The sequence below is a fragment of the Neofelis nebulosa genome, chromosome 15 (genome assembly GCF_028018385.1).
Source record: "Neofelis nebulosa isolate mNeoNeb1 chromosome 15, mNeoNeb1.pri, whole genome shotgun sequence".
Lineage (NCBI taxonomy): Eukaryota > Metazoa > Chordata > Mammalia > Carnivora > Felidae > Neofelis > Neofelis nebulosa.
Window position 1 is genome coordinate 70,963,686 of NC_080796.1, and position 104,364 is coordinate 71,068,049.

The 104,364-nt window shown below is 50.2% G+C and overlaps 4 protein-coding genes and 1 long non-coding RNA gene across 6 annotated transcripts; 2 read left to right on the plus strand and 3 right to left on the minus strand.

The window, feature by feature from the left end:
- Positions 1-19,098: 19,098 nt before the first annotated feature.
- NHLH1 (nescient helix-loop-helix 1) lies at positions 19,099-23,898 on the minus strand. The gene is made up of 2 exons (XM_058700988.1): positions 23,569-23,898; positions 19,099-20,572 (listed from the first exon to the last, which is right to left on the minus strand). Exon 2 carries the CDS (start codon positions 20,398-20,400, stop codon positions 19,999-20,001), a length of 402 nt encoding a protein of 133 aa, XP_058556971.1. The 5' UTR covers positions 20,401-20,572; positions 23,569-23,898; the 3' UTR covers positions 19,099-19,998.
- Positions 23,899-26,523: 2,625 nt separating this feature from the next.
- On the minus strand, positions 26,524-27,358 carry LOC131495828 (uncharacterized). The gene is made up of 2 exons (XR_009254140.1): positions 27,274-27,358; positions 26,524-27,059 (listed from the first exon to the last, which is right to left on the minus strand). It is a non-coding gene; the product is annotated as an uncharacterized LOC131495828 (long non-coding RNA).
- A 3,200-nt stretch (positions 27,359-30,558) lies between these two features.
- On the minus strand, positions 30,559-45,784 carry NCSTN (nicastrin). Its single transcript, XM_058700970.1, has 17 exons — positions 45,629-45,784; positions 44,273-44,377; positions 39,815-39,938; positions 39,189-39,310; positions 38,621-38,766; positions 37,771-37,921; positions 37,395-37,504; positions 36,984-37,136; positions 36,195-36,299; positions 35,934-36,011; positions 35,049-35,221; positions 33,631-33,733; positions 33,401-33,496; positions 33,011-33,098; positions 32,600-32,754; positions 32,155-32,367; positions 30,559-31,330 (listed from the first exon to the last, which is right to left on the minus strand). The coding sequence occupies exons 1-17, from the start codon at positions 45,711-45,713 to the stop codon at positions 31,208-31,210; spliced, it is 2,130 nt and encodes a 709-aa protein (XP_058556953.1). The 5' UTR covers positions 45,714-45,784; the 3' UTR covers positions 30,559-31,207.
- Positions 45,785-45,824: 40 nt separating this feature from the next.
- On the plus strand, positions 45,825-91,730 carry COPA (COPI coat complex subunit alpha). The gene is made up of 33 exons (XM_058700962.1): positions 45,825-45,978; positions 49,387-49,500; positions 49,686-49,759; positions 54,248-54,328; positions 58,353-58,429; positions 59,151-59,260; positions 64,431-64,540; positions 66,161-66,260; positions 67,047-67,182; positions 67,620-67,702; positions 70,455-70,605; positions 71,564-71,630; positions 72,530-72,605; positions 74,484-74,566; positions 75,478-75,617; positions 76,417-76,502; positions 76,617-76,755; positions 82,451-82,613; positions 82,712-82,858; positions 83,635-83,824; positions 83,948-84,043; positions 85,455-85,543; positions 85,737-85,860; positions 87,131-87,220; positions 87,410-87,519; positions 87,903-87,980; positions 88,147-88,215; positions 88,739-88,875; positions 89,115-89,301; positions 89,386-89,496; positions 89,822-89,983; positions 90,609-90,803; positions 91,088-91,730. Exons 1-33 carry the CDS (start codon positions 45,939-45,941, stop codon positions 91,145-91,147), a joined length of 3,675 nt encoding a protein of 1,224 aa, XP_058556945.1. The 5' UTR covers positions 45,825-45,938; the 3' UTR covers positions 91,148-91,730.
- Positions 91,731-94,686: 2,956 nt separating this feature from the next.
- On the plus strand, positions 94,687-101,001 carry PEX19 (peroxisomal biogenesis factor 19). Of its 2 annotated transcripts, XM_058700986.1 has the most exons (8): positions 94,687-94,808; positions 96,188-96,297; positions 96,682-96,847; positions 97,280-97,365; positions 98,273-98,434; positions 99,279-99,455; positions 99,683-99,727; positions 99,893-101,001. In XM_058700986.1, the coding sequence occupies exons 1-8, from the start codon at positions 94,739-94,741 to the stop codon at positions 99,974-99,976; spliced, it is 900 nt and encodes a 299-aa protein (XP_058556969.1). In that variant the 5' UTR covers positions 94,687-94,738; the 3' UTR covers positions 99,977-101,001. The 2 variants fall into 2 exon arrangements, with proteins under 2 accessions (XP_058556969.1, XP_058556970.1); XM_058700987.1 differs by lacking the exon at positions 99,683-99,727.
- Positions 101,002-104,364: the final 3,363 nt, after the last annotated feature.

Genomic DNA, 104,364 nt, shown 5'->3' on the forward strand with positions numbered 1-104,364 from the left:
GAGACAGAGCATGAACGGGGGAGGGGCAGAGAGAGAGGGAGACACAGAATCGGAAACAGGCTCCAGGCTCCGAGCCATCAGCCCAGAGCCTGACTTGGGGCTCGAACTCACGGACCACGAGATCGTGACCTGGCTGAAGTCGGATGCTTAACCGACTGCGCCACCCAGGCGCCCCAGTCAGTAAAGATATTTAAGGACTTGACCAACACTATCAATTAACTTGACCTGATTGACATTTATAGAACATTCCACTCAATAACAGCAGAATACACATGCTTTTCAAGTGTGCAAGGAACATTCACCAAGATAGACCATACCTTAGGCCATGAAAGAAGTCTTGGTAAATTTAAAAGGAATGAGATCACACAAAATATATTCTCTGACCACAGTGGTATTAAATTATATGTCAACAATTGAAGAATACCTAGAGAATCCCAAATACTTGGAAACTAAGCAACGCTGTTCTTTTTTTTTTTAATGTTCATTTATTTTTGAGACAGAGAGAGAGTGTGAGCAGGAGGGGAGCAGACAGAGAGGGAGACACAGAATCTGAAGCAGCTCCAGGCTCTGAGCTGTCAGCACAGAGCCCGACGCGGGGCTCGAACTCACGAACCATGAGATCATGACCTGAGCCGAAGTTGGACACTCAACCTACTGAGCCACCCAGACACCCTTAAACAACACTGTTCTAAATAATTCATGGATAAAAGAAGAAGTCAATGAGAAAATTTAAATTTTTGAACTGAATGAAAATTAAGACACAACATAATTAAATTTGATAGCTAAAGTAGCTCTTAAAGGGAAATTTATAGTTCTAACAGCCTATGCTAAAAAAGAAAACAGGTTGGGGCACCTGGCTGGCTCAGCTGATAGAGGGTTGTGACTCTTGATCTCAGGGTTGTGATTTCAAGTCGCAGGTAGGTGTAGAGATTACTTACTTAAAAATCAAATCTTTAAAAGAAAAAAAGAGGGTGCCTGGGTGGCTCAGTCAGTTAAGTGTCACTCTCCCTCTCTGTCTCAAATAAATAAACATTTTTTTTTAATAAATAAAAGAAAAAAGAGGAAACAAAAAGGTCTCAAGTCAATGATGTCAGCTTCCACCTTACAAAATTAGGGGGAAATGCAAATTAAACACAAAGTAAACGGAAGTAAGGAAATAATAAAAAGCACAAACCAGTGATATAGAGGGGTGCCTGGGTGTCTCTGTCCGTTGGGCTCTTGCAGTCTGCAGGACTGAGCATTGTGGCTGGCTCTGCACTGACAGGGCAGAGCCCGCTTGGGGTTGTCTCTCTCCCTTTCCCTCTGCCCCTCCCCTGCTAGTGCTCTCTCCACCCGCCCCCCGCCACTCTTAAAATTTAAAAAAAAAAAAAATCAGTGAAATAGAAAACAAACTCAACAGAAAAAATCAGTAGAAACGAAAGCTGGTTCTCAGAGAAGATAGGAAAAATAGACAAATCTAGGGGCGCCTGGGTGGCTCAGTCAGTTAAGCGGCCGACTTCGGCTCAGGTCATGATCTCGCGGTCCGTGAGTTCGAGCCCCATGTCGGGCTCTGTGCTGACCACTCAGAGCCTGGAGCCTGTTTCAGATTCTGTGTCTCCCTCTCTCTGACCCTCCCCTGTTCATGTTCTGTCTCTCCCTGTCTCAAAAATAAATAAAACGTTAAAAAAGAAAATTAAAAAAAAAAAAGAAAAATAGATAAATCTAGCCAGAGTTATCAGGCAAACAAGAAAAAGAGATATATATCATTAATAACAGGAATGAGAGAGGTGGCATCACCACAGATTCTAGAGATATTAAAAGGATAATAAAAGAATATTATTAACAGCTTTATGCAAAAAATTTTGACAACTTAGATGAATGTAAAATTCCTTGAAAGTAACAAAATATCCGACTCACTCAAGAAGAAATAGACCATCTGAATTAGCCTGTGGCTATTAAACAAATTGAACTGTGGTTAACAACCTTCCCACAAAGGAAACACCAGACCTAAGTAGCTTTACTGGTTAATTCTACCAAACATTAATAAAGAAATAATATCAATTTCACTCAAACTCTTTCAGAGAATTGAAGCAGAGGGAATACTACCCAATTCGTTTATACAAAACCGCGGTTACTCTAACACCAGAATGAGACAAAGATATTACAAGAAAACTACAAACCCATAGGAACATAGATGCAAAAATCCTTGACAGCATTTTAGTAAATCAAATCCAACATTGTATAAAGAGGATAATACATCATGACCAAAAATGCAAGGTGGAGTTAACATCTGAAACATTAGAAACCATTTTTTAGGGGCGCCTGGGTGGCGCAGTCGGTTAAGCGTCCGACTTCAGCCAGGTCACGATCTCGCGGTCTGTGAGTTCGAGCCCCGCGTCAGGCTCTGGGCTGATGGCTCGGAGCCTGGAGCCTGTTTCCGATTCTGTGTCTCCCTCTCTCTCTGCCCCTCCCCTGTTCATGCTCTGTCTCTCTCTGTCCCAAAAATAAATTAAAAAAAAAAAAAAAAACGTTGAAAAAAAAAAAAAAGAAACCATTTTTTAGACATTTTATTTTATTTTATTTTACTTATTTTAAAGAAAGAGAGAGAGAGAGTTCATGAGTAGCAGAGAGGGGCAGAAGAAGAGAGAGAGAAAGAGAGAGAGAGAGAGAAAGAATCTTAAACAGGCTCCACGTTCAATGTGGAGCCCAATGCAGGACTCCATCCCACAACCCTGGGATCATGACCTGAGCTGAAATCAAGACTTACACACTCAACCAGCTGAACCACCCAAACACTCCAGGAAACATAATCATCTCAACAACTATCAAGAAAACATTTGGCAAAAAGCCAATATAAATTTCTGATTCGAAGAAAAACCTCTCAACAAATTTGGAATAGAAGGAAACTTCTTCAGTCAGATAAAAGTCACCTATACACACACACACACACACACACACACACACACACACACACACACACATCCATGCACATATACACACAACTAAGGGATAACATCTTATAAAAACATCATAGTAGAAGACTGAATGCTTTCCTCCTAAGAGCAGGAGCAAGGCAGGGATATCTGCTCTCACCACTTTTTCTTAATGTTTTATTTATTTTTGAGGGGAGGTGAGTGGCAGAGAGAGAGGGGGACAGGGGATCTGAAGCAGGGTCTGACAGCACTTGGTGCTGAGAGGACCAAGCCCAACGCAGGGCTCAAACTCACAAACCGTGAGATCATGACCTGAGCCAAAGTCAGATGGTCAACCAACTGAGCCATCCAGGCGCCCCTGCTCTCACTTTTCTTCAGCATTATACTGGAGGTTTTAGCCAGTGCAATAAGGCAAGAAAAGTAAATAATGGCATCCAGATTGGAAAGGAAGAAGTAAAATTGTTTTTGTTCAGAGATGACATAATCAACTATGCAGAAAATTCAGTGGAATCTACAAAAAAGTTACCAGAGGGGCGCCTGGGTGGCTCAGTCGGTTAAGCATCTGACTTCAGCTCAGGTCACGATCTCACGGTCCGTGAGTTCGAGCCCCGCATCGGGCTCCGGGCTGATGGCTCAGAGCCCGGAGCCTGTTTCCGATTCTGTGTCTCCCTCTCTCTCTGCCCCTCCCCCGTTCATGCTCTGTCTCTCTCTGTCTCAAAAATAAAATAAACGTTAAAAAAAAAATTTAAAAAAAAAAAAAAAAAAAAAAAAGTTACCAGAACTAACAACTCAGTTTTAACACGTTTTCAGGATATAAGATCAATATGCAGAAATCAATTGTGTCTCTACCTACTCGTTGTCTTAGTTTCCTATGGCTGCCATAATTAAGTATCACAACCAGGATGGCTTCAAAGAGCAGAAAGGTATTGTCTCAGAGTTCTGGATGCTGGAAGTCTGGTAGCAAGGTATCGGCAGTGACACGCTCTCACGGAAGGATCTAGGGGAGAATCCCTCCTTGCCTGCGTTAGCTTCCGGTGTCTTCCCGCAATCCGTGTGTTCCCTGGCTTGTAAATGCGTCACTCCAATGTCTACCTCCATTGTCACGGGTCCATCTTTTCCCTGTGGGGTTTTATATCTTTTTCCCTCTCTGCATATCTGTGTCCAAATTTCTTTCTTATAAGGACATCGATCACATTGGATTAAGGGCCCATCCTACTCCAGTATGACCTCATCTTAACTCTAATTACAGCAGCACAGATCCTACTTCCAAATGAGATTACACTCACAGGTTTCCTGGATTAGTAAGGACTTCCACATATCTTTGAGAGGGCATAAATTTAACCCATGATACAAGCAATCAACACTCAAAACAATAAGTTTAAGAATATCATTGATATTAGCATCAAAAAAAAACCCCATAAAATACTTGGGAATAAATCTGACAAAAGCTTTGCGTTGAAAACATAAAACATTGCTCAAATAAATTTAAAAAGACCTAAATAAATGGGAAGATATATATTGCCCATGGATTAGAAGACTCAATATTATTAAGATTTCTTATGACTTACATTTTTTTATGTTTTAATGTTTATTTAATTTTTAGAGAGAGAGAGGGAGAGCATGAGTGGGGGAGGGGGAGAGAGAGGGAGACACAGAATCCAAAGCAGGTTCCAGGCTCTGAGCTGTCAGCACAAAGCCTGACATGGGGATCGAACTCATGAACCATGAGATCATGACCTGAGCTAAAGTCAGATACACCCAGGCACCCCTATTACTAAGATTTCAATCCCCCCGAATTGATCTAAAGATCTAACGTAATCCCAAGCAACATCACAACAATGTTTATGGAAACTGACAATCTGATTCTAAGTGTTGTATGGAATTGCAAAGGGTCTAGAACAGCCAAAACAACTTTGAAAAACAAGAATACAGCTGAAACACTTACAGAAATTCAAGATTTATTATAAAGCTACGATAATTAAGATAGTATAGTATAGGCATTTACAAAAGACAGATAGATCAATGGAACAGAATAGAGAGTTCATAAATAGATGCACATACATATGGTCAATGGATTTTTGACAAATGGGCAAAGACAATGCACTAAAGAAGGGACAGTCTTTTCAATATAGAACAGTTGGATGTCTACATGCCAAGAGACAGAGAGAGAGAGAGAGAGAGAGGGAACATCAATCCATACCTGGCATCATACACAAAAATTAACTCAAAGTTGATCATTAAATTAAATGTAAAACGTAATGTCTGGAAGAAAACATAGGAGAGCAAATCTTTGCAACTTTCAGCTAGGCAACAGTCTTAGGACCCTAAAAAGCAGGATCCATAGAAGATGATAAACCTTAAAAATAAAGTCCATTATGGAGGTGCCTGGGTGGCTCAGTCAGTTGAGCGTCCCATTTGGGCTCAGGTCATGACCTCGCTGCTCGCTGCTGCTCGTAGGTTTGAGTCCCGCATCCGGCTCTGTGCTGACAGCTCAGAGCCTGGAGGCTACTTCTGATTCTGTGTCTCCCTCTTTCTCTCCCCTTCCCCTGCTCACGCTCTCTCTCTCTCTCTCTCTCTCTCTCAAAAATAAACATTAAAAAAATTTTTTTAATAAAAAAATAAAGTCAGTTATATTGCCAGCAAAAAGTAGGTTTATTCAATAATGGAGAATTGAAATTCAGGACGTACAAACTATGACAAAATTCATAGGCAAACCCAACAAAGAAGAGGACTGTTATTTTATGCAAAAGAAGGAGATGGGTGTGTGTGTTTTGAACCAAAGTCCACGGAAGAAAAGCAAGAGTTGAGGGTGAGGAGGGTTACACACTGGCTGAGTTGCAGGAGGGCTGATTTCTTATAGAAGAGCCAATGTCCATCTTTTCTTTTGGGGCCTGTGGTTGATCATTCTTTCCTGTTGATGATTCAGAGTGATGATCCAGAATCCCAGATTCTGCAGGGGTCTATAACTGACAATTCTTCCAGTATCTGACATTGAGTGGTATGGCTTCCCCTCTGGCCTCTGGATTCCACTAATAAAGTTTCCCTTTATTAATTGTCACAAAACATTAAATGATAAGTTGGACTTTACAAAAATTGAGAACTGCTTTCAAAAGCACTTTTTTTTTGTTTTTAAAATTTTTCAAGTTTATTTATTTTTGAGAGAGACAGAGTGAGCGAGCATGGGAGTCGGGCAGAGAGGGAATGGGAGAGAGAATCCCAAGCAGGCTCCGTGCTGTCAGTGTGGGGCTGGACACGGAGTTCGATCCCACGAACACCAAGATCATGACCTGAGCGGAAACCAAGAGTTGGTTGCTTAACTAACTGAGCCACCCAGGCGCCCCTTGTTTGTTTTTTTAAGGAGGCTCCGTGCTCAGCCTAACGTGGGGCTTGAACTCATGACCCCAAGATCAAGACCTGAGCTGAGATCAAGAGTCAGGGGTGCCCGGGTGGCTGAGTGGTTAAGCATCTGACTTCGGATCAGGTCATGACCTCACAGCTCAGTTCGTGAGTTTGAGTCCCACGTGGAGTGAGCTCAAGCCCCTCTTTGGATGAGACCCGCTTCTCTCTCTCTCTCTGCCCCTCACTCACTTGCGCCCCCTCTCTCTCTCTCAAAAAAAGGAAAAAAAAAAGAGTCAGGTGCTTAACCAAATGAGTTACCCAGGCGCTCCTGAAAAGACACTTTTAAGAAGTGAAAAGACAAGTCACAGACTAGGGGGAAATATTTGCATATTGCGTATTTGATAACGGCCTTGTATTAGATTATATAAAGAACTCTCGAAACTCAAAAAAAAAAAAAAAAAGGAAAGGAAATAATATATAACTATATTGCAAATGAAAAAATAAAATTGTTCTTTGAACAATGAAAAGACAGATTATTCAATAAATGGCATTAAGATAACCAGGTAACTGTTTGGAAAATGTAAGCTTGGAGTTCTACCTCATTTCTTGTATCTAATGAAATGCAGCTAAAGGTAAACAACAACACAACTAAAGGAATAATAATATAAGTATTAGAAGAAAGAGGCGCCTGGGTGGCTCAGTCGGTTAAGCATTCGACTCTTGATTTTGGCTCAGGTCGTGATCTCACGGTTCGTGAGATCGAGGCCCGTGTTGGGCTTTGCGCTGATAGTTTGGAGCCTGCTTTGGATTCTCTTTCTCCTTCTCTCTCTGCTCCTCCCCCGCTGTCTCTCTCTCGAAATAAATAAATAAATAAACTTAAAAGAAGAAAAGTGTGAAAGAAGCTTCCTAAGTGAAGTGAACATTGTTGAGTCATTTACAATAGGGTGGGGAAGATACTGAGGAAGAAGGGCCTCTGGCTTCTCCCATTTCAAATCTTGGAACACCACAAACTCTTGATTTTTGTCATTTGCAACTTGTCTGTCCTACCTGGACCACCTCCTGGAACACATCCTTCTAATTTGGACGGAAATAGAATGTAACACCTGTTAGCTGAGCCGCCCATCGAGTTAGGGAATTCAAACTCTGCAGCACCAATCACAATTCTTTTAAAACAAGTTTTGTAACCTTGTGGCTTTTGAACCTTTATAAGCCTGCACTCCCCTCTCAAAATTGGGGAGGACACTTCCAATTTTGGTCAACTCCATGCCTTGTCCCTTGGGGATTACAATCCCGAAGGCCCCAAATAAATGCATTTGGTTGCTTTCTAGCCTCTCCTCTTGGTTGACAGCCGCAATCGAGTTTTTCCTTTCTTTCTTTCTTTTATGCTTTTGAAGCGGGGATGTCCAAGGCCCCACATACAGAAATCATAGAAGACAAGGTTATAAATGTGATCAAATAAAAATGTCTGCACGCCAAAAGCCTTAACTATCCATGATCCTACCAATCCTACAGTCCTATAGTCCTAGAGATCATACAACCAATTGGAAAATCTCCGACAATCAAACCAAACAGGAAACGAATACCTATCACCACAGCTTCAGCAGCAGCAAAATCTAGAAGTTGGTATCGAGTGCTCGTGAGGTGGCGGGAAACAAGATGATCCACAGGGGCTGCTGGGAGTCTAATCTGATAGGTCCTGTAGCACAGCCTGGATGTGTCTAAGGAAACCGAATATGGATGTGTAAAGTCTATAATCCAGTTCCGTTCCCAGGACTAGGTTGCAAAAATAACCCTTTAATGGATACATGAAATGACAAGTTCAAGAATACTCATGGCAGCAAAAAACTGGGAAACAATCTTGTATGTTAAATTCACAGTAGAAGGTGCACAGGGCATGTGTGGATACAAAGAAGGAACTAGTCCACCCTATATTGTTTTTAAATTCCATCTCATACATAAAAGCAGAATGGAAGGTTCTGTGTGTGTGTTTCTCAAAGAATTATTAACATTTGGGGGTGTCCGGGTGGCTCAGTTGGTTAAGTGTCTGACTCTTGATGTCGGCTCACGTCTTGATCTCAGGGTTGTGAGTTCAAGCCCTGCATTGGGCTTTGCGCTGGGCGAGAAGCCTACTTTAAAAAAAGAGAGAGAGAGACAGAGAGAGAATCTGAAAATTTTACTACAATTCCGATCAGTGCGCCAGGTTCGTTTCAGCTCCTTCATTGCCAAACCCGGGGGCAGGGTCTGTTCCGCGTCTCCGCCTTCTCTTTGTCTGCGATGACCAAGGTATAAAGGTACCCGCTGCATTGAACTTTAACTTTCACCTTTCCCTTAGTTTTTGTGATCTCAACAGTTCTGGCATCCTTTCACCTGGCCAGGGGCAGAAAGTCCTTGATTTCTTCAATTTTGCAAGGCGTGACCAAGAGGGGTGCCAGGGAGCTTACGGCCGGCACAGCAAGTGGCAAGCAGCAAGGACAGAAAGCCAGAATAGAAGTTGTTGATGTTTCGAACTTATTTGTTTGTTGCTATTGAGGTGCAGTGGACACACAATGTTACGTTGTTAGTTTCGGGTGTCCAACGGGGTAATACAACAAGTCTGTAGTTACGCTGTGTTCCCGTGGGTTTGAGCCCCAAGTCAGGCTCTGTCTTGTCAGCACAAAGCCCGCTTTGGATTCTCTGCCCCCCTCTCTCTGTGCCTCTGCCCCGCTCACGGTCTCTCTCTCTCTCTCTCAAAAAATAAATGAAGATTAAAAAAACCCCACAGTGTTTAGTAAGAAGAAAAAAGAAAAGTAAAACAAACAGAATGAGATGTTATACTACGCTATTGTCCGGAAATATAAAACACACAAGATAATATATATATATATATATATTTTTAACTTTTTAAATGTTTATTTATTTTTGAGAAGGAGAGAGAGAGACAGAGTGTGAGCCAGGGGAGAGGGAGAGAGAGAGGGAGACACAGAATCCGAAGCAGGCTCCAGGCTCCGAGCTGTCAGCACAGAGCTGGACGCGGGGCTCGATCTCGCAAACCACAAGATCGTGACCTGAGCTGAAGTCAGACACTTAACTGACTGAGCCACCCAGGTGCCCCTATGATACGCTTTTTTTTTTCAACGTTTTTTTTTTAATTTATTTATTTTTGGGACAGAGAGAGACAGAGCATGAACGGGGGAGGGGCAGAGAGAGAGGGAGACACAGAATCGGAAACAGGCTCCAGGCTCCGAGCCATCGGCCCAGAGCCTGACGCGGGGCTCGAACTCACGGACCGCGAGATCGTGACCTGGCTGAAGTCGGACGCTTAACCGACTGCGCCACCCAGGCGCCCCATGATACGCTTTTTTAAAGAGAGAGCACAAGAGCCAAGGAGGGGCAGAGGGAGAGGGAGAGAGAGAATCTAAGCAGGCTCCAAGCTCCATGTGGAACCCAACTTGGGGCTCGATCTCATAACCCTGGGATCATGACTTCAGCCGAAATCAAGAGTCAGATGCTCCACCCACTGAGCCACCTAGGTGCCCCACAAAATAATATGATGCATTGATCAGGTATACATATATGTGTCAATAAATGAATGAAAGGGAGGGCCCACTGCACTGACTAAATAAATCGGCATGCCCACGGAAGGGGTGGCAAGGAGAAGGGGACAGGAATGGCAAACTAAGAGGCAGTAAGAAGGGAAGGGTGGCCTAATGATTTCATGTGCCACAAACTGAGGGATTTCGCTGATTATTCCAGTTAAACAAAAGAAGGGCAAGAGCATTGTTTTACTTAAAAGACACTGTATGTTTTTAAGAAAAAAATATAGCATAAAATTTAAAAAATGAACTCAAGTTTTTTTCAATAGGCCAAGGATAGACAATTCACAGAAGAAATACAAACATCTAAGAAGCATATGACATCACGATCATCAACCTCAAGTAAGGAAAATCTCAATTAAAGAAAAACTCAAGGGGCACCTGGGTGGCTCAGTCAGTTGAGCGTCCGACTTCGGCTCAGCCCATGATCTCGCAGTTCGTGGGTTCGAGCCCCGCGTCAGGCTCTGTGCTGACAGCTCGGAGCCTGGAGCCCGCTTCAGATTCTGTGTCTCCTCCTCTCTCTTCGCCTCCCATGCTCATGCTCTCTCTCTGTCTCTCAATAATAAATAAATGTTAAAAAAAGAAAAAAAAGAAAAAGAAAAATTCAATATTCCCTTTTGCCCATGAACTTGGAAAGAAATGGAAAAGAATGGTAATATACATTGCTATGAAGGGCGTGAAGAAATGCAGACTCTCGTATGTGGTTGGAAGTAGTATATATATTGATAAAGACGTTTTGGAGGGCAGTTTGGAAGCATTTATCAAAAATTTAAAGGTACATTCTCTTTTTTTAATGTTTATTTATTTATTTTGAGAGAGAAAGAGAGAGAGACAGCTCCCATATGCACGTGAGTGCGCAAGGGGGGGGGGGGTGGGGAGAGAATCCCAAGCAGGCTCCACACTATCAGCACAGAGCCCAACACAGGGCTCGATCCTACCAACTGTGAGTGAGAGCATGACCTTAGCCAAAATCAAGAGTTGGATGCTCAACTGACAGAGCCACTCAGGAGCCCCCATTTTATTTTGAGAGGGAGAGAGAAAACACACACACACACACACACACACACACACACACGTGGGAGGGGCAGAGAGAGAGGGAGAGGAGGGAGAATCCTGTGGGGCTCGATCTCATGACCTGAGCCAAGATTATGAGTTGGATGCTTGACCCACTGAGCCACCCAGCGCCCCATTTACTTTTAACTCGGTGTGATTTAGTATTCTTTGAATTTGTTACAATAGGCATATATTACTTTGTTAATTTTTGAAACACTTTTTTAAAATGAGAAATCCTCGGGGCACCTGGGTGGCTCAGTCAGTTGAGTGTCCAACTTCAGCTCGGGTCATGATCTCTCGGACTGTGAGTTCGAGCCCCGCATCGGGCTGTGTGCTGACACACAGAGCCTGGAGCCTGCTTCAGATTCTGTGTCTCCCTCTCTCTCTGCCCCTCCCCTGCTCACATTCTGTCTGTCTCTCTCTCTCTCTCTCTCTCTCTCTCAAAAATAAATAAAGATTAAAAAAAATTTTTAATGAGAAATCCTTAAATAAATCAATCAATAAATAAATAAAATGAGAAATCCTATGGCTTCCAGTGAGGTGGAAAGATAAGACACGGCTTCTGGAGGGAAGTAACTTACGAGAACCCCATCTGAGATGTCAAATGGACTGGAACAGGTGAACAAATACATATTCTCAAGGTAAACCGGTCACCGGGGGTGAGGCGCCTGGCTGGCTGAGCCAGTAGGGCAGGTGACTCTTGATCTCGGGGTTGTGAGTTCCAGCCCCACGCGGGGGGTAGAGATTACTTAAAAATACAAGCTTTAAAAAAAGATAAACAATTAAAACAATGGTAACAGGTGGGTGCTGGGAAGGAGGAAGGTAATAAAAGCAATAATTATTCTAATATAACCACCATTTATGGAGCATTGTTATGTGCTAGCCTTGATGTTATCTCTGATGAGGAAACAGATGCTCAGAGATTTCACGTAATTCAACCCCAGGTCACACTGAAACGCACCAGAGAGGAGGTAGGTGACTTCAGCACAGTTCAGCGTGGGGAGGGCAAGAGTCGAGAGATGTATAGAAGGCTAAGGAGCACAGGGGGTGCTGAGCTCGGGGCTGTAGGAGGGCACACCAAGTGGGGAGGTGTCCCGGAGGAGAAGACACCTGCACTGTCTCCAAGGACGAATCCGGACTTCCCTGGGTGACGTAGGACGAGGAACCACGGGAGCGGAAGCCCTATGGAGCGTGCCAGAGAGCTCACGGCTCCTTAGAACATTAGAGCACAGAGGGAGAAGGTCAAGTGGCAGGTGGGGCCAGACAGACCAGCAGGAGCTGCACCCCCGAAGGGCTTTCCAGGCCATGTTGGAGAGTTTGGATTTTATTTGAGAGGTAATGGGGCGCCATTAAAAGAATCTGAGTGTAGACCGGTTTGATTAGACTGGCATTCGGGGTGGGTCACTCAGATGGCAGTCGGGAAGGCAGATTTAGCGGGAGGAAGCCAAGGGGCAAGGAGACCAGTGCGGGAAAGCCAGGGGGGAGACTGGTGGGGATACAGAAACAGCTCCCAGTCACGCGTAGAAGGTAAGAGGGATGGATGCTGACCACGGATTGGCCGTGGCAGTGGAGGGAAAGAAGCGCGATCGCCAGGGCAACTGAATGCAGGGGGCGCCATTTGCTTCTTCGAGAAACACCCAGGGAGAAGCGGGGTTGAGGGTGGAGAGGACAGGGAGGCCAGTGTTGGGTACACGGAGTTGCAGGTTTCCGGCAGACGTCCTCGTAAAGAGGTCTGGCTAATCGACAAACGCCCGAGGAGCCAACTTCCTTCCAGATCTCACCGCAGGAAGGTTCCCGCCTGCCTTTGTGCCACGCTCCTTGGAATGTCACTGCCATGGCCACCGTGGTGCCCCCACCATTCCCCACGAGCCTCCTCCTCTGTGGTCGACCTTGGAAGGGAGCACCTCCGCCCATCCAGGCGCCCTCGCCCGCTGTGTCGAATCCATCACCCAGCCCTACTGAGTCTCGTTTAAATAGCTCCCCTCGGTCTGTCCTCTCTTCTCCATTCTGCTTCAGCACCGACTCTTGTCGTCGCTCGGCTGACCTTGCCTTAGCCTGCTGAAACTGCAGGAGAGGACTCGGGGGCACTCTGGGGGACACCTGTTAGGTGTAAGAGAAGCTGCAGCGAGCAGGGACAGAGCTGAAAGGCAACACTCTGGCTGTCCCTTGGGAGGTCTCAAGCGGAGCCAGCCTTTTGCGGCGGCCCCGGGACAAGGGCTCTGTAACCCTCACCTGCTAGTCCTTGCACGCACACTGCCCTAGGGAGGGGGCTCAGACAAAGCAGATGTCTTCCTCCCAAGGCAGTTCATGAGCCACTCGTGCGGCGGGGGAGGTGAGAGCCCCTGTCCCCAGAAGGAGGAGATGTGTGAAGGGGGTGGGGGGCTGGGGGGGGGGGGGTCTCGGCAACGCCCCACGGAATTCTCCACAAGCACCTGTCCTGACCTGGCACACCCCTACCTGTCTTCAAAGCCCGGCTCCCATGTGACCTGCTTCCCCCCCTCACCAACGCTGCCCCTGACTTCCTCCTCCTCCTTTGCTCCACTCTGGTCCTGAGCCACTCTCGTCACCGTCACGGGTTCGACGTGTTCAGACGTCTGTCTCCCCGCCGGCCCCCTCCTGTAGACGGCCTGTACTTCAGAACCCACAACTGTGTCTGGCACACGTTGGCTGTTCAATCCACACGCAGTGCGTTGAATAAAACGGGACTGGCCGATGAAGAGACAGCCACGAGGTTATAATAAAAGGAGCCCCCCCCCCCCCCGGGGTGGCTCAGTGGGTTGAGCTCCTGGCTTTGGCTCATGACTGTCAGTTGGACCGCCTCGGGCTCTTCGATGACAGCGAGGACCCTGCTTGGGATGCCCTCTCTCCCTCTCTCTCTCTCTCTCTCTCTCTCTCTGCCCCTCCCCCACCCCAAGAAGACACAAATACAATTTTGTAAGAAAAGACCCAGAATCAAGCACACCTATGTTCGCCCAGACAGCAGCGCGGAAGCAGGCGAGCACCCCGGAGACACAACACACACACACACACACACACACACACACACACGGACGCAGACCCGCAGCCAATGAAATGGACACAGACAGGAAAAAAAAAAAAATCCATCCGGACACGACCGCATTAACACATGTAAATGACCCACCTACGAATTCTGGTCCCTATTCGTCCCTAGGCGGCAACCCGCCCTCATTCGCCTTCCAGAAACTCTGCCAACCACGCAGCTGTGGCTTGCAACCCCCGCCACACCTCCCTCACCCTTTGCCCCACCGGCCGGGCGGACCTCTCTCCCAGATTGGTGGCAGCTCCGCTCCAGAGAGAAGGGAGACGGCTCGGCTGGCGGCCGGCAGGGGGCGGTGTTCAACCAGCGATTCTCAGGCGGGCTCGGCGGACGTCGCTTAGGCGGGGGAACCGAGGAGGAGGGGCAAGAGCCAGGGGTGCTCCCGCCCACACACCTGCTGAGCTCTGCCCCACCCCCCAGCTCTTCGGCTTCTTCGGTCCCCCTCGTCTCAGCTGGGGTGTCGCCTCGATGGGTGGCGCGGATTTCCTAGTCTGGCTTTTCTCGCCTTTCCAGGGAAGGCTGAGCTCAGGGATCTCCCTCTCTGGGGTCCCCGTAGCCTCTGGTCGCCTCTGGCTCTGTCTTGCTTTTCAGGGTTGTCAGGACTCCTGGGTGCTCCGTTGGACTCCCGGAAGTGCATGCTCGGGAACCCACATGAGGGGTTGCTTCCCAGGGCTCCCTGTCGGGGGAAGCTGCCACCGGTGGTTGTGGCTGGATGTCAGGCCCCTTCACTACCTTGGCCGGGCACCTTGTAGAGTGCGCAAACCGTACAACAGTACAGGTTGAGCCTGCTACTTACTTACTGCCCCTTACTGTACCATTAAGTGAGCATTTGTCACGCTGAGCACCCCCAGGATGATTTCATTTCACCCTCATAACACCCCTGTGAGGCAGGTCTTAGTATATCCCCCATTTTACAGGTGAGGAACTTGAGAGCCCAGGAGGGCATGTGGTTGGCCCCTTACAGGACAAAGAGTGAAGGTGCATTCGGAGCTGGGACCCAGGTCCTCCGGCTGCCAGTTGTGGGCTCCCTGTCCCCTCCATCACAACATGGCCCCCTCTGCTTGGTTCCTCTCCCCAAACCAGCCTCCGAGGACCATGGCCTTCTGCAGGTTCCTTCCATTTCTAGAGTTCGGGAAAGGACACAAGCAAGAAGACAAGAGGCAGAAAGAGGGAAGCAGGGGGCAGGGGGGGCAGTCCAGCTAGCGGAAGAGGAGAAGGCAAACGTAAGCCCTGCACTGCGGATGAAGGAAGGACGGGGGGGCGACAGGACAGAGAGGAGCCCCCAGGCCCAGACTGGAAAGGGTCACAGGCAAGGCTTCCATTGTGTGGCACAAAGGGACCGTATGCCTGGTAGCCTACGAAGAGAGAGAGAGAGAGAGAGTGTGTGTGTGTGTGTGTGTGTGTGTGTGTGTGTGTGAAGGGGGAGGCGAAGAGTGACTAAAAGCCTCCCCTCCGCTCTCAGGCCCCTGGGGCCCTGCTGTGGGCTCTGCCACAGGGGGCGGAGTTTGCTGAGAAAGGGGCAGAGCACTGGCGGGTCAGGGCCTGCGGTCACCAGAAGGAAGAGGGCATGAACGGCAGGAAGGGGCTGGCAGGGATGGGAAGGGGCTGGAGGAGGAAGGAGGGGTGAGGTGCTCCTGTCCCACTTGCCTGGCGCCCCCACCCACCCCGCGCCCATCCCACTGGCCCACGTGCTGGGTTTTGGAGGACGTGGAATGAGGGCCCCAGATGCCTCCTCTCCTAACATTCCCTTCCTCCCTCCCTCTGTGTTAGCCCCAGGCTCCCACTTTCCCTCAGAGCCTGGGGGCTTCGGTCTCCCAGACGGTCCCCTTTCCCAGCGCCTGGCCTCCTGCCCTCTCCACCCCCACCCCCCACCCCCTCCCCGCCTCCAGCTCCTCGGTCCTGGTCCTTGGAGCAGAGCGCAGCGAGGCCAATTGATTATCTGAAGAAATTCGGAGCTGGCACAACAGCTGCGGCTGCCCCCTCCCCCCACCCCCAGGCCCTGAGGGATCCCTGAGCGGAGGGGCCCAGTAACCCCTTCTGCTTTCCAGCAGGGCACTGATGAGGGGGAGGCAGGCAGCTCTGAGCGCAGGGGCTGCTGGGCAGGGGAAGGCACCAAGCACCAGGGCCCGGAATGGAGAACCCGGGTTCTCACCCCAGTCCACCAACACCCGTGAGTCACACGGCCCTTGTGGACGGTGGCCTACCTATCGGCTTTGAAAACAAGCCGGTTTTCAAACAAGCCGGTTGGGGGCGCCCCGGGGAGGGGGGGGGGGTTCAGTCGGTTAGGCATCTGATTCTTGGTTTCAGCTCAGGTCATGATCTCACGGTTTCATGAGTTTGGGCCCGGCAGTACTCAGAGCTTGCTTGGGATTCTCTCTCTCTCTCTCCCTCTCTCTCTCTGCCCCTCCCCAACTCAGTCTCTCTCTCTCTCAAAATAAATAAACAAACTTAAAAAAACAAACAAACAAGGGCACCTGGATGGCTCAGTCAGTTAAGTATCGGGCTTCGGCTCAGGTCATGATCTCGCAGTTTGTGAGTTCGAGCCCTGCGTCCGGGGCTCTGTGCTGACAGCTCGGAGCCTGGAGCCTGCTTCCGGATGCTGTGTCTCCCTCTCTCTCTGCCCCTCCCCGGCTCGCGCTCTTTCTCTCTCTCTCTCTCAAGAATAAATAAACAATAAACAAATATTCAAACAAACAAAAATAAATAAATAAAACAAGGTGTTGGATTCGGTGACTGCCAAGCTCTCTTCCAGCTCCTGCTGTGTAGTCCTCAGATTCTGCCTGGTCTCTGCTCAGCCCTCCCTGCTCTCTGCTCAGCCCTCCCTGCTCTCTGCTCAGCCCTTCCTGCTCTCTGCTCAGCCCTCCCTGCTCTCTGCTCAGGTCTCTGCTCCCATTGAAGTGGGAGGGCTCTGTGCTGGCAGTTCTCAGAGCTTGCTTGGGATTCTCTCTCTCCCCCCCCCCCCCTCTTCAATGCAAGTGTTGAAGGAAAGATGTCATCTCCTTCCTGCGTGGGGGCTTCTCCCTAAGTGTAGCTTAAACTCCTCTTGGCGGCTGGTGTCAGGGATGAAAACAGCACCTTCAGAGACCGGAAGGCGTCTCAGTGCTCCCTCCCACCGCTTGCCTTCAGACTCCTCAGACGACCTCGCGTTTGGAAGGCTCTCCAAGTTTACCTAGCCGATATTCCATCTGGGCAGGAAGGTACTCGCCGGTTTCTGTCTGGGGTCCATTCTCCAGCCGTCCACTTCGGATGCCTCTTCCTGAGGCGGGCGCTTCCGTTGCTGGACAGCTCCGGGTGTCGAAAGGTTTTTCTTAGAGTTAAAATCTGTTTGCTGGAACTTCCGCCTCCTGGTCCTGATTCTGCTTCCTGGGGCCGCCCAGGATGTCTGTTGTTCTTTCTTCTCTCCGTATTTGAGGCTGGGGATCAGATTGCCCCTAATCTACTCTTGTGGAGACACCTATTTGCGGTTTTCTTTCTGCAAAGTTGTCTCCAGACCTTTTGCCTTCTTGGGCACAAAACTGAATACTCTCTAATTTATCAATGTCTTGTTAAAGTACGGGGTCCACAGAAGGCCACCTGTCAGGCCGAGTCATTTCAGGGGAGCAGGGTGTTGGCAGTACTGGACGTAAAGAATCTGGGTTTGAACTTCGCTTCTGCCCCTGACCCGCTGTGTGACCTTGGGCAAGGCCCTCCTCCTCTCTGGGCCATAGTTTCCTCATCTGTAAGTTGATTTAGCGTCTTTTCCAGGATTCCTTTGATTTCCTTCAGAGCCCCTTTTTATCCCCTTCCTTACCCGTCTCTGAGTCCCAGGTCCTCCATTATGTTCTTCCCCGTATCTTAAAGGTTGGGGAACACAAAGTGGGCCAAGAACAAATTGCAACGAACACTGACCCAGCTCAGAGACAATAATGAGGACAGACAGGTTTCATGTCATGGCTTTTCCCAGCAGCATGGACCACAGACCCGTTTTACTTGGGTTCCAGTGGGAACCCAAGCTCTTTCTCAAGCCCATAGGGAGCAGGAGCAGAAACCCAACATCAGAAGGGTCAGAAAGTATCGCTCAATAAATACCAAGTTGGAGGTATGTGGGACTTTAGGTGGGGAGGTCTGGGACCTGTGTATTATACCCTTCCCTGCACCCGTCACTCCGGCCCCTCCTTTTCTCTCTCGCATCATTTACCCACCACACTGAGCTCTCAGAGCCCCATCAGAAGAGCCTTCAAAGCCTAGGGCCTTCCCTGCCTACCCTCTCACAGCCTGCGGGCCAGCTTCCCAACCCAATCGAATGATCCACAGCCATACCTGATGCTGGAACGAGGTCACTTTAATTTTTCTTTTTGTATGAAATCAGAAATGCAATGGGAGGGGATCACATACAGGATGCAGGACACAGACCCTGGGGGCCCGTTGTTGGAGGGGATCAGGATCATGGGAGAGGGCTAGAGAGAGAAGAGAGGCAGGCAGGACTGGGGCGGGACTGTCTGGGGGTGAAGGGAACTATGGAAGGGTCCAGGAGCCCTGGAGCTGGGGGAAGGGCACCATCCCAGAGGACTGGGGTGTCTGGACAGATGGATCTGAGGAAGGGATATGGGTGTGGTGAGCAGACAGGATGCCCACACACACCTGGGGTTGCAGAGGAGTAAGAAAGGGAAAGGAGTAACCAGGGAGGAAGCAAGAGAGACCCGGCCGGGGCTGCCAGGAGCCCCCTCACTCTACCCCAAAGTGCACAACTCGGCAATAAATAGTAATATTTATAAATAAATAAATAAGTAAATAAATAGATGAATAAATAAATAAATACGTAAATAAATAATATCCTTGTAGAGCACGGAGTCTGGTGTGGGGGAGGAGGGAGCACGGGAAGGGCAGTGAGCTCACTTCTACACGGGCCCTCTGGCCCTTCATTCCGACCCTGGGCTGTACTCAGTAACACTGGAGGGGGTGCGAAGGGGTGCGGAGAGCCTGCTGGGGGGGGGGGGGTGGAGCAGGATGGGGAGGGGGTGTCTTCCCTTGCGGAAGGCAAGCTTAAGGAAGGAGAAAAAATGTATATAACGAACTGGCCCTAGGTCCCAGACGGCAGAGCATTTCCGGAGGGCAGTAATAGAACATTCCCTCCCACCCCCCCCCACCCCCCCCCACCCCCCCCACCCCCCGCATCTGAGGCAGGAAGCGCTGTGGGTTTTCACATTTTCCCAGAGTGCTGGGGTGGAGGAAGCAGATGTGGATCTGGCTCACCCACCGCCCCGGGCCCTCTGCTGATTCTGGGGGTTCAGCCCCTCCTCCAGGATCCGGGTCTCCCTTTCTCCAGCTGCACACCGGGAGGGAGAAAATTGGGACGGTGGGCGGGAGGGGGCAGGGAGGGGGCCAAATAGCTCAGAGAGGGCAAGGCACTCACTACCAAGTCAGATACGAGGTCTTCATGTGCTAAGCTCGGGGGCAAGAGAGTTTTCCCATCATTCTCGGCCGCCAAGATTCCCCTGGCAGGAGTATCTCCGGAGGCCCCGCGTCCCCGGGGTTAGATCTCTGGGGTAGAAGCCCACCCCACTCGGAGCCCAGCCTTCCCCCTTCCTGTATGGGTGCCCCCTCCCCACCCCAGGCCAGGCGAGGCTGGAAAGGGGATGGGAGACAGAGACGGGGTCTGGGGTCTCCAGAAGTGTGGTCGTAAGAGTGGCCCTGGAAGAGCGGAGGAAGCGGGGCAGAAACAAGGGGGAGGGACAGGCAAGCGGACGGTGCGAAGAAGAGGCAGCGGCCCAGGAGAGAGCTAGGGGGGAGCGGCCAAGGGCGGCCGCCTAGGAAAGCCAGCAAGGACTGGGTACCGAACACCCAGGCGAACGTTTCTGACCAGCTGGGCCCCAACCACAAGCCGTGGGAGGCGCACGAGAATCGCCCTGGGGTGGGGGGTGGGGGGGTCGGCAGGAGAAGGTGGCCCACGCCAGCCAGCCAGCCAGCCCCAGCCACCCAGCCACCCAGCCGGAGGGCACCCTGCCTCCCTGCCCCTCCCCCCCGGCCCGGGGGCCCTGCGGGGAGCTGGGGGCGGGGGGACCCCAGCCAGGCCGAGGCAGCCCCGTCAGACGTCCAGCACGTGGTTCAGGTAGGAGATGTAGCAGATGGCCAGACGCAGGATCTCGATCTTGGACAGCTTCTTGTCGGGGGGCAGCGTGGGCAGCAGCTTGCGCAGCTCGGCGAAGGCCAGGTTGAAGGCTTCCACGCGGATTCGCTCCCGCGTGGCGTGGGCCGTGCGGTACTTGGCCGTGGCCCGGCGCCGCCGCCGCCGCTCCTCCCGGCTCAGGTGCTGGAGGTCTTTCCGGCCGGGCTCTCCGGGCTCCAGGCCCCGGGCCTGGCCTCCTCCGGGACCCCCAGGCCCCGCCCCGTCGGGGCCCGCCCCGCCCCCACAGTCGCTGAAGCCCGACTCGGTCTCGGAGTGGGTGGGAGGCAGGTCGAGGTCCACCGCGTCTGAGTTGAGCATCATGATGGAGGCCCCCTGCCCGGTGAGATCAGGATCCCCTCCCCACCCCTCCCTCCGGGAGCCTCCAAGCTGGTTGTGGGAGGGGCAGGAAGGGCCTGGGGGAGTGGGGTCTGCCACTGAGCTGAGGAGGTGAGAGCCACTTCAAGGTTCCATGGTCAGGGTTCCAGTCCGGAGCCTGGAGGAGAGAAGGGGAAGTTGAGGGGGGCCGAGGGAGGAGGAAGGAGACAGCTCCGAGACGAGACGAGACGGGGAGGGCAAGAGGAAGGTTGGAGAAGGATTGGGAGCGGGGAGGTCCTGTACGAGTCAGTCGGGGGAAGAAAGGCGGAAACGTGGGGAGAGACAGGCAGGTGGACGCTGTAAAGGAGTAGGAGGAGAGGTGGTAAGAATGGAAGAGAATCCTGGGGGTGAGCGACAGGAAGGAGGAGAAATGAGGAGGGGGTGGGGGGCAGGATAAAACCGAGCAAGGGGATTAAAGACCTAAAACTGGACAGCTCCTAGAAGAAAACACAGGGGAAAGCTTTATGACATTGGACTTGGCAGTGATTTCTTGGATATGATGCCAGAAGCACAGGCAGCAAAGGCAAAGATGGACAAATGGAACCACGTCGAACTTGCAAACTTTCGTAAGTCAAAGGACACAATCAGAAGAGCGAAAAGGCAACAGACCGCAGACCGGAGAACATACATGCAAATCGGATCTCTGATGAGGGGGGAGTGTCCAGAATATTATAAAGAACTCTGGCAAGAACAAAACATCAGATCACTCAATTAAAAAATGGGCAGAGGACTTGAACAGACGTTTCTCCAAAGTTGGTATACAAATGGCCAGCAAACACGGAAAGATGCTCACATCATTCAGCGCCAGAGAAAAGCAAATCAAAACCACGGTGAGCTATCACCTCGCGTCCCCTAGGATGGCTGCTATCAAACGAAAACAAAACAGAAAATAAGAAGGGTGGATGAGGATGTGGAGAAATCGAGACCCTTGTGCCCTGTCGGGGGTGAGGGGTGGGGCCGTAAGCTGGTGCGGCCACTGTGAAACGCCTGACGGAGGTTCCCCTCAAAATTAAACATAGGACTGTTGTATGACCTAGTCATTCCACTTCTGAGTAGATATCGAAAGACGAAGTGAAATCGGGATCTTGAAGAGATATCTGCATGTGGACGTTGACTGCAGCTCTAGTCACGAGACGTGGAAACAACATGTCCATCGACGGATGAATGGATGAGGAGTACGGGGCGTATACGTTCAATGGAATATTATTCAGCCTTAAAAAGGAAGGAAATCCTATCGCAAGCTGCCGCACTGATGAAACTTGAAACTCGTCCTACTAAATGAAATGAGCCTGTCACAAAAAGGTAAATACTGAGTGATTCCACTTCTATGAGGAATCGAAGTCGTCAACTTCATAGACACAGAAAGTAGCATGGCAGTTACCAGGGGCAGGGGGAAGAGGGGGGAGGGGGGGTGGTGTTGAAAGGGGGTAGAGTTTCAGATTTGAAGGATGAAAAAGTTTTGGAGATCTGTTTCACCACCATGGGAATACACCTAATACTACTGAACCGTAAACTAAAAATGGTAGCTTTTATGTTATGTGTTTTTTTTTTTACCATTTTTTACCAAAAATGCTTAATAATAAAATGAAAGGAAAAAAAAAACAAAACCAAACGAGACTGCAGTCACAGCGCCAAGAGAGGTTGGCCGTGACTCTAAACCTTCCCCAGTTGTGATGGGAGAGCTGCGAGCCTTGGCCTCACTATCAGCCCCCCCCCCTGCAGGGCCCCGCTGCAGTCCTGCTGCCTCTGGGGGGGGCGGGGGAGGGGATAAGCACCCAGACTGCCCATTGTAGAGTGGACTGGGACATATGGAGCTCGGCACAGCTGTCCCAGCCCAGTCCCTGCCGGCCCCCCACCCCCAACATGACCACCACAGACACGTGATCCTACCACCCCATCCACTAGAGTCCGGAAGTGTCCCTTCTGGCTACGATTGCCCTGCTCGGGACCAGCCCCTTCCTCTAGCTCTGTCCTCAACACCCTCAACCATTGCCATTCCCTGGCCCTTTTGGTGACTCTGCAAAGAAGATGACGGGAAGGGACCAGAGTCGGCGTCCTGCTTCGAGTCCTCCCCCAGCCCACCATCAGTTCAGATGTGGCCTGCGGTGGGGGGGGGGGGGGGGGGGGCGGGTGCCTGGACACCGTTCTGGGACTTGGCTAAGGTTTGGTTGTCCCGGGGACCAGAGGGGGTCAGGGCGAGGCAGCAGGGAAAGCTATGGGCGAGGCTCTGCTTAGGACGAGTGTGGAGGGGGAACAGAGGGCCACTCTGCTCAGAGCTCGTGGGACTAAATGGCCAGAAACAGAAGCACTGAGGCTCCTTTTCAGTCTCCATCTTCCCTTCCTTACCAGCCCGGTTCTCCGGCCTGATGGACCCCCAGCCTTGCCCCCGACCCCGCTGTCGTTGACAAATAGTTACTAAGCGCTGGGGGGTGATGGGTGTAAGTGTAAGTCGACATCTGACAGACACGCCGTCACCACAACACAAAACGGAAGGCGGTTGGTGTTGAAATTCAGAACGCGCTCCACATCCAGGGGGCCAAAGGAACAGGAGAGGATTGCAACAGGGGGGAGGCCCCGAAGTCAGCCCCTCCCGGGACACGGTTACTGTCCCCACTCCCCAGCTCCAGGCTTCGGGAGTTCGGCTCTGGGGCTCCCAGCACATCTGTCACCACCAGATTCTCCCTCCGCCTGTGTCCCTTCACCCCTGACCGCTGTGCCGTGCCTTCCCCTCCCCTCTGTGTGCTCCCAGTCTGATCCCCGTCCCACCTCCTGGCCCCACTGTCTTCCCCGGCTCAGGCCCTGGCAGCGGCTTCCATGTACCCAACAAGTCCTCACCCCAAATCCACTTCTGGTCCCAAAGTTTCAGGCTCCGAGGATGAGGGAGGCCAGCAGCTCCAAGCATCTGGGGTGGGATGCTCATCTCCTGCCCCCCCTTCCGCCATGCTCAACCCGATCGAGAACAGACAGGCACAAAGCGTCCAGGGGCAGGAATGGAGGAGAGGGAGGTGTGGGGACACACGAGAGAGAGGAACTCGAGGAAGGCTCTGGGAGGGGACCTGAGCCAGAGTGCAAGGGACACACCCACCCCTCCCCAGCCCACGGTTGTCCCTTTACCTAGGAAGACCCTGCGAGGGGGTCTGAGCTCGCAGGACAGGGGGCAGCGTTGACAGCCCCGGTCTCCTCTGGCTGCTGGGAGCTCATCCGTCTGCAAAGTTAGTGACCAGCTCTCTAGAGCTCTCGGGGATGGCGGCGTGGCGTGGCTGTACAGGCTCCAGGGCAGATGAGAGGGCTACACATGGTGGGAATATAGGGCCCAGGAGGAGGGGGTGGGCTTGGTCAGGGACTGGAGCCACTGGCACTCACACACACACACACACACACACGCACACACACATACACACACACACACTCACGGACACATACACACCTGAGCTGGCCCAGCCCTATGTATATATATATGGAGATACACACACACACCCCCAGCTCGCCATTGGCTGGCCCAGCTCCCCCCCCTCATCAATATTAAACAGCCAGGCCAGGCAGCCATTGGCAGAGAGAACTGGGAACACCCCCCACCCCACCTCCCGGGAGCTGGGGGTGGGGGCTGGCCCTGGGGGGGGGGCAGGGAGTAGGGGAGCAGGGACATCTGTTCTCCATGCATATTTCATAAGCAAGAAATGGAGAGCTGGGGAAGGGGTGGGGCTGGGGCGAGAGCCAGGGCAGGATCACAGATGAACCCCCTCGGTCTTCCACACCAGAGGCGGCAGGGACAGAGGCCCCCAGCAAGCCAGGTTTAAGTGCCATGGTCCTATTCTGAGTCCCAGCGTGACTTTGACAGCCCCTTCCCCTGTTTCCTTTCCCCTGGGAAGAAGGCTATCCAAGGTACCAACAGGGAAACCTAGGTCCTCAAAGAAGACCTGAGAGTCCTGGTCCTCGACAAGCTCTCATCCTTCCTAAAGCTGGTGCCCACAGGACCCCTCGGCAGGCTGCCCGTGGCTCCCGTGTGGCCCTGGGACTTAGTCACCCCATGCCCTCTTACCCAGCCCTCGACCTCCCATCTACCTCGTGGTGGGGAGGAGCGGGGTCAGATTCCTGACACAGAGCCCACAGGGAGTTTTTCCAAGCTGACCCGCTGGGAATTCTGGGCTCGTAGGAGGAAAGGCCGGGTTGAAGGAAGAGGAAGGACGAGGGTTGGAAGGATGTGGGAGAAGTCAGGGCGGCCCGGGCAGGCTTGGAGTGTGCCAGGGCAGCAAATGAGCAGTAAGAAAATCGGATACAGAATTATATGCAAACAGGCATTGATTAAGTTCACCTCAGTAGCTCAGCTGCCTCCGGCCTGTGTGTGCACGTGCACGCGTGTCTGAGTGCGTGTGTGTGTGTGTGCGTGTGTGGTGAAGGGTGGCAGGAGCTGGGACTCCACGCAGCTGTTGGGTGTCGTCACTGAGCCTTCGCGAGTATCCAGAATGAACCCGGAGCGCTCCAGAGACAGTGTCTTACGGTGAAGAAAGTCCTGGTGTCTGGTGACCTTGGACAAGTAACCTAACCTCTTGAGCCTCCAGGGTCCTTTTCTGCAAAATGGGGTTCATTAGAGCTGCTTCTTAGGTTGCCATGGAGATTAAGTGAGCTATTGCATGGAAGGGTCTGGACCTTCCTTGGAGCAAGCCCCAGCTGCGGGGGTTGTCGGAGGCATTCACCGTTTCCCTGTTGCTGATCAAACTTTTCTGGGCTTTTCCTCCCTAAGGGGAGTCCTATGATTCCTCCCCAAGCTCCCCCACCACCCCCCCCCCGCCAGGTCCGGGAGGTGCCAACTCCCACCTGGGCAGGCCCAGACAGGTGCCCAGGCGCCAGCAGATGGGCTGAGCTGGAGGGGAAAGGAGGCTTGAGGAGGGGGGCTGGGGGGCAGGGGACCAGGTGGCATCTCAGTTCTTGCATCATCATTGCCATGGTGCTGATTAAAAACCAATCTCCACCTAATGAGCCCCCAGCAACAGCAATTCTACCGCCCCCACGCTCCTGCCCTCCACCCTGTCCAAGAAATTGGGAGACCGAGAGACCCAGGAGACAGTGCCTTGGGGAGAGGAGAGATGGAGACCAGTGCGCGGTGGAGAGGAGGGGGAGACAGGGGGAGATGTGGGGAGCCAGACAGAGGAAACGGACGAGGGGGGAGAGCACTGTGGGTGGGTAACAGACAGGGGGGCAGGCACAGTCACGGGGAGACAGAGGGGTGAGAGAGGACGAGAGGAGTTGCCAGGTTGTGGAGGCTCAGAGATGCAACATATGTGGGAGGGGACGTGGGGGAGACTGGGGAAGGGGAGCTGGGGAGGGAGACCAGGCCTGGGAGAAACACGGATCTGGAGAGACACCGGAATTCAGGGGAGGTACCGCGTGGTACTGGAGAGGCCTGAGGGAGGCCCCAAGACAGGGCGGAGACACAGACTTGGGGGAGGCAGAGAGCACACAGTGGTGAGGAAGCAAAAAACTGGGGCAGACAGGGAGACAAGGCCGGAGACAGGATAGACACAACTCGAGGGACAAGGGGACGAGGGAGGGACGGGCGACTGCAGCCTGGAGGCTGGGATCCCAAAGGGGGAGACATCGGGGGAAACAGAAGGAGAAGGGCCCTGGGGTGGGGGTGGGGAAGGCAAGAAGGAAGCGGGGGGGGGGGGGGGGGGGGGGGGGGGGGAGGGGGGGGAGCAGGGGGGGTCCCTGTCCCCAGCCTCCCTGCTTGTAGGCGTTCGGGCTCTGATAATTCAGTCCTGGGATTCCATCCTTGACATACCCAGCCCGAGCTGTCCCCACGAACTGAACTGGGGTTTGATGGTGAGCAGGGTGAGAGCGTGCCCTGGGACCTCCTGCTTCTCCTCTGCCTCTATCACCCTGGGGACCGGTGGTCGTGGTCGAGGGAGCAGGGAGCGCTCTGAGGTCAGCGCAGGTTGCCAGCAGCCCCAGCCTGGGGGAAGGAGAACCCCCAGGGAGCTGTGTGTGTGTGTGTGTGTGTGTGTGTGTGTGTGTGTCTGCCATAACAAGGGCAGGAAGAGCAGGCCCTGGGGGTGGGGGAGGAGCAGGCTCTACGGTTTGGTTTGTCTTTATTTTGCATTTTATAGGCGTTCACTTTCTCGGGTGGTCGCCCTCCCGCTTTTCAGGTCTACACGGCCTGGCCTTGGAGGTAGCTTGGAAGTAGACTGCCGGATGGGAGGTTGGAGTGTAGGGAAGACACGGGGCCGGGGCCTAGTCCTTGAGGGTGGGGGAGGGCCTGGAGGAGCTGGGAAGCAGTGGGCTTGGCAGGAGAGGGGGTGACATATGCGGGGAGCCCTGGGGACCCGACCAGGCAGGCGGCTGGCAGGGCGAGCAGCCGGCGTTAACCCTCGCAGTGCCGCGCTGCCTGACCCTTTCCCTGGAGTGGCCCCCGCCCGGGTGGGGGTGTCATCCTCGGTGAGAGACCAGCCCTCGTCCTGGGTCCTGGGTCGCAGGAGCAAGTGGGCGGGGGGGAGCCCGAGCAGGAGCCGTGGCGTGGCCGGGAGGCCTCGTGGATTTTCTTCTGTCTCCTTGTCTGCCTCCACACCGTGCGTGTCAGTCCGTCTTTCTGGGTCTCCCTCTCTGTGCCTCTAGAAGGTGACAGCGGGTCTCCACTGTGGCGAGCCACGCAATCTGTCATTCTCTCTGCTGCCAGCCGGGGCTGGAACCCCCACCTCCCCCCCGCCCCCCCCCCCCCGCCCTCCCCCAGCGGCCCCTCCAGAGCCCTCTCCCGCCCTGGCCCCCAGGCCTTGTCGCCTTTGTCTCCTGAGGCGGCCTGGCCTTTCTTCTTTCCTCTCCACTCACCTCTCCTCAGCCCCGAGCCCAGCTCCAATCTCATTAAGGCCTCCAACCACTGCCCCCTCCAGCCTCCCTCCTCCCTCCCCCATCCATCTGTCTCCTCTTTGTGTCCACCCATCTGTCACCACCAGCCCCGGGCCCACTCCCTCCCGGCCACGCCCGCCATCGGCCTTTCCCCCCCTCGGCTCCTCTCGGGCTCCTGGGCTCCTGTCTGCCACTTCCTTTCCTCCCTACTTCCTATACTAGTTTCTGCTTTTCACGACGCCCCCTTTCATCCCCGTTTCCCCTTCGGTCCCCGCACTTTTGCCAAGGCCTCAGTCGAGGCGTGGGCGGAAGGGGACCCCAGGGTCCCAGCCCCCGCTCCGGAGCCAGAGCCTGGAGAGTTGCTCACAGTTGCGTCATCTCTCAGGCCTCCTGAGATGGCCCCCGCACTCCTCCCCATGTTTTCCCCTATTTGGGGACTGGGCTACGGCTGCCCGTCTCCACCGCAGGACTGGGAGGGCCCCTTCTGCATGTGGATTCAGGGAGGAATAAAAATCCGACCTGCGGCCCATCTGGGCCCCGATCTTTAAGGGGCTCTGCTCCGCAGGCCCAACTTCCGAGAGGCCTGCCAGGCTCTGTCTTAGGACGGGATGCTGAATTACAGGAATAAGGGCCCCTCAGGCCTCCCTCTCTGGAAGGAAAACTTTCAAACTACCTTAAAAAGTTTAAGAATTGGACTCCTGGGGGGGGCTCAGTCGGTTGGGTTCGGCTTGGGTCACGATTTCGAGGGTCATGAGTTCGAGCCCCACATAGAGCTCTTGCTGACAGCACGGAGCCCGCTTGGGATTCTCTCTCTGCTCCTCCCCCCCCCCCCCCCCCCCCGCCAACTCGCATTCTCTCACTCTTTTTCTCCCTCTCAAAATAAATAAGTAAACAAACAAAAAGTTCAAGAATTGATCCACCTTTTAATCCACCCCCCGCTGCCCGACCCTGCATCACACAGATGCCACCAGGGCCCAGAGCCGGGATGCCCTTTCCAAAGCCGCACGCGCCATTCGTGACACCGGACGATCCCTGATCCTGAGCTCTTTCCGCACTAACCGGCCCCGCCCAGAGCCAACCTTGTGTCCTCTGGGCTCAGGTAGAACCTGTTCCTTGCGCTGACTTTCGTGGAGCATATGCGGCCCCGCCTGCTTATTTATCCTGCTCGTGTCCCATCCTGCCATCTTGACTCCGGATCCCAAGTCTCTAAGGGAAGGCACAGCATCTCATCATAACCTTTTCTGATGCCAGGACAGAGCGCCTTGCCCACAGCCACGCTCAATAAACGTTTATTGCTGCCGTGGCAGGCAGTGTGGATATGAGACATGTGCTGGTCTCAGCTCAGCGCTAATTTGCTGCGACCTTGGGCAAGCCACTCACTCCTCTGGGCTACGGTTTCCCCTAGCAGATGAGTTAGACCCTACATATCATTTCTAAGGTCTTATATGGTTCCATGTGGAGACAGAGTCCTGCTGAGTAGGGTGAGGCCTTGGTACAGAACGCCAGACTCCGGATGAAAATGTCTCCTCCCAGGATGTGCCTTTGGGAGCAGCGACCCAGATGTGGGGCCCAGAAGACCCTTCACTCAGAGAGGCTGGAGGAGAAACACCGGCTGACAGGAAAGCCTTCCGTGCTGAGGTGCGAGGTAGGGACAAGGCTGGGTCCTGGGGAGCCCAGGTAGTAGTGGGGAGGGGGGAGCCTTGTGGGAAGTGACACATCTCAGAGCAAGGCCCACCCAGACCAGGGAGGGGAGTGGGGAGACAGGCTGAGAAGCTAAAGTCCTTGGCCCAGGGGGTCTCAGCCAGCCAGCCGGCCCCGGTGGGTCTCTGGGGCACAGCAGGTCCCCGAGGACTCGCCACACCGAGGTCTCAGAGAGGAGGCCCCTGAAGGGGTCAGCCGGGGGTCCGTGCCCCTTCTACAGCGCCTGGCCTCCCACAGGCCGTGGAAAGAGCCCAGTTGGTTGGTTTTGAATTTGGGGGGTGGCGCGAGGAAGGGTCGCATGGAAGGCGGAAGACAAGCTGGTGCCCACCGGCGCCCCCCCCCTCGCCCCCCCCCCCCCCCCCCCCCCCCCCCCGCTCCTGGTACCCGGCCACTTCCCCGCTTCCGAAGCTGCCAGCAGGACGAGGGAGCTCGCTGCCCTGTCCGCCGGGAGGCCCTGTTGGCCGAGGGAGGCGCGGAGTCGGCCCAGCATGGTGGCAGCTGTGCCCGCCTCCAGCCAGCGCCGCGTGCGGGCCGGGAGGGGTGCGGGGGGGGGGGGGGGGGGAGGGGGAGGGGAGCAGGGTTCATTTCCACATCCCGGCCCCCCAGACGTGCCCCCCCCCCCCCCCCCCCCCCCCAGGGAACGCAGAGAGAAACCTGGAGCAAATCGCCTCCTCGGCGGGGTGTGGCGAGACTCGGGAAGGTAAGGGCCCGGAGCTGGTCCTTCCCGGCTCATCTGTCTCAATGGGCGGCAGGGCCGCGGGGAGGGGAGAGGGCTGGCCTCCAGCGCCACTCCTGAGGGGTCTTCCCTTCCAGTGACTCAGCTGCGGCCTTCGTTTAGCTGTGCGGCTACGACCCGGAACTTTGCTCCATGAAGACCCAGGGCGCTAGGGTGTTCCCAGAGCCAAGGTTCTCTTCCTAGGAGAGTCCAAAGCCACCTTCGCTTCCGTCTGCAAAATGCCCACCAGCAACAGAAGGCCCAAACTGCTCGGCAGGCCGCCACAGGCCCTCCGTGACCCAGCCCCAGCCCCCTCTCCTGCAGCACCCCGCATGACTTACCGTTCCCAAACGTGGCCCGTGCCTTCAAGGCCCTGTGCTTCCACAGCTGAACTCCACAGCCTGCAACCCAGATGCCTCCTCCTCTGAGCAGCCTTCCCGGATGCCACCCCCAGTGCCCGGAGTCCTTCTGTGCGTTACCGGAGCACTCCGGAGATGCCGCACGTGATCACCCCGGATTGCACCGGTTTCTCCCCTCACCCCAACTGCCAGCCACTCAGGGTTGGGGCTGCGTCCCCTAAATTTCTGCAGCCCAGCCAGTGTCTCAGAGTGAACAAAGAAACGTCTGTCGAATGGAAAGTGGGAGGGTCAACGATGCTAACGCGGTTCTTACGAGGGGGAAGCCGGGGTTCCAAGGCTCCATGGGAGCCCCGCTTTGAGGGCTTCCACTGTCTCTGACAGAGCCGCACTCCTTGGGCCTCTGGAGACCCGGAGGGAGCACGTGGTAACAATTTCATGACTTCCAGTCTGAGGTCACCGAGCAGGAGGGCACGCAAGAATGACACATACAGGTCATGAGGGATAGTCTTTTAATGAAACTTGCTATTTATATATTTACACACACACACACACACGCACACGCACGCACACGCACGGAAAAAGAAAACAACAAAAATGGGTATTACAGCTTAATAAAACCACAGCTAGCACTGAGGGCTGGAGGTGACCCGGCAGCACACCCTCCCCGAGGTGCCGTCTAAGGGTCTGGAGACAGGACAGCAGGAGGGAGACAGATTGCCTGGCCTGCACCTCGGGGCTTCCTTGTGGTTTGTTCCTGGCATTCAGCCTTTGTGTCCTTCCTGGTCGGGAAAGCTGGGACTCGGGTGGGGTGGGGAGTAGGGGGCGGTCTAGGGCAGGATGAGAAGGGAAGAGGGACCCCGAAGAAGGGTAAATTAGGGCGGGCAGTTAGGAGTCAAGCAGGAGCGAGAAGCTTCTATTTGCCCTCCCGGAATCGGGCAGGGGTGAGGAAGGGGAGACAGGTAGGGGGAGCTGGAGAGGAGAGGGAACTTGTTTCTCTCTCTTTGGGGCAGTTCTACTTGTTCATGTTAATTCCAGTCTAAGCAGGCCCAGAGAGGTTCCAGTGACACGCTAGTGGCTTATGTCCCCGTGGGACAAGGGGCCTAGGATGTGAACAGTAGAGCGGGCAGGAGTTGGGCCCCTCTCAGTAAGACACGGCTCCTGGCTCCCGAGGGGTGATGAAAAGGACGTCGGCCTTGGCGTTGATGCAGTAGGTGACGACGAGAGAGAAGGCGAGGATGCCGAAGCCCACCATCAGGGTGATGAACTGCGGGAGGCGTGGGCAGGGAGGGAGAGAGACGCTGTCAGAGCCCAGCGTGGTTCTGGATCACCGCCTGGGGCTGGGAGCCAGGACCTCGGGATCCCAGAGCTGGCTCCAGGCACCGAGTGCTGAGCAATCACGGACAACGTCTTCCCGACTGGAAGACGGAGTGGCTCCGTTCGAAAAGAGGAGTATCCCTGTTCTTCCTCCTCTTTGTATTACTAAGATTTTAAGTATCTTTTTTTAAAAAAATTTACTTGAGAGAGAGAGAGAGAGAGAGAGAGAGAGAGAGAGAGAAGGAGAGAGAGAGAGAATCCCAAGCAGGCTCCATGCTGTCAGCACAGAGCCCAACACGGGGCTCGAACTCACAGGATCGTGGGATCATGACCTGAGCTGAGACCAAGAGTCAGACGTTTAACCTACTGAGCCACCCCGGAGCCCCTAGATTTTCAGCGTCTTGAAGTTAAGATCCATGACTTTGGTGGCAACTCTCCGGTGGCAACTCTGACATACTGGTGATGGGGACTCAATAAACCGTGGCGCCCGTGCACACCCTAGTGCCAGCAGCTGGAAATCCCAGCTGGGAGGGGAGCTGTGGGGACGCTGCAGGGTGAGGAGCTCCTCCGGGGGGCCCTCCTCCTGGCGGGAGCCCACCTCCGGCGTGAACACACACTCAGTCGGTGAAGACAGACTTCGCGATGGGGCGTGCCGGTGGACAGGGGACAGAGCGGCAGTAGGTTTTTGTGGCAAATGGGAGATGGCAGCAGTTAAGAGGTAAGAGGCAACAGAAAGAGGGCAGGGCGGTCTCTGGCATGCCCCTCCCGGCTCACCTCCAGCTCTCTGCTGGCTACCAGAAATATGCGGGCCCGGATGTCTTTCCAGCGGCTCTCAGTCCATGTAGAGTATTCAGTAGAGCCCCACTGCCTCAGTTCAAAGGCAGGGGACAGGGCCCTGGCCAGTCGTGCCGTGGAACGCACACAGCGGGGCAGCCGGTCCGTCTCGTTGGAGTTCAGAGGGCCCTGAACCCACGCGTACTCATACAGCTGCAACGGAAGACCGGCCACAGGGCGGGGCTGAGGTGATCCTCTCTCACCCCGGCCACGCCGTGCTTCTGCCCAGGCTCCTGCCCTCCAACACTCAAGTTCAAGGGGCCGCATCCCTCCGCCTTTGCATCCCAACTCCTTGGGTCCAACTGGGCCTAGGACGCTGTCCAACATCCCCCGGGGGTACGGGGCCCTCGGGGCACCTTCGACACCCACTCCCACTCCCACTCACATCCTTGTTTTCACTGGGGACTTTACTTGGATCCTGGCACTGCTCTCGGGGGAGGTCGACCACCTGGCCAGTCAGATTCGCCAAGGCATACTGTACCACGTAGGTGGTGTTGGTGGGGCTGGAGACAGCGATGTAATGCTGAAGAGGCCCATCACCTGAGTGGAGAGCACAGGGAAGGGAGGGTTTGGAGGGTGGAAGGTGGGTGCGGGTGGGAGGGGAAGGAAGAGCCCGAGGTTGACGGGAGCCAGAGAAGAGAAGGGAACGGATCCCACATGTATCAGGGGAAAGAGAGGAAAACAGGGGAGGAAAGGAAAGGAGAAGGAAAAAAATAAAGCAGAGATTAAACCAAGCTGATGACTTTTTCCATCTCTTGCCTCGGCTAAGGGTGCCATTCCCCCAGCGCGTGCTTACCCAAGTAGGACCTGAGGTCCTGCCGGAGGATGGACTGGAACCAGGAGTTGTTGGCCCTGACCAGGAACCCATAGAGCAGGCGAGTGACCTAGGATTGGGACAGTGAGAGTCAACAAGCCCGTGACCCGGAGCCAAGCAGAGCTCTCAGTGGAGACCCTGTCGCAGGGCGGGAGCCGGGTCGGCCAGGGACTCTGGGGCTGGGGACGCAGAGGCTGGCTCACAAGGATGCCGGAGGCCCACCGGGAGCACCCTGGCGCAGCGGGAAGCCTCGCTGGCACGCGCTGGCATGCTGGGCTCCCAGGTTTGGGAGAAGGGGTTAAGTGCAGTGCAGACGGGACGGCCTGCCGCGTGCGCAGAGCCGGAGAGGAGGCGGGCCCCACTTGCCCTTACCGTTTGGGGATCGGCCTGAATGGTGTCACTGAAGTTGGTTCCTCCTGCCAGCTGGTACAGGGCACGTCCCAGCACCGTGGCCACATCCGCCAGGGCCTGTGGCAGGCGGGAAGGGGGGGCTGAACGGCCCACCTCTTCTACCCTCTACAAGATGGTCTAACCACCTAGAAGACGTTCTAACCATCTTCGCTGTGTTCCCCACGCTCCCGGCCAACCCGGGCGAGTGCTACCTTGGCAGTGTCCGTCACAAAGTTGAGGTCCTCTTCGGGGCTCTGCCACTCGGGGTAGCTCACGTTAATGTTCTCCGCTGTGTCGTAAATGCTCTGGTAATAGCTGCCGGGAGAGCGGGCATGAGCCTCGGCCACACTCAGCCAGGGCCCTGCCCCGGTCCTCCCTCACAGGCCCTTCATGTAGGAGCCTGGCGTGTCTTTTCATCATCCGGGGGGAAGGAACAGAAAATGAGGGTCCCATACTGAAGAGGGTGTGGAGAGGCAGAGCAGTGAAATACAAGGACCTTCCGGAGAGACAAGGTAGAAGAGGCAGATGAGATCAGAAGGCAGGAGACTCCCTTCCTGGGAGGTCTTCAAACAGAAGAGACACTTCCCCAGAGTTTGGGCTGGAGACGGCTGAGAGGACTTTTGGGGAGCACGCCCCACATCACCAGAGGTTGGATGACGGTTCCAATGAACGTGAACATTGAGGGTGCCTGGGGGCCGAGGGGGATGAACGGGTCTTTCCCAGATACACGACACTGCCCTGGGTCCAAGCACCGTATGCTCCCTGGGGAGCCCCGTGAAGGCAGAGCTTAGAAGAGAAGCTTAGAGGAGAGCTCCCAGCCTTCAGCGCCAACAGATGACGGCCCCACATAGAATCAAGGCCAAATGTGTGCAAATGAGGACCATCCCTTCACCCCGAAGCGATGCCGGGGTCGGCTGACCTCAGGTGCTGGAAGTGTCCCAGCCCTAAATAAGCAAGAAGGTGCTCCTTGGCTGGGGTCGGAGAGCCAGAGCATCAGCAGTGTTACTCAGAAACCCATTTGGCCTCATGGAAGAGGGGAGGGAAGCTGGGAACCTAGCAATCTGGCCCGAGTAAGAAGTCCCATGAGCCCAGGGCTTACGTTAGGGGCTCTTTGGGGTGCCCAGGACCAGGAGAGAGGTGACTAACAGGGCCTCACCCCGTATCTCTGGAGTCCCCTCAGCACAGGGGACGCTTTTACCCCAAAGGCAAGAACACGTTACATTTCAGAGTGTGAGTGTTGTCTGCGTCCCGCTCGGCACCCTCGGGCAGGCCCCAGACCCGGCCAGCTCGCTGTCCTCAGGGCGCTCCTGTTGGGGATGCTGCCCTCTGCTGGCAGCCCCAAGGACCCAGGCCTCGGGAGAGCTGGGGGAGGCGGACCAAGCACGGAAAGGCTGAGGGGGCCCGTGTTCTAAGATGACATCAAGTCACACGAGGCGACCGGCTTAGGTGCGAACAGGTCGCTGAGCAAAGAACACAAACTGACCTGAGATTTGGAGGGGTGCTGTGGGGAGAGGGGAGAGGGGAGGGTGGTGATCTTTCCTGACACAGGAGACACTCCCCCCTCTGGACCCCAGACCACAGGACAGATTCTCTGGGAGAAGGAAGAGGGTGTGGGCTCGGCGGCTCTTACTGGTTATGGAAGACAGCAGAGTGGTCGGCAAGGACGACACCAGAGATGTTCCGAGCCCGAAGAAACCTCTGCAGAGAAGACGGCGGGAGGGGCTGGGACCGGTTCGGCCTCCGGAGGACCACAGCAGGCACGCCAGCCCCGCTCTTCTCCAGGGTGCTCAGGAGGGCCTCCACCTGGGGGGGGAGGGGTAGCTCAGGGGAGGCTGCGGACAGGGAAGCCGGACGCATCTTCTAGGCCCACGACGCTCCCGCCACGTGCCCAGCTCGTGGTGCTGCCCCCGGCCCTCCTGCACCCCAACTCCTCGAGCCTTTCGGGATCCAGGCTCTGAATGTCCTGCAACTCCAGCTGTGTCATCCTCACTGGACACCTAATTTCCTACTCTGGCCAAACCGGAGGAACAAGTAACAACGCCAAACGACACCAAGGGCCACCCAGGAGCCCAGGGCGGGGAGGGCGCTGACACTGGAGTGGCAGGAACCCCATGAGAGAAACAGGCCCAAAGCTGGACCCTGAGAGGAGGGAGGGTCTTGAACGACTAGTGAGGAGCCTGGAGGACGGTTTGGGTAGCGGGTCCGGCACAGCCAGGAAGCGAGCAGGGCAGCCCGGACAGCTGGGAAGCAGAGAGGGAGGGGCCGGTCACTCCCGCGGGGCCCTCTGCGGGGCACGGAGGCGGGGAACCGCCCACCCCAGGGAACCGGGGCCGCGAGCTGCGCTCACGGTGCTTCCTGCGGAGCTGGAACAGCCACGCTGTTCATCCTTGAGCTGGTACCCCGCCTGAGGTCCTGTCTCACAGGCCCTGGGGGGTGGCGGGGGTCAGGCCCGGGTGAGGGGTGCCCACATTCTGAGCCGTTGAAACAGAGTGAGGCGGAAAGATGCTCAGATTACCTGATTGTGTACAGACTCATTTTTCTGGGACATGGGGTCTGTGTGCATCCAGAGCTCTAGAGAATTCCTTAAGGCCACCTGGGGGAGGATGAAGAAACAACACTTGGCTGCCCGCGGGGGGGGGGGGGGGGGGCCGTGCCCCGAGGCCAGAGGAAGGAGGAAGGTCAGAGAAAAGTCAGGGAAGAGGCAGTGGCAAGGAGGACAACGAACAGCGGAGGAGGAGGCGGGAGGGGGAGGGGGAGGAGGGCACACGCGGCACACCTGTCCCAGCTCCACGAACGAGTCAATGTTCTCTAACTGCACAGGAAACTTGCCCTTCTCCATGTCGTACACCATCCTGGAGCTGCCGATGTAGTCAAAGGTCTCCTGACGGCGAAGACAAGGAACAGAGATTCCCAAGGGTCGGGGCAGGCTCAGTCTCCGGAGGCCAGATCACCAGGGCTCAAGGCACGAAGGCTACGGTCTCGTGTCACCGCAAGTGCTGGCCGGCTTACGCAGTCACGTGACCTCACCCGCCTCCCTGCCCGGCCTCCCAGCTGTGACTTTTCCTCACGTGTGTGCATCACAGGACTTCTCGAGCCCAGAAATGGGGAGAGCAGCCTCGGTAAAGGCCCGAGGCGAACATCAGCTGTTATGTGCCTGCTTCCTGCCTCTCCCTCCCCTCCGCCGACGCAGCCGCGGCTGCCCTCCCCTTATTCCAAGGCCAGGCTGTGGGGGCAGTGGGGGGAGGGGGCAGGAGCCTCAGGGCTCTTGGGTGGAAGTGGCAGTGAAAGAGTCCAGAGAATAAAAGCAAAAGGCTGCCTCCCAGAGATCGCATCGGCGGGGGAGCGAGGGCGCGGGCAGCACACTGATTCCGATTCCAGGCCAGGGTGTGAAAGCTTCCTAAGATGTGTGACTCTGGGGGGAGACACGTGGAGACACCTCCAGAAGCTCTTTGCTGAATGACAACTCAGGTCAAGCGCCCGGATCGTCCCCAAACGATAGCCACTCTCACATTTACCCTCCCTGCTGTCTGCCCCTCCCCGCCTACCCCAGCAGAAGAGCCCCTACCCCTTGGAAGAAGACAAACATGACATTGCGGGGAAGGGTCAGCACATCAGGTGCCTTCTGCAGAGCTTCAGCGGCAGCCAGCTGGGTGACGAAGGAGGCGACGGCACTTTCAGCCCCTGGGGCCACGTTCCAGAAAAAGGAACGACTGTCCAGCTGGGTACAGTGGAAAAGGCAGGGGAGGTAGGCTTTGAAAATGGCAATTAGGACCGGGCCCCAGGCTCCCTCTCCTATTCCAGCCAAGGGAATGTGTGTGTTCTGGGACAATGGCCATACGAGGGGGCCCCACGGCCCAGACCCCTCTTCCCTGGAGGCTCCCCAGCACAGCGACTCTGAAACATGATACGCCCGCAAGAGGCCCCCCAGCCCTTTTGGCGCCAGCCCTGTCCACCCTGACCAGGGACCCGCACTCACCCGGGTGGCAGCGACCACAACCCTGTCATCAGGCTCTAATGCCCCGGATATATTTATAGGCTTAAGCATGCTCCACACGTTGTAGTCGGACAGGGGGTCACAGACGATTTCTGAGCAGGACAGAGTGAGAGAGCGACAGAAGTTAGGGAGAAGCCACAGAGAAGGCCTGGAGACGCCTCTGACTGCTGCCCCGTGGACCCTGTCAATCATTTCCTGCCTCCACTGCTTTAGGTTGGTTTCTCTGCCCTGTCCGCTGCAGGGACAAGTGGCCTCAACTGTTCGGAATTGTTCCCGCCTCTCTCGCCCCGTGCTCCCTGCCTGAGCTCCCCCCTTCCCAGGTCCCCAGCACACCCGCCGGGCCTCGGGTCTGTCCTACCTGGGTTGATGCTGAAGGTGCTCTGGATGGAGCTGCGCCGCATACAGGTGACAGTGCTGATGACAGCATGCATGTGGGAGAAGAGCTGCATGGCGCACAGCGGGAAGGTGGGCGCTGAGCCGTTGGGGCTCAGGTTGTGATCGCGATAGCACTAGGAGGGGAGACGGGCCCGCTGAGGCAGCTCGCATGGAATCCTCCCCTGCTTCCCAGGAGGGCCCGGCCCTACCCCGACGCTCACTCGTCAGTCCCTGAGCTATAGTACAAAGCCAGGATGTGTAAGGTCTGAGAGAAAACCTCACCAAGAGATAGATGCGAAGGGGCACAGACTCAGTGACTGAGTTGGGGCGGACGGAGTGTCCCCATCCCAAACAGCCTGGCCCAAGTTCCCAACATGATTAGCTGCCAACTGTGCTGAACCAAATATCAAAAACCAAATTCAAGACAGCTTGGACATCAACTCACCATGTAACTTTGGAACAAATCTAACCGCTCTACAGGTCAAAACAAAGAAGCTAGGCCAGAATTAAAGATTATTGTAATTCAGAACATTCAGAAGCCTCTGAGCTGAATCTCTCGCAGCTCCCAGTCTGATGATCTTTTTCCCACACTCGGGGTTCCTAACCAGGCACACCATATTTCAGATCAAGTAGAGTTTATGTTCTCTTCCAGCCTAATAGCCATCAATGCTGGAAGAAGAGGCAGGAGAGAAATGGGAAGGGAAAGGCGAGAAAAATAAACGTATTGGCTTTTCTTGGAGCATCTACCATGCAGAGGTGCCCTGGTGGACGAGCCCTCCAGGCGGGCGGAGCGCCTAAGAGATTTCTCTTTGCTAGGAGCTGGCAGCCGTTACCTGCTTGATGACCTTGGTTTCATTTTCATCTTCAAGAAGGAAGATGGGGAAGCTAAAGTCTTCATAAGCCAAGCCGTCGCCTAGGGGGTTCCACGGGATTTCTCTGCAGTGAGCAAATTCTGGCCCATACGAGTTGGAGTAAATGCCTGAAGGGGAGGACGGGGGACCGGCTGTTGGGACACTAAGCATTCAGGGCCTGAGTGAGGGAGGAAGGCTAGGATATCGTAGGGCTGGGACCAAGAGCTCCAAAGGAAAGGGGGACTCAAGGAAGCAAGCATCAACCTGTCACCACCTACAGGGAAACAGACACTGGTATCGGGCGCCCTGGGCTGGCTGGTTAGGGATCGGGGCCTATGACAGAAAAGGAGGATGGAGGGAAGTGGATGAAGGGGAAGCAGCAGAGGAAGCGATGAATGGCAAAGACAAAGAAACACTGTCTTCTGTTTGGGAGTCAGCTGTTCACACTACACACAGACAGACGCATCCCTCCAACCCTCCAAAGACATGAGACTGAAGCACCAGTGAGCTCTGCATGACGGGAGGTCCCCTGATCCTCCGGGGCTCTTACCAAACCCATCATTGGGACACTGCACACTAGGAGAGGAGCCCGACGCAGGCCTGGGTTTGGCCAAGGACACTGCAAGGCCAGCAATCCGGCTGGTTGTCCCCTTCAGCTTCTCCATCAGATTCCTGGGACAGGGAGGGAGTGCCATGGAGGAAGACTGGGAAGGTTACCCCTGGCCCAGTATCTTGCCCCCAGGGATGGAAACAAATGGGAAACTAACGGAATCCAAACCTTTGACTCCTTGTTGAACACACGTGGTGTGTTGACTCTACTCCTAAAGAAGTGAAACCCCCCCCACCCCAACTGTTAACTCTTTTCTTGCCTCTTTTCTGTCTCTAACTCCTGAGTGAGGACTATGACCCAACCTGAGCTTCAGCTTCATCTCATCTACCCTGTCCCTGAGTGCCCCTATGGGCCCTTCCTCCTGCCTGGGGTCTTTACTCACTGGACCCTATTTGTAAGGTCACCCAGACGACTCCTTTGATGGGGCAGGTTTTCTTCCGAGACTCACTCTCGCCCCCTGCCCTGATCGGACCAGGGCAGCCAAGCGAACCTTTATACACAAGTGTGGGGATGGCCCCCCAGATCTTCCCGGCTGTGGCTTCCCTGAAGGCACACACAGTTCTTACCTGGTGAAGAGCTCGCCCTCCAGCAGAACCACATACGGGGGGTTGGGGCCGTCAGTCAGCACCCACTGCAGGTCCCTTTCTTTCTCCACCACGTGGAGGATCCCTGTGTCCCCGCTAACGGAAGCTGCCAGGACAGAATGGGCTCAAATTAAAGCTCCCGCAGTTGACGACTCTGCCTCTGCCTCACTGATTCTGCAGATCACTTATCTCCCAAACATGGCACCGGACACTGGGTTAACGCAGCCACCTCCAGACTTGGGCTTGAGCTGAAGAGCTGACTCCCCCAGCTCCACCTGAAGGCGACCAGCAGTGACTGGAGGACGAGACAGCCCGAGAAGTCTACTCATTCGCTAAATCTCAGAAAGGTCGTACGATCATTCTCTCACCCTCTTCCCTCAACCTCATTTAGCCACATGTACACATTTCCAGAAGAGGAGACAGCATGGTTTTCAAACCTGTATTTTCTCCAGGAAATGGCAGGCTTTAGATCTCTGGCTCAGAGTTCTAGCACTGAATCTTCCTGTGTGAAGACATATGTGCAGACTTCCTTGACCTGAGGACAATTCCTGGGTCTCCGTTCCTTTGCCCTATTTGGGAATGACTTTACTTGCTTTTAACCTGTTTCAGGCAGGGTTACTCAAGAACTTTGAGATCTCTAGAAGAGAGCTTCCCAACTGATGGGTCTTGATGGGTTAGGGACCAGCTGATATTGACCCCCCTCATTTCTGGGAACCGAGGGTCTCCAGAGACCCTAGGCTGGCCACTCCCAGCCAGGAGCAGACTGACCCGGTACCCGAAGATGCCCTACAAATACCATACGTCTCCATATATGCCAGGATGCCATACAAATACTATTTTCTGTATCTCACGAATGACAAAGATCGGGCAGCGCTGCGGTGAAGGATGGGTAAGCCATCGTCGAGAATGCCTTGAATTCTATGCAGCAGTGCCTGTCGCGTCCCTAGTGATCCACGTGGAGACATCCTACCATCTCCCCACGAGCCTTCTCGCCAGTGAAAATTCCTATCACGTATGAAAAGTCACATATTGTTTTAAATTTTTTTTTTTCAACGTTTTTAATTTATTTTTGGGACAGAGAGAGACAGAGCATGAACGGGGGAGGGGCAGAGAGAGAGGGAGACACAGAATCGGAAACAGGCTCCAGGCTCCGAGCCATCGGCCCAGAGCCCGACGTGGGGCTCGAACTCACGGACCGCGAGATCGTGACCTGGCTGAAGTCGGACGCTTAACCGACTGCGCCACCCAGGCGCCCGTCACATATTGTTTTAGAGCAATAGTTCTCAACCCTAGTTGAATCACTGTGGAGTTTTAAAAAATACAGATGCTTGGGCCTTATCTCAGACCTACTAAATTAAAGTCTCTGAAGGTGAGGCCCAGGTACGTGTACTTTCAAAACTTGCCACGTGATTCTTTATTATACCTAGCCAGTCGTGAAAACTACAGCTCTAGATCAAGGCACTGAAATATTTATAATGTGCACAAGACAAAGACCTTAAGCACTTCCAGATTGCCGGCCAGGTAGAAGTTTTCTTCCGTGGGATTTGGCAAAATCGAGACATGGACCCAAGTCCCCAACACTCAACTATGTCTTCCACGTGGTAAGTACCCAATAAGTTCGTGTGGATGGTCATAACAATAAACTTTAGAGGAATATCAGGACCTGGAATAACCGTAATAAAGACTTAGCTACCACCGGCAGTTCTAAGTCTGACAAAAGGCAACAGTCCTTGGCATATAAAACCCGGAAAAAGGAAAAGCTGTTCTGACAAACAAAATATATATAGCTTCAGCTCCAAGGAGGACAGGGAAAAGGTAAGCCAGGACGCTGGAATAAAACACCTGGATTCTAATCTGGAGTCTGACTGGTGACTGTATAGTCCAGAGTAACTTGCTTACTTTTCCTGGGCCTCCCATGAAGAGAAACTTTTTCACCCTTATTCATCTCATACCATGGAGAGAGATTTAAAAAGGAAGGAAAGGAAAGGAACCAACAGATAACCCTCTTTGAACATTTTAAAAGGGGCCAACAGGGGTGCCTGGGTGGCTCAGCCGGTAGAGCACGTGACTCTTAATCTCTGTGTTGTAGGTCTGAGCCCCACATTGGGTGTGGAGATTGCTTAAAAATAAAATAAAGTCAAATCAAATGAGCCCATAGAAACAGAGCAGTATAATCAGAAAACCAAACCAAATCTTTCTCTCCTTACGTTTACCATGCTAGCAAGCCTAATTTTTTTTTTTTTTTAATTTTTTTTCAACGTTTTTTATTTATTTTTGGGACAGAGAGAGACAGAGCATGAACAGGGGAGGGGCAGAGAGGGAGGGAGACACAGAATCGGAAACAGGCTCCAGGCTCCGAGCCATCAGCCCAGAGCCTGACGCGGGGCTCGAACTCACGGACCGCGAGATCGTGACCTGGCTGAAGTCGGACGCTTAACCGACTGCGCCACCCAGGCGCCCCTAGCAAGCCTAATTAAAGAGGGTGTAGCTTGCTCGGGATGGACAAATACGAAGCAAGACTTAGAAATAAGCTGAAAAATGGGGCGCCTGGGTGGCGCAGTCGGTTGGGCGTCCGACTTCAGCCAGGTCACGATCTCGCGGTCCGTGAGTTCGAGCCCCGCGTCAGGCTCTGGGCTGATGGCTCGGAGCCTGGAGCCTGTTTCCGATTCTGTGTCTCCCTCTCTCTCTGCCCCTCCCCCGTTCATGCTCTGTCTCTCTCTGTCCCAAAATAAATAAAAAAATGTTAAAAAAAAAAAAAAAAAAAAAAAAAAAGAAATAAGCTGAAAAGGAGATGAGCTCTTAATGAGGAAGTGGCCAGAGTCCAGCCCCTCCCCTCTCCTTTCTGTGCTGGCACTTGGCTCACTCCCAGAGGCTACGGCTTTGCTTCCCACAGGGCTGCTCTCAGAACACGAAGCCGACTCAGTCCCACAGAGGGCATCTTAAGAGCACACCTCCAGGAAGACAGGGTCCTAGCCTTTTGGCACGAAGAGTGGAGCTCCAGCAAGACCAGCAGTCTGATCTCAGCCCGCACTTGGACCTGGCTCCCTTCCACGCACAAACCCAGTTGAAGAAGGGAGTCCGAAAATTTTACTTGGAACTGTTCGGAACCAGTTAACCTACCTCCAGCAGGGACACGGCACGGTGAACACAGAGTGCGGCTCAGGGAAGGCCGGGCAGGAAACGAGTTAACTGCCACATTAATCAGGTCCTTCACTTCGCAGCGTCTGTGTCCGCCTACCAAACTAGAAGGTTTCAGGCAATCACGCAGGACTCCTGAGACCATAGTACTTACTCAGCATCATCAATAAATGTAGGAGATAGTCTGACTTTCAGCTTTGTGCAGGTATGTTCCAACCGCTTTTATAGGCGTTTACTGAAATTCAGAGGTGACCGATATGGCGACGAAGAAGCCATGATCTGACTCTAAGTTTCCTGCTTACCGCAGAACTACATTCCGACAGAGCAATTATTCACAGAACAAAATATGAAGAAGGGAGGCTATGTAGCAGAGGAACTGGGGTTCGGCCTTCACATCTCTGCTCTTTCTACTTCCATAGTTTTATAACCATACTGTCATGGTACCCTGTTTTGGGACACATTTACAAAGCACAGAGACGAATCCAAATGCTTCACTAATTCCTCCTGCAACTATCTGGCTTTCTCAATGCCTTCCCTTCAAATAGACTACTGTCTTAAAGAAGTCCACTTTGGTTCCAAAAAGATGGTTCAGGTGACGATGGACTCATAGACTATGAGACTCCTTTCTCCTTAGAAAACAATATAGTTTTCTACTTTAACTAGTGGATGCTTAGTGTCCTGACTTAGAACCTGACCCATGGGGCTCAATTCCTAGCCTCATCACTTAATAGCCTGATGATCTTGGGAAAGTTACTCAACTTCTCGCAGTCTCCATTTTGTCATTTGTAAAATGGGGACAATAAGAGAATCTACTTCATGGGGCTGTTGTGATGGTTCAATGAGATGCACACACACAAGGCTCAAGTAAGCAGCACTTACTAAGCATTAGCTCCTATTAATTATCTTGCCTGGTCTGACAAATGGCTCTCTGTCACCTCTTACCCACACAGCCTAATTTGTGTGCTGAGACTCCCAAGCAGGACTTGGATCTTGAGATCTAAGGCACAGATTGAAACATCATTGGCCACAGGGGTGCCTAGGTGTCTCAGTCAGTTAAGTATCCGACTTCGGCTCAGGTCATCATCTCACGGCTCGTAAGTTCGAACCCTGCATCGGGCTCTGTGCTGATGGCTCAGAGCCTGGAGCCTGCTTCAGATTCTATGTCTCCCTCTCTGTCTGCCCCTCCCATGCTCATGCTCTGTCTCTCTCTGTCTCTCAAAAATAAATAAACGTTAAAAAAAAAAAAAAGAAAAAAAAAAAGAAATATCACTGGCCACAACACAAATCCCAGCCTCAACTCACATTGGCAGCCAATCTGATGAGTGGCGTTGAGCAGACGGACACAAGGAGCTGTTTTATTTAAGGAGATGTAGATCTTCCTCTCCACTGAGTTTCCCCTGCACAAACCTGCTCAGAAGACAAAAAGTGTTAGAAGAAGAGAGGCATTGGCACTATCAAGTCCTTAGCTCACCGTATGGCTTGGGTATATCATACTTTCTAAAAATTTTTTTTAATCTTTATTTATTTTTGAGAGAGAGATTGAGAGAGAGAGAGAGAGAGACAGAACGTGAGCAGGGGAGGAACAGAGAGAGAAGGAGACACAGAATCTGAAGCAGGTTCCAGGCTCTGAGCTGTCAGCATAGAGCTCGACACGGGGCTCGAACCCACAAACTGCGAGATCATGACCTGAGCCGAAGTTGGACCCTTAACCGACTGAGCCACCCAGGCGCCCCTGAGTACATCATACTTTCTAAAGCGGGATTAATGTCCATCCTTCTCACTTTCTGGACACATTACTGGATCAGATGAATGCGCCCAGCTATGTGCCCCAGAAAGTTATTACAAATTCCAATCAGAACAGCTGATATTAAAGCTAAAAGGAAGAAAACTTCATTTCCTAAGGGAAAAGGCACGTAACCTCAGATGTCCCGGTTTCCGGTTGCATGGGTGAGCATAATTCTGCTTTCTACCTTGCATGTGCATGTACCTTGCACCCTCGTTAATGAAAGGGTGCCAGTCTAAGAATATAGATTACGATAACACATCTTTGAGACATTTTTCCAGGAATCTGAACAGAATTGGGAGAAACCTTATGCCACAGATCTGTCAATTAATCTAACATCCACAGGTCGCTTGTGTGTGGCTACAGTGTGGAGCGACTATAATTTCTCCTCTGGGGAATCTTTAAAGATAATATGAACTTGAGGGGAGGTATGGTCATAGTTACATACAGGCACGTTCGCATTTTAGGGCTTGACCACCGCCCTGCACCCACAGAACGAGGCCGCTCTTGTCTCCGACTAAACGCACTGGGAAGAGGCTGAACTGACACCTGTCCTTTCCGACAGGGGGTGGGGTGGCTCCGGCCGTGGGGAAAACGAGGCAGGCGGACAGTCAGGCTGGAAGTCCGGGAAGAGGCCCGGAGGAGGAAATGGGGCGACACGACGTGCCGCGGGGTAGAAGGGGCCCTCAAATCAAATCCAGGCAAAGAAATGGGGGGGGGGGGACTTCTGTCGTGGGAACGAAAGAGAAAGGATTTACAGGGTGGGGGCACAGAGGAGCAGAGGGGCCAGAAGGGGGGACGGCGGCGCTCGCGACCCGGCCGGTCCCGACGGCTCTCCTAACACACCGGAGCTCACGCGCGGGGGGAGGCCTCACCTGCCAGCAGGACGCAGAAAGACAGAAGGCGAAGAAGACTCCGACTGCCCGGGTCGGCCACAGAGCCGCCCCCAGCCGTGGCCATCTTGCCTCTCGGCTGAGCGGAAGCCTCCCCTCCCCTCCGGCCCGGCTGTGGCCTCTCTAGGCCAACGCTGGTGCCGTCTCTGTGGTCCGGAGCTCCCGGGACCGGAAGTTCGTGCCCGCGGAGCTTCCGGGAGCCGCGGCGGAGCGGCGCTGACGTGGAGGGAGGCGAAGGGCAGCAGGGAGTGGCGGGGCTCGGGTCGGCAGCTCGGAGCCGCAGGTCTCAAGGATGCTGACCAAATTCGAGACCAAGAGCGCGCGGGTCAAAGGTAAATGGAGAAGACGAGGGGGAGCTCGAGGACCGGGTGTCGGGGGCGGTGCTGTCTCGGGGAGTGACCGAGGCCGAGTCGGGCCCACCGCACGGGCAGGAGGGAGGGCGGCCTGGCGCCCGTTCTGCAGCCCTCTCTTCTCTGGAATGCCCTCGGGATGTGATTGACCTGCGGCGGCTCCCGCACCGTTCCCTTGCTTCCCTCCCGTCTTCTGCGGGGGCCGGTGCTCCCGACTTTGATTCTTTGGGTCCCTGTCGGCCTTTTGAGGACCGTGTTGTAGGGAGTGGACCTGGGGATCGAGTCTCGACCTGTGCCGTTCGCATCCACGTCTAACGTTTTCGGAAATGAGCACTGGCTGCCTCTCTCTTAGGCTTTGGCGGCACCGTATCGACATCCAGCGCCTCCATTGGGCGTTGTTTCCTACCTGGAGACAGGACATTGAGACCTGTAACCCCAGTAAAGTCTGAGCTTGATAAGGTTGTCCGATGAAATACAGGACGCCAGGTCACATTTGGATTTCAGAGAACGAAATAATCTCCAGTGTCGTTCGCTGTTGATCTGAAGTTCAAATTTTAACGGGGTATCTTCATTCTTATTTCCTAAATGGGGCAACTCCAAAGCATGACTATCAGTGGATGGGGGTGGAGGGCGAAAGACTGAAACAGCCGTAGTAGTCTTTTGGAGTGTTAGAATGGGAAAGGCAGAGAAGTAAGGTCTCTTGAGATTTCATATGTGTATAAATGCACGTGCATATGTATGCATACGTACCTATATGTGTATATGATTTGAATATTTAGTAAGAAGAGCAGAGCAAGTTGGCTTGGAACTTGGTGTTTGGAATCACCTGGCCTTACTTTGGAATCCTGAAACATTTCCCCAACGAGCTGTATGACCTCGGGCAACTTATTAAGGTTTCTTAATATGGTTCCTCATCCGTACAATGTGAATAATTAACATTCTCCTACAGAGAGAATTAGAATGAGATAGCATATGACTACATTTATTACAGTGCCTGCTGTATACTCCGTAGCTCGAAAACTGGAGGCCATTGTTATGTAAGAATAGATTCTGAGCAGTTTTTTTTTCTTAATTTTTTTAATGTTTATTTTTGAGAGAGAGAGAGCGCACACATGCAAGCGGGGGAGGGACAGAGAGAAAGGGAGACAGAGAATCGCAAGCAGGCTCTGCGCTGCCAGCTCGAAGCCCGACACAGGGCTGGAACCCACGAACCGTGAGATCATGACCTGAGCCGTTGACGGACGCTCAACCAACTGAGCCACCCAGGTGCACCCCCCCCTTTTTTTTTGAGAGAGAGAGAGCAAACGAGCACGTGCACAGCTTGGGGAGGGACAGAGAGAGAGGGAGAGAGAGAGAATCCCCAGCAGGCTGTTAGTGTGGAGCCTGATGCAGGGCTTGATCCCATGAGCTGTGAGATCGTGACCTGAGCTGAAGCCAAGAGTCAGAAGCTTAACCGCCTAAGCCACCCAGGTGCCCTGATTCTGAGCAGTTTCTAAGTCTCGTGGGAGTCTTGATAGTGAAGCATGCCAGCAAGAATTTATGGATGGCTGAAGTGGTCTCCCTAATCCTTGAATTTTCTCTTCTGCTCTTGATTTCTCAATGGGCAAAAGAAAAGTGAGGAAAAAAGATGTCAGAATATTTGAGAGTTAATATCTCTTAACGAGTATTACTGTACGTCATGGAAAAAAATGAACAATGTAATAGGAAAAAACAGAATTCAGAAGAAAAAACGTGAGTGTTCGGTAAAAAAATGGAAATATTCTCCACTAACAGTGAAAGAAATGTTAAAAAGGTAAATAACCGTTTGAATTTGGATTAGTAAAACAAACAAAACAACAAATAACCAATAACAGCCAGTGTGTGCAAAATTGTTACCTTCAGAAATCCAAGGAGACTGTATATTGATGGTCTTTTTGAAATAAGGTAGTATCTATAAAAATGTTAAATGCACATATCTATTTCTGGCAATCCTACTTCCAGGTCTTTAGTCTTAAGCAGTAATAATGCAAATAAGCTAGATTACGCGTAGAAGTATTTTCTTTAGGGCCTATTTTCTAGTAGGTGAAAGTTAGGGGGAAAAACTTAAATGCTCATCACTAGAATAATTTTTAAATGTGGTACATCTGTGTTTTGCTGTTGTTAAAAAGAAAGGTTAGGTTTGTGTGTATTTAATAAGATCCACGATGCATAGCTAAGTGAGAAGTTTGCATAACATATTTCCATTTTGATAAAATGATGCCGTCTGCGTTAGAAGTCTGAAAGGATACACTCCAAACTGTTAGCAGTTGTTACTTCTGTGGACTTCCATTTCCAGTCTGTTACTCCAAGGAGTAACAGAGAGATTTACTTTCTCACCTTAAAACAGCTGCACAACAGAACAAAATGTGTGAATCAAAAGTTTTCAGACACTGGATAACAGGCAGTGCAGGAGAGTGATTCTTGAGAGAAGGGAAATAAACAAGGTGAGTCCTGTGAGTCTTTTTTAGCTTACTACCTGGAGAGTTTCCAGGCTGCAGGATAGGGAAGGGGGAAGAGCCCTGTGGTCTCACTGTGGAAACATAGTTTAGAGTTCAGGGCAGCCCAAACTGCTAGAATTTGCTGGACAGAACACCAGAGAGGGAGCTGCCCAGAACACTGGAGTTCTGCAGGGGATCCTGTCAAGCCTTTGTCTGATTTCTAATCTGCATATGCATGTGTGGAAATGACCCCAAGCCTGGGATAGAACCCCTGGAGCTCACTTAGAGCTGGGAATAGTTTTGTGTTCCTATCGGCTGGAATGGAAAGGCCTCTTAATACTGCAGGGCATCATCTAGAGACCTCAGGTGGTATCGCCTTCATAGGGGTGCCAAATTAGATCTAGACTAAAGGCTGTTGTCGACCCATACTAGCAAAACTAAAAGCGAACTTTAAAACAGGCAACCTCATGGGGCGCCTGGGTGGCTCAGTCGGTTGGGCGCCTGACTTCAGCTCAGGATCATGATCTCGCAGTCCGTGAGTTCGAGCCCCGCGTCGAGCTCTGTGCTGACAGCTCAGAGCCTGGAACCTGTTTCAGATTCTGTGTCTCCCTCTCTCTCTCTGACCCTCCCCCGTTCGTGCTCTCTCTCTGTTTCAAAAATAAGTAAATGTTAAAAAAAAAAAACTAAAAAAATAATAAAACAGGCAACCTCACAGCATCCTAAAACAAAGCCCAACAATATTTAAAGGAATATAACAAAATCTAGCCCCTAATAGCATACAATTCATAACGTCTGGCATTCGACGAAGGAGCGTCTGAACCTAGGATTAACCTAGGTGTTCGTTTTTCTTACCTGAATTGACAGGGGGTGGCATTGTGGGGCATACTTAGCTAATTGGATCATTCCTTGTTTTTTTTCTTTTCTTCCCCTCTAGGGCTCAGTTTTCACCCCAAAAGACCTTGGATCCTGACCAGTTTACACAATGGGGTCATCCAGTTATGGGACTATCGGATGTGTACCCTTATTGACAAGTTTGATGAACATGATGGTGAGATGACACTTTCTAGGAGGGAATTAAAGAGATCTAAGTATTTATTGTCTTCTGGAGAAGTGTAAACTTTCTTTAGGATTAAAGAATACGGAAGGGCCGGAACCAAAAATTCCTGAATAAGGATCACTTTAGAGATGAGCAAATACAGCTCTCTAACACGCGTCGCCTGCTTCCTTCGCCAGGTCCAGTACGAGGCATCGACTTCCATAAGCAGCAGCCGCTGTTTGTCTCCGGAGGAGACGACTATAAGATTAAGGTACAGAGGGTCTGTCATGACTGGGAGTAAAGGACAGGCTGTCGGGTGTGGCACGCGTAGAAGGGACTAAAAACAGGACCTCTCATTCATACAGAGCTCAGGCTTTTGATGTTACCAGGAAACGTTTATTGAATACTTACTGTGTACCAGACACTTTTATTTTGGGGGAATTAAAAAAACAAGAAACGATCTCTGTTCTCAAGGAGCTTTTATTCTAACGGAGGAGATACATGTATACTCGAAATAATAGCACATGCAGTTTGGTGAGTGATACAATAGGGAGAGAACCGAAGTGAAATAGAGGACAGTCCAGGTACAAAGACAAAAAGGCATGGCACAGGTGGATACGTTTGAGAAGCTGTAATTAGTTGTTTGTGAATAAGCTCTGGAGAGAAGGTGAGAGAAGGGCCCGAAGATGAGAGGGGCCAGATCATGCAGTACCTGTTTGCAGTGCTCAGAAGTTTGGGTGTCCTCACACAGATAGGAAGGAGCCATTTAAGGGGTTAAAATAGAAGAGTGACATCGGATCCACATTTCTTTTCTTTTTTTTTTTTTTTTAAACTTTACCTGAGCAGTAGTCTAGAGAAAGGTCTGGATGAAGCGGGCAAGCCTGGAGGCAGAAGTGCCGGTTAGGAGACTGTCGTAAAAGCTCGAGCGGCAAGTGAGCAGAGCCTGGCCTCGGACGGTACACGCAGATGGAGACAAAGAGTTGGATGTGAGAGCTTAGGGAAGGGAGTCTGTGAGTCTGCCGGGGGGGCGGTTAGGGGAGACTAATGAGATGACTGTATTTATCTCTGGCCTCTAGCTCGGGTCACTGGGTGTGCGGGGCGCCATCCACTAGGAGAGGGAAAACAGGAGGCGGTGCGGTTCTCTGCAGTGCTGGGGGAGGGCGGTGTCTTAGTGTGTCGAGGCTGCGGTGGCAAAACGCCACAGCCTGGGCGGCTTATTAACAGAAACTTCTCAGCCTCAGAGGCTGGAAGTCCAGGATTAGGGTGACAGCCCAGTCGGCTTCTGGTGAGGACCTCCTTCTAGGTTGCAGACAGCTGACCTCTCTCTGTGTCTTCGCGTGGTGGAAGGAGACGGGGATCTCTGTGGAGTCTCTTACGAGGACATTGCCTTACCGTTTGGGAGGCCTCCACCCTTGTGACCTAAGCGCCCCTCAGAGGCCCCGCCTCGTAATGCCTTTGCCTTGGGCCTTAGGATTTCAGTGTATGAACTTGGGGGAGGACGCAAACATTCAGTCCGTAGCAGATGGCTGACGAACACCGTCTTGACACTGATGAGTTTGAAGCACCTCAGGGACGGTCTGTGGAGATGCGTCTGCACCGGGGACATATTTGGGAATTGTCATCACGAGGAAGGGAGCCAAAACAGAGCAGGAGAGGGTGTCACCCCGGGATTATGTGGAACGAGAAGACAGGGTGTCATTTACGATAGAGGAAGCAGAGTTCATAGAGGGAAGAATGATTTTAGAGGTTGGAGATGAACCCGAGGGAAGAAGCAGAAGCCTGTTGGGTGCCCAGGAAGGAGGGAATTTTGGGTAGGAGGAGAAAGTGGGCAGAAAGAGGTAGGGACCAAGTAACCTTTGGATTGCTTCATTAGGAGGACATCCGTGATCCTAGCGCCCTAATATGAAGGAAGGAAACAGAATAGACGCAATTCTTTGAAGAAGCTTGACTGATAAACACAAAACTGGAGTGAGAGGCTTTGAACCTTTAAAAAAAATAATCAAAATTTTTCTCTCTTTACTTCCACATGTTGTCTTCATTAAGCGCGTACATCCAGTCAACCCAGGAACTGAATAAAGTCTTTTTCGGAGGCTAGCTTAAGATTATACGGCAGAACTTAGGCATGACAAGTGATGACTGCCTGCAGAGAAAAGAGGCACTGTTTTTTTTTAGGTTTTTAGCACCGCATCCTGAGGGCAGCCAGTGGAAGCTCAACCACCTGATAGACCTCAGAAGCTTCTAGGAATATCACTTCGTTGTAATAATTGTAGTAAAGCATTTGTCGTTTCTCCTGATGGCCATTGACGCTCAAGAATGGTTAACTCAGGTGTTTGTAATTTGCTTGAGAAAGAAAAGACTGAGTGACATGTAAGATAAGAGATTTTTTCCCCAAATCATTCACATGTTTTAGAAAAGGATTATTTTCCATGTAAATGAAATGTCCTGATAGGCAAATCAGTAGAGACAGAAAGTAGATTAGTGGCTGTCTGAGGTTGGAGGGGTTGGAAGCGAGTGGGGAGTGAGAGCTATGGGTACAGTGTTTGGGGGGTGGGGGTGAGGGAACGCTCTAAAACTGGTGATGGTCGCACAGCTCTGAACGTACTAGAAACCGTTGAATTCTGTACTTCTGGTGGCTAAGTTACATGGGCTTTGAATTATATTTCAATAAAGCTGTTAAATGAGGACACTGGTTAGCTGGTGGGTGTGCAGTGTTCTCACAGGAAGCCGTAAGTGGCCAGCTTCTCAAAACCCTACAGGCCTTTATGGATTCACAGTTTTGGAGTTCGGTAGCAGTCTGTGAAGGAGTCAGGACAGTGCAAAGTTGGAAGTGTGGGAGTTGGTGTTTTTATTTTTTTAAAAAGTTTTATCTATTTTGAAAGAGAGAGTGCACGAGTGTGCCAGTGGAGGGGCAGAGAGGGAGAGACAGAGAATCCCAAGCAGGCTCCGCGCTGTCCGTGGAGAACCCAAGGTGGGGCTCAAATTCATGAAACCGCGAGATCGTGACCTGAGCCTAGATCAAGAGTCAGTCGCTTAGCTGACTGAGTCACCCAGGTACCCCTGTAAGTGTGCGAGTTTGTTTTATTAATTAATTAATTTTAGTAAGATTTTGAAAAACGTGTATTTTTAGGGAGAGAGAGAACACATATGCGCGTGCATGCAAGTGTGGGAGGTGGAGAGAGAGCGGGAGACAGGATCTGAAGGGGGCTCTGCTGATGGCAGACAGCCCGATGTGGGGCTTGAGTTTATGAACCGTGAGATCATGACCTGAGCTGAAGTTGGATGCCCAACTGACTGAGCCCCCCAGGCGCCCCTGGAAGTGTGGACGTTTAATATAAACACTGAACTCTGTAAAAGGCGGAAAAGTTACTTACCAACTGGCATTTATGTTATGATCTAATTTTTGTGCGACACTCAAACTGCACTGTGTATGTGTATTTTGTTTATAGATAATTCACTGGAAAAGCGTTCCAATACTTTCACCTTCGGTGGCGTTTACCTTTTCTCACTTCTGCACATACCTGTTGAGCACCTGCTAGCGTTAACCTCTGTGTTAGGTGCTAGGGGGTTAGTGCCGAGCATGATGGACAAGGACCCCACCTTTAGGGAGCTTGCATTCATGTTTGGACCATCATACTTTCAGGTTATCCGAATTTGTTTCAGGAAATGGTATTACCTTTTGTAACTTACAAAAGAGAATTTTAAAAATTTTTAGTAAAGAATAGTAACTAGGTGGCTTGGGGATAGATTATAAAAAAAATATTAGCTGTTAAAAATGTTTGTTTTTTTTAAAAGGCAACTCACCTCTTATTTTTGAACTTTTTGGAAGGTTTTCTGGATGGGAGTCTATGCTCACATTTCTGTCTTTCTCAGTTACGTTCCTTGATGCCTGGTACTTTGGTAGTTGGCTCAACTTTGTATCTGAATATCGTGTTTTTCTGCTTAGTTCACCCTAACTGAGCAAGGTAGTATTTTCCATAGTGATGAGTTAAAGTCTGTGTGATAGACAAGTACAGACCATGAAGGTATGTGTATCATTTGCCAGCGAGGTAGCAGTCTAGGAGGAGGTGATGCTGTATGTTACATTAATGTTTCCTTTAGAGTCATCGTATCTGTCCTGCTTTTTTTTTTTTTTTTTTTTTTTTTTTTTTTTTTTTTTTTAAATTTTTTTTTTTTTTTTCAACGTTTTTTATTTATTTTTTGGGACAGAGAGAGACAGAGCATGAATGGGGGAGGGGCAGAGAGAGAGGGAGACACAGAATCGGAAACAGGCTCCAGGCTCCGAGCCATCAGCCCAGAGCCCGACGCGGGGCTCGAACTCACGGACCGCGAGATCGTGACCTGGCTGAAGTCGGACGCTTAACCGACTGCGCCACCCAGGCGCCCCTGTCCTGCTTTTTTAATCCTCAGCTAAGATAGTGGGTAACACACTAGGGGGTCAGTATTCAAACTAAGAACACACTTATGCAGTAGAAAGAAGAGTGTCAAGTCAAGCCCTGGACAAACATCTCATCTTGTTGTAAGTAGAGTTGGTTTCTCCCCAGAGAAAGGAAAAACCTTTCCATAATTTCCCCTAGCCTTGCCTTTTCCCGTCGCCATGTGTTTAGCTGACCTATGTTTTCATCTTTGATTTTTTTCCCTCCAACCTTAAGTCTTAAATGAGACTTCCTATCAAGGTTCCTACCTATATAGAAATGCAAAAATACAAGGCAAACTTACTTGTTGAGAAACCTGAGTCCCTTAGATGGATTTCTCTTTGCAGGTGTGGAATTACAAGCTTCGGCGCTGTCTCTTCACATTGCTTGGGCATTTAGACTACATCCGCACCACGTTTTTTCATCACGTAAGTGGCCATGGGAGCTCTAGTTGTAGAGCATTCTTCAGTTGCCCTGTGGGGATCTTTACTTGCTTCTCAAGAACCCATGACAGCAGAATTAGTGGAGTTTTGGGAGTGACTCTTCTAGAAACTATGTGGCATTGACCTTTCCGCTTTGTTTCTGTCTTCAAAAGGAAGCACTCAGGGTTATATTGAATTTAATTGGGTTCAGTGGGCTCTATAAGGAAGTCATTGATTCTCTGTAGGGAAAAGTAGAAACTGGATTTTAGGTTTACTGAGCTCTAGTGAATAAAAGTTTGCAGACTGATCCCATGTGAGGTGTTATTAAGTAGGTGTGTCTGGAGGGAGGTCAAGGTTAGATGCCCTTTGGATGAGCTAAGAAATGTTTTGAAGCATTAACAATTAGGTGCTTCTGTCTTAGGATTTTAGGGTACAGTAGAGGCTTTTCCTTTACCCAGGCTTTATACCTTCTTTTTTTTTTTAATTTTTTTTTTTAACTTTTATTTTTGAGAGAGAGGGAGAGACAGAGTTTGAGTGGGGGAAGAGGCAGAGAGAGAGAGGGAGAATCTGAAGCAGGCTCCAGACTCAGAGCTATCAGCAGCACGGAGCCCGACGCAGGGCTCAAACTCATGAACCGTGAGATCATGACCTGAGCCGAAGTTGGACACTTAACCAACTGAGTCACCCAGGCACCCCCATACTTTCTTTGATCTATCAGGTATCCTAGAAGACAGATACCGAGTTACATATAAATTAGAGACTCCCAGCCTCTTAATCCAGTCCCAACCTGGCTGGATCTTTCTATAATCTTATGCTATTAGATTTAATTTGTACCATTTCTTGACTCTAGTAAACTGAGTCTCTTGAATTAAGTTAGAAAGAATATAATGAAATAAATGAGAATTTCCTGGCTAAGTATGCATTATATCTTCTTATAAAATTCAAAAAGTAAGTTTTAGGGTAGAATAATAAAAATTAGAACTAAAACATTTGAGAATGATTAACCAAAGAGGTAAAAGACCTGTCCTCTAAAAACTGTAAAACACTGATGAAAGAAACTGAAGAAGACACAAAGAAATGGAAAGAAATTCCATGCTCATGGATTGGAAGAACAAATATTGTTAACAGGTCCATACTGCCCAAAGCAGTCTACGGATTGAATGCAATGCCTATCAAAATACCACCAGCGTTTTTCACAGAACTAGAACAGACAATCCTAAAATTTGTCTGGAACCACCAAAGACCCGAATGGCCAAAGCGATCTTGAAAAAGAAAAGCAAAACTGGAGTTATCACAATTTCAGACGTCAGGCTCTATTACAAAGCTGTAGTAATTAAAACATCATGGTACTGGCATAAAAACAGACACAGAGATCAATGGAGGAGAGAGCCCAGGAATAAACCCACAATTAAATGGTCAGTTAATCTTTGACAAAGGAGGAATGGATACACAGCGGGAAAAAGGCAATCTCCTCAACAGATGGTGTTGGGAAAATTGTACAGCAACATGCAGAAGAATGAAAACTGGACCACTTTCTTTCGCCATACACCAAAGTAAATTCAAAATGGATGAAAGACCTAAACGTGAGACCTGAAACCATGAAAATCCTTGAAGACGGCACAGGCAATTTCTTTGGCATTGGCCGTAGCAACATTTTTCAAGGTGTGTCTCCTGAGGTGAGGGAAGTAAGAGCAAAGGTAAGCTGTTGGGACTACCATCAAGATAAAAACCTTCTGTACAGCGAAGGAAATAATCAACAAAATTAAAAGGCAACCTATGGCATGGGAGATTGCAAATGACATCTGACAAAAGAGTTAGTGTTCCAGATACAAAGAGTTTATAAAATTCAACACCAGAAAAGCCAAGTAATCCAATTAAAAAATGGGCAGAAAACATGAACAGACATTTCTTCAAAGAAGACATCCAGATGGCCAACAGATGCCTGAAAAGATGCTCAACATCACTCATCATCAGGAAAATGCAAATCAAAACTGCAGTGAGGTATCACCTCATAGCTGTCAGAATGGCTAAAATCAACAAAAGAAACAAGTGTTGGCGAGGGTGTGGAGAAAAGAGAACCCTTGTACACTGTTGGTGGGAGTGAATACTGGTGCAGCCACTGTGGAAAACCATATGGAGGTTCCTCAAAAAGTTAAAAATAGAACTACCCTAGGATCCAGTAATCACACTAGTGGATATTCACCCCCAAAATACAAAAGCTAATAAATGGGAATATATGCACTCCTGTGTTTGTTGCAACAGTATTTACAGTAGCCAAATTATGGAAGTAACCTAAGTGTCCATTGATAGATGAATGGATAAAGAAGCGTGTGTGCGTGTGCGTGCGTGCATGCGTGTGCGCGCGCACACACACGGGAATGTTATTTAGCCATAAAAAGAATGAAATTTTACCATTTGCAATGACCTGGATAGAGCTAGACAGTTTAATACTAAGCAATATAAGTCTGAGAAAGACAAATACTGTATGATCTTACTCATGTGGAATTTAAGAAACAAAACAAATGAGCAAAGGAAAAAAAGTAAGAAACAGACTCTTAACTATAGAGAACAAACTGATGGTTACCAGAGGGGAGCTGAGTGATGTGTGAAATAGGGGGTAGGAATTAAAGAGTACACTTAAAATGATGGGAAAAAATTCTCAGCAACAGTGCACACCTTGCTGTGAGCTTGTGGCTGGGTGTTGTCGATGAGGCCATCCTGCTGGCACTTAATTCTGGGGGACATACTTTAGAGAAATGAAGCCAAGTGCGCTCTCGGTTTGATGCATGACTCTTAATGCACAAAACAAAATAGAGGAAATGCATTTTATTAAGGTCATTCTCCAGATTCTTTCATCCTAAATTTTCCTCCAGCACTGCTGGGACTTTGAAGAAATCATGTGCAGTGTAAGACCCTGTGGGGTCATGCTTTTAGGTTTAGAATGGTTGGAGGAGGTGGCCAACATGAATTGAATGCTTGCTGAGCTGCCAGAACGGTCTTCTGTTACCTTTTCCATGGTTCTCAACCACAGGAGATTTTGTCCCCCAGAGGATGTGGCAGAGTCTGGATGTGGCAGTGTCCAGACGCATTTTTGTTGTTAGGGCTTGGCAAGGAAGGCTGCTGGCATCTAGTGCATAGAATCCAGCTGTGCTGCTAAACATCCTTCCATGTGCAGGATGGCAGCCTTCAGAGAATCATTCCACTCAAAAATGTCAATAATAACCCATTTTATGAACGGAAGAAACTAGGGTTCGGTGATGTTAAGTAATTAATAAAAATATATGTGATTCATTAAAAAAAAAAAAATGCTTGAGAATGGTAACCGCTCAATAGGATGATCTGTGAACTAGGGACTGTCATCAGTGCAAGGGACCTGCTGAAGACTTGCCTGGGACAAGTTGCCATCTAGCTGGAAAGTTAGGGAAACTTTATTTTCTTGGCCCAGTAAATATATGTGTGCCTTGTACTTGCTAGGTTCTGTGCTAAGCGCTGAAGATAGAACCGTGAATAAGAAATGCTTCCTTTTCTCAATTACAGATTCTAAATAAGCTGCATTGTTTTTAGATGTTATTTTCTGTTTTGGTTCCTAAGATGGGAATTTTTTGAGACTGGATGGTCTGATAAGGAGAAGTCAGACCATAAATCAGTGGTCTAACCCTGGGGTTAAAGGGAGAAGATCATTTCATAGGATCTTAAATTAGGACTAGCCACGTATAAGTAGAAATGCACATATACACACACATACACATGAAAGTGAGTACAGTATATGTTATTTGCCTCTCAGGATCCTTTATGCCTTTGTCTGGCTTCCATTCTGAAATCTCCCAAGTGCAGGTGCCAACGTGGGAAAAGCTGATAGAATGGTGGGGAGGAGGCAGCGAGACGGACAAATCCGAGGCTGTGGTCCCTTTGCTGGTACAGCTAAGACGCCAGGCCATGGAATGTTTCCTCCAAAGAGAGAAGTGATCACAGAACCTGAAAGAACATGTTTGTTTAATGTTGAAACCCTTTGTCTTGGATTATCTTTCAGGAATATCCTTGGATTCTGAGTGCCTCAGATGATCAGACCATCCGAGTGTGGAACTGGCAGTCTAGAACCTGTGTCTGGTAAAGCAGGAGATGGGGCTCAGAGACAGGCTTTGTTCTGCCTGTGTTTACATCATGAACTTCTCTTTAGAACCATCGTCTCCCTTCCCTAGTGGGCTCTTCCTGCTGATTAATTACTGACTGGATTTGTAAGATGCTTTTACATACAAAATGAGGCAATCTTGTTAGTAATGTATGCCTCTGGCTCTTCGGTCATTTCTTCCAGGGAAGGGAGGTCATATCATTAGGCTTTTAGAACAAATCTTTTAGCTGGTTTTCAGTTCTGTTCCCTTGAAACGTGAGTCAAGGTCTAGAACTCCATCCTGCTTTGTGTTTGGGTTGTGGGCTTTCCACAAAGATGTAAGGACCATGTAAAAGGATGCCCTTTAAGAGGGTTATGCCCCTCCCCCCCCCCAATCTAACCGATAGTTTCTAGTATGAATTACTAAGACTCCGCTTATTTTGACATATGAATGTTTTCAATATGCGAGGGGGGCTGTGCTGTCTCACTTCTCCAGAAATTAGTAACGTTTGAATACTGAAGCATTGGAGGAAGGAAGGGGACGGTTGTTCAAACAGCTGACCTTGCTTGTTGCTACTAGTTCACAGTCGTTGGGATGGCTTGCCGTTGCCTCCAGAGAGAGTACTTGGGTCTGTGAAGTATAGAGAATGGTATTTAACGTGTAGGAATCTGTTGAGTCCTGCCTCTAATTTGGTATTGTCTTTCTTTTTCTTCTTGCAGTGTGTTAACAGGGCACAACCATTATGTAATGTGTGCTCAGTTTCACCCCTCAGAAGACCTGGTTGTGTCGGCCAGCCTGGACCAGACTGTGCGTGTTTGGGATATTTCCGGTGAGCTGCCCAAGTTCAGGGGACAGCCTAGCCATGTCTGCCGCAAAACTGCAATTGCTTGAAATAATGAGGGTGGTTGGCTCAGAACAGGAAAATGTAGAATATTCTTTCTCATGTAATGTCTTTGCAGTATCATGTAGTGTCTTTGCTTCTGAGGGTGTTAAATCTGCTTTTGATGGTTCTTTGTGTTAGAGGTATTCCTTAAGAAAAGTGGCTGCTCCAGAAAACGTATTGAACTCGAAGAAAATTTTACTTTTTAATTAGAACTGTTTTTAGTTAAAATCTATGTACAGTTGGGAGTATTTGATTAAGAATCATGCTTTCCAGTAAAACAAAACAAGAAATAAATATGTGTTTGACAAAGACAAATTTGGGGAATAGATTAGTGCGGGGACACAGGACTCTTGGATCCTATGGCCTTATTTAGAAATAGGACAATCCTGGGGCGCCTGGGTGGCGCAGTCGGTTAAGCGTCCGACTTCAGCCAGGTCACGATCTCGCGGTCCGTGAGTTCGAGCCCCGCGTCAGGCTCTGGGCCGATGGCTCGGAGCCTGGAGCCTGTTTCCGATTCTGTGTCTCCCTCTCTCTCTGCCCCTCCCCCGTTCATGCTCTGTCTCTCTCTGTCCCAAAAATAAATAAAAAAAAAACAAAACAAAAACGTTGAGAAATAGGACAATCCCTCTATTATATTTCTTCTCGTGTAAGGAGCACGGGGGAGGGTGGGATTTCTTATGTCTAGAACACCTTTTAATGGGCAGACTTCTAGAAATTAAAATAATCAGAAATTAAAACAGATGTGTACATGTTGGCTGATGGGGATAGTTCCTCCTTCCACAGTTGATGTGTCTTGATTTGGGGGTTCAGATTCAAATGTTCAGTGCTGTGTGGAGGAAAGCTGAGAAGTTGCTAAGCAGGGAGTTGAAATGCTGGGGAAGGACTGTAACCTGTGAGGCAGGCATGCGGATGGACAGAAGTGCTTTGTGGACGGATGGAACATGGAAACGGAGCTCTAGATGCTGGGGTCCTCTGCCCAGTAAAATTTACTTACCACTTGCTGAATTGTCTCTTTTTATTCATTTGTTGCCTTAGGAATTCTTAGAGATCGGGTTCTGTGAAGGGTCAGTGGGGAGATTGCAAGACACCTGTTTGATTCTATAAAAGGAAGGCCCCTCAGAGGTCCTTGCCTGGTTCTTTGTGGTGGTAAAGGAGCCACCCTTCTGAATTGTATGGCTGGGGTGGTAACTGTTCTCGGCCCCCTTGTGACAGGGTGGGCCGGGGCAGGAAGCCACTTGCTTTTACAAGCCACCAACGAGTAGCAAGTCAGAGGTTTGGATTTGCGGGAGCAGCATTTGGAACGTCGTAAGAGCAGTTGGTTAAGATTCACGCAGCAAGGGAAGCAGCCGGGGGAGAGGGGGGTCAGTTGCGGAGCAGAGTCTTGGGGCTTTTGTCTTTTGTTTTTGTTTTTGTTTTACTTTCTAGTATGTTGGGCAGAGATCTGAAGAGCTAGAAACTTAATTTCGGTGCCATAAATGATCCCTGTCTCCACCACCCCTTCCCTTCCCAACCGCGGGAAGAGCTTTTGACAGAAACTCCGCGTATGTTACATACTGGCTTTGACCCGGAGATGATAGTCTGAGTCCTGTGTTGTGGTGGCTCTCCTGTTAGAATTCCTAGAATTACTGCCATTTCCAGAGGGTCAGAATTAGAAGGGAATGGGCTCAGGCAGGCTGTGTTGGAGATGGGGCGGTTGTGGCCTGTTCCACGAGGGCTTTTGCCATTGCGGCTTTTCGTCAGACTGACGAGGCTTTTTGAAGTACGCCCGGATGTGACCAGCCTTGCCGACAGGAGTTGAAGCACAGGCGCTGTGAGCCCGTGCCCTCTCCTGACCGCTGGCACCAGGGACCTCGCTTACTCTCTCAGTAACCCGGCTGTGGCTTTTCGTGGTTTTCACTGCGCGCACATTCCGGTCACCCTCTCTGTCTCGGGATATGGGTGCCTGATGGGGTTGGATCCAGCTCACGCTCTTGCAGCTGCTCAGCTGCGATTCTTAGAATAGCCTTTCCCAGCCAGAGTTCTGTGACAGAATTAAGTGCTACTCAATACTTGGAGCGACTGTTTTCTCAGTTCTTATGAGATGGTACGTAGCTCATGCCACCGTAGGTCATAAAGAAGTTAACTTGTCATCTGCACAAACTGCTGCTTTGGCCAGTAGGGCTTGATTCTGTCCGTAGAGCACCGGGCTGAGCAGGGCCTCCTACTGCCGCGCTCTGGGAGCGGTGTTTGCGCCGCCCGATGCCGGCGCGGCAGGTGCCTGTGGCCTGGCTGAAGCGATGGGGACAGTTAGGTGGATGGATTCTCGCTGGTGAGCTGAAGTCCCCGAGGCAAGAAATCCTTTTCTTGACTTCTGTAGGCTGGAGAACATTTTCACGTCAGAATTCAGGGCCTGAAATCAGAGAAGAGAGGGGGAGAGTGTGGACCCCAGCTGGGGCTTACACTGGCTCGTGAATGTGTGCAGCGTGTGGATGCGCTATAATAATTCTGCAGTGCTGCACGTATTTAGCGTAAGTGACACCGGGAGTTTCGTGCTAACGGGCTGCGCTAACGCCGTCGCTCTCTCCGCCGTTTCTGAGTGTTTTTCTCTCCTCACGGCTCTCTCGACTTCTAGTAACCCCTTAACCAGAGTGAAAGGAGATGCTTTGGTCTCTAACCAAGTGGAGCTCTGAGTTAGACTTTTACAGTTATTCTCTCCTCTTCTGCAAACCAGCATACTCTTTTTAGCAGAGTTATTTTCGCCTGAGTTCAGATGAGTCTGAATACAGGAAGAGGGATTACCTTTCGGATCTGTCAGGGACCAGAGGTGGTAATTCTGAGCGAGGAAAAGTTCGTTCTGAGTCACAGAATGAACACCCTCACAGTTAAAGGACTGCTCAAAATTCTAATTTTTCGGCATGTCTAGCTCTCTGAGTTAGATGAGCAATAAGGAAACAAATTTTAAAGGAAAACCTGTCTCCTTGTTATCTGTCCCATGCGAATCGAGCCCCATGGGGCTTACTTAACCTGAATCTTTTCTGTTAGCCTGGCAAAAATACGTGTTAAAAACAGAGTATATTTATAATCTACGTGTAGGAGGCAGGTTACTTTTTTGGCCTGATCTTCCAAGTAAACTGCCAGTTAAATTATCTCAGTGTGCTTCCACCTTTGCATGTCAAGCCCATGTAATTCAGGCTTAATCTTTGCGATGACGACTAAAAAAAGGATGAATTCGCTGCCAATTCCTGTCCTCATCCCTCTCTTTTTACTACTTCCCCTGGTCCCCATTGGGAAGCATGCGTCAAACTGGTCCAGTCTGAGAGTGGACTCCCTTCCCTCTGGATTTGAGTAGCTGCTGTAGAAATTTTCCATCTGTCGTTCAGTCGTAGTGAGCGGCTTGTCGAAGGCTCAACTGTTTCTTCTCTAAGTATCTCTTCACTGCCTGTCACTGTTCATCTGTCTGTTTTTATTGCTCTTCCCCTTTCCTGGATCATGACAGCAAGTGCAGCAAAGCCTCGCATTCTGTCATAAGCTTTCCTTTTAATGTGTTTGTTGACGCTTATTGGAGGTGAAGTCTCTCGCCGCTGTCTTTGTGTCTTCCTTTGAATCTGTTTCGTATACCAGACTCATTAGAAGAAGTGGGCAGATCCCATTAAAGAGACCAGCGAAGTAAACGGGAAGAGGCATCCCTTTGACAACGTATTTATGAAGCTGTGGAGAGTGCATTTTTGTGACAGCATCGGCTTTATTTCTCCCACCTGTTGATGCTTATCTTGGACGGGACGAGATAATTAACACCGTCGGGTCCTTTTAAGCGCCTGCCTCTCCAGTGCTGACGTTTACGTGCTGCTGGAGTAGAAGAGACATACTGTAATTTTAAAACAACAAACAGAACTATAATCATTAAACTTAAATGTTTATATTTTCCTGCAGATGCCACAATTTAGGCTTAAAATGACGTAGGTTTTATTTTCAATGATAGCTTTTATTTTCCCCCAAATTATGGATACTTGTCTTTAATTTTACAAGTGCCAGTAGTTCCAATTTCCTCTTTCCTCCACAGATGCTTTAAAAGATAAAATTTTAGTCCCTCTTCTATTTTGTTTATAAACTGGTATAATTATATCTGCTTGCCTGTTTCAAAAGGCCGTTCTCAGGATCAAATTACATAACATGGTAGAGAGTGCTCTGAAAATCACAAAGTGCTCTCAAATGTAAGATAGTTGCATTGTTAGCATAATTTTGGTTGTGACTGTACCGCAAATAGCTTTTAAAGATAGGTGTAGTTGAGCCATAAATTTGGGTCCTACACAAATAAGACTCTTCTTACTCTGGGGGTTTTTTTCTGTTGTTTTCAAATTATGGGTAGTTCCTCCCGGTGAAACTAGCCTCCCGAAGTTTTAATGGCAAAATACACGTATTCAGATCTGTAACCAGCTTTCTTACGTAAGAGCTTAAAGGGACATGGCAGTTACGCTCTAGGTAGAGTTTAAATAAAAATCTGAAACGAAAAAGACATGACAGTTCTGATCATTTTGCTCTCTGCCCAGGAGTCCCACAGAAGAATGAGGACACTTCTTGCATGGTTTGTAGTTTTACGCTCTTCATCCACCAAAGAGCCATTTAGTATTTAGTAGGTCTCGTTTCCATATCGGCTTTGGAACCTCGCCATGAGGTGCCTAACAGCTGCCAGTTTGAGAAGCACTCAAAAGTTTTTGAGATGGTGGAAGAAAAGTTGCTATAGTCGTCACAAAGTTGAAAGTGGAAATGGAACGGTCATTATCTGAGGCCATGTTTCAAGAACAAAAAAGACTAGAAATTCCAATAGACTGCTCTTGAGGTGAGGCTTGTTGAGGAGGTTCACTGTGTCCGAGGTTTGGGTTGTCGTCCTCTGGGAACACAGCCCAGTAGTGGGTCTGTTAAAAGAACGGTTAGTGAACGTACTTTAACGTTTTGAACGTCTCTAGAAAGAAACACATAGGAGCTCTTGAGTCTCCTCTTATTCGATCTCTCTAGATTGCTTTTCCCTTCCTTTTCCTTAACACTAGTCGTATCACTGTCCCTTCCTGTGCCTCTGTGACCGTGCTCTCTTTGGTAACACTGTTCTGTGTCTTTCATCCCACTCCTTGTCCCTTCAAAGGTCTGAGGAAGAAGAACTTGTCCCCTGGCGCAGTGGAGTCCGACGTGAGAGGAATCACCGGGGTTGATCTGTTTGGAACTACGGATGCGGTGGTGAAGCACGTGCTGGAGGTACTTAGCTTCACAGCCCGAGGCTGCTCTGGGCTCCTCTCTGGAAACAGGAAGTGGCCGCTTACTTGTGCGTTCCTTCAACACAGATTTGTGCGGTGCCTGTTAAGTACCGGGCATGGTTCTGAGGCCCTGGAAATAGAATAGCCCGTGAGCCGGGATACGTGAAGCTTCTGTGCCACCTAAGGGAGGGTCACATCACCTGCTAAACCCGGTGGGGAGAGAGGGAGAAGGCCGGCATAGATGCTGTCACCATCCCGCAGCAGAGCCCATTCTCAGGCCTCTGGTAAAAGTGGGGCCGGTGGGAGGGGAGATGTACTCGTTGAGGACCAGCCAGGTGTAAGTCACTTGTGTGCATGGTGGAAAATAGAAGAGTATTAGAGAAAGAAACTAGATTTTTAAAAATACTCAATTTAATCCTGTCAGCTGTCCGGTGAAATAGATATTATCAACCTCATTTTACAGATGAGAAAAAAAAATGGAGATTTAGAGAAATTGAGCAGTTGACCAAAATCCAAATGTATCTAGTAAATGGAAGAACTAGGATTTGAACTTGGGTCGGACTCCAAAACCCAGGGGATTTTAACCACGGCGTGAAGTCTCTCAAAAACACTGCCAATTTGAAACTGCCTTTTCTATGATCTTGCCATGGTACAGAATATAACTATATAAATAAAGTGCAAGATACCTTGAAAGCAGCAATCCTTAAACTTTGTGGTCTGAGAACCTCTTTATACTCTTAAAACTTACTGAGGACCCCAAAGAGTTGTTCATGTGGTTTATTATATCTTTGAGTTTTTACCATATTTGAAATTAAAACCAAGAACTTTTTATCTTCGGGGGGGGGGGGGGGGATGGGAGACCCAGTTGGTTGAGTCCAACTCTTGACTTCGGCTCAGGTCATGATCCTAGGGTCGTGGGATCAAGCCCTGTGTCAGGCTCTGCACTGAGTGTGGAGCCTGCTTAAGATTCTCTCTCTCTCTCTCTCTCTCTCTCTCTCTCTCTCTCTCTCTCTCTCTCTCAAATTAAAAAAAAACAAAACCTTTTTTAAAAATTTGTTTTCATTTTTTTAAAACACGAAATATAAAAGCACACATTCCATTAGCTGTGAAAACAGTGATATCACCACATCACCGTAGCCCTCTGGAAAACTACTCTCGTGAGAGAGTAGGAGTGAAAAAGGCAAATCATGTCTTAACATTATTATGAAAATAGTTTTGACCTTGCACGTTTCCTAAAAGGATATTGGGACTCAGCTGAGAGTTTCCCAGCCACATTTCCTTAGTAAGTTATAAAATTGGTCTTTGTTCTTGAGATGTTAATAATGAGTTGGGGAAATAATATGTAAGTAGATAAAACAAGGCAGTATATCCCAAATGCAAATGAAGCTAAACTTGGGAGTGGAAAGATCTGGGAGTTGCCATGAGAACTTGGATGTAATATTGGATGGGTTGACGTGGTGGCTCTCGTGTTCATACCTTAGAATAGCATCACCCCTCGCGTCTTTTCACAGGAAGAGTAGAAGTCAGAGACATGTTTTATAACCACCAGCGTGGCCCTTCAGTTTGCTTTGAGTAATAGTTATAAAGGCATTTTAGAAGAACCACTTCTTGTTTTCCGCAGGGTCATGATCGCGGAGTAAACTGGGCTGCCTTCCACCCCACCATGCCCCTTATTGTATCTGGGGCAGATGACCGCCAGGTGAAAATCTGGCGCATGAATGGTGAGTAAACCAGTGACAGTATCACTGTGTCCAAAAAATGGACTGCTGGCCAGCAAGGTGACGTAGCCAGGTCGTCCGGACTTCACGACCCGTTTTCCTACCTTAGATGGTTGTGCTAATCCTAGGAGCACAAAAATTGCCGCATCCTCTATTTTCCTGTTTTTGAGGCATCCTGATTTGGGGGAGTCAGAACACAGTTAAGTGGAAGAATTTATTCTTTCAAAAAATATTTATTGGTTGAGTACCTGCTTGGTAGTAGTCACTGTTCAAGGCTCTGAAGATACAAAGGTGACTAAAGCATATGGAATTTGTATATTTATTCAATCACGACAGCTAGTGACAAGTAAAACAGGGTAAGAGGATAAAGAATGATGGAGAAGAGGTGCTATGATTGATAGGAGGGTCAGAATGGAAGAACAAACGCGTAGAGATTCAGAGGCTTAAATGGAGAAGATTGCCATTTTAGAAAGAAGTTGCTGATTTAACGTTTTGAAGTATACCTAGCATTTGGTTAGAGATGCCATAATTTTATTTTATTAATTTTTAAATTTTTTATCTTAGGACGCGCGAGTGGGGGAGGGGGCAGAGAAAGAGGGAGAGAGAGCATCTTAAGTAGGTTCCGTGCTCAGCGAGAAGCCTGATACTCCATCTCATGACCCTGGGATCATGACCTGACCCAAAATCAAGAGTCAGACCCTCAACCAACTGAGATGCCATCATTTTAAATCCTAAACATGTAGCAGTAGGGAGTTGCGAGAGATCATCTAATTCTTTTTGGTCCTTTAGAGTCAAAGGCGTGGGAGGTTGACACCTGTCGCGGTCATTACAACAACGTGTCTTGTGCCGTCTTCCACCCTCGCCAAGAGCTGATCCTCAGCAATTCTGAGGACAAGAGCATCCGCGTCTGGGATATGTCCAAGAGGTAAGGGGGTTACGATGGTGTTGACCACAGCTGGGGGGAAGGCCCTCCTCTGTCTCGTTCTGTCTCCTGCCAGTTAGATTAGACTGCTTCTGTGTGCCTCTTAACCATCTTCAGCATACGGAGAGGTCAGATCCGGTGTTAGGAAAGCTCGAGGGGGCCTGGAGATCAGCCAGCATTTACAGATTGCCCATCACATACAATCTCCACGCGCATTCTTTTCTCCTCCAAATTTAAGCATGTTCTTCTGTAGCTAGAGATGTAAGAGATACGCAATGAAGGCAGCGTAACAGGAAATCGTGATGAATAACAAGAAATTGAAATTCAAAATAATAGGACCAGTGAGGTTTTGCTGACTTCCACTCACTGCTCTTGTATGTGATAGGCTGAAGATGTCTCAGAAATTAGTATTTTTTTTTGCTTACCTGTTGCTTTCCTAGGACTGGGGTTCAGACCTTCCGCAGGGACCACGATCGTTTCTGGGTCCTGGCCGCCCACCCCAACCTGAATCTCTTTGCGGCAGGTAAGGGTCATTTCTTCTCTTTTCTCCTCGTTGAAGTTGAGAGTTTGTACGACTTGAGCATGATGCTCTGTTAGCTCTGACTCCGGTGGACACAGAGTAGGATGAGAAGGGGATTTCTCAGAGCCGCACGGCCGAAGCCCTTGTCCGTCTGTCCCCCTTACCGTCCTGGAGGACCCTTCGTGTGGTGTTCTGCCTCCACCCGGGTCCGCTGGGCAATAAAGCCCGTCCTCTCTGACGAGTCAGGAGGCTCACGGTGGACACTCCGCGTTCTCCGGCTGCGGCGCCCGTGGCTGAGCGGCAGTCACGCAGGTAGCGGATGCGCCCTGAGCGCCGGGGCCCGGTCTGGGTGCTGCTGGTAGAGCGGTGCCCGAGGCCGCGTCCCTGACTCTACGGAATGTCATTTGTGGTGAGGGGAGAGGGACCGTAAGGCAACGAACACGCAGAGGAGGCTTTGAAGAAACATTCAGCCAAAGGAGCGTAGAGGGGGACCGGCGTTCAGGAAAGTGAGGAGGTGGCAGGCCCGGGCGGGCGGGGCCGCGCGAGACTCCGAGTGTGTGCGAGGGGGGCGTGGGGCTGCGGGGCCGGGGGTCTGAGGGGGGCGGTGAGCGCGCGTGAGACGGCGGAGAGGCCAGCGGGAGCGCGGTGAGTAGGGGCCCAGTGGCCCGGGAGGAAGAGCAGGCCCAGCTGTGCTCCGCCTCGCAGGCAAGGCCGGGGTTGGACTGAGGATCTTATTCTGAATGGGCGGGCGGAAGGTCATCGGGAGCGGCTGGGGAGGGAAGCGAATGATCTGATTTACGCGTGGAGAGCCGACAGGTGGACGGTCTCTCTGAGAGATGGATGATGCTAGTAGGGAAAAGGAGAACATTAAAAAAAGAAAAGAAAGGCTTTTAAAACTAGTATCCCCATTCAGCAGAAACCTTTATGTCCTTGCTGTTTGCTAGGGACTGGGGATGCTTGGAAATTACCATGATTCCCGTCTTCCAGAGCTCATGGGATAGTGGAGCTGGTGGACTTCATTACAGTGCAGGATGCTAAGTGCGATGCTAGGGGCTTTTTTGTGTTTTGAATCAAAGCATAATCGACGTATATATAGCCTGTTAGTTCCGGGCTTACGTGGTAGTGATTCGATATTTTTATATATTACCAGGTAATCCCCATGATTAAGTCTAGTTACCGTCTCTCACCACGTGAAGTTATTACAGTATCATGGACTATATTCCTTAAGCTGTGCGTCACATCCTTAGGGACTTACTTATTTTATACCTGGATATTTATACCTCTCAATCCCCTTTACCTATTTTGGTCACTCTCTACCACCTCCAGCCTCTGGTAACTACCAGTTTGTTTTCTGTACCTAGGAGTCTGTTTCTGTTTTGTTGTTGTTGTTCATGTATTCTTTTTTTAGATTTCACATATAAGTGAAATCTTAACATTAGTCGTTCTGACTCACTTCACTTAGCCTAATTCCTTTAGGTCCATCCATGTCGTTGTAAGTGGCAGGATTTCATTCTCTACGGTCGAGTAATAGGCGTGTGTGTGTGTGTGTGTGTGTGTGTGTGCGTGCGCGCGCGCGCGCACCACATCTTCTTTATCCATTTACCAGCCCTGGGACACTTAGGTTGCTTCCTCCGTATCTTGGCTGCTGTAGATAATGTCGCAGTGAACATGGAGAGGCATGTATCTCTCCAAATTGGTGTTCTGTTGTTTTCTTCAGATAGATACTCAGTAATGGAATTGCTGGATCATATGGTAGTTCTATTTTTAATTTTTGAGGAACCTCCATACTGTTTTCCACGGTGGCTGCACCAATTTACATTCCCACCAGCAGTGCGCAAGGGTTCTCTTTTCTCCACATCCTCGCCAGCACTGTTATTTCTTGTCTTTTTATTTTTTAAATTTTTTTTTTTCAACATTTTTTATTTATTTTTGGGACAGAGAGAGACAGAGCATGAACGGGGGAGGGGCAGAGAGAGAGGGAGACACAGAATCAGAAACAGGCTCCAGGCTCCGAGCCATCAGCCCAGAGCCTGACGCGGGGCTCGAACTCACGGACCGCGAGATCGTGACCTGGCTGAAGTCGGACGCCCAACCGACTGCGCCACCCAGGCGCCCCTCTTGTCTTTTTAATACTAGCTACTCTGACAGGTATGAGCCGATGTCTCATTGTGGTTTTGATTTGCATTTCCCTGGTGATTAGAGACGTTGAACACCTTTTCATATGCCTGCTGGCCATCTGTAGGTCTTTGGAGAAATGTCTATTCAAGTCCTCTGCCTATTTTCGAATTGGGTTGTTTGTGTGTGGTTTTCTTTCTTTATATTGAGTTGTGTTCTTTTTATATTTTGGACATTAACCCTTTATTGGGTACTTGGTTTGCAAATATTTTCTCCCAGTCATTCAGCAGGTTGGTTGCTCTTGTATCTTGATGATTTCCATCACTGTGCAGAAGCCTTTTAGTTTGATGTAATCCTGTCTGTTTACTTTCAGTGTGATGGAACTTCGTACAAGGTGTTAGGAGAGCACAGAGGAGGGTGCGTGTAAATGTGACAGTGTTAGGTAGAGTATTAGAAAAGGATTCACGGAAATTGATTTGAGGGAAGCTTCTAACAACTGTGGGAATGTAGACAAATAAAGGACACATTTAGGTACCTTTGTTTTTAGCACGTATATAATCCTCATCCTCGTGTATCTCCTGTTTCCAGCTTGCTTTCTTGCCTTCAGCTAATTCTTTCCTCTCTCCTCCCTGTGCCCCAGGCCATGATGGTGGCATGATTGTGTTTAAACTGGAACGGGAAAGGCCAGCCTACGCTGTTCACGGCAATATGCTACATTATGTCAAGGACCGATTCTTACGTCAGTTGGATTTCAACAGCTCCAAAGACGTAGCGGTGATGCAGCTGCGGAGGTAAATCAGACACGTTTCCTCCCGCCAGACCCTCTGATCTGTCACCAACGCTGCGATACCCACAAATAGAATTCCGTTCTTTTGATGACATTTTGGGTCTCCTCTCCTGTCGCAGATCGAGTCCCCACTGGGGAAGCTGCTCGGTTTAAACCCCAGGAGCATGGTGGGCAAGGAGGAGGCCATGAAGAGAAGGGCAGTTTCCCTGATTAGAATGCTAGTGAGCCTGTGCACAGGACATCACTACCGCCACGGTCGGCCGGGTTTCTTGCGAACCAGAGAAAGTTTCCTGGTAGAGTGGCCCGACTTGGTGACAGGCCTTTCTGCCTGTGTTTGGCATTTCTGGGACTTTGCTTTGCTTTCCAGCAAAACGCATACAGCTCTAACCTAGAATATACGTCTCTGGAAGCTCTTCACTCTGAAGATGTGATCAGCTCTGGGATGTCTGGCAAAAAAACTGTCCTTTCGGAGGGCCAGCTGCATCAGCATGCTGAAACATTGATGGTGGCAGGCTCTGGCACGAGGCTTTGATAACCACCCTCCAGCATTACTACAATAAAAAGATGGGTTTATGTGAACACTCCAAGGGACGGGACAAATTAGCCAGAGACGGAGCCCATCACGTTGCTCTGTGGTGTCCCCTGCAGTTATGTGTAGGAATTTGTCCCCAAGAAGACCCAGTCCCGCTCACTGCAGCGAGTGCTGACCCTACGTTCCGTTGAAAAATCGGACCTGTACCAGGGTTTGCCTTTTTTAAACTGTTTGTCAAAGCTGAGCTAGGGGTGTCCTAGCCTTGAAAGAAGGAAGAGAGTAGATGGAATGTTTATTTTTATTCCTGATTATGAAAGTGATGAGTTATATGTGTAAAGATTGGGTAAGTAGGAGGTGTGGGAGTCATGCCTTTCTTCCTTCCGTCCTTACTCCCCTTCCTCATTTTCTCTTTTTCCATGTACATCCCTAGTGGTTCCAAGTTCCCGGTGTTCAATATGTCGTACAATCCAGCAGAAAATGCAGTCCTGTTGTGTACGGTATGTGACCCCTGCTGTCCTCCTAGGACCTTCCCGTTTTCCGTAGGTCTCTTTCTCATGCCCTTAGGAAAACCGTAGTGGCCGTTTAGAAGCTCTGTAGTGGTCATTTTGAGAGAGCTAACACAGTAAGCAGCCTCAAACCGGGTCAGCTCCAGTTACCATAAGCACGTTAGGGGTTTGTGAACTTACATCTTCGCTAAGGCTGGCAATTTCTACACGTAACGCAGCCTCAAGATGAATGACCCGACTCGAGAACGCTTGTCTTGATTCCTTCACGGGGGCAAAAATAGAAGAGCTGACCTGGAGGAGGGGTGCCTTTCAGTGAAGTTGCCTTCAGGGTCAGCAAGTAGCCCCCGTACTTCTTGCCGTGGAATTTGGGGGAAAGAGAGGAATGACGTTCTAGTTTGAGTGCCCTGTTTGCCAAGTTAAAAAGAACGAAAACTTGTCTTTCCCCGTATGACTTCTAGTGTGTCTGATCCCGCTCTTTGTTCAGTATCTAAGAGTCTTAACATTTTTTCCCCGGGGGTTGTGTTTACTGTCGTCTTTGATTTTTTTTTCCCCTTGAACAAACTTTTAAGCTGATGAGTATACTTAGGTAGAGCACCAGAATACTGGGGATTTAGTTTATTAACGTGTGGAGTCAAGAGCAGTCCTTGCTGCCTTTCAAATAATACCTGCATAAACCTTTGGAGGATACAAAAAATATGAAGTGACGCGAATTCCGAGTTCTTTGGCGACGAGTCTGAGAACTGCTAGCTGTAGACACGTCCCCCTGTCCCTGTGGGTGACAGGTGAGAAAGGGATGGCTACAGATCGTCGTGTGACGGCGCGGTTTCCTCTGTCAGAATAAACTGCCGTCTTGGGTTCCTGTCACCATCTGATTCCTGTTTCCTCTACAGAGAGCCAGCAACTTGGAGAATAGCACCTATGACCTGTACACCATCCCCAAGGACGCGGATTCCCAGAATCCCGACGGTAGGCGCCCCCTGTGTCTGCCCGGCTTTGCGCACAGCTCTCCGCCGCGCTGTCGCGCCTCTTCAAGTTTTTCACGTTCCCCCCCCCAGGCCACGGTCACATCACTCGTGTCTGTTGGCAGGTGCTGCTGACAGTTGCATCAGAGGCGACCATGGTGTGAAATATTCATGTTCCTCCTCCGTTTTATTACTCCAGCTAGATATATATATTTTATAATTTGGTTATTAGAAACTCTCCATTTTCCCTTTCAGCACAGCATGTCATCCTAGTTTATTGTCAGCCGATATGACTTTCACCCTGGCAGTTTCATTTATTTAAGAATGTGGTTCCAATCTTGCACTGTCTCATCCTGGGACTGGGGATTTATGTTGTCCCATCCACATCCAGATCCTATTTGCTTCCTTTGCATGTCAAAGAAATGAGGCTGCTGACAGCCCCACACCCCGCCAGGGATCCCAGGATCCAGCTGAGACCCCTGTCTACCTCGTCCATCACCGCCAGCCCTTGTCGCTGTCCTTCCTGTTAGGATTGGCCGACAGCCTTCCAGAATGGGGGTGTCTCACTTAGGCTCTTTTCAGTCCACTTCCTCCCGTTGCTTTATAGAGGCTTTCTTGGGTCCTCACCTTACTGGCACACTTCTATGATATTTTAGACTCCGTGAGCAGATTGCGAGAAGTAATTTTGCCAGCTCTGGCCCTTTTGCGGGTGCCACTCACCGCGTCATGATTGTTTGCTAAGACGGTTCACTCTTTTTTGAAAGCGTGGTCTTGGTCAAAGGACAGGGAACTTGTGTGTCTTTGGTATCCATAACCAGTCTCCCCTATAAGTTAAACAGTTGAGCCATTTCTGATCACATTGTGATTGTGCCCCTCCCTACCCACCTCCTTGTTCTTTTTCCCCACGCATTCACGATTATTTCTTAGTTTTGCTTTGTTACCACTTAGGTTCTATCTTCTCCATTTTTCAAAGGAGGTAATAATTGGCAAAGGTGGAAAGGTGCAGCCCGGTGCTAGGCAGCAGAGAGGAAGAGAAAGACCAAAAGCGTGAATAATGAGGCCCCCCAGCCCCTGGAAACCGAGGGTGTCGGTCATGATTAGAATTGCCTGTCACCACAGGTGCCAGAGGGGCACAAAGCGAGGCGGGCCAGCACGTTTTGTCCACTTCGCCGCCGCTGGGCTCACATATGGGTGTTTCGGCGCATCCTTCTGCGCACGACCCTTGAAGTTTCCCCGAGGGTGGAGTGCCCATTCGGAGTCGTAGTCAGCCAGTGAGGTGTTTGGGAACCGAGGAACATTTTGTAACTTTCTTCAGGGTGATGCGAGTGAGTGACATTTACGGAGCAAGGCTTGGTGCTAAATACTGCCCGCACCGAGCTCATCTGCCTGTCAAGATTCAGTTGGGAGTGCTCTGCCCCACCCTGCTCTACCGGGGGTCTGCATTTGCATGTTAAAAGCAGCAGAGCAGCTGCGTCCTGGGGAGGGGGCTCTGTCTCCACTCCAGCTTGTTGAGATAGCAGGTCCTGGACACTGACAGGCTGCTTGCCGCGCCACAGCTTGGCCAGCGAGGCCCCGCTCGTTAGCTCGATGGAGTGTGCTGTCTCCCAAGATGGGCGGTCCCTGTGCCAGTACCCGGTGTTGGCTGACAGGCAGCCACTTGGCCTGGAGAGAAGAGGCTTGGCAGGGTGCAGGTTGGAGTTTGGAGGGGACTGGTGGGGAAAAGTCACTGACGATAGCCTCGGGTTACAGCTGAATTAGTCAGGAAGCAGCTGAACCGGCAAAGCGGGCGTGGCAGCCAGCAAGACGGGCAGCTCCGTGGCGCCGACTCCGTCACCTGCCAGTGGCTCGCCACACGCTTCCCGCCCTTTGGTTTTGTTCTCAGCTCCCGAAGGGAAACGATCCTCAGGCCTGACGGCCGTTTGGGTTGCTCGAAACCGGTTTGCTGTGCTGGATCGGATGCATTCGGTGAGTTAGGGCAGAAAGGGGAAACTGATTTGGGAAGTGTGGGGGCAGTGGTGTATTGCATGAAGAAAGAGCATGTTCTCTTTCTCCTCTCCCCTGGGGAGCTGTGATCATCGTGCAGATACCACAGTCCCCTTGGGAGACAAAGAGCCTTAAAATCGACTCGATTGGCTTGATGGTCACTGTGGATCTGGGTTTGAGAGCAAAGGTAAAGTCACTGTTGACAAAACAGAAGCCCAAAAATGTCATATTTGAAAGCGGTGGTCTGGGTGAGGAGTAATTCCTTTTTTATCCTAACTACCCTCATTGGTACTTGAAGTGGAAGTGATCCTGAGCGAGAGAAACAAAGATCTCAAGAAAATATGTAAGCCCCAGCCCAGAAGTACCGTTCTCGCTCTGATTGATGGAGGAATTCGGGGGTTAGTTGGACTTCTCAGGGTATTTCAGTTGAGGGAAGAAACAGAAGCTGTCAGGGCCTCCAGAGAGGGTCTTGGTTAGGGTGGTCTGCCAAAATGGTGACCGGCCCGGACAGAAAACACCCGAACTTGGTTTATTTTATTTATTATTATTTTTTTTTTTTTTGAAAGAGTAGATTTAACGTTTATTTATTTTGAGAGACAGAGAGAGAGTGCATGCGCGTGCACAAGCAGGGGAGGGGAAGAGAGAAGGAGAAACAGAATCCCAAGCAGGCTCCGTACCTTCAGCGTAGAGCCTGATGCGAGGCTTGAACTCACGAACTGTGAGATCGTGACCTGAGCCGAGATCAAGGGTCAGACGCTTAACCAACTGTGCCACCCAGGCGCCCCCTAACTTGGTTTATTGAAACCAAGGGACAGTTGCTGAGGCGTGTTGTCAGCTGTCATCATCTTATGAGCACACATTTCCGATAACCCCACTTGTGATAATTATTTCAGCTTCTGATCAAGAATCTGAAGAATGAGATCACCAAAAAGGTACAGGTGCCCAACTGCGATGAGATCTTTTATGCTGGCACAGGAAACCTCCTGCTCCGAGATGCAGAATCCATCACGCTCTTTGACGTACAACAGAAGCGGTAACATGTCAGGTGCCCCTAAGCAGACAGGCATGTAGTGGATGGGAGTGGACGTCTGTAGTGGGAGCTCTTCCCCCAGGAAGTTCGCCTCAGGCTTGACCACTTCTGTGTGTAACTCCGAGACTCTTTCTTGCCACTTTTCCCCTCTGTGATCACTGTCCATCCTGTCCGTACCCACTAGCGTTACAGTGAGGGCCTTATTTATCTGTTTTTGGAGCACTTACCTGAACAAAGAATGCTCTCGGCACTTAGAATCACGGGCACGTAGGGATGAGTGGCATCCTGTGCTTAAAGGAGCTTATAGTCCTCTGGTGAGATCAGACGTACACAAATTCCTGAGGGACAGGGAGTTGATGGCTGGGGCGGGGGTGCGGGGGAGCCTACAGTGTGAGCCGAAGTGTTTCCATCACTCAGCTACAATACAGGGACTGTTTATTTGGTATTATTTTTTATTTTTTTAAATATATATTTTTTAGTGTTTATTTCTGAGTGAGAGAGAGACAGAAGGCGAGCAGGGGAAGGGCAGAGAGAGAGACACACACACACACACACACAATCTGAAGCAGGCAGGCTTCAGGCTCTGAGTGGTCAGCCCAGAGCCTGACAGGGGGCTCGAGCTCACAAGCTATGAGATCATGACCTGAGCCGAAGTTGGACGCTTAACCGACTGAGCCACCCAGGCGCCCCTAGTTGGTATTATTTTAAGAAATTAGGGTTTAATTTGGTGATGAAAAGGATGTAGGTCGTAACCTGGGACTTTGGAGTCAGGTCCACTCACGTTCGCCTTTCTCTGTCCCAGGACTCTGGCATCTGTGAAGATTTCCAAGGTGAAATACGTTATCTGGTCAGCAGACATGTCCCATGTAGCACTACTGGCCAAGCATGGTGAGTCTCCCTTATACCCACCCTGATGTAGACACCAGTCCTGCGCTCCCATCCCTGCCAGCCTGCTTCACTCACCCTGTCCAGCAGAGTACTCATGCCCTTTGCCTCTTACAGCCATCGTGATCTGTAACCGCAAACTGGAGGCTCTGTGTAACATTCACGAGAACATTCGCGTCAAGAGTGGGGCCTGGGATGAGAGTGGGGTATTTATCTATACCACAAGCAACCACATCAAATATGCCGTCACCACTGGGTAAGTGAATTCTCTGATACACAGAGTGGGAGAAGGTAGCTTCTTAAGATCACTGTTCTCTCTCAAGGGATGTAATTGAAGTCCTCCTTGAACTTTTCTTCGTGGAAAATCTTTGGCGCATATGTGCTAGGCACAGCTGAACATTCTTTTTCAAGTCTTTAAAAAATTGTGACATATGACTTGAATAAAGAAAAATGCGGAGTATATACGTAGAGAATGGCAAATCGTCATATAATGAACGTTCCTGCCACCCAAGTCAGGAAACAGAAGAGTGCTGGCCTCCAGAGGCCTCTTGCCACCATGTGGTTGTTAATCACAACCACCTCCGTTTCCCACCCAAAGATAACATTATTCTGACTTTTATGGTAATTTCGTCCAAGCTTTTCTTTGTAATTTTACCACCCAGTATGTCTTCAAATGATGTTTTAATTTTGCCTGGTTTGAACTGCATGTAAATCATCCTGAGTATGTTATTTTCGTATTTTGCTTATTTTGCTCTTATTTTGCTCCATATTTTGTTTGTAAGATGTACATACCTATGTTACAGCTCTAATTTACTTGTCTTCGTTGTTGTATAATATCCTGTGAACATACCACAGTTTATCCGCTCTGCTCTACAGGGATATTTGAGTTATTTCTAGGATTTTGCTACTGTGATAAAGCGTTCTCTTAAACAGTCTTCTACATGTGTTCTGGTGCATACACACACAACATTTCTCTGGAGTGTCCGGAACCAAATTGCTGGATCATAGAGTATGCGTATCTTCACATTTACTAGGTAATGTGAAACTGCTTTCCAAAATGGCTGTACCGATTTGCACGGCCATCAACATCGTATCAAAGCTTCCTCGCTCGTCATCCTGGCCAACACTTGGCTTTGTCAGACTTCTTTTGTCTTTATGGTGGATTTGTGATGGCATCTCACTGTCATTTAGCTTTGCCACTCTCTGATTCCTAATGAGAGTGAGCAACTTTTCAGTTGACCACCCCTCAGGGTTCCCTTTTCTGTGAATTTTGTTCAGGACTTTTATCTGTTTTTGTTTAATGGGTTATCTATCCTGGTTACTTTAGGAGTTTTTCATATATTTGAGCGTCAGTCCTTTGTCTGGGCTACATGTTACAAATCTTAATGCCTCCTTCCATTGCGTAGTTTGTCTTCTGATTCTTTTCATGATATCCTATCCTTTGATGAATAGATGTTGTTATTTTAATATAGTTGAATTTATGACTCTTACCTATTGTGGATATTGGGTTTTGTATCTTATTTGAGAAACCTTTATTGACTCCAAGGCTATAAAGGCATTCTTTTGTATCCTCTTGTAGAAACTTTTTGTTGTTTTTTTGTCTACCTTGGGCGGGAGGTGGAGAGAGCATGAGTGGGGGAGGGGCATATAGAGAAGGAGAGAGAATTCTAAGCAGGCTCAGTGTGGAGCTCCATGCTGAGCCAGGCATGGGGCTTGATCTCACAACCATGAGATCATGACCTAAGCCAAAATCAAGAATTAGACGCTTAACCAACTGAGCCATCCAGATACCAGACACCCCTTTTATATTGTGTTGTAAGAACTTTATACGTTTTTTGGGGGTTTTTTCCCCTTCTTTTTTTAAAGTTTATTAATTTATTGTGAGAGAGCTCGAGAGCACACAAGTAGGGGAGGAACAGAGAGAGAGAGAGAGAGAGAGAGAGAGAGAAATTGATTGAGAATCTGAAGCAGGCTCCACACTGTCAGCTCAGAGCCCGATGTGGGGCTTGAGCTCATGAACCATGAGATCATGACCTGCGCCACCCAGGCACCCCTGTACTTTTGTTTTTCCTACCTAGGGCTGTGATCTTCCTAAAGTTGATATTTGTGTGTGGTGTGAGGGGCTGTGAGGGGGCTCAGTTTCAGGCTCAGCTGTCCCAACATCATCTGAACAGACCAGCCTTTCCCCCTAGTTTTGCAGTGCCTTCCTTGTCACACGTAAATCATGTTTACAGAAATGCAAGGACCTGTTTTCTGGGGTCTGTGCTTTAGGGGTCTTCCCACATGCTAGAGCAGATTCTCAGATCTTTCCTACTTTTATTTTTCTTTTAAGTTATAGGCTATTTTCTAATTAATTTTGCCTTGAAAGGGCAAGTTTTCAAAACGTTTTTGCCTTAAAGTATAAGTTTTAGAATCAGCTTGTGAAATTCCATGCGAAATAAAACAAACAAAAAGCCCTATTGTGATTTCAGTTGGGACTGCATTGAGGGCGTTTATTGTTTTGGACGTAATTGACATCTTCGCAATATTAAATTTCCTGGTCTGTGAACATGGTGTAGTAACTCTTCATTTATTTAGGTCTTCTGTGGGGCGCCTGGGTGACTCAGTTGGTTGTGTCAAACTCTTGATTTTGGCTCAGGACATGATTCAAGGGTCGTGAGATCAAGCCCCATATCAGGCTCCACGCTGAGTATGGAGACTGCTTGAGAATTTCTCTCCCCCTTTGCCCCTCTTCCCTGCCTTAGCACTCTTCTCCCTCTAAAAAAAAATGTATCGGGTCACTGGGGTGGCTTAGTTGGTTAACTAAGCATCCACTTTTTTTTTTTTTTTTTTTTAATTTATTTTGAGAGAAAGAGAGCAACACAGAAAGAATCCCAAGCACGCTCCATGCTGCCAGCACAGAGCCCAATGCAGGACTCCAACTCTTAAATTTGGCTCATATCATGATCTCGGGTTCGTGAGGTCAAGCCCCGCATCTGGCACCTCACACTGACAGTGTGGAGACTGCTTGGAATTCTCTCTCTCTCCCTCTCTCTCTATCCTTCCTGCACACACTCTCTTTCAAAATAAATAAACTTAAAAAAAAATTTTTTTTTTTAATTTATTTAGGTCTTCCGGAACATCTTTCAGTAAAGTTTTTAGAATTTTCTCCATAGAGATCTTGGATTTCTTTAATTAGATTATTTTAGGCACTTGGCAGTTTTCAGCGCTATTTGTTGATGGATATGGGGCACCTGAGTGGCTCAGTCGGTTGAGTGTCTGACTTCAGCTTAGGTCATGATCTCACACGATTCGCGCGTTCGAGCCCCGTGTCAGGCTCTGTGCTGACAGCTCAGAGCCTGGAACCTGCTTTAGATTCTGTGTCTCCCTCTCTCTCTGCCCCTCCCCTGTTTGTGCTCGCTCGTTGGCTCGCTCTCTCAAAAAATAAACATTAAAAAAATTTAATGGAAACTATCCATTTAAAAATTTAACCTTCTGGGGCGCCCGGGTGGCTCAGTCGGTTAAGCGGCTGACTTCAGCTCAGGTCATGATCTCGCATTCCGTGAGTTCGAGCCCCGCATCAGGCTCTGTGCTGACGGCTCAGAGCCTGGAACCTGTTTCAGATTCTGTGTCTCCCTCTCTCTCTGCCCCTCCCCTGTTTGTGCTCGCTCGCTCGCTCTCTCAAAAAATAAACATTAAAAAAATTTAATGGAAACTATCCATTTAAAAATTTAACTTTCTAAGTTCTGATGATATTTAGAAATATAATTAAGTCTCTAAATTGATTTCAGAGATCTTATTAGACTTTTATTATTTCTAGTAATTTGCCTTATTTTTGTAAGTAATCATAGCATCTGTGGGTAATTGACCGTTTGTTTCTTCTTTTCCAGTACTTATACTTTCTTGTATTTTCCTTGTCTTGCTGCACTGACCAGGATCTCCAACATAGTGTCGAATACACATGATGAAAGTAGACTTTTTCGTCTTGGTCCCAATGTAAAGGGCAAGCTTTCAGTGTATTGGCATTACCTAAGCTTGCTGTAGATTTCTTTAGAGATAGCTTCTACTTATTAAGGGATGTCTGTCCTGTATCTCAGATAAATACTGAATTTTATTACATAAAATTTTTTTTACTGCGTATACCGAGGTAGTCCTAGGATTTTTCTCCTTTTGTTGATTAGTGTAGTGAATTAAAATTGATTTTTTAAAAATACGAGACCAACATTGTATTCTTGATACAGATCTAACTTGGTTATGATGTTTTACCCTTTTCTGATACTGCTAGTTTTAGTCTGCTAATATTTTGTTTTGGGTTTTTGCATCCACGTATATATATAAATGAGATTGGTCTACGACTTCCCTTTTTCTTTCTGTCTTTGCCAGGTTTTGGTATTGAGGTTGTGCAAATTTCATAAAATAAGGAAAATAATATACCTTCTTCTGTTCTCTTAGTGAGTTTGTAATAAGATTGGGTTTAATTCTTCCTGGAATATTGGGTAGAATTTGCCAGTGAAGTCATCCAGTGAAGCCCCCATCCTAGGACTTTCTTTTATAGGAGGATTTTTTGTGATTCAGTTTCAGTTTATCTTGTGTAACAGTTATAGGACTGTCGGGGTTTTCTATTTGTTTTTAGTCAGTTTTGGTAAATTTTACTTTTCTTGGAATTTGATCATTTAAAAAAGTTTACGCCCACCCTCATCCTGCAGGAGCTCTAGGAATATCCCCTTTTTCATTCCTATTTTGGCCATTTTGTCTTTTCTTCTTAATTAGAGTCACAAAAGGTTTGTTTTTTATTTTTATTTTTTTTTTAATATGTAATTTATTGTCACATTGCCTAACATACAGTATATAAAATGTGCTCTTGGTTTTGGGGGTAGGTTCCCATGGTTCATCGCTTACATATAACACTTAGGGCTCATCCCAACAAGGGCCCTCCTCGATGTCCATCCCCCATCTTTCCCTCTCCCACTGCCTCCCCCATCAACCCTCAGTTCATTCTCTGTATTTAAGAGCCTCTTACGGTTTGCCTCCCTCCCTCTCTGTTTCTATCTTATTTTTCCTTCCCTTCCCCTATGTATATCTGTTGAGTTTCTCAAATTCCACATATGAGAGCAATCATTTGATATTTGTCTTTCTCTGCCTGACTTATTTCACTCAGCATAATACCCTCCAGTTCCATCCAAGTTGCTACAAATGGCAGGATTTCATTCTTTCTCATTGCCAAGTAGTATAAACCACATCTTCTTTATGACTCATAAGAGGTTTATGAATTTTATTTAGCTTTTGCCTTTCTTGAACTTCTGTATTTTGTTTCTTTTTTCTATTTCTTGATTTTATGATTGGCTTATTTTTTTGAGGTATACTCTGGTTTAACTTGTAAAGGAACAAATTTTTGAGTCGCTGGCTTATATTTATTGTATTTATTAATTTTCCAATGTATTTGTATAGAGCTCATTAGTTTTCAGCGTTTCTTCTAATACGGTATGTGCACTTAACGCCCTAGATTATACATTTTTAATTTGCGTTCAGTTTAAAATTATTTTCGCCTTTTACCGTTTCTTGTGTGTGTCAGACTTCACATCTCCCTCTCTTCCACTTGCACCTGTAGCTGCAAGGAGAGACTTCAGCTGCCCCTAGTGGCCCAGCGATTGTACATCAGAACTTAAGATTTAACTTTCAGGCCTGATTCCTGCAGCCATGTCTGTTAGCTCCCAGAGTAGTAGCTTATGAGGAAAGATCAGACCATCGGCCCTATCTTTTCCCGCTTCATACAGAAGAATAAAAGCAGTAAACGTGGCGTTTAGCTCTGCTCTCTTTTGAACCACTTCCTGTCTATACCGCTGTGCAAATGGCACTTGGCAGAAGAGCAGCGAGAAGATCCAAAGTCGTGTCCTAGGCTTGCTCCGTGTCCTTCCAGGCTAGGTTTTCCCCCTCGCTCGCTGAAAGTTGAATCCGCTAACTCCTGTTTGCAGGGACTACGGGATCATCCGAACTCTGGATTTACCCATCTATGTCACGCGGGTGAAGGGCAACAATGTCTATTGCCTGGATAGGGAGTGTCGTCCTCGGGTGCTCACCATTGATCCCACGGAGTTCAAGTTCAAGCTGGCCCTGATCAACAGAAAATATGATGAGGTACGAAACGAGAGGGCCCCCTAGGGGTGCGAGAGGGCGGCACTGCTTTCTCCCCGAGTCATGTCTCCTTCCTGCCCTGCCGCACCCCACACGTCTAGGTGCTGCACATGGTGAGAAATGCGAAACTGGTTGGCCAGTCTATCATCGCTTACCTCCAGAAGAAGGGCTACCCTGAGGTGGCCTTGCATTTCGTCAAGGACGAGAAAACTCGCTTTAGCCTGGCACTGGAGTGTGGGAACATCGAGGTGAGGGGGACGGGGTCCTGAGCCCCGCGTCGTCACAGAGAACGTGAGAGGGTGCGGGCTGCGGTGTGAGGGCATATTCCGGGCTTGCCCCTTCAGCGAGGAGGATGGAGTCTGAGATGGTCCGGGTTGTCAGAAGGAGCTGTCTTCCTGTTGCGGCTTGCCCGTCTCTGCTACTTGCTGCCTCTGCTTCTGCCACAGCAATGCTACTGTCCTCATTGTCCGTTACTCTGAATCCATTAGCCTCTAGCGTAGGAGCAACATGGCAGGGACTCTGCAAGTTCTCATTCCCTTCACCTTTTACTTGCCGATTGGCTGCTCAGATGGACAGGGCCTTAGGAAATATTGGGACCTAGATGTACAGGCATTATTTTTAAATGGGGAGGTGGCTTAGGTACATTGACTCTCTCGTTCTGAACTTCCTTATTACTTCTTATCTTTTCTAAAGCCCCCGGAGATCTTTAGACCTAGCAGGTGGAAAATAAGGTAGCTAAGCAAGAATTGACCCTGTGCGGTCAGCAACTGCTAGGAGATGATTTTGTTTGTCAGAGTAAATTTCTGAGGAGGAGGATGTGTGATGGGATTCTTCTCTCCGTGGAGCCAAAGGGACCCTGTTTGGGGATAGGATTTTCAGTAGAATTAGACTGAATGGTAGGCGTGATTGCAAGCGTAGAGAGTCTGTGGGAGATTTATGTAGAGGCGGATACTTCGACCATGGTCCCTGGTTTTGAGTCAAGGTACCCGCCAACCTGTGACCTCTGACCCTGGGGGTTCTTTAGATTGCTCTGGAAGCAGCCAAAGCACTGGATGACAAGAACTGCTGGGAAAAGCTGGGAGAAGTGGCCTTGCTGCAGGGGAACCACCAGATTGTGGAAATGTGTTATCAACGCACCAAAAACTTCGACAAACTTTCTTTCTTGTACCTTATCACTGGCAACCTGGAGAAACTTCGCAAGATGATGAAGATTGGTGAGCCCCAGAAGCTAAGGGTGGGGAGTGGGGGCCTTGAGGGAAGGTGAAGGCAGGTAGAGGGGAGGAGAGAGGGAACTTCGGAAAGAAGACCTAACCTGGTGTCTTACTGACTTGATGCAGCTGAGATCCGAAAGGACATGAGTGGCCATTATCAGAATGCACTCTACCTGGGTGACGTGTCTGAGCGGGTGCGGATCCTGAAGAATTGTGGGCAGAGTAAGTAACATGCGGGACTCACCAGCTCCTTTGCGGCTTAGAAAGTATTTTCTCTTCGTGGTGAGTTCCCCACGTGTAGTGGTGAGGTATTTCCCTTTGTTGTGCATTTTTCCAGAAGAGACAGCATGCTCCTACCATGCTCAGAAGGCATGCTTCAGGGCCAAAGGGAGGTATAGCCAGAATATTCAGTCTGTCCAAGCACTCTTAGGAAAACAGTTAATAGTCAGGAGGAACTAGGAGGTTAGGAGGTTTTAAAAGGTCCTGAAGCAGATACCCTAGTAAATATAGTTGGTTAGAGGTTGTTAGAGTTTTTTGTTTTTTGTTTTTTGTTTTTTTTTTACTTCAAGTCTGGAGGTTTTACTCATTCACTTAATTTGTTATAGTCGCGTTTTTTCAAGTTTATTTATTTTGAGAGAGAGAGCACGTGCGTGCGTGCGAGTGGGGAAGGGCAGAGAGAGGGGGAGAGATTGAGAATCCCAAGCAGGCTGTGTGCTGTTAGCGTGGAGTCCAGCGTGGGGCTTGAACCCCTGAACTGAGATCAGGACCTGAGCTGAAACCAAGAGTCGGACGTTCAACTGACTGAGCCACAGCCACCCAGGTGCCCTCTTATTTACTTGTTTATATATTCTCAAACGGAATTTTCTGAGAACCCACTATGTACCAAGCACAGTGCTAGCATTTGAGATACGCCAGGAAACAAGGAAGATGTGATTTGGATGACGGTGCTAAGGAGTGAAGGGGTCAGACTCAGCATGTCTTGTGCGGGTGGAAACAATGTGATCTGTTGAAGGGCTGGATGTGGGATGTGAGGATTGGAGTCAGGGACGATTCCCAGGTTCTTGTCAGCATCGGTGCTAGAGCTTAAGGATAAGCGAGTACATCAGTCACTTGCTGCCGTGTGGCAAATTACCCTAGAGTTGAGCAGCTTAGAGCAACAAATGCACGTTACCTCAGTTTACAGCATGGCTTAGCTGGGTACCTCTGGCTCACTGTCCGTCAGGAGCCTGCATCAGGGTAGGGTGTTGGCCAAGACTGCGGATGTCTCCGGCTCAAGTGGGGAGGATCCCTTCCCACGCTCCCTGCATGGCTGCAGGCAGTCCTCCGGTCCTTGCGGGCTGATGGCTGGGAAATGTCAACCTTCTGCCACACAGGCATCTCCATGGGGCAGTTTGCAACACGGCAGCTGGCTTCCCTCAGAGCAGGCAATGGCATCCAGGTGGAGGCCCCGCTCTTTGTATCCCAATCTTGGAAGTGGTATTCCGTGGCTTCTGCCACGTCCTGTTTGTTGGAAGCAAGTTAAGTCCATTCCACGGTTTAGGGGAGGGGATGGTGCACAGGCTTGAATACCAGGAGGCAGAGACCGCCGGGGGACATCTTGGACCCTCTACCACAAAGTCTGTTTTCTCTACAGAGTCCCTGGCCTATCTCACAGCTGCTACTCATGGCTTAGATGAAGAAGCCGAGAGCCTGAAGGAGACATTTGACCCAGAGAAGGAGACAGTAAGTTTTTATTTACATGAGTGTCCGATTACAGAATTAACTCTGAGATCGGGGGGACAGTTTAAACCTACAAGTGTCACTCTCCCATCTGGTTAGCAGGGGAGGCAGAGGAATAAATGAGGTCAAAGGAGGCTCTGTAAACTTCCCCACATGATTTCTGAGAGCTGTTTGCTTTTAACCTTCTGCCTTTCAGATCCCAGACATTGACCCTAATGCCAAGCTGCTCCAGCCACCTGCACCTATCATGCCATTGGATACCAATTGGCCGTTACTGACTGTATCCAAAGGCTTCTTTGAAGGCTCCATTGCCGGCAAGGGTAAGTGCCCACCCCTCCTATAGTGTTTTTGTTGTCATGTGTTTGTGTTGTGAAGAGCTGTCCTCCAGAGTACCCTCAGCTCTTTGTCCTTTCTTCTGTGTGAGCGTCATGGAGCAGTGACACGCCAGTCTGAGCTGTGGTACGTTTTTTTGTTTTTTTTTAATGTTTGTTTATTTTTGAGGGAGGGAGGGACGGAGAGAGAGAGAGAGAGAGAGAGAGAGAGCAAGCATGCAAGGGAAGGGCAGAGAGAGAGGGAAACAGAGAATCCCAGGCAGGCTCCGTGCTATCAGCGCAGAGCCTGACTTGGGGCTGGAACTCAGGAACTGTGAGATCGTTACCTGAGCTGAAATCAAGAGTCGGATGCTTTTAACCCACTGAGTCGCCCAGGCGCCCTGTGTTTATGTATATATGTATGTATGTATTAATAAATAGATCGATGTATGTATGGATTAATAAATAGAGAGGCAGGCTCCATACCCAGTGTGGAACCCAATGTGGGGCTTGAACTCACAACCCCAAGACCAAGACCTGAGCTTAACCGACTAAGCCACCTAGACATCCCATGTTTTAAAAATTAAATAAAAGTATATGAGATGATTAGAATTTGGAAAATAGGGGGAGAAAAGAGAGTTGTCTTAGTCCAGGCCTCGGGCAGCCACTGTGACCACGTGGGTGCGTTTCCTCAGGTTTTAGCGTCTGTGTGGTCAGTCTGTTCAGTATCTCATCATTTGTGAGGGACAGTGTTAAGGCACCGAAGCAGCAATCTCAGATTCTGTCCCGTGGGCGTTTGCAGATGTGTGCTACCACCGTCCCCCACTCCCACCCTTACCTGCTCCTGTTGTTTTGGAGATGTCTGCGGGCTTATTTTTCCTGGCTGACAGCCTAGATGGACCCCAGGGCATTTTGTGCCCAGCCCCGCCCTCTCCTCCATCTCTGACCTACCCTGTGTCCCCATGCCCTGCACACGCTGGAGTGGCAGTAACTTAGAGATCTCGGCAGGAGACTCCAGGAGTTGCTAAGTAAAAAACGGTTCAGGGGGTGGTGTTTGGTGTCAGCAAGGCCAATTGTTCCCATCTCTCTTCTACTTCCTCTCTTTTTGAAACCTGCTGCAAGGTAGCATAGCATCTGTACTACAGAAGTAAATAATAAAAATACTAAGTGGACAGAGGCTTGGCATCTGCTTTCGTAAGGACGCAGCTTGCTTGCAGAAGAGGCCGGATCTCAGACTTGCCTGGCTATAACCAGCTCCTTTGTGTTCTTCTGTCTGTAGGCAAGGGAGGAGCCCTGGCTGCTGATATTGACATTGACACCGTTGGTACCGAAGGCTGGGGAGAGGATGCGGAGCTGCAGCTGGATGAAGGTGAGAGTTCTTCTGGGGGTCTCCTGGCAGGATGGGTGGCCTGGGGTGGGAGGACGGGTCGGGGCTGGGCCGTGGGGCGGTTCTGCAGGCTTCCAGACCGAGGAACCGACAAGGATCCCAGCTTTGGGCTTTCTTCATGCTAAAATTCCGTCACTGCAAATCCGCTTTGAGCCTGGATTTTCCTTACAGATGGGTTTGTGGAGGCTACGGATGGCCTGGGGGATGACGCTCTTGGCAGGGGACAGGAAGAAGGAGGCGGCTGGGATGTGGAAGAGGACCTGGAGCTCCCTCCTGAGCTGGTGTGTGGGGTTCTTGCCCCGGGGAGGCTCCCTCTGGGTCTCCCTGTGAAAGCCGGTGGCCATACTGCCCCCGACCCGTCCCGAGGCCCCCAGAAGGGAGGGGGTGTAGATCCTCCTGACCTGATGCTTATCTCCCATCAGCCGGTCAGGCTGCAGCAACAGCAGCTTATGAAAAGGCAGCAAGCTTTGTCGTCTGAATTGGAGCTTTTGGTTTATCGTTTTGTTACTGGTGAAGCTGCCCCTGTTTTGAGGGTCTTCTCCCACAAGCGCCCCCCGCCCCTTCCTCCCCGGTCGAGGCTGGGAGCAAGGTCAAGGACTGTGTTTAGACTTATCAGAACAAAGTGCTTGAATAGCTTCTGAATGACTGATGTTTTTTCTCTTAGGACGTACCCCCTGGGACAGCCGGGGGTGCTGACGACGGGTTCTTTGTGCCTCCCACCAAGGGAACCAGCCCAACTCAGGTGAGCAGGGAAGCGCAACCCTGCGGGCATGAATGTTTCTGAGCTGGCTCTGCTGGACTCGTGTGTAAAGAACATGGCTACTCTTCTGCTCTAGGTACAGGGGAGGGTAGTTTGGGAAGAGAAGGGGCTGTGTTTCAGTTGGCTTGGGTTTTCTGTTTCTTGTTAGATCTGGTGCAATAACTCTCAGCTTCCAGTCGATCACATCCTGGCAGGCTCTTTTGAAACAGCCATGCGGGTAAGTCTTAGAGTAACGTTGGCTCTTGCGGAGTGTTTCTCGCCCGGGGTCCCCAGGGAGACGGTTGACTCCTCTTAACCAAATGGAAATTAACCTATGCATGAGGGCAGAGGCGTGGATTTATCGTGGAAACCCCGGTCTTGCCTAGGGAAGGTAGCCTCCTAAGGCCTTCTTCTACCGGGTGGATCTTTCCAGCCATCTCCCACCCATGTATAGTCTGCTTTCTGGCTCACATCAGTAAGTTAGCGCCCCCTCAGGAGCAGGTATGTTACAATATGTTACGGTAGCAACAGCAGTAACTCCAGTAACTACAAATGCAACAACCGCTAACATTGACATACTGTGTGTCAGGCACTATCCTGAATGCTTTATAGGTATTCCTAAACGAGGTAGGCCCTATAATTAAGTATAATTTACTGATGAGGAAACAAGTACAGAGAAGTTAAGTACCTTGCCCAAGGTTAGCTAGTTTTGCAGTGGCAAGGTCACAATTTTTTTATATTTCTTTCCTCTTGTATTCTAGCTCCTTCACGACCAGGTGGGGGTGACCCAGTTTGGCCCCTACAAGCAACTGTTCCTACAGACCTATGCCCGAGGCCGCACCACCTATCAGGCTCTGCCCTGCCTGCCCTCCATGTATGGCTACCCTAATCGCAATTGGTAAGGCCCCTTGCTCCTGGCTTCTGTGTCTTCCACGTGGGGTGGATATTTCGGATGACAGCCTGAGGGACAGTTAATGGTCGTCCCAGAGGGGAGGTTTCCTAGTAGGAAGGAACTTGGGCTCGACACTCTGTGAGGTTTGGTTTATACATCCGCGTCCAGTTCCCCCACCTGTTTCCCCTTTGAGTCTAGTGGATTCCGGGTTATCCCTTTTTCTTCCTACTTTTCCAAACTTCCAGGAAGGATGCGGGGCTGAAGAATGGCGTGCCAGCCGTGGGCCTGAGGCTCAATGACCTCATTCAGCGGCTACAGCTATGCTACCAGCTCACCACAGTTGGCAAGTTCGAGGAGGCCGTGGAAAAATTCCGTTCCATTTTACTCAGCGTGCCCCTCCTCGTCGTGGACAATAAGCAGGAGATTGCGGAGGTAGGAGGGGGTAGCCCATCCTAGTCCCGGGCACCCTCACGGTCTTGCCTCTGTGCCGTGACCTTGCTTTGCCCCTCTCTCAAGGCCCAGCAGCTTATCACCATTTGCCGTGAGTACATTGTGGGCCTGTCCATGGAGATAGAAAGAAAGAAGCTGCCCAAAGAGACTCTGGAACAGCAGAAGCGCATCTGTGAGGTACGGTCTCTCTGGGCTTCTGCACGGTGCAGAGAGGTCCGCCCCTTCAGCCTCCATTAGGTCTGAATTCTTAAAGTCCAAACCCACATTTCAGTCTGGGGAGTAAGAGAAGTTTGGGCCTACTTCTCTGAGGAGAGGGTGTATTTTTCTACGCTTCTTCATTCCATCAGTCCTTCACACCCCGGGGGCAGAAGATCGCTCTGCCTCGTAGTCGGCCCCGTTTTTGTTTGCTTTGTGTTGTGTTTAATGCGTGGGCCGCGGCCTATAAGTGACCTATGTCTGCTGTACCGTCAGCCTGGCATGTGTCCCCCTCTCTGTCCACCAGATGGCAGCCTATTTCACCCACTCCAACCTGCAGCCTGTGCACATGATCCTGGTGCTGCGCACGGCCCTCAACCTCTTCTTCAAGCTCAAGAACTTTAAGACAGCTGCCACCTTTGCTCGGCGCCTGTTGGAACTTGGGCCCAAGCCAGAGGTGGCTCAACAGGTAGAGGGGAACCCCTTCCTCAGGCATAAAGGCACCAGACCGGCTCTCACGTGGAGGGAGTAGAAGCCAAGGCCTTTGCCTCTAAAAACAAAGCACTGATCAACATTCAACAGAAGGAGGCAACCGAATGCCGTCTTCTCTTTACTTAGTGGCAAGGGTGCTTCCTTTTGTTCTTGGAAAGCGAAGTCGTAACTCCTTCAGACAAGGCACAGGTGTAGAGTGACCCGCCACCTAGAAGAGCTCCGCCTTCCCGTCCCTGAGCTCTGCTACCCGTTCCCACCGCTGCTAACCTCCGCACACAGGTCCCGTTACTTGGGGTCTCTGAAGGCATTCCTCCTGGGCGGCGGAAGCCAGTTTTAACCCTTTGAGTCCTGGCTCTGCTAATCTCCAGGCTTGGTGGAAGACTGTGGGTCTACATCCGTGGAGCCACTGATACTGAGAAGGGGAGATCCTGATGCAGCAGGAGTGGTGGTTGTTGTGACCCCTTCACGTGTGTCCTGTACGAAAGGACCTACGCGTTCACTCGGTACAATGGCATCTCGAGTCAAGGAAGTTACTGAACCGTGGTGAGTTGTGACGTGCAGCTTTCGGTCCTCTTAAATAAAATACTCCTTCCCTCCCTTAGACCCGCAAAATTCTGTCTGCGTGTGAGAAGAACCCCACAGACGCCTGCCAGCTCAGCTACGACATGCACAACCCCTTTGACATCTGTGCTGCGTCTCACCGGCCCATCTACCGTGGGAAGCCAGTGGAGAAATGTCCACTCAGTGGGGCCTGCTATTCCCCTGAGTTCAAGGGTCAAGTCTGCAAGGTCACTACAGTAAGTACTGTCCTCTAGAAAGACATCCAGGATCTGGAGGGAAGAGGAAAGAAAGAGAAAATAGAAAGAAGCGTGTTGGTTCTTTTTTTCTTCCGTTTTTGCCTCTAGCTCCTTGAGACAGTGATACTAAAGAAAACTAGAGCTTCTCCCCACTGCTGTTTACTGAGCAGTAACAGATCTTAACCACATACTCTGCTGTACTCACTGAGGAGTGGAGGGAGTAAGCTTTCTGGGCTGTGCACCCTCACAGATTCCCTAACTTTTCCCTGTTTCCTTTTCCACAGGTGACAGAGATTGGCAAAGATGTCATCGGTTTAAGGATCAGTCCTCTGCAGTTCCGCTGAGGCTCCCTCTGGTGTGTGCAGGGTCAAACACCGTATTTTCCTCTAGAGAACCAATCTCTATATCCTAACTTCTTTCTTCCTCAGCTGCCCTTCAAATTACTGATATTGAGCTGTCCTGCCCTAAAACTTAATGTCCCTTTCTCCTCTTCTATAGTTAATCAAAATGTCTAGACCTCTCTGTCGTCTTGTCGAGGTGACTACAGTTGTGGTGATCTCCTTCCCAGCTTAGATCACTCAAGGAACAGATGAAAGTTCCGTGCTGAAACTTTGCCTACTGCATTCCTTCAGTGTTTATCTTTTCCCTCCCCACCACCTTTGTATCTTTCTTTTGGACGGAAGCCGGATGTGATAAATAAGGCCGTAACTTTTACTCAGCCACAGCAGACTCTTAGCCATCCCCCCCCACGCCGTTTTCCTTGGGCATGTGAACTCCCAGGCAGGTACCCTGTGTGTGCCCAGGAACTCAAAAGTCTGAGAAGAAACTGGTTTCCCAAGAATGCACATCACTTTTCTTTGGTTTGTTCTTTATAGCCATTGTTCTTGTGTTTGTTTCTCACACTTAATAAAGTAAATTTCTATGACAGTTTTGTGGCTCCATTTGTTTCCTGGACACTCTCATGTTCCCACTTTATGTAGCTGCCCCACCAAACCAGGGGTCTTTTTCTTCTTCTTTTTTTTTTTTTTACGTAGAGAGCGTGAGACAGAGAATCTGAAGTAGGCCCCAGGTTCCACGTTGTCAGTGCAGAGCCCGACCCAGGGCTTGAACCCACAAACCGTGAGGTTGTGACCTGAGCCGAAGTTGGACGCTCAACGGACTGAGCCACCCAGGCACCCCGATATCTTTTTTTTAATTACAAAAGTAATAAACACCCACTGTCTTTTTAAAAAATACATTTTTTTCATAGGATATATTAAACTGTGAGAACATAGCAAGTAGCTCCCCTGTTCCGTTACCCACAGCAGCCTTTCCCCTTTTGCTAGTTACAGCCAGTACTTACTGAGCACCTACCGGGTACTTCTCGCTGTTCTAGACGTTTTACAGGTAATACACATGTTACAGCGGTTACGTTGGCAATACAGGGTTTTGCTTGTCGTGTGCTAAGACTACATTGGGTAGATTGGCATGCTGTGTTTTTGATTAGTTTGTACTTTTCATTTTAAACTCCGTTTCAGGGGCGCCTGGGTGGCTCAGTCGGTTAAGCATCCGACTTCAGCTCAGGTCGTGATCTCACGGTTTGTGGGTTCGAACCCCACGTTGGGCTGATAGCTCAGAGCCTGGAGCCTGCTTTGGACTCCGTGTGTCCCCCTCTCTCTGTCCCTTCCCCACTCTCACTCTGTTTCTCTCTCAAAAATAAATAAACATTTTAAAAATGCTGTAAAATAAGGTTTGGCAACAGCTTTCACTATACATTAGGCAGGAGGTAGATAAATATGGAAAGGAGGTGCTAGGAGTATCACACTATAGTAAGGATAGAAAAGCAGAAGCAAGTTTGAGAGATGATGCAAAGGACAAATCATGTTTCAACTCCATCGTAGTTCTCTCCAGTTACCTGCAGTATTTTTCTTTTTTTTTTTTTTTTTTACCTCCAGTATTTTTCTTATTACCTTGTTTATATTAACATAATAGTATAAAGCCAGGCGAAATACCTATAATATGTGCTTGATATAACTATAGTCCTATTAGAGACATACATGTAAGTGGGTTGGAGTTAAATGAGAAAGCCTGGAATAACAGGTGTTGGGGAGAAAGCGGTTAATCAGAGAAGGATTAGGTTATAGAAGTTTAGAATTGAAAAGAACTTTAATCTGAGGCCTAGAGTGATAAAGGGTTTTGAACAAAAGTACTTAGTTACGGGGGCGCCTGGGTGGCTCAGTCGGTTCAGCGGCCGACTGCGGCTCAGGTCATGATCGCGCGGTCCGTGAGTTCGAGCCCCGCGTCAGGCTCTGTGCTGACAGCTCAGAGCCTGGAGCCTGTTTCAGATTCTGTGTCTCCCTCTCTCTGACCCTCCCCCGTTCATGCTCTGTCTTTCTCCGTCTCAAAAATAAATAAGAAAAATAAATAAATAATAAAAAGTACTTAGTTACGGAATTGGGACTGGGACTTAAGTCTTCTGACTTTCAGTTCAGAATGTTTTCTCCTCACTCACCACTTGTGTCTGGAAGAACACAGTACGGTTTGCACAGGTATGATTTACAAACCCTGTGCCCTATCTGTGCCGGAAAGAGTACCTAATCTGGTACCCGACACGGTACTCAAGTGTGCGTTTAGGAAGCTAAGGACGGAAGCCATGAAGTGACTTCATTTAGTTTAGTGTTGTTTTGTTTTTAATGTTTACTTTCGAGAGAAAACGTGAGTGGGGGAGGGGCAGAAAGAGGGGACTCTGCCGCTGACGGCAGGAGTCCCATGCGGGGCTTGAACTCATGAACTGTGAGCCAAACTGGGCCAAACTCAGACGCTCAAACGGCTGAGCCACCCGAGCGCCCCTAAGTGACTTCACTCACGTGATTTCTCCCTTTTAAGCTTTATAGCGCTTGACCCTTCTGTGAAGACATTTGCCTTGTATCATCCTTACTGTGTGTACCTCTCAGTCTCATCCTACCTCCAGCCTAATCCTCAGGCAGCTCTTTTACAGCAGGGGCTGGTCCCATCTGTGTCACTCTCCTGGGTTGTGCCCCGCACAGGATCCTGCACAACAGTGGGTGCGCTCTAAATGCTAACACAGATTTGCGTGGGAGGCAGCTCTGACCCATCTGAAGAGGAGAACCATCCCGGAGGAGGGAAGGGGTGTCTGGAGTTGTCTTTTACCGAGCCCCCCCCCCCCCCCCCCCCCCCCCCGCTTCACTGGATTAGAGGTTGGGTTCTATATGGAGAAAAGGGGATGGTTCGGGGAAGGTAGGTCTATAGCTACCACGATGAATGGTCCTCTGGCTCAGTCCGAGGTTCCAGACTTGCTTTTTCTGCCTGAATTGCTCCAACGCACCCTGTGCTCTAACGAAGCTCCTAGTCCTGTGTCCTTCATTCTGGCAACCCTGTCGGAGAATAGGAAATGAGAGACAGCCGCCGGATCCCGCGGTGAAGTGTGCCTCATCAGGGTCCGGGAGGGCTGCGAGTGGCCAGTGAGCGCCAGCGGGGTTGTAGGCCCTCGCCTAGGAGCTGAGCTTACATCAGTGAAGACCACGGATGGCAGTCCTCGCCCGCTGGGTGTTCAAATTCCACGCAGTGCCTGGGGGGCCAGTGTAAACAAGGAAGTAAAATCAATAGAATGTCAGAGAGTGCTAAGTGTTGAGAAGCATATGATGAAAGAGCCTCTTCTCTGGATAACGCGAGAAGTTGAAATAAAGGAAGCCGGGCTAATCAGTAACCTGGTAGAATTTCACAGTGAGTTTCACTCCGTTAGTTCAACGGTTCCTGGCGAGAAAGAAAAAAAAACAAAACCCAACCCACAGAGCTTCCTGTCCCTTTAAAAATGGCGGCTCCGGCCCGGCCTGCACTACTACTGGTTGCACGAGGACAAGGGGAGGGGCGCGGGGCGGGGCCGAGGCACGGACGCCGCGAAGCCCCGCCTCCTACGGCAAGCCGGAGGTAGCAAGATGGCCGCCGCCGAGGAGGCTTGTGGTGCTGGGGCCGACGCGGACCGGGAATTGGAAGAGCTTCTGGAAAGTAAGAACTCGTAAAGGGGAAGGCCCGACGGTGGGCGGTTGTAAGGGCTCATTCCGGGGCAAACTGCGCCCGAGATATTGGGGGCGGAGCGGGAGAGGCTTTCCAGAGGTTGGCCGGGGGCAGAGGGTCTGCGTGTGACTCCGAAGAAAATCTCTGGGTCACCCTCTCCTTCCTCCGCGGCGGGAGCTCGGGAGCCCACGTTGGGCCCCAGAGCGTCTCAGACCGTTGATCTCCCTGCCGGAGGGGAAGCAGTAGCCCGCCGGACGGTGTTTCACGATCCGGCACCGAACTCCCCTAGGTTTCGGTGAGCAAGTTCTTGTTAACCTAACTTCCTTCCCGCCAGCGGCTGTTTTCGGTCTTTGGTGGGCTGCGAACCTGCTCGCCTTAAGGGTCGACCAGCCCTTGGCGCGGCCTTCTGTGCGCTGCCCTCTGCCCCCTTTTTTCCTCTCGCCAAGCCTTTCACCTTTCCCTCCCCCGGCCCCGTTCCAGTACTTTCACCGTGTCAGACAGCTCAAGCCGACTCCCCTCCATTACACTGAAAAACTGAGGGGGAGAGGGCTTTAGGGGGAGACAGCTCACCCTCCTGAAAGAGGCTGGATGTTCTTTTCTTCCCCGCCCTCCGCTCTTCTGTTGGTTTCTTGCCCACAGTGGGGCCAGTGTCCTCCCGCTAAGCCCAGCAAGCGGATTGGTGGTGAGGACTCAGGTTTTTAGACCAGAGGTGAATATGTTTTGTCTCTTGCCCAGTCACAGAGATGTGGGCAGGCAGAAGGATGAACAGAAACGGTGAGGAGTGCCAAGTGACTCTGTGGATTGGCACATAGTTATCTGCGGAGATGAGGCCAGAGGAAGCTCTAGGAACTTTGCCCAGGGAGGGCTGAACCCGTGCTGTCCCTCAGTTTGTGCGAGTACCAGGACCCACGGGAAGCGGGGTGGAACGTCTGGTGGCTTTTGCTTTCTTGCCAAAAATTACGCCCTCGAGGGCTCCAGAGTGAGTTCAGGAGTTTAAGAACACCTGTGTTCTCTGCTCTCGTCGGATATTGGTGTGGGATTTCTGGGGAATCGGTAGAATGTGGCAAGGAAGTCACTGCGTAGATGGAGATGTCTTTGCAGAGCTTTTAAGTCTCTCTTTCCTGCTATGAGAGAGATGCCTCTTCCACCTTTAGGGATTTGTTCCTCTTTGATCACAATAAATTGGGTAATGAAGAGGGAAGTGGGCAGCTTATTGAGGGGTGGGCCAGGAGAGGGACACTTAAAAGGGAGATGGCACTTTGAAAGACTGTTCTCGTAATGCTGTGCCCAGAACTTACCCCGCACCCCCCCACCAAGCCTTGAATCCTCATCCGTCCCCAACACACACACTATGTCTCTTGTCTCTGAAGGTGCTCTTGATGATTTCGATAAGGCCAAACCCTCCCCGGCACCCCCTCCTACCACCACGGCCCCTGATGCTTCGGGGCCCCAGAAGAGATCGCCAGGAGACACTGCCAAAGTATAAATTCCACCCTCTTAAGGGAGGGTGGGGAGGGGTGTGTGGGCAAGCACCTGCAAGCAGAGGTGGGGCAGGCCCCTGTGGGCTGGAGTGGATTGGGGGGAGGGGGCCTGGCCTGACCCTGAGGATGGAGTGGTGGGATCTTGAGGAAGTGCTTCGAAGAGAAGGCAGATTTAAAAGGTTGGTTTGGGAATGCTACCCTATACCCTTCCCTCAGTGGCCCGGTGCCTTTCTTACTGTCCTCCTGAAAAGAGGTAGTTAGAATGTCCAGTGGAGGTGGGCAGGAGGGCAGCACTGCATTTCCCAGAGCCCCTGCCTGTGGCTTCTGTCGGTGGGGGCCAAGTAAGAGATGCATTTTGCCCCCCCCCCCACCCTTCGCTGCAGGATGCCCTCTTCGCCTCCCAAGAGAAGTTTTTCCAAGAACTGTTCGACAGCGAGCTGGCTTCCCAAGCCACTGCAGAATTCGAGAAGGCCATGAAGGAGTTGGCTGAGGAAGAGCCCCATCTGGTGGAGCAGTTCCAAAAGCTCTCAGAGGCTGCCGGGAGAGTGGGTGAGGAGGCGGCCCTGGGGGGCTGGAGACCCCTGAACAGACCTCCACAGTGTTTGTTGCGCACAGAGAGCACTCTTAGTCAAGCTGACAGCACTCATCATATCACGGCCATCGGGTGGGACCAGGAGATGGGAGGAGGGACGGGGACACTGCGTCATGCAAGGGGGCGAGGCTGAAAAGTCACAGAAAAGATTACTGAAAACTGACCATTTTAAGGGTCATAGTGTTGTGGGTGTCTTCGTGGAGAACAAAGTGACACCCGGTTCGAGTAGATCTGTGAAAGTGACTATGAAGGTGACCACGGAGGATTCAGAGGTTTGGAGTGCTAGTGACTCACCAGTAAATGCTGCGTATCCAAGCTGATAACCAGCGCAGTCTGGGGAAGCAGACAGTAAAAATCCAAACGACTTGGCCTTTCTCGATCTTTCCTAGGCAGTGATGCAACCTCCCAACAAGAATTTACATCTTGCCTGAAGGAGACACTCAGTGGACTCGCCAAAAATGCCACTGATCTTCAGGTGAGGGGAAGGGGTAGGGGCCACGAGAGCCCGTCAGACACATCAGCAAAAAGACAGACTCTCTTGGGTAGCATCTGAAGTCTGTCCCTGCCACACTGTTTTGCTGCTGGCAAGTTTAAATAGTTCTTTCCCACTTGAAAGGGTGCTAAGCATCCCAAGAAGGCGCTGTCTTCAGCTTACGATGGGGTCACATCCTGGCCAATCCACCATAAGTTGGAAATACCACAAGTTGAAAATGCATTTAATACACCTACCCTACCAAACATCACAGCTTAGCCGCACCTACCTTGAGTGTGTTTAGAATACTTACGTTAGCCTGTGGATCTGCAAAATCACCCAACACCAAGCCTATTTCCTAGTAAAGTGTTGAGTATCCCGTGTAATTTAGTGAATGCTGTCCTGAAAGTAGAAAACAGAACGGTTACGTGGGGACAGAATGGTTGTCAGTGTTATCAGTTGTTGATCCTGGTGATCACGTGACTGCCTGGGAGCCACGGCCACCGTGGCACCTCGAGGGAGTATCATCTGCATATCGCTAGCCCCGGTCAAGGATCCAAATTGAAAATTGGAAGTAAAGGGGCGCCTGGGTGGCGCAGTCGGTTAAGCGTCCGACTTCAGCCAGGTCACGATCTCGCGGTCCGTGAGTTCGAGCCCCGCGTCAGGCTCTGGGCCGATGGCTCGGAGCCTGGAGCCTGTTTCCGATTCTGTGTCTCCCTCTCTCTCTGTCCCTCCCCCGTTCATGCTCTGTCTCTCTCTGTCCCAAAAAAATAAAATAAACGTTGAAAAAAAAAGAAAATTGGAAGTAAAGTTTCTACTGAATGTACATCCTCTTCACACCATCTAAAACTGAAAAGTGGTCTTAAGTCGGACCATCTGTATTTGCTCACCTCTCTCCTGTCCTTTCTAGAACTCAGGCATGTCAGAGGAGGAACTGACCAAGGCCATGGAAGGGCTGGGCATGGAAGAAGGGGATGGGGAAGGGAACATCCTCCCCATCATGCAGAGTATCATGCAGAACCTGCTGTCCAAGGACGTGTTGTACCCATCACTGAAGGAGATTACAGAAAAGGTTTGTGAACTTCTGTTTCTGCCTTTCCTCCTCATTTTCCACTGTGTCGACGACGCCTGTGGGCTTCCTTGTCTGCCTCGAGCCTACAGAGCTGGAGTAACTCGAGTGCACAATCTCTCTGCTCTGCTCTTTTCTCCTTTGTGTATTTGGAACAGGAGAGTGGGGAGGAGCTGTGTCTTTGGGAATAAACGTACCCCACTGGAGATGCTTAAGGTAGAAGGGGAGGCTCTTCAGCTCTGGTTTTCTGTAAACTGGTTCGAGGCTGTTGTCTGATCAACCCTTTCTTGTATTTCTTACCAGTCATTTCTCTGACGATGATTTACTGGCTTTATGCTAGAAACAATTTAAGATAGTGTAAAAGATGGTCCTTGCTGTCAAAGAGCTTACAGTTTCACTAAAGAAACAAAACACAGGAACAGAAGCTTTTCAACGACACAGTGCAACATGCGGTCAAGAGTGAAGTGGACAGTGGAGACCAGGAGGCAGCAGACTGGGGTCCGGGTGCACCGAATCCAGCTGTCAAGCGAAGAGTGGCTCTTGACATTTATAAAGGTTGTAAAATCAGAACAGACAAAGGAAAGAACATGTGACAGAGAGATCACACATGGCCCATAAAGGCTAAAATATTTACTGTCTGGCTCTTCACAGAAGAAGTGTGCCGTCCTCTGGTAACTGTAAATGCTGGCACAGCCAGGTGACGTGGTTGGAGTCAGTGCTACTGACGTCTTTAGTTTTGACTTCCCCTATGTCCCCTCCCCCTTCGCATTTTATTGCTTTTCAGATTTTATTGCCCTTCCTATCCACTGTCCATTAATTCTTCTGCACCCGTTCTCCCTTTCCTTAGTATCCAGAATGGTTGCAGAGTCACCGGGGGTCTCTTCCTCCAGAGCAGTTTGAAAAGTATCAGGAACAACATAGTGTCATGGGCAAGATATGTGAGCAGTTTGAGGCCGAGACCCCCACAGACAGCGAGGCCACTCAGAAGGCTCGTTTTGAGATGGTGCTGGATCTCATGCAGCAGGTGAGGCCTCCTCTTGCCACCTGCCCCCTGGTGCTGCTGGGTGTGTGTTCGGTGGAGCGGGTATCTGGGAAGGAGGCCACACTGCCAAACCCAGGTGGAGGAGGGAGCACGAGAGAGGCCACGTAGCCTGGTCCCCAGGAGAAAGGAGAGAGACAGTGGCTCAGATACTTCTTTCGGACTGCCGTTTCGTGGGATTCTCTCCTTCTCAAGTTCCTCTTACTTTCCAGCTACAGGATTTGGGCCATCCTCCAAAAGAGCTGGCTGGGGAGATGGTGAGTATATCTTCTCTTAGATTTGAACCTGAGCCCAAGTTTCTGGAATTCTGTAGTCTCGAATGATTCCACTTGAGGTGATCGCTGTGGCCACTGGGGACGCACCTTCAAAAGCTGTCGCTTGAGGTAAGAGCAGTAATCTCAGTCCCTCCGTCTCTTCTCCAGCCTCCTGGCCTCAACTTTGACCTGGATGCCCTCAATCTGTCAGGCCCACCAGGTGCCAATGGCGAACAGTGTCTGATCATGTGAAACACAACACGCGTTCGGCCCTGATTCCCAGCCATGGGGAACATCTGGAGTCAGCAGAACCACTGGGAGCCGAGGCAGGAGTGTCGTCGGCAAGAGCAGTCTGCCCACTGCCCTCTGTCATCCCAGCTGAGATTGTGCCATACCAGCTGAGGCTTTTACTCTGTCTTTCTGGTAATAAGGCCTATTGTGCGGGCCGTTTCTGTGAACCCTATCCGTTGTGGTTGCTGCTGCTAGCAAAGGCCCAGCTACCTACCAGGTGAAGGAAAGCATCCCTTTGGGGGCATGCCCTCCTTCCCCCTCCCAACTAATGTTATATATGGCCACACTGATGTTCACTTTTACATCCAGGGTCTTTGTGCCTTGTCTCTACTCCCTCTCTCGGACTGGGGAGCAGAGACAGAGTCCTGGGGCTCCATATCTCTCTAGTTCTTTTGGGAAGAGCCTTTGGAAATGAATGGGGAGAAATTCAGCCTGGGCTGGGGCTCTCGGTCTGTCACCGTGTCCTCTTGCCTTCAGACAGACCGTTGGGAATTCCGTGGAGGGAAAGGAAGTAGGGGCTTTTGCCTCTGATCACAGGAGGGTTGAAAGAGAAGCCCTGGGATTCTCCTCTCGCCAGGTGCTGAGCCTCCAGGTCCCTGGTGTAGTTTGAGAACTCAAGTCACCAGGTTGGGTCTTTGTATGACGCTGTGTGATCTGGGTGAACCCAGCCCTTGACCTTCCTGTGCCCCTGCCTCTCCTCCTCTTCTCTCTTTTTAAATACCCGTTTATCCCAGCCCTTCTCTGCACCCAAGCTGTGACAAGGAAGGGCCATCCACTACTCTGATTGGCCTCCTCCCTGGAAAACATACATAATTACAGTGTCAGGTCTAGGAAATGAAAGACCGTTCTTCCCCAGATGTGTTCGGGCTTATTTGAGACCTCTGATTTCCCTGAATCCTGTCCCTTGATTAAGCAGGTGACTTGGGAATGGGAGTGGGGTGCAGCTTGGGTCCTTTCTCTTGACTAATAAATACTCTGATTGAGGAGTGTGGCCTGTTTTTCGTTCAGGTTTTTCTCTGATCTTCCTCAGCTTCTGTAAGCTGCAGCGTGAGGAGTGTTTGCAGACCAGTTCATACCATGGCAGTGCTGGTTCTACTACCGCCCCCTTCCCCAGCTGAGGCTGCCCCTCGGTTGGCCAAGGACGCTGGATGGCCATCTTGCCTCGTTGCCTCTGGGTGTTCCAATCTGGGAAGCCCTTCAGTTGGTGTGGTATCCTAAGGTTTCACATTTTTATTATCGTTAGCAATATATTATTAACGTTTTTAAGATTATCTCTATTATCGTTGTTATTTTGAGTTGATCTTGCCCTTCTCTCTGGGAACCACTGCATCTATGGACCTTGGCTGCCATGTGTTAGTGGATACTCTGGTCACACCAGCTGGCTCTCCTGTCTCAGCGCTCAGAAGATAATGCACAGGGCAGGTGACACTCAGCCTCTGAGTCACTTGGCGCTCCGAACATGCCACTTTGCAGGGGTTAAGCTTTCTTACCCTTAAGACGATTCCACACATTCTGTGTGGATGGGGGATTGAGCCTCAAGCTGTTTGGGAAGGTCTAGGTACTGGATCGCATCAGAATATGAAAGCCCCAGTCTGAATCTGACTCCTCTGTTGTGTAGGAGGTGGGAAAAGCGGAGGCAGACTCGTGATGGTGGTCACAGGGCCTGAATGGCCAAAAGTCTCTACCAGCTCCGTCCAAACACCGGACGAGGATAGAGAGGAGGAGGGAAGGACAAAAAGACCCTGTCCCTGATCCATGTACCTGCTGTACTGGCAGTTCTCTTTTACCGATTTTCAGTCCTGCTGTCCTAGTCAGGGCTTACTCCAGGAATCCAGACGGATGCTCTAGTCCAATTTAGTTCTGTTCCCAAGCCATTTGTTTTCATTTTGATTGAACATGAACAAACTGACCTCCAGCTCCTCTCTGTCCCGGAAGCACTGTTGGAGTGGTTCTGGGCTCGTGGAAGACAGAGCGGTCCTTCTCAAACTGTCTGCTAAAGAGCCAGGGTTTTTGTTTTGTTTATTTCACCCAGTCCTTCGTACGCTCAGATGTGATCCCGTTGCCCGTGACAAGTGTGCAGTTCACACAGCACGCCACCCACCACGCAGGCTTGGCCACACCCAAGCTGACCAGGCCCCTTTCAGCAGGCTGAGTCCACTGATCATGCACCTGGACATCACAGCAATGTCAGAACGCTAAGACATTTCTAGACACTCTGAACTTCTAACTCATCATGTTGCAGACAGGTAGAAAACTGTTCACAGACCAGTACAAGTCTCTGAAGCACCTTGGGTGGCACTGCTCTGGGGCCCTCCCCGGTCTCCACAGCTCCGTCGGCCACACTGGTATGTTTCTGTACTTGTTCTCTCTCACGTGAGGGTTGCCTCCAGTCCACTCTTTCTTTGGCTAGGGTGTGTCGCTGTAAGGACCTCTATATTATTTTTGGAGCCTTTTCTTCTGCTTAAAAATAACCATTAAGAAGTTTAGGTTTAAGCTGTATGTGGAGTTTTTATGCTGCTCTCAGACTTTAAAGGAGGTACCCCTTTGTTCCAAAATTCTGTATGTTAGAAAATAAATTTGTAGTTGTTTGGATGGTTTCATGAGTTGAGAATCGAATTCATACAGAATTTGCGGTAATGAGGGTATTTTCCCGTGACTCTGGAGACCATCCTGGCGAGGGCCCCAGGAGGTGCTTATCATACACTGTCAAGATGGCTGGGGAGCTTGGAAAAAACGATGGTCCACAGTAAACGAGGTTGAGATGATAGACCTTACGAGAAACGATCAAAAGGCTTAGAGGAAGTGGGCATGTGAGAATGAATGTCTATTACACCGGAAAACCCACTAGCTGACCATGTTCCTTAGGAAGGTCTGGGGACATTTTTGTTTGTCTTATGAAGGAAAGGCACTAATGAATGGGTCACTGGCATCTTGGGAAGTTTAGAAGTGGCTGTCTCTGTGGGTGGAGGCTGATGGCAGGGGATGTTTAAGAACTGGTTTCCCTTGTAGCAGTGGGGATGATAGGATCCTCGCATGGCGGAAGCCAAGTGGCAACACTTAACTCTCAGAGTCAGGGTGGGTGGGTTTCCATAGGGCAGCGTGTTCAAAGTGGAGATGGCTAATGGAACGTGGGTGGTCCCAGGGACCAGATAAATGGACAGCCAAGCAAGGTATTGGTTCGTATTTAATTAAGAGATCAAGAATGATTGAGCAGAAGAATGGGATCAGTAACTTGAAAAGTCAAAATTCCTTGCCCATTTTTTAGGCCTGAGACAGTTCTTAGATTCAAACTATCAATTGAAAGATCCATTTACTTAGTCAACCATGTATTGGGGGAAGATTGCCCAGATTTTTTAAGTTGGAAAATAGGGATACTGGGCCTGAGTTGACTTTGATACCCAGGGATCCAAAGCGCCACCACAGCACTGCCCTTCCTACGCCCCGTCCTCATCGCAGTAGGGGAAAATGGGGTCAGAACGGAGTGCTTGCCTGAATCTGCCTCACGGTGGGTCCAGAAACCCACTTTATGGTCATTTTTTTTTTTTTTCAGTTTCCAAATGTATAATCAGAACGGACATTCTTGACAGTCGGCAGAAAGCCCAAGTAGAAGCTCCTGGAACTGCACCCCCACCTCTACCAAGATAGAAAATAAAAAATACTGCGTTCTGGGGGAAATGGCAGTAATTAGTTCAACGCTTAAAAGGGTAGACGGATGCTGGAGTGTGGGTCTCCATCATTTCTTTTAATTCCACCCGTCTGGCTCTTGCAAAAACTGGATTGGCCTGAGGCGGATTGCATGGGGCTACTGCAAACTTCAGTGGGTAGTAGTCCAAGCAGTACTGTAGTTGGGTGTGTTTCCTCTACGAGAGGAAGTAACACAGCTTCTGGTATAGGTACGCGGTTTTTCATGTGTACTGTCTGACCCTCGACAGAAAGCTTGCCAACCCCTCATCTAGTGAATACGTTCTCCCAAGGAGTATCAGAAACACTTTGCATTCACAAGTGGTGGGCACTAGTATATATTCACAGCCTTGATCTGGAGCTATGTTATTTCTCCCCCGTCGTCACCGTGTAGTCCATTCTGCGGGGTACCACGTTTGTATGCTTTGTGTAGCTTACGCTACGCAAGGATTAAGGACATGCTAATCAGACTTGATGAACAAGCAGTGTCAAGTATTCTGGGTTCCTTGGTGAGACACATGCACTCCGGAGAGTGGAAAATAAATCCTGCAAAGATGCACGGTCCTGCCACGTTGGTTAAGTTTTTAGGAGTCCAGTGAGCTGGAGCATTCTGGGACATTCTCTCTAAAGTAAAGGGTAAGTTATTGCATCTTGTGTATTTTACCCCA

Coding starts and splice junctions, on each gene's coding strand:
- COPA (XM_058700962.1), top strand. CDS start 45,939: ATGCTGACCAAATTCGAGACCAAGAGCGCGCGGGTCAAAG. Junction 49,501..49,685: donor CAAGTTTGATGAACATGATG/GTGAGATGACAC, acceptor TTCCTTCGCCAG/GTCCAGTACGAGGCATCGAC. Junction 82,614..82,711: donor TCAACAGAAAATATGATGAG/GTACGAAACGAG, acceptor CCACACGTCTAG/GTGCTGCACATGGTGAGAAA.
- NHLH1 (XM_058700988.1), bottom strand. CDS start 20,400: ATGATGCTCAACTCAGACGCGGTGGACCTCGACCTGCCTCCCACCCAC.
- PEX19 (XM_058700986.1), top strand. CDS start 94,739: ATGGCCGCCGCCGAGGAGGCTTGTGGTGCTGGGGCCGACGCGGACCGG. Junction 96,298..96,681: donor CGCCAGGAGACACTGCCAAA/GTATAAATTCCA, acceptor CCTTCGCTGCAG/GATGCCCTCTTCGCCTCCCA. Junction 96,848..97,279: donor AGAGGCTGCCGGGAGAGTGG/GTGAGGAGGCGG, acceptor GATCTTTCCTAG/GCAGTGATGCAACCTCCCAA.
- NCSTN (XM_058700970.1), bottom strand. CDS start 45,713: ATGGCCACGGCTGGGGGCGGCTCTGTGGCCGACCCGGGCAGTCGGAGT. Junction 37,505..37,770: donor CACCTTCAGCATCAACCCAG/GTAGGACAGACC, acceptor TGTCCTGCTCAG/AAATCGTCTGTGACCCCCTG. Junction 36,012..36,194: donor CGTTCGTGGAGCTGGGACAG/GTGTGCCGCGTG, acceptor ATCCTCCCCCAG/GTGGCCTTAAGGAATTCTCT.